A 144,179-nucleotide genomic window follows, 5' to 3' on the forward strand; every position below is an offset into this window, starting at 1 on the left:
GCTAAATTAGGTAGAAATGTCAGAGTTGAATAACAGACAGTAGTGGAAAATGGCTTAAAAGGCTCAGAGAAGGGGCATGCTGAAGTGGATACCCTACGTAAAACCTGAAAACTCACCAGATAATTATGTTCCCTAAGAAGGCCTGGAAGACATACCGTTTGTTAAGGCCACAAGAAACAAACTAGTAAGAGGTCCATCAGTGTCTCTCCTCTTTGGGCCAGGACTGACAGGAGGAGAGGCCATTACACAGGGAGCCTCACTGATTGCAACGTGGAAGATAGGATCTCAATGCAGTAGAAGTCACTCAGCAGAGCATAACTTTCAAAAGCCAGGTGAGAGCAATTATCATAATGAGCATCAAGTCTGGAGCCAGAGGGACTGGAGCCACAGAGAATTATTGGGATGGTTAATAGAAGGCAGTGTCCTAGGAACCAAAAAGATGGGCAGTCAACAAGGATACTACTCAGGTTTTATCATCAAAATAAATCAAGCATGCATCATCAGGAATCTGAAGGTAATGTCTCCAATTTCAAGTCAGGATCCCTTGCAGAGTTTCCAGACATGAGCAAGTTTTCATACATGGAACCCATTGATTGAAGAAGAGGGCAAGTCCCCAGAAGGAGGAAATTCTCCAGCACCTTCTAACACCACAGCCAAGTGAACACAAAAATGATTGCTCTGGGCCTTCCCCTAAGGAACCTATGGCCATTTACTTGGAAAACTGTGCACTGAGGAAATGTCCAAACATTTGTGAGGACTGTTGGGCCCAGTGTTAAATTGACACTGATGCCTGGAGTCCTGAAGCATCATTATAGCTTATCTCTTAGAGTGAGGGTGTATGAGAACCAGGTAATAAGTGAATTCCTGGCCAAGGTTCTGCTCACAGTGAGTCTTCAGGGTACACAGACCCACCTTGTGATCATTTCCCAAGTCCTTGAATATATAACTAGAATAAACATACTTGGTAGGTGGCATATACCACCCACATTAAGTCCTTGGTCAGTGTAGTAAACATTGTCATAATGGAGAATGCCAAATGGAAGCTCCTGAAACTGCCCCCAACCTCATAGACAGCAGCTTTACTACAGCCCCATTCAGGGGCACCTTTTAAAAGTAGTGGAGAGAAAATCCTCCCGATGGGCAGAGCTTTGAGTAGTGCACCTGGTCGTCTGCTTTGTGTTGAAGAGAACTAGCCCAAGATTAGAATATATATGGAATTATGGATAGTGGAAAATGGCTTGGCTTGGGTGGTCAGGAGGTTGGAAGGAGAAAAATTGGAAAATCAGGGACAAGGATGTCTTGTGTAGGGACATGTGGATAGCCATACAGAAGTATAAAATATGATCATCATTTGCATAGTAATGCCCACCAGAGAGCAGTAAACAGCCAAGCACACACACACACACACACACACACACACACACACACACACACAAAGATAACTCAGTAGTCCGTTGACAACATTGAACCTCTGTAATCAGCTACTGCAGGGCTGATATGATGGGCATAAGAGAGGAGTAGCCTTGGCAGCAGAGACGGAGGCTATATGTTGGGGTCAACAGCATGGGCCCAATAGCCCACCCAAGGCCGATCTAGCTAGTGCCACTAGCAAATAGAAAAAGTCAACCTGACAGCAACAGAGACCAATACTGAGTGGCAAGTTGACATCATAGGACCCCTTCTATCCCAGATGGGTAAGAAATTCATCCTGAGCCTTTCTTCCCACAGGGTCTCAGCCAACATCACTATCTGAGGGCTTACAGAGTATCTGATTTACTTGTACAGGATCCTACATATCACTGTATCAGACCAGGGGACACACTTTACAATAAAGGAGACATGAAAGTGGACCCATGACCATAGGATCCATTGGTCATATCACATACCACAGGAACCAGATGTTGCCATCTTGATATAGGATTGGGATGGCAGATGGCTGGGATTAGAGGCATAGCTGAAGCAATACTTTGGGATGCAAGACTTTTACAAGAATGGGACACCACCCTGCAGGTTGTAGTACACATGTTGAATCAAAAACTTACGTGTTACTGTGTCTCCAAAAGGAAGAACACAAGTTCAGGCACCAAAAGCTGGAATCTGGGGTGGCCCCACTTCCCATCAATCCCAGTAAGCTACTTGAGATATCTGTGCTTCTCTCCCACAACTGTAGGTTCTTAAACAGAGGTCCTGGTTCTTAAATAGAGATCCCTTCTGCTGAAGGATATACAAAGAATCCCATTGAATTATAAGCTATGACTGCTGCCTGAGCACTTCAGGCTCCTTGTGCCAAGGGACCAGCTGCAAGAAGAATCACCATTCTAAGCAGGAGTAATTGCTCCAAGTCATCAAGAAGAGATAGTGTTGCTGTTTGCACAGAGAAGAATATGTCTGCTGCCCAGGTGATCCACAAGGCTGTCTTTGGGAACTCCCTTGCCCAATTTTTATTATACCTGGACAAGTGTAGCAACCTGGAACTTCGAAGAGCATGATGATCAGGGCTCAGACTTCTGGGTGATAAGGGTCTGGGTCCTGCATCCCACATCAGTGGTTCCCTTGGCCCAATCCTCCTTCTTCCCCCTCCCTTCCGCAGGTATTAATCCCAGTAACACTTCTTAATAAACATCCTTCACACTACATTTTATTCCAGAGTCTGTCTCCCAGAAATCAACTGTCAGCAGGCATCTAACCTCAGTGTCCTCAGCTCTAACATGGGGGAAATACCTGCCTTGTTCGTTTCACAGGGGTAAAAGACAAATGACATAATCTATATGTAAGCACTCTTCATCAAGAGTTATGCAATTAGAATGCTGTGATTACAGCATATTGTTATTATATGAATAATCATGTCCCCAACTCTTCCAATTTCCTGTATTTTTCTAGTATGAGCCAATTTTTGATAATGCTAAAACTTGAAAACTATTATGTAGGTCTAGCTCTAGGGTAGATTGGCTACACTGAAAAAGGCAAAAAGGGGTTTGAGTATAACATGGATCTTATTTCTCCTCCACAAATTAAAAAGCTACCTAGTACCAGCATTTCTTTTCAGTTATGGGTTGGTATCATGTTGCTTATAAATGTCTATGGAGCAGGGAAAGAAATCTTTTATCTACCTTCACAGCTTTTAAAAATAAATAAGACAAAGTATTAACCAAAACAAAACATATTAAACTCAGTCAGGTTGTTCTTTGCCATCAGTGCTAGCTCAATGAAGCAGGAGAGTTCACCACCTGTTCTCTCCCTGGGGGTGATCAAACTGTCCAACTCTGCTCTATTAATTAACTTATGGGCAGGAAATAGGATGCCAAATAGGCTAACATGTCATCATTGTGGGCTGGTAATCTAAAATGGTAGCCTACTGGTTTGCAAATGGGTCCAGCTGCCTAAATCTATTACGGTTGCCCCCAGAGAGATGATGAGGTAAGAACTTTTTGGATGAGCTAGCTACTCTCAAAATATCCAATGGCCTGATAGATCACACATGAAGATGACATCATGCTACCCTTCACATTTGATTTAACTGTCATTTGTTTCATGCCAGACCCTGAGATCACAGACACTTTCCCTAAATTTAAGGAGCTCATAACTGAGCTGAGAATAGAGCCTCAGACATGATTTACCCGTCTGCCAGACCACTTGATATTGAAACTCCCCAGAATACTCCTTCATTAATACTTTCCCATCCCCTGCATCACAGACAAGACAAAACCATCTGTGATGACAAACTCTAGTCGTTACCCTCTCTCATCTGCACATTACAGGGTAGCAGCCCACAGTGGAGAATGGCAGCCGGTGGGAAAATGTTACTTAGAGAGTTCACCAGTACCCAGCACAGAGCCTGAATCATTGTAAGGGTACCCACTAGAATATTCCACTGATCATGAACAGTATCAAATCTCCATCTGCTAACAGCCAGACTCTCTCTAAACACCTGGACATTTAGTGACTACTGATTGCATTAAATACTGAGAGCAAGCTAGAATTCTTGGTAGTTACTTCATTAACTAGTCTTGAAAAGAATTAGAATCAGATACAATAACTTTTTTGTTAACTAATGTTAATATTTCAGATCACAAGTTTTTAAACTGTGTTCTGTAGAAACTTTAGATTCTTAAATGTGCTCCAGATATTCTACACATTTTTCTTCCAGTTGTCTTGAGTTGTAATTGACATTTAGCACTATATAAGCTGAAGACATACAGCATAAGGATTTGACTTACATACATAATGAAATGATTATCACAAGTTTAGTGAATATCCATCATGACATATGAATACAAAATTGAAGAAATGGGAAAAAATACCCTTTTTCCGGTGATGACTTACTCTCTTAACAACTTTCATATATAACATACAGTAGGGTTAGTGATATTTAACATGCTGTCATTACATCCCTAGTACAATATTTAGCTTATAACTGCAAGTTTGTTCCTTTTAACTGCCTTCATCCAGTTCCCCCTGCCAACACCCCAATTCGGTAACCTCAAAACTGATCTCTTTTTCTGAGTTTATTTGTTTGTCTGATTTTGAAGTACAATTGACTTACAACACTGTGTTAGCTACTGGTACACAACATTCCATATTTCTACACATTTCTAAATAATCACCATGATAAGTCTAGTCAAAATATGTCGCATTGCAATGATAGTTATTGACTCTACTCCCCACACTGTACATTTCATAACTGTGACTCATTAATTTTGCAGCTGGAGATTTGTACCTCTTAATCTCCCTCACCTATTTCTTTCCTCCCCCTACGTTTTCCCTTCTAGAAACCACCTTTCTTTGAATCTATGACAATTCTCTTTTGTTTTATTTGTTCATTTGTATTGATTTTGGGGTTCCACTTATGAGTGAAATCATACAGTATGTGTCTTTCTCTGTCTGACATTTAACTTAGCATAATACCGTCTAGGTCCATCCATGTTGTTACAAATGACAAGATTTCATTCTTTTTTATGGCTAACAGTCAAATATATATGTGTATATATATATATATATATATATATATATATATATATATATATATATATATATATCCCACATCTTCTTTATCAATTCATCTATCTATTGATGAGCACTTAGGTTACTTCCATATTTTGCCAATTGTAAATAATGATGCAATGAACATAGGGGTTCATACATCTTTTTGAATTAGTGTTTTCATTTTATTTGTGTAAATATCCAGGAGTGGAGTTACTAGATCATATGGTAGTCTGTTTCTAAGTTTTGAGAGCTCTCCATGCTGTTTTCCAAAATGAGTACACCAATTTCCATTTCCGCCAACAATGCCCAAGTGTTCCTTTCCCTCCACATTCTCGCCAACACTTGTTATTTGTTGTCTTTTTGAAAATAGCCATCCTGACAGGTGTGAGATGATATCTCATTGTGGTTTTGATTTGCGTTTCCCTGATGATTAGTGATGATGGGCAACTTTTCATGTGCATATTGGCCATCTGTATGTCTTCTTTGGAAAAATGTCTATTCAGGTCCTCTACCCATTTTTTAATCAGGTTGTTTGTGGTTTTATTTTTGATATTGAGTCATATGAGTTTTTTATATACTTTGGATATTAACCCCTTATCAGTTATATGCTTTGCTATATCTTCTCCCATTCAGTTGGTGGCCTTTTTGTTTTATTGGTATTTTCCTTCACTGTGCAAAAGCTTTTTAGTTAGATGTAGTCTCGTTTGTTTATTTATGCTTTTTTTTCCCCCCTTAACTGAGGAGATATATTCAAAAAACTATTTCTAAGTCAATGTCAAAGAGTATACTGTCTCTGTTTTATTCTATGAGGTTTATGGTTTCAAGTCTTACATTTAAGTCTTTAATCCATTTTGAACTTATTTTTGTGCATGGTGTAAGAGAGTAGTCCAGTTTGATTCTTTTGCATATAGCTGTACAGTTTCCTAACACCACTTATTGAAGAGGCTGTATTTTCCCCATTGTATTTTCTTACCTCCTTTATCATAGGTTAATTGACCATATAAGTGTGGTTTCATTTCTGGGCTGTCCATTCTTTTCTGTTGACCTATGTGTCTGTTTTTGTGCCAGTACCATACTGTTTATTACTGTAGCTTTGTAGTATAAGTTGAAATCAGGCAGCGTGATCCCTCCTGTTTTGTTTTTTCTCAAGATCATTTTGGCTATTCGGTGTCTTTTGTGTTTCCATACAAATTTTAGAATTATTTGGTCTAACTCTGTGAAAATGCCAATTTGATAATGATTGCATTGAATCTGTGGATTACCTTGTGTAGTATGGTTATTTTGACAATATTAATTCTTCCAATCATAAGCACTATATATTTTTCCATTTGTTTGTGTCATCTAATTTCTTTCATTGGTGTCTCATCGTTTCCTGAGTACAGGTCTTTTACTTCCTAAATTAGATTTACTCCTAGATACTTTATTCTTTTGATGCAATTATAAATGGGATTGTTTTCTTAATTTCCCTTTCTGATAGTTCATTGCTAGCATATAAAATTATAATAGATTTCTGTATATTAATTTTATATCCTCAACTTACCAAATTCATTGCTGAGTCCTAGCCATTTTTTTGGTGGAGGCTTTAGGATTTTCTTTGTCACAGCAAACTGGAACAGTTTTATTTCTTCCTTTCCAATTTGATTTCCATTTATTTCTTTTTCTTCACTGCTTGCTAGGCCAGGACTTCCAATACAGTGTTGAATAAAAGTGCTGAGAGGTGACATCCTTGTCCTGTCCTGATCTTAGAGCAAATGCATTCAGCTTTTCACCACTGAGTATGATGTTAGCTGTGGGCTTGTCATATATGGTCTTTATTATTGAGGTATGTTCCCTCTATACTCACTTTGTTGAGGATTTTTATCATAAATGGATATTAAATCTTGTCAAAAGCTATTTATGCATCTATTGAGATGCTCATATAATTTTTTCTTCATCCGTTTGTAAATGGGTTGATTTGCAGATATTGAATCATCCTTATATCCCTGGGATAAATCTCACTTGATCATAGTGTATAGTCTTATTAATGTATTGTTGAATTCAGCTTGCTAATATTTTGTTGAGGATTTTTGAATCTATGTTCATCAGTGATACTGGCCTGTAATTTTCTTTTATTGTGATATATTTTTCTGGTTTTACTATCAGAATGATGCTGACCTCATAAAAAGAGTTTGAAAGTATTCCCTCCTCTGCATTTTTTGGGAACATTTTGAGAAGGATTGGTATTAACTCTTCCTTAAATGCTTGGTAGAATTCACCTGTGAAGTCTTCTGGTCCTGGATTTTTGTTTATTGGAAGTTGTTTTATTACTGATCCAATTTCATTGTTGGTAATCCGTCTTTCATATTTCCTGTTTCTTCTTGATTCAGTCTTGGGGAATTGTACATTTCTAGGAATTTTTCCCTTTCTTCTAAGTTCTATTTTATTGGTATACAATTGTTCATAGTAACCTCTTAGGATCATTTGTACTTCTGTGGTATTGGTTGCAACTTCTCCCTTTTCATTTCTGATTTTAACTATATGAATTCTCTCTCTTTGTTTTTCTTGATGAGTATGACTAAAGATTTTTCAGCTTTATCTTTTCAAAGGATCAGCTCTTAGTTTCATTCATCTTTCCTATTGTTTTTTAATCTCTATTTCATGTATTTCTGTTCTATTCTTTATGATTTCTTTCCTTCTACTAGCATTAGGTTTTGTTTGGTCTTCTTTTTCTAGCTCTTTAGGTGTAAGTTTAGGCTGTACATTTGAGATTTTTCTTATTAAGGTAGGCTGTATCACTATAAACTTCCCTCTTAGAACTTCCTTTGCTGCATCCCATAGATTTTAGGTCATGTGTTTTCATTTTCACTTATCTCTAGGTGTTTTTTAATTTCTTCTTTGCTTTCTTCAGTGATCCATTTGTTTTTCAGTAGCATTTTTTTTGGATTAGCCTCCATTTGTTTGAAGCTTTTTCTCTTATAGTTAATTTATAGTCTCACAGTTTTATGGTCAGAAAAGATGCTTGATATGACGTCAATTTCCATAAATTTACTGAGACTTGTTTTGTGGACTATCATGTGATCTATCCTGGAGAATGCTCCATGTACACTTGAAAAGAATGTGCATTTTCTTTCTTTGGGATGGTGATAGATCTACTCCAGGGATAGACCCTTTATCTAAATTCTTTAGGCAGCTAAAGGGGAGTAAAAAGAAAGACTTCCTGAGTATTCTGTTCCTTAAAAATAATCAGCTTAAAGTAACCCACATGCCAAAAAAGACATCTTGGGGTGGCAAATTTTACTCCCATACACTGTGTAACAAAACAAGTTATAAACTGAATTGTTAAAAAAAAAAAAAAGTTGATTATCTATTATTAAGTTTAAAAAACAAATTGCAGAACAGTATTACATTATGATTCCCCATTAAATAAAACAAACATATATATATATATCATATGTATACATGTATATGGGAATAAAATTCAAATTTTATGGCAAGACATGAAAATTTTTTCTCTGCCCTTTGGCCTCCTCTCCCCTCTATTGTGCATTGTTTATCTGCATTATGCATGGACCAAACCTCCCCCTTTGGCAGAAATACCTACTCAACCATAAAGAATGACATTCTCCTGGCATCAACAAGACAACTCCTGAAAATATAACCTTCCTTCTTGATCTTTAAGGGGTCACAATAACCCACTGCTTTGTACCTGCAGACCTGGATTGTGTAAACTGTCAATAATACATCATTTAATGTCTTCTGTCTCAAAAAATTTTATAACTGTGCTTTGACTTCTAATTGGTGGAACAATTCTCAGAGCTTTCTGAGATGCTGTTCCCTGGTTATAATCCTCAATTTGGCTTGAATAAAATTTTCCATATCTTTCTTAGATCAACTGATTAAATTTTTCATGGACAGTATGTATATATATAGTGTGTGTGTTCATTTTATATATATATGTATTATTATATAATATATATAATATATAATATATGTATCCTATATATGTATATAAATAAAGGATGGGAGGATATATACTTGGCCCACTGTATTCTAGGGTTCCACATCCTTGGATTCAACCAACCATGGATTGAAAATATTGGGAAAAAAATTCCAGAAAGTTCCCCAAACCCAAATTTGAATTTGCCATGTCAGCAACTATTTGCATAGCGTTTACATTGTATTTAAAACTATTAACATGGCATTTACATTGTGTTAGGTATTACAAATAATCTAGAGGTGACAAAGTACACGGGAGGATTGCCTAGGTAGTATGCAAATACTACACTATTTTATATAAGGGACCAGAGCGTCCAAGAATTTTGATAGCCAAAGGACGAACAAATCATCCCTCAGGATGATTGTATACCAAAATGTTAGTAGTAGGATTATACATGGATTTTCTTTTCACTTTTGTACATACCTGAATTTTCCTAATTTTCTACAAGTACTTATTTTTCATGATCAGAAAAAGCAATAATTCTTTAACTCTTACCTACAACATTCCTGCTCATTCTGAAACTGTGCACCTCAGATTGGGACTTGAACCCACGTGCTGAGACTGGAGCCCAGCCTAAACCCAGATTAGAACTTAAACCCACTCAGCTGGGACTTAAACCCGGCCACAACCCTCACTGGGGCTTGAACACACGTGACTGGGACTGGAACCTGGCCAAAACTCAGATTGGGACTTGAACCCACACAGCCAGGACTTAAACCCAGTCAAAACCCACAGTCTTCCAACTGAGATCACACACCTGGTTTCAGGATTTAATAAGCTCAGGTTCTTGATGTCTCATCACAGAAAGTATTCAGTGAGAGACAAAGTGATAGGCAAGAAGTGGATTTATTTAGAAAGAAACACACTCCACAGACAAAGTGTGGGCCATCTCAGAAGGTGAGAAAGGCACCAGGGTATGTATGGGGTTGTCAGTTTTTATAGGGGTGGGTAATTTCATAAGCTAATGAATGGGAGGAGAATTCCAGCTATTTCAGGAAGGGGCGGGGATTTCCAGGAATTGGGCCACCGCCACTTTTTGATCCTTATGGTCGGCCTTGGAGCTGTCATGGCACCTGTGGGTGTGTCATTTAGCTTGCTGATGTGTTATAGTGAGTGTATACTGAGGCTTAAGGTCTAGTGGAAATCGACTTGTCTGCCATCTTGGACCCATTTGGTTCTAATAAGTTTATGTCATGTCCTCGGGGTAAGTCATTCTCTCAAAGGTTGTGCCCTGCCCCCTTCCCTTTGTTTCAATTCCCTTGCAAATGAAAGCCACAAAGAGCCAGTACTAGCTTCCCGTATCATAATCTAAACACTGGTTATTTCACATTTTCTTTTGGTAATGAAAGCCTAGGTGTGAAGGAGGGAAGTAAGATAAGATATCCATTAGGTCAGATCCTTGCTGTTATAACTGATTCCCACAGACCAACATTTAGATTACACAACATAGCACTTTTGTTACCAAACTCACGTTCGGCGGCTCACTGCCTGGAAGCCAATACTCAAGAGACAAGTGTTGGTTGGAAAGGAAAGATTGCTTTATTCAGAGGCTGGCAACCTGGGGAGAAGGGTGCACTCATGTCCAAGAACCAACTCCAAAGATTCTGCTTGACTATGAAGGCTTTTAAAGAGAGAAAGGGGAAGTTAATCACAATTAGTCATTTGGGGAGGGAGTCAAAGACTTCCTTATCTTCCATGGTGTGTAGACTGTGTGTACACTTTCTTCTGACTGGTTGGTGGTGAGGTAACAGTGTGGTGTTCCAGGATTCTTGTGCTCAGTCGGAAGTTACCATCCTCCACCTGGGAGGGGGGCCTTAGTTCCTAAAGAAGAACTCAAAGACATTGTTATGTACATCCATCCCTTGGGGAGGAACCAGGACACGACCCCATTGCTGCATTCTTGTTTCTTGATTGCTCCTTTGTTTCTGCATTCCCTCACTTTTCTAATTAGCAGCTGTTTTGAATCTTCCCTTTGGAACTCTGGGAAGGTCAAGGGGGCTGAATGAAGCCTATTTTCTATAAACCAGAAATGGGGGACATGGAAAGGATTTGTACCTGGGAGGGCTCCACGGGGTCCTGCTTTGTTTCACTTTCATTTGAAAGAGACAAAGAACTTATTATATATCTGAAAAATAAAAACATCTTGATAGATGGTGTATATATCCTCCCATCCTTTACTTATATACATATATATGATATATATATATAAAATTAAACTCATATGAGTTACATGAAATTATATAAATTAGAAGGTATGCATCACCTTTTGTGATCCACATGCATCCTATCTAAAAATGTGCACATACAATCTGCATGGATTTTATTTTCCTACATGGATTTTTTTTTTTTTCTGTATAGATTAAGGGAGAACACTTCGTGTTTGAAGTGTATTCAGTTAGATTTTAGAATATCAAAAGGAATTGCCAAATATGAAAAAACTGCAGTAATGAGATAACATTGTGAAATAACTTCACATAGTTCTTGAGATACTGCAGAACTTAATATATAATATCATATATTAATTAACTAGTTAATTACTTTTACTTACATGAAAAAAAATCACTCAGAAATAAAGAGGGGCCAGAAACCTGGAATTCAAAAAATTTCCTAATTTTCTAAAATGTGGCAAATGGATTCTAGAACTATGGATGAGCTAGCAAGCTTGGCATCAGATGATAAAACATTCTGGAGGGGATTACTAACGAAATGGTTTGTGAACACTTAGAAAAGGATAGCTGATTAGACTGGAAGCCAATATGGTTCACAGAAAAAGATATAATTAACCTCCTTTAAAAAAACAGTCTCCTTAAACTGGGGATGCTATAAATATATTTGCATATTTCGTTTTGAAAAAGCATTTATCAAAATCTCTCATAAAAATCTCTGCCTACAAGATGGAGAAATGTGAACTAGATGAAAACCCAGAAAGGTAGACTGGTAGGATGTGTAAAAAGTAGTGATTGGTGAGTCCACGTCATCTTGAATGAAAGCCTCCAGTGTGTGCATGTGTGCTTATATGTGTGTGAGTGTGTGGATCTGGGGATGTGGAGGGATGTGTGTATGTGTACATATGCATGAAGGATGAGTGGACTCAATGGAGAGCTAATGCACACACGCACACACATACATACATTGCATCACAAGTTTTCCTCAGTTCCTCTTTCTCTTACCCCACGCATTAATACTTCATCATTTTAATGATGAAGTAATTCATCATCATTTTAACTTCTCCAAAGCATTTACCCGATTTGGCTACCTCTCACCATCTCTATTGCTACCACCTAGTGGAAAGCCACCACCACCTCTCACCTCGACCACAGCACACACCTTCTAGCCAGTCATCTATTTTGGTTCTCTACAAGCTATTCTCCACACAAAGCCAGAGTGAGCTTTTAAAACTTATCGTAGATCACTCTTTTCTCCTGCTTAAAATTCTCCAGCTTACTTCAATCAAATGAAGACGTCCTACCCTGGTTGACAAAGCTCTCCGTCAGGACACTGCCCCCCTCTCCTCAACAACCAGGGACTGTATCACTCTTCCCCTCCCCTCACTCTTCAGCTGCTCCCACCTTAATGCAACTCGCTGCACCTTTTCCTGGAATAGCCTCTCTCAGCTTTTTGTCTTTGAGATTTTCGTTTAAACGTCACCTCTGCAGAGGACTTCTCTGACCACTCAATTTTAACTAGTCATACCTCATATCGCCTTCCTTTAATTCTCTGTACGGCCCTCTATCAGTCAGGAGACAGAAGCCACACGAAGTATTTTATTTTATTTTTTCCTTTCATGAGCGATATTTTATTTTTCAACCAGTTGAATTCATACATACCAGAAGAATCGAACAACAGCAAAACAATATACAGATTTAGGTTTGGATATAGAAGGCTGATGTTAGTAGGGAAAGAGCCTCAGAGTCTTGGTGAATGTTCATGATTATGTGACTCTGGTTTTTGTTTTGCCTGTAGAGATGCTTTGTGATTTTATTTTCTTTCTCTCTCTCTCTCTTTTTTATTTAGTTGGGGTATTGTTGCTTTACAATGTTGTGTTGGTTTCCGCTGTACAGCGAAGTGAATCAGCTATGGGTTGCACCAAGTATTTTAAGAGAAAATTGGATATTCTGTTAACCAGGTATGAAGTTGTCAACTAGACAATTGGAAAGACAAATAGAGAACACTAAGGTATGAACCACTAGAAGCAGATTCCACCTCTAGGGCTGGAGAAACAAATTAAAGTGGTTGGAATTATTCTAAAGAAGAAGCTTGGAGTGGGGACCTGGCAGAGTCGAAATTAAGACCTTGGAGGAAGAGGCACTGCTCAGCAGGCAACGATATTCCTCAGGAGCCACAATGAAGGTGATTCTGCACATATTAGAGAAAACTGCAAACTGGATTCAGCTGCTGCTACAGGAAGGCATTGTGCTGTGTGTCATGAGGAAGGCTGATCGGAGTTGGAAGGAACCACCAGCAGACAGGAAGGAGAGAGTCCCTTCTTGCCCATTAGCCTTGCAGGCTGCGTCTTCTACCCTCCACTGGCAGGTCTAAATAGGATCCAGCTGGCAAAGCAAAACAGTGGTGTGCATAATCCCATCCCCAGCAACACAAAGCTGAGTAGAGAAGGGAGAGTAGAGAGGGTTTCCGATGAAAGAAGATAGCTTGGCATCTGGCACTGGCACTTCCCACTTCTATTTTACTTATTTATTCATTTATATATTTGTTCATTGTTTGCCTCTCCCTACTATTAAGTCGAACCATATGAAACTGCCATTTCTGAAATTCAAAAAGCTCTTAAGCATTAGCAATTTCATGCGGTTCAATCTAATAGATTATTAAATTCCTGTGGGCAGAAACTTTATCTATCTTGCTCAACAATTTATATCCGACACCAAGATCAGTGTTCGTTAAATGTTCGTAAATTAATATGTTATTGAATTCCTGAAGTTGTTTCTAACATTAAAACGTAAGGACCATAATCTCATCTTTCTTTGATCATCTAAAAAAAAAAACCTTCAAAATCTTGCCTTGAAGATTTCTAACCGGGAAATGTATGTGCAAAATGCTTCCTTAGGGTCCAGCCTCTCAGGTTTTTGCAGGCAGCTAATCTCAACCTCATTTTTGGAGAAGCAATAAAAATTCTCTGGAAAACTTCTTCCTCTTTCAATTGCAGAAGCCACTTTTCAAAATTAAAGCTCTCTCAGACTTTGACTGTCAAAATAAATGACAAATCCCAAGTTTTCCATTCAAAGTTGGTTTCACTCCATGCTTACACACATTTCACACACAGACAGGGAGGGCCTCTGTTTAAAAACAAAAAGGAAAGGGGCTTCCCTGGTGGCGCAGTGGTTGAGAATCCGCCTGCCGATGCAGGGGATACGGGTTCGTGCCCCGGTCCGGGAAGATCCCACATGCCACGGAGCGGCTGGGCCCGTGAGCCATGGCCGCTGAGCCTGCGCGTCCGGAGCCTGTGCTCCGCAACGGGAGAGGCCACAACAGTGAGAGGCCCGCGTACCACAAAAAAAAAAAAAAAAAAAGGAAAGGTGAATTCACCTTTGATAAAAAGTGGAGTGTAAACCACTTCCCCCAGGCGATTTCAAAGTTAAGCATCCTCAGAGAGGCCGCCTGGTGTGGTCGTGAAGGGCCCAGAGTGAGAAGCCAGATGCCAGGTGAGGGCAATCCTGGCTCTGACGCTTCTTAGTTGTGTCAGCTGGGCAAGTCACTGACACTCTCTGTGCCTCAGTTTCCTCATATGTTTTAACTAATAATAGAACATAATTTATAGGGTTGCTGTGAGGATTAAACTGAGTTAATATAAGTAAACTACTTAAAACTGCTAGTGACACGTACACCCCCTAGTTCCTAAATTTCTAAGTATCTAAGAATGTCCTGGAGGACAGCCTCCAACTTCAGATTCCCTAAACCCAAATTCACAAATTCTAATTCAGCATCTCTGCAAGGGAGCCCAGGGATCCGCCTACTTACTAAGCGTTTCAGGTAAATAAAACAGGCAGTTCTGAGATCATAAGAAACACAGGTCTATACACTTAAGGGTGAGTTACCGAGAGCCAACTACCACACTTTCCAGCCAAACTCAGCTCTCTCTGGTAGCTCGTCACACATTCAATACCATTTAAGCTAACATTCCAGCAAGAAAAATCTGAAATATACTTTTATCATCTGTTTCTGGTGTCTCAAATGATGGGTTCTACCACACTTTCCCAGTGAGTTTTCACAGCCCGATACAAAACACACAGCACATTCTCCTTCCTTCCTCTAAAGTAACTGGTCTTCCCCATCTCTTGCCAACATCTCATCTCTCAAATGCTTATAAGTGATTTCCACACTCTTCTTAGATCATTCAGCCAATACATAACAACATCTGATCTCCTTCCTTTTCCTCTAAGGCAACTCGGTCTAGCCCTCCATCACTCTGGGTGCTCTTCTGCATTCCCTCCAGTACCAGGAACAAATCAGCAAATCACCATCACCTCAAGTCTCTGAAGTGCCAAAGGATGTAATTCCCAGGAGGGGAAAGCACTTGGAGGGGAAAGCAAAGTTCAGGATTCGAGTTAATGCATGACATCTTCACATGGCTTTAAAGGAAAAGGGAAGGGCTTCCCTGGTGGCGCAGTGGTTGAGCATCCGCCTGCTCATGCAGAGGACATGGGTTCGTATCCCGGTCCGGGAGGATCCCACGTGCTGCGGAGCGGCTGGGCCCGTGAGCCATGGCCGCTGAGCCTGCGCGTCCGGAGCCTGTGCTCCGCAACGGGAGAGGCCACAACGGTGAGAGGCCCGTGTACCGCAAAATAATAATAATAATAAATAAAAATAAATAAATAATAAAATAAATAAAGGAAAAGGGAAGCAGGGAGCATGTGGAAAAAGGAAGAGGAGCTGGTCGAGAGGAGCCCACACCCATGAACAAGTTCAGGGGTAGTTAGTGTCACTTCTGTCACCTTAGTATTCACAGGACAACTGCACCAAAGAAAGGAAGATAACTAACCCCAAGTAGGAAGAAGGTGGCAAATCCCAGAAAAAAAAAAAAAAAAACCCTCAGGAAAGAAAGGAGGCAAATAATACAAATTAGATCAGAAAAATGTCAAGTACCTTCTTTAAAAGTGATTTCTGGGTTGATAGTTTTGACAAAGGTTTTCCATTCTTTAAAGGTCTGTGACTGGTGAAGGATTCATGTTAATTGCTTTTAGGAGAAGCTATTTTCAGGTCCTTGTACTTTATTTAATCCAAGAGGGAAAAACAATTCCTTGGCTTCCTGCTCCTGGACTGAGAGAGAAAGTAAAAAACAACAACAAAGACCCTCCTCAGGAAAGCAGGTTACCAATATGGCAGGAATTTAGTTCTTACTTAGTGGGTAGGAACTCTCACTTATGGGTTTCCCCTCAGAGTATTTAGAGATTTGAACTTTACAGCGAGATCCATCAACAATCAATTTCAATGTGCTGTCCAGTGCTGAAGAACCTCGTCCTCCACGGAGAGTCCCAGCCTCAGCAGATTCCAGCCGAGAGCCTCAAGACCTACCCCCCAACCAGGAATCAGACTCCTGAACTCCCCAGCAACCAGACCTCTGGTGTGTCCGGGGACATCCTAGCTAGAAAAATAGGACCACGAAAATTTTATATCTGTATTAAAGGGGGAAAAAAAAAGGTAGAGATCAACCTTATAATTATCTAGAAAACTTCCTAAACATCCACGAAAAATAATCATTCATTCACTAACATTTATTGAGCCTTGATTGTGTGCAAGGAACTGTTCTAGGGGCTAAGGATACACTTCATCGAGCTTACACTGTATTGGGGGCAAACCTAGGAAACATCTTGGGGAAGAGAATTCCAGGAAGAGAAATCAGAAAGTACAAAAGGCCTGAAGGGGTAGGGCATTTGAGTGTGCTCAGCACGTACAAAGAACAAGGGGTCTAGGATGTAATAGAGCTCGGAGCGAGTGAGTTGGAGATGCATAGATTACATTACATCTCTGGGGTAAGCAGAGGTCAAATCAGAACCTTGTGAACAGAAAGCATCTATTACTGTGTGAGTGTGTTTCAGGGTGGGGAGAATGCCATTACTTTGGCATAATCAAGCTTTGGGGTTTTTTTAAGTGGGATAACTGAGTACTCAAAGTGAGGAAAATTATGAATATTGCTCCAAAGGAACTTAGGAAATAAATTAGTCGATTAAAAAAAAAATAGACTGCTTCAAAAGATGCCTTCATCCAGGGGCTCAACTGGATAGACAAGAGTATCACCCTCCTGTTTTTCTCCCTCACTGCAAGGAATCTAAAGTATACCATTTTAGTCTCTATTTATTAACTCATCCTCTCTTTTTCTCTGTAAAACTTCCATTGCCTTCAATCACATTTTACCAGAGCTATGCCACTGGGGACCCTTATCTCCAGGGGCCAGAAGGGTACCTGCACATAAAGGTTATACTACAAGTATTTATTGAATGAATAAATGAACAGCGTATTTGACCAACTCCAACACAGGGACCTTGCTCCCTGTGACTGTAAAATTTTTCTAAGCACTGAAGACAGTCTATGTACACTTAAGGCAAAAAACCTAAAGATCACCTGCACCCTCTATAGTTCTTTCATGTACTGGAAGACTTCCACTCGCTCATAATGGCACTGCTAACAAGCCAGCAAGGACTCCAATGAGGTCTTTTTCAAACGGGGGAAATGGGCATCATGGTTCCTCTATACACTTGTAAGTTATTCACACCAAAAATGCTGAAACAAAATAAACAAAAACTATTTCAGTTGGAAGGTCAGGAATGGGAAGACTGCTGGCCTTCGTGTTTCTTTACTTTGCATATTTTCAAGTCTGGATGGCGAACACTTTTTGACAGATCACTGGGCTCGGTGACTACTGACAGATCGGGATTTTCTCTTTTCTCCCAAGATTCTCCTCCTCATCCGCAAAGTTGCCCACAAAGCTGCAAAGATTCCCAACTTGGAAGCAGCAACCCACCCCCCAACAAAGGCACTGAGTCCACACAGGTCCTCCTTTGCCATAGTGGGCCAGGTCTGGGGGTGAGGTGGGTGGACAGACACCAGGGAAACCTCCATTCCAACTCCCCAGCCTGTGCCTCTAGAGCCAGGAGCCAGGATGCCCTGTGTTTTACCTGGCAAACCTGGTCCCAGAAGGCCAGACAGTTGGGCCCAAGGAATATTCAGGAGAGCGGTGTGGCAGCGGGGCGTGGAGTGAAGCATGGAGGGCTCAGAGAAAGAAAGGAAGGAAGGGAAGGAGGGAGGGAGGGAGGGAGGGAGGGAGGGAAGGAAGAAAGGAAGGAAGGAAAGAAGGAAGGAAGGAAGGAAGGAAGGGGGAGAGAAAGAGAAAAAGAAAGAAAGAGAGAGAGGGAGGGAGGGAGAGAGGGAGAAAGGAAAGAAAGGAAAGGAAAGAAAGAAAGAAAGAAAGAAAGAAAGAAAGAAAGAAAGAAAGAAAGAAAGAAAGAAAGAAAGAAAGAAAGAAAGAAAGAAAAGAAAAGAAAGATAGGAGTCCCATAACCTCCAGACCCAGGGGGGCAGAAGTAAGGAAGGAAGAAAGAGAGAAAAAAAAGAAAGGAAGGGAAGGAGGGAGGAGGGAAGGAAGAAAGGAAGGGGGAGAGAGAGAAAAAAAGAAAGAAAGAGAGATAGACGGAGGGAGGGAGAAAAGAAAGAAAGAAAGAAAGAAAGAAAGAAAGAAAGAAAGAAAGAAAGAAAGAAAGAAAGAAAGAAAGAAAGAAAGAAAAAGAAAGAAAGAAAAGAAAAGAAAAGGAAAGAAAAAAGAAAAGAAAAGAGTCCCATAACCTCCAGACCCGGGGGGGGGGCAGAAGTAAGGAAGGGAGAGAGAAGAAAAGAAAGAAAGGAAGGGAGGGAGGAAGGAAGAAAGCAAGGAAGGCCCGTAACCTCCAGGGTGGGGGGTGAATTGCGAGCACGCAGTGAGGGACTCAAAGGTGAGGACGCAGAGCGGCCGGTAGGACTTGTGGCTGGTGTTCTCGGCCACGCCCTTGCCCCGGAAGTCGTTGGAGAAGACGGCCCAGCGCAGCGGAGCGCCGGGCCGCACGTCGGGGTTGTTGACGATCGCCCACACGTCGTCGTGCACGAACTCGCCCTGCAGGGAGCGGCCGTAGCACAGGCAGCTCGCCCCGGCCAGCAGCGCCGCGGCCCCGGGCGCCGAGAGAGTCCGCGCGCAGGTGGAGCGGGGTCGCGGCTCGGGGCTGGCTGCCCGCAGCGGGGGAGAAGGGTAAGCCGGGGTGCCGCCAGCTGTGCCCTCGATGCTCTCCGCCCCCCAACATTTCCCCCAACGGGCTCTGTGTGTGTGGGGGGGGGTTCCTTCTGGTGCGCCCCTCCAGGCCCCGGGCCAGGACGGGCTTAGCAGGTGCGCAGCCTGAACCCCCCGTCCGCCCTCCGGGAGGGAGCAGTGGCTGCCGCCGCCCGGGACGTCCCCGGCTTTTCCGCACCCCGGACAACAGCAGGGGCGGCCTCCGGGCTGCGCTCTCGCTCCCGGGTTCGCGCTCGCGTCCGGTCGCCCCCTCTGCAGTCTCCTTCCCAGGCTTTCTGTCCCCAACGCTCTTATAAAAAGTCTCAGGTTCGATTTTTTGTTTGTGTTTGGGTGCCGAATTGCCCTCTGAAATATTTCTCCTCGTTTTGTTTTCACTAAGGCTCTTAAAGTAATCCGGGAGATGCGAGGCTAATTACTTTTTCTTCCTATCGAAGTGGATCACCTGAGTGATTATTATTTTCTGGGCTTTACACGTGTTTGAACTGTTGCTTCTAACATTATGCAAAAAACTGCGAAGGCCTTTGGCTTTGACTCCTAAACTTCCCTATCTTCTTCAAAGGTTGTTTTTCTTTTAAAAATAGTAGTTATAATCTATCAATAATTAGATATACCAGAACGTTGCTCACGAAATACGTCTTTATGTTTGAAAGTCTGTAAGCTCTTCCAGGCCCCTTGTAAATAACATTTTTGCATGTCAGCAGTCGTGGGCCTCTGATGAGCCTTCCAGATCCTCCTTCAGAACTGAAGGACTTATTCCCCCAGTTCCTGGGAGTATTGCAGGAAGGAACCCTCAGATGTCAGTTCTCTTCAGAACTGCCTTGGCTGAAAAGGGTCATTGCAACCAAGGTCACCTCCCCCTTCCAGGAGTAGCATGTATCCAATGACTCATGGGTGTTGGGTTATGAAGGCCGACTTGACCCTATTGCCCTAACGAGGGACAACTTTGATGGGCCATTCCAGCCTCAGGTCACCCTAGGGGGCCTTCATTGAGGGCACATCATGACCCAGCTTCTTCCTTTGCTCAGTCCTGGTTTCTGTCCTGAGAGCACTCCCAAGACAATGTGAGCAAGATAGCTTGTGCACCTCAGGACCTGCTCCCACTTTACCTCTGGCCACTAAGGCTGGAGCCCTTGGTAAGACACATGCCCTCCTGAAGGGAGACGTGTCATCTCAGTAAATATTTAAGCATCAAGTAGCCAGGATAGTCCCTCCAAAATGAAAAGCTAATCACTGCGTCTTGCACCTTTCCTCCCCAAAAAGAAAGCACAAGGCCCCATAAGCCTCTCCTGGCTATGGAGGCAGCATATTCCATACCTAGGATAATTGTTCTAGCCAAATACTGGGATGCAAAAGGCTACCAGCTTAAGTCCAAAGCAGGACAGAACTGTGCAGCAGGTCCTGGCTGCAGTAGAATCTGCCCTCACCCTTGGGCCATGCATGTGACAGACCCTATGTTAGAAGTTAGTGGTGGGAGAAGACACTGTGTGAAGTGTTTGGCAAGGTCCTGGGAGAGAATCACAATACAGGCCCATAGGGCTCTGGGACAAGGCCATGCCATCGTTTTTTGGGTTTTTTTTTTGCGGTACGCGGGCCTCTCACCGCCGCGGCCTCTCCCGTTGTGGAGCACAGGCTCCGGACGCGCAGGCTCAGCGGCCATGGCTCACAGGCCCAGCTGCTCCGCGGCACGTGGGGTCCTCCCGGACCGGGGCACGAACCTGTGTCCCCTGTATCGGCAGGTGGATTCTTTTTTTGTTTGTTTGTTTTGTTTTTTGCGGTATGCGGGCCTCTCACTGTTGTGGGCTCTCCCGTTGCGGAGCACAGGCTCCGGACGCGCAGGCGCAGCGGCCATGGCTCACGGGCCCAGCCGCTCCGCGGCATGTGGGATCCTCCCGGACCGGGGCACGAACCCGTGTCCCCTGCATCGGCAGGCGGACTCTCAACCACTGCGCCACCAGAGAAGCCCCATGCCATTTTTTATACCAATTATATACATGCTCAAAAACAGCTCCTGGTGGGTTACTGGGCCCTGGTAGAGTTCGGGTGCTAGGCTCATGGGGCATCAAGTGACCATGGGCCAAAAATGCCCATGGTGATCTGGATTCGGCCAGACCCACCAAGTCACAGACTGGACAGACATAAAGACATTCTAACACATGATTAGAAGTGGTACATCTGTAGGGCCAGAGGTAGCAGAGCTGGCATGTACTGCCTCATAGAGCCAGTTCTTAAATTTCCAGGAACTTTGAAAGCACAACCATTATTAAGAATTAAATTACATACAATTAAATACAGCATATTTAAAATAAAAGCAAGAAATACTCAAACTTTAAAACTTCCTAATTATTTTACTACATTTTACTATATTATCCATGCTCTGGTGACTATGACTTTGTGTCTATATGGTAGACACACTATCTAATAGCATGCTACAGTGCATCTTTTCACAACTGCACATTCAGTGCTGTCATGTTGGCAGTTTGAAATTAGCCATTTTAGAATATTTCTACCCTATAAATGGATAAGTGCTACAAAATACAATTTGATGTATTGTTTTATTGATTGACCACACAGAATACAGTAGGAAAAATTTTAATAACGTAGGTTAAATATAAATGTGTGCCATTTCTATAGCCACTACATTGTGAATAGCACAAAAAAAAACCTGAGGAAATATTATTTCAATATCAGAAAGCTATTATCCCTTTCAGCCAATGAGCCAGTCACATCATTAGCAAAGAAGTCAAGTTCTAGCATGCATCTTCGTGGTTTCACTTTTGTCTTACTCTTTAAAAAAGATCAACGTTCATGTCAGAACTATATTAATTTGTCAGTTGCAACAACGTTGGTTATGGAGGCAAGAATTTGACAAAAATCAACAAAAATATTCTCTAAGAATAATTTGGCTATATGTAATTTAAAATAAAGAGTATTGTTTGTTTCATCATTAATTGTAAATTGGGCACTATACATCCTTCATATTAGTGAAATGTATAGTAAATCTATTTATGTGTATTGCTATAGACCGAATGTTTGCATCCCCACCGAATTCATATGTAGAAACCTAAGCCCCAATTTAAGGAGGTGGGGACTTTGGGAGGTGATTAGGTCATAAGGATGGAGTCCTCAGGAATTAGATTACTCTTATTATAAAAGAGACCCCAGAGACCTCCCTTGCCCCGTTCACCATTTGAGGACACAGCAAGAAGACAGTTGGTGAACCAGGAAGAGGGCCTTACCAGACACTGAATCTGCTGGTACCTTGCTTGGATTTCCCAGCCTCCAGGAGGTGTGAAAAGTAAATCTCTGTTGTTTATCAGCCATCCAGCATTCAGCTATAGCAGCCTGAATTGACTAAGATATATATACTTTTTTTGAGAGCCAGTGGTTAAACTGGCTAAAGGAAGCCAGACCTCAATGGTATCCACAACTCTGCTCCATTGCTCCCCTCCTTCTCACACCTATAGCCGCATGGGGGACTCCTTTGGACCATCTGACAGAAGAGAAAAAACCCAGAGCTTGCTTCATTCTGAATCCGCTTGGTTGACAGGTGTCAGCGTTACAGTGCCACTCAAGAATGGCTACAAATGAGCCCAACATTCTGGGCACCTACTAACGAAGGTTGATCCAGCTACTGTCACCTCTGAATATACAGTCTGACAGGAACGACGATCCAATATGGCACCATTCCTCTAGGACACCGTCTGGCTCCTTGTTGGGTTTACTATATCAGGCCCCTTCTGTCCTAGAAGGGCCAGTGGTTCCTTCCCATAGGAATCAATCACTCTTCTAGGCCTTTGCTGCCCACAGAACCTCAGCCGGAATCACTATCCAGGGGCTTACAAAACGCCTGTTTCCGTACAACATAGCATCTGGCCAGGGATCCCACTTCGGTGAAGGAGGTGTGGGCATGTGCCCATGTCATAGGGAGCACTGGTTGTATCACAAATCATACCACCCAGAAGGAGCCAGTCTAATAGAGTATTGTGTTATCCTGCTGTAAGTGCAGCTGAAGTACCAGCTCTGAGGCAACTCCCTTTAGGTATAAAGTGCTCTCCTCCAGGGACCTCTATGTGATGCTCTGTCCTAATAGGAAAAACCCATGAATTCAGGAAGCAAAGATTGGAAGCAGGAATGGCCCCACTTACCAGGACTTTCCCTGCTCCTGGGCAATATTGTGCTTCCTGTTCCCAACCCCTGCTCTCCAACGCTTAGAGGATTTCATCCTCAAAAGGGGCAAATCCTTCAGAGGACAAAGCGTGGAACCCATCGACCTATGACTTGCCTGGCACTTTGGACTCCTCGTGTCCAGGAACCGTCACATGAGAAGGGAGCCAGCGTCGTAGCAAGGGTAATTGACCCTGATGAGTAGGAGGACATAAAGCTGAGGTAGAACAGAATATGTGTGAAACTCAGGTGACCCTATTGGGGTCACCCTCTTGGTATTTCCTTGCCCAAATGTTACCGTAAAGGGACATGCACAGCAACCCTGGCCTGAGAAGGAGACGATTACCAAGGGCTCAAACCACTCTGAAATGAGGATTTGAGTCACATTACCAGGCTGTGAAAGAGAACTCCCCCTTTTCCACACTCTACTCTCTTCTACTACTACACTTACACTTCTGACTACCAAATATATAGGCGTTCTTCCCATACCAGGCAATTCTCTGGCACCAGCTGGGTGTCCTGTAATGTAACTCAATTCTGACACTATTTTCCTGGAGGCAGAGTGTTCAGTCCCACAGGGTGAGGTCTTGGTCCCACAAGACTGCCCCCACTTCAGACACCAGTCACAAGTCCGGTTGTGACCTGTGCTTCTGAGGAATGAGCTATAATTTGGAGGTTCCCGTGATCCCCACCTTGGGTTCCATACTATGCTAGAATGGCTCACAAAACTCAGGAAAACATTTTATTTAATAGATTACCATTACTTTATAAAAAGGATTCAACTCAGGAACAGTTCGATGGGAGAGATGCATAGGGCAAGGTATGGAGAGAGGACGCAGAGCAGACATATGCCCTCTCCAAGCTCATCACCCACTCAGCACTCCACGTGTTCACCAACCTGGAAGCTCTCCAGTTTCCTTCAGTCCGGGTTTTTTATGGAGTTTATTAAGCAGGCATGATTGATTAAATGCTTGACCACTGAGGACTAACTCAACTTCCAATCCCTCTCCCCTCCCTAGAGGTTGGGAGGGTAGAGCTGAAAGTTCTAATCCTCTAATCACATGGTTGGTTCCTGGCAAGCAGCCCCCCCCATCCTTATGGGCTTTTCCGAAACTCATCTCGTTAACATAAACTCAGGTGTGTTTGAAAGACGCTCGTTATGAATAATGAAAATGCTCCTTTCACCCTTATCCCTCTTATCTCTTAGGAAATACAAGGGTTTTAGGAGCTCTATGCCAGGAACAGAGACAAAGACCAAATACATATTTCCTATTATAAATCGCAGTATCACGCAGGTAAACCACCAAGACCTGCAGGAGTGAGAGCTGAGGGTGAGAAGAATTTAGAATGGTTAACAGGGGGGTAAAGACAATGAGTATCAATTGTAGCACTGAGAACAACTGCAAAAATGAGAGCTGTTGTTCATCCTGCTAACCATCCTTTTCTGAGTATCGTCTCGGGGAAAGAGACCAACTGGGAATCGTGGAGTCTGAATATGCGTGAGAAGTAAATCTGTAGGGTGCGAGCAGTGGAATATGGAAGCCTTGTCGGTCTATTGTTCAGATCTTCCTTCAAGCAAACTGCACCACGTCTGCACTAGCTACAGTGCCTAAGGGGCTCTTGCAGCATTGGGATAGAGGACACATTCTCCCTGGGGAGCTTCAGCCAAAGGCTGAGCACAGTGGGATTTCTAGGGTCTTGCCATATCTAACCAGTGCAGGAGGGTTCTAACAGTCATGTGTGCTCTGAAGCTCTCCATGGGATTGGCCAGGACTTCTCTCTGAGGCTGTTCTTCTGCATTCCTCCTTTTTTTCCCTCTCTTCTTTCATAAGTGTCAGATCTTCACAGGTATGAAGACTTCCCTTGCCTATTCCTATACTTTCTCCCATTTATTGGTATCCTTATTACCTTCATCTTTTACCTCCAATCAATCTCTCATACTTCTAATTCCATCGTGGCATCTGCTTCCCAGACAAGCAAAGCTGATTCATATGGCCTTGATTTATGACAGATACCAGTGTAGTATAGTAAGAAAACATTTGTCCAATGAAACATTGGACAAATGAAATATGGGAAAAACATGAATCTGACCTCTACTCTACTCCAAACACTGAAATAAATTCTAGATGGATTTTAAACCTAAATGTTGAGAGTAATAAATGGATTTTTTCAAACAAGACCTCAAAACACGGCAACAAATGAAAAGTACAATAAATTGGATTTCATTAAAAATAAGAACATCTAAACATGAAAAGACACCACTCGGAGAGTGAAAAGGCAAAGCCCTAAATGAAAGAAGGTATTTGCAATTTATATATCCTATTAGAGAGCTCACGTCCAGAATCTATAACAAACTCCTTTAAACCAGTAACAAAAAGATCCCGCAAGTTTTAGAGAAGGAGTGTATTTGTTTCCTATGGCTACTATAACAAATTACCACAAACTTAGTGACTTAAAACAACAACAATTCCCTCACATTTCTAGAGGCCAAAGCACAATATCATGATCGCTGTGCTGAGATCAATCAAACTGTTGGCAGGGCTGCCCTCCCTCCAGAGGCTGCAGAAGAGAATCCACTCCTTTCCTCTTCTAACTACTAGCGACAGCCAGCACTCCTTGGCTTGTGGCCACATCACTCCAGTCTCTGCCCCCGTGGTCACATTGCTTTCTCCCGTCTACCTTCTCTTCTGTCTGTGTCAAATCTTCCACTGCTTCTCTTATAAGAATACATGTGATTGCACTTATACCTCACCCAGATAATCCAGAATTACTTTCCCATCACAAGATTCATAATCACACTTGCAGTACCCCCTTTTCCAACTAAGATAACATTTACAGATTGAGGGATATATTTGGGGACCATAATCCAACCTTCTTCGGGGCGCAAAAGGTTAGAGCAAGCACTTGACAATAAGGACATCCAAATGTCTATCAGATTCTCTTATGTCACTTCCAATTCCAAAATTCTGTCGTCCTCTGAAAATCAGTATTCTTAAAGTTAAATATTATAAAAACAATTTGACAGTCTTTTGCTGCTATAGTTACTATTGTTTTGGGGGATAACTTGGAAAGTTTTAAAAACAAGATTTATTGTTAAAAACAGGTGAGGAAAAGAAATAAAAAAGATAGAAATAAAGTCTTAGGCACTGAGAATGAGAAAGATAATGTGGAATCAAGGGTGTAAGAAAAATGAGATACGAATAATATAAAAAGTTTTATACTTTGAGCGAAAAGCTACAAGCTTCCCAGGATGGTGACTGTGAATAAATTTATTTCCCTGTGGAAAAAAATCTCAAAATCATCCCTTCAGTGTGACTGAATCCAAAGTAGATGAGGCAGCAGATTTAAATCCCTGTGTTTTGCAGTGAGAGAGTAAATATTCTAATGTTTACTAATCCCAATTAGTCCCCTTACGAGGAATGCTTAGTTTAATATGATCACAAAAGCAAAGAACCACTAACTTAGGGAAGAAACTTGAACAGTTAAAACCTATATGAGAGACTGCAGAGGCCTCTTCTCTTATACAATGGAAAACTGGCATCTGTGTTTTCTAACCACTGTCCCCGGTTGCATAAGGGGCTGTGAGGGCTAAGGAGACAGTGAACAGGACTCTCCCTCAGAGCCTAGTGAACTGGAAGAGCAAATTTGCAGGAGCTTACCTGAGTAGACTCAGGTATCCTAACCATATTGTCACAGCCCGAAAACACCTCACTTCCTTCAGAGAGGAGTTCAAGTATTAGATCATTAGAGAGTATTAGATCCAATCATTGAGAAAGTACTCGTGGTAAGATGATTATTAAATAAAGTCTTACTTAGGTTGCTTTAATCTCCCCTCTTATTGGGTGAATAGGAACTGAAAATGATTTAGCCTGAAAAGCCGTTTAATCTAATTTGTAACATAAAGTTAAAGATTTCATTTGCATATTACAGAAGGAAATTTTTTTTTTTTTTTTTCGGTACACGGGCCTCTCACTGTTGTGGCCTCTCCCGTTGCGGAGCACAGGCTCCAGACGCGAAGGCTCAGCGGCCATGGCTCACGGGCCCAGCCGCTCCGCGGCATGTGGGATCTTTCCGGACCGGGGCACGAACCCGTGTCCCCTGCATTGGCAGGTGGACTCTCAACCACTGCGCCACCAGGGAAGCCCACGGTAGGCAATTGGATGCAAAGCTTGCAGCTGAGCACTGGGCCAGTCACCAGAGTAGGGGCCACACCCTCAAGAGGATTAATTATACTTGACATAAAACACACACTGATCTACAGAATAAGGTGTATGGTCCGGAGCCAAAAGGCACTGATTTTGGAGTTGGGGGGCCCAGGCTCTGGTTCCAGAGCTAGCACTGAGAGCCGTCACCTCCCCAGCCCCTGGGCCATTTCTGAATGTGTAAGTGAGAGAATGTGATGGGACAGTTTCTAAGATCTCGAAGGTGTAAGATTAAATAATTTTTTTCTATGAAGATAAATCAAAGGCTGTAGATTAATCAAGAGACACCGAATAGCAATACTAATAGCTAACCTCTATTGCGTTCTTACTATGTGCCAGACATTGAGCTAAAATTTCTACAAGCGCTGAACCATTTAAGCCTTAAACAACTATTTGGGGCATTACTATCATATTCCTTTTAGAAATGGAAAAAAATGGAAAAAAAAAAACCTTTCCAAGATCGCACAGCTAAAGTGGTGGGTCACATTGTTGGAAGAAGTGGGTGTTAAAGTGGGATCTGACAGGACAAAGACTGTTTCTGGTGAGTCTGAGGGATACACACCCCCTAAGTCAGTTGCAAAGCAATTCCTTTCACCTCATCTCCAGTGCCAAGAGCCTGCCCCAGGCTGTCACCAGCTCCCACCAGGACACCAGCACAGGCCCCAACTTTCCACAGCAGCTTCTCTTGGTACACCCACCCCCATCCACAGTGACCTTTCCAAAACCCTTGTCTGATGTTGCCTTTTCCTCAGTAAATATTTGCTGAATTAATCCATGAAACTTGTAGTTTATTTATGTTAGAAAATAAAAAGAGCTGATTGTTGGTGAAAAGCAGAAAGAAGGCAGTGGCGGTACCAAAGGCAGGTCAAAAGGGTTAGATTCATGTAGTAAAACAAAGGGGAGCCTCTGTAGATTCTCCACCCAGAAGTGGCACGATGAATGTGTTCTACCAGTGGGCATAGAACACGCTGACGAAGGAAGAACGGACAAAAGACTGGCCAAGGTGCCGTGGTGGCCACCAGGCTGGGACTGATGAGGCCACCAGGGTGGTGCCTGTGTAGCCTGAGGCACGTGGGGACCGGGAAACACTCCCCGAGAAGCTCTTGCAAGGAAAAGGGAAAAGAGAAAGGTTAAAGATGGTTTCATGGGCCTTACGAAGCATCAAAAATAGAAGCAAAAAGGAAATAAGGTCTTCGGGGGTTAGTCTTTTAGTACCTTAAATATCTGGAATTTCAAAGGAGCTGTAGTCCTGACCACATAACCCCAATGTTTTTGAGCTTTTCTACAATTTTGATGTTTCTAACAACCCAAATCTGTACCTAGAAATCCTTTTTAGCAACAAAAAGAAACCTTAAAGAAAAATTTTATATCAAACTGATAGCTGACTGGTAACGAACATCTCTAAATAATCCATTTCTCTGTTTTATTTTTCCACTAATGTCAGGTCACACCCTACATTTTATTTTCACAGTACGCACCTTCTTGGGGTAAACATTTTGTTGGAATCAAGTCAAAGACCCAAATCTCAGCCTTCACCTATATTTTAACCCCCCAAATATTAGAATAATACCAATGTGAACGTTAACTTCATCTTAATTTTAGAATAATTTCAACATATAAAACACATTCCCTTAATCCCTAACCTTTTCATTCCAAGAAGAAAGTGATAACGTTTTCTTTCTCATTGCTCTGTATTCTAAGTCAGGACAGAGTTCAGAATCACAAACATTACTTGAGTCTCATACTGGATCAGGCAATCAGTACATTTTCCAATATGTGTATTTTGGTTCAGTTGAGTTTCATTTCAATTCTTTTTCTCCTGTGTCTAGATTCACAATATGATTAATGACCAAACTTGTCTTGGTCTCCCCACAATTACCTTGAGAATGTGCAATACTGGATTTTTCTCTTACTATAAATGCAAAACAGATGCGATTTTCAATGTGATTTTCAATGCCCTTAAAATATATAGATATTTATCATTGACTGTTTTTAAATAAATTTCTTGGATTTTGCATACAGAAATGTTCTATGTGATAACCATTAACTTTTTTTTTTTTTTTGCGGTACGCGGGCCTCTCACTGTTGTGGCCTCTCCCGTTGCGGAGCACAGGCTCCGGACGCGCATGCTCAGCGGCCACGGCTCACGGGCCCAGCCGTTCCGCGGCACGTGGGATCTTCCCGGACCGGGGCACGAACCCGCGTCCCCTGCATCGGCAGGCGGACTCTCAACCACTGCGCCACCAGGGAAGCCCCCATTAACTTTTAAAAATAAAGTACTGTCAGTGATAAGTATCATATTAACAACATTGTAAGTTAAACTCTTCTTTACCTAGAGACAGAACAATGGTAGAAACCGGTCCTCACACTATATACGTCCTCTGAACTCTACCTCAGAAAAACCACTTCTAAGACCAAGAATTATTTTCTTAGGAGGGAAAAATATTAATTCATTTCAATAATAAAGTAATTTATAAAGTGATTGTTGTAAATTAATTGACAGCATGCTATTCTGATATTGACCTGAGAAACCACTGGATTTTGTCCCCCCTGAATCCTCTTGCCAATCCACTGGAGTTCAGTTCTCTGAATCTTCATACATAGGTGCCTGTAGAACATTACTACCATTCCATAGTGAGCAACATTCAAAACCCAGTCTTACTATCCAAAACCACAGCCTTCCACAACAGCTCCAATCCCAGCTCAGGTACAGCTTGGCTCAGCTGACCCTATTCTGCCTTCACCTCTGGATTCCAAGTACACTCTTTTATTAATTCCTTCTACCTGCCAAGACATTTCTCACCTCCAAGCCTGCACACATATTGTTCCCGTTGGAATACTTAATCCCTTTTCTGGCTTGGCAAACCCTACTTGTCCTCCGCGCCCCAGCTAAAAGGTCACTTCTTCAGCAAGGTCTTAGCTGCCTATATGTTCTTATAGCTTCCAATCTTAGCATAATAAGGATCATACTCTCATTAAAGTCAGCTTTCTCCTTTAGACTGTAAGCTCCATGAGCACTGATTGACACTGAGTGCTCGATAAGACTTGATTTGCAGGGCTATTACAAAGATTAAATGAGGTAAGGTATAGAGCGCTTAGCTACACAGACTGCTATTTTTATTATAGCAGTTTACATGCTTGATGCCAAAGTGTTCATATGATAACAAAGAAAGTGTTAATATGATGGCAAAAAAAAGCCATTGGAACCAAAAAAAGCCACCTCATAATACCCCAGATATAAGTGATAGATATGCGTGGTCATATCTCTAGAAAATCATCAAAGTCAAGCTCAATTGCCATGGCATCCCATTGATGTGACTTTGGCAGACTCAGTGGCCCTTTAAGAACACTTTACAAAGCCTAACTTACAGTACATTTCCATCTTTCAGTTAGAAAATAGTAAGAAATATGGAAACAGGGTTAAAGGACTACAAGATAATTATGAAAAGATTTTGTGTTTTTCATAGGATAAAATAAATGAGTAAATACATCAATGTTAGATGGGAAAGGAGATTTTCATAATGAGAAGACAAAGATTGCTTTCAACAACAAAGAGGAACCAGGCAATAACAAATATAACTGTATTGATGAATCTCAAAAACACTATGCAGGGACTTCCCTGGTGGCGCAGCGGTTAAGAATCCGCCTGATAATGCAGGGCACACGGGTTCGAGCCCCGGTCCAGGAAGATCCCACATGCCACGGAGCAGCTAAGCCCGTGAACCACAACTCCTGAACCCCGCGTGCCTAGAGCCCGTGCTCCACAACAAGAGAAGCCACTGCTCGCCGCAACTAGAGAAAGCCCGCACGCAGCAACGAAGACCCAATGCAGCCAAAGTAAATAAATTAATTAATTTTAAAAACCCACAACACTATGCAGAGTGCAAGAAGACAGACACAGAGTACATGATACTCCATTTGTGTGAACTTCTAGATGAGACATAATCTACGGTGGTGACAGAAAGCTGACTAGTAGTTAATGGGGCAAGGAGAGGTAGGATAGAATGTAAACAATATAAGGGAAGATTTGGGGATGATGCAAATATCCCATATCTTCACTGGAGAGGAACTTACATGGGGGTACACTTTTGTCAAAACCTATTGAACTGTACACTTAAAGAGGTACATTTTATCATCTATAAATTATACAACAAAAAGTTGAAAATTATATTCACAAAAGAGACTCTCTACGGTGCTAAAAGAATTAGAAAGATACTATCAAATTTTTAAAGAAACACAGAGATAATACTAACTTGTATCTTTTAAATGTTTATATTAATTAATTACTGTGGAAATTTTCATGTGCCTGCGTGTATGTTTGTATGTGTTTCAGTTCACAGTTATTCCTGAATTGTAGCTTATTAGTAATTATGAATGAATTATCTCAACTAAGGCGACCTGACTCTGATATCTCACTCTTAGCCACAATTCTGTACTACCTCAGCTTTGTGATCTGAATGCCTAGACATCCCATATGATCAGTCACTCAGTAACGTAACAGGTTAGTGGTAATTGCTCTCCTGATGGAGCCCAGGTCCTAACTTGTACATGTAGAACACAGAAATGCACGGTAATTAGAATCCTGTAGGCAGAGGCAACTTTCCATGTTTTCTTTCCCTTTTGGCACATTCTAAAAGATGGAAGATACCTCTGAAAACCTGGGAAATATTTCAAAGCTTGTCAAGCCAAAGCCTGCAGCAAACACTTCTTTGACCTCACACAACTGCAGATGTTCCAGCATGTCTGCTCCAATGTGCTCAACAAGGGTGATGTGGATCACAGGGCCCCACTTTCCCGCTGGGAAGCATGCGGGATTCCAAACGGCATTGTCTTCCTTGTCTCCTACAACCTCAAGTACAGATGCAACCGTCGATTAAAAAATAGTAAGTCTTCCTAGTTCCAATGAGAAAAGCATTACAAGAGGGAAATTGTCCTTAGCTCAATATGATAATAATCAGATGTGCGGTTTTTCTATTTACATAAGTAGAGTTTCCATTGAAATTCATTACTGAGAGAGATTAGAAAAGATACGTTACACAGAAGTTTGGCTTTGCTGAAACTAAGATATGCCAAGAGGGATGTTACCCATCAAGTGCTCCATTCTAAGCCCGCTCCAGAGGTTCCTTGTGCAAACTGGGGGACCAAAAGAAAAAAATTATCTCGGTAGGAAGTAGACGGGTTACTTTGCTGATTTAGTATCTGCTTAGCTGTTTGGTTCTAACTATAATTCAAATTAACTGACCAAGGGTTTCACTTGCTCTAGTCTCATCAGGTAGATGAATTTGTGTATGGTATTTGTCATTATTTCATTATATAGTCACATTTGATATATTTAATAAATCTAGGTTTCTTTTTGCGGTACGTGGGCCTCTCACTGTTGTGACCTCTCCCGTTGCGGAGCACAGGCTCCGGACGCGCAGGCTCAGCGGCCATGGCTCACGGGGCCCAGCCGCTCCGCGGCAAGTGGGATCTTCCCGGACCGGGGCACGAACCTGTGTCCCCTGCATCCGCAGGCGGATTCTCAACCACTACGTCACCAGGGAAGCCCTAAATCTAGGTTTCTTAATCCACATTTTTGTATGTATGGGATGGATATAAGTGTATACATGTGCATATATGTACATGATTCAAAAGGTAGTTTTCCTCTGAGACAAAAATTTCAGTTTTTACTTTTGGTGGTTGTTTTAGTCTGCTTGGGTTGTCATAACAAAATACCATAGACTGAGTGTTTTAAGCAACAGAAATTTTTCTCACAATTCTGGAGGCTGGAAATTCAAGATCAAGGTCCCAGCATGGTCTGGTTCTGGTGAGGGATCTCTTCATGGCTTCCATACAGCCACCTTCTCACTGTGGTCCTACATGGCCTTTCCCTGGTGCACTGGGACAGAGAGAACTCTTTCTTCTTCTTCTTCTTCTTCGGAAGCCACCAGTCCTATTGGATTAGGAACTCACCGTTATGACCCCATTTTACCTGAATTGCCTCCCTACCCTATCTCCAAATACAATCACATTGGAAAATAAGGGTTTCAACATACCAGTTTTGAGGAGGACATAATACAGTCCATGGCAGTGGGTTCTGAGCAGAATGTCTGTTTATGTATCCAGCAAATATTTATTCAGCACGGGCTGAATGGCAGGTTCTGGAGACACAAAAGTTAAGGAAGACAAGATTCAAGTCCTCAACCTATGCACGGTCTTCATGTAACAGTCAATTGATTATAATGACAAAGTAGAATAATTTCTAAGGTTAGAATGTAAAATGAAGAATTTTTGGCTTTTGTTTCATTAGGCCTTTAATCAATGAGAATTAAATTGAAATAGAAGTGACTAAGGAGAAACCTGTTTTTTCAGCTTTTCGTCTAGAGAAACAAGGCCATACTGGGGGGGAACTTGGTATTCACATTACCATTCAAACTGTGGGAGTGGACACCTGGACTTGATGTGCTGCCTCCCTTCCTCCACCCTCCTCCTCCCCACTGGCGACAGTGATCCAGCATGCTGAGTTTTCGGTGGGATGCGGAGGAAAACGTTCTAATTTGACACCAGAGAGGTCTTGATTCTGGTCACCAGATGAGGCACAAACCCTTCAGAGCGCTCTTAAATGTATCTGGTTTGCTTAGGAAATCTAGAGCTACTGGAATCTCACTAACCTCTTCCCTTTTTTTTTCTAACACTAGGAAACTTGATCTGCAGAGAAAGAAGAGTACATTTGAAGCTTAGTTGGAATGCAGTGACAGGAAAAGCGTTCAACATAACAGAAAAAGCCTCTAAAAAATTCTAAGTTTTCTCAAATTGTAAGTTGTATTTCATTGTTTTCATGGGATCTATAGTCGTCATAATTTGAATCAAAACAGGTATTTTTTCAAGGTCTTGGGTTCTTAAAATTTTTTTATTGTTAAATAATCTGATCAAGATCATTCCATCAGAAAGCAATTATACTCCAATAAAGATGTTTTTATAAGTATGACGATTAGAAAGAAAAAAGAAAAAGAAAAGAAAAATTATTAAACTGGTGCCAAAACAAACACTGAAAAAAAAAAAAGATAATTCCATCAGGAATTCTACATCTGCTGGCATATACTTGAGCCGGTCACTCAGCCTCTCCGAATTTAAGCACTTTGATGATTAAAAAATAGGCCTGACACCTTCAGGGGCATGAGTCATGGCTTTAAAACTGCAAACCAAAATATCTTTGAGTTTACATACATTGTTTTCCTCTTAATCCTTAAAACATCTCTGAGATATAATACTTACTATATCCATTTTTACATATGAGGAAACTGAGGCCAAGAAAGGCTAAATGACTTTCCTGTAGCCACAAATGTACCAAGAGGAGGGGGCAAAGTCACTATGAAACACAGGCCGGTTCAATTCCAAAGCCCTTCCTTACTCTTCCCATTTTCTCACTCTGCCTCTCTCCTCTTCTTTCTAATAAGAACAATCAGACCAACATACAGCATTTTCATTTTTCAAAGGAGTCTCACATACATGGTTTCATTTGATAATCACAGTGTCTCTGGATGATAGGGAAGGGCAGTGATAGTTTCTCTGTAACACAGGTGTGGAAACAGCGACTCAGAAACGTTCCCAAGGTCACAACCATTTGAAATGTCAAATTAGGTGTTGAGTTCAGTTTTCCAATATCCATTTCAACATGCTTTTCATTACATCTCATTTTCAAACATTAAATTGACCCTAAATGTATAACACCTACGTGTTTCTTTTACTCTCGTCGTCTGTGTGTTCTTGAACCCCAAGGGTTCCTCTGGGGGTGTTTTCCTTTCCAGTGAGGGCACAGACATTCTTGTGTATAAGGGTACAAACGTCTTTGCCAAGCACGTCTAAATATGAAACATATCAAAGCCAGCCAGAGGCAAAGTCGTTGTTAGTAGTCAAGTCAGAAAGAAATTTGGGTCAAATTTATTTTTATGCGCTTTAATATCTTAAACATTTGATTGATTCCTAGTGTTTTCCACAGGACTTTCACTTTGATTCTGGTTCTCCACATTCTCTACGTTCACTATTCCGGGAAGCAAATCTTTGAGCACATCTGGATCTTTTCCTTCTGGATGTTTTGGAAGAGGCAACCACAAAATAAAATGTATACACTTGCTTATGTAGTTGGCACTGCTTTTCCCAAGGTAGAGAGGACTGTAGACGTTTGTCATCTGTTTCTAAAAACTCTTCTCCCTTGTTGTCATCACCAGAGCAAAGATTCAGTAGCTCCGTACTATCCCAGGTCATCGCCTATCTTTGCAACATATAGGAAGTGATTGGGAGGTTCACTTAGGATGCTTGTCTTAAGAAGCAAATATACAACCACCCAAGCACTCGTGAGTCATGTCCTTGACAGTTCTTTTTAGATGCTTTTAGGGAGACACTTTCCTTAAAGCAAGCACTTTCATTACTCATTCCCACTGTCAGTGAGATACATAAAATGCGAGTTTTGATTGAGGGCTTGTGAACTGTCAGCGCTTCCTCCTTACGTATATTACCTTCACGGTCCTCACAAAAACTCCATCCTCAGAAGGCATGGTAAGTATTTCTATTTTTTTACTTTTTTCTTTTTTTGAATTTTTAAATTTTATTATACAGCAGGTTCTTACTAGTTATCTATTTTATACATATTAGTGTATATACATCAATCCCAAGCTCCCAATTCATCGTGGTAAGTATAATGCTTTCAGTTTTTCACCATTGAGAATGATGTTTGCTCTGGGTTTGTCATATATGGGCTTTATTATGTTGAGGTAGGTTTCCTCTATGCCCATTTTCTGGAGAGTTTTTATCATAAATTTGTGTTTAATTTTGTCAAAAGCTTTTTCTGCATCTATTAAGGTGATCATATGGTTTTTATTCCTCAATTTGCTAATATGGTGTATCACACTGATTAATTTGCATATATTGAAGAATCCTTGCATCCCTGGGATAAATCCCACTTGATCATGGTGTATGATGTTTTTAATGTGTTGCTGGAGTTTTTGCTAGTATTTCGCTGAGGATTTGTGTGTCTATGTTCATCAGTGATATTGGTCTCTAATTTTCTTTGTTTGTGATATCTTTGTCTGGTTTTGGTATCAGGGTGATGATGGCCTCATAGAACGAATTTGGGAGTGTTCCGCCCTTTGCAGTTTTTTGGAAGAGTTTGAGAAAGATAGGTGTTGGCTCTTCTTTAAATATTTGATAAAATTCGCCTGTGAAGGCATCTGGTCCTAGACTTTTGTTTGTTGGAAGATTTTTAATTACAGTTTCAACTTCATTACTTGTGATATGTCTGTTTATATTTTCTAATTCTTCCTGGTTCAGTCTTGGAAAATTGTACCTTTCCAAGAATTTGTCCATTTCTTTGAGGTTGTCCATTTTATTGGTATATGCTTGCTTGTAGTAGTGTCTTATAATCCTTTGTTTTTTTGCAGTGTCAGTTGTGATTTCTCTATTTGCATTTCTAATTTTGTTGATTTGCATCCTCTCCCTTCTTTTCTTGATGAGTCTGGCTGAACGTTTATCAATTTTGTTTACCTTCTCAAAGAACCAACTTTTAGTTTTATTGATCTTTGCTATTGTTTTCATTGTTTCTATTTCATTTCTTTCTGCTCTGATATTTATATTTTCTTTCATTCTACTGACTTTAGGTTCTCTTTGTTCTTCTTTCTCTTGTTGCTTTAAGTGTAAGCTTAGATGGTTTATCTGAGATTTTTCTTGTGTCTTGAATTGCTATGAACTTCCCTCTTAGAACTGCTTTTTGCACTGCTTTTTGCACTCCCAGGAGTGCTTCTGGCCTTGGAGGGTGGAGGACTGCCCTGGAGCCCAGCAGTCTTCCTGGAGCCCAAGTGGGTGGGAGAAACACCCACTGTGCTCCCCCCTTATCCTCCAAGCCTCCAAGGGTCCCCCCAGGCGTGGGAACTCCTCCCCTCTCCCAGCCACCCCTCAGGGCATCAGTCCCGTCCAGCCTCCACTTCCCTCTCCCCACACTCCCCCCACATCCTACCTGGTCGCTAGGGGGTTCCTCCCATCTCCTTGGACATTGAGGTCCACATGAATATTTTTAGGTGTTAAAATGATAGGACAGACACAATTTTATATTCAGCTTTCATTATATCAAGTTTTTCAAAGTATTTTAATAAAAGGAAGAAAAGTGCTTCCAGTGGTCAATCAAACATGAAAGAGCTGGTAATGAGGCTTGCCTGGGACTTGCATATCTTCTGTACCTAACAACCTATAAATAAAAAGAAAAGAAAATCAACTTCATCTAATAAATTATTTCCTTTGATTTAAGCCAGAGATTTAAAACCATACTTATACTGAGAGTGGATGAAAGCAGGCAAATAAAGCCCAGCAAATAATTCCTGCTCTTCTAGCCATGAAACTTTTGCCTTGTCCAAAGTTAACCATTAGCCGCCTGTGTAAGATTCACTGCCAGCCAATAACCTGCGAATATTCAGGAAATATCCTGAAGCCAGCCAGGAAGGTGTACTGAAATCAGAAGCTTCTGTCAAGTGTAGCAGGTGCATCAGTGTACAAGTGGGAGTGCTGGAAGGACAGAAAGAGCCTAGATGATTATAGCCAAAGGATTGTAGTCAAGTCCTTCTTCCGCTCTTTAGACAAAAGTGAGTGAATAAATGAGCCTACACTGTATACTGAGTGGAGCTGGAATTTCATGGTTAAGCGTGTCGTGCTGTGTATCATTTGACCATTTGTCCATTCATCCCACAAACAGGAGCTTCTTGGGTAAAGATTAATGTCAATATCTCAAAAGGTGTTTGAAAGTGAGCTAAGAAGTATGTTAAAGTAGCTTGGGACAATGAAGGAGCTAGGAGGAGAGTGAAAAATGTCTCCCTGGGGAGCTCTCAGGGAAGCCAGCATTGACCCCTGGGAACTGGTGTTAGGTCAAGTCAGAGTCTGATGTCTTCACTAACGATCTGGAAAAGGGAGTGAATGGCTCATTAATAAAATGCACAGTTGAAGTGAAGTGATTCATTGGATGCAAGAAAGTAGAGAAATCAGCGATGTTGGTAAAATGAGATGCAACTTAGGGAAACGCTTGCTCGTCTGTTAGACAGAAAAATCAGCATCTGAAACTCATTTAATGGGAACTATCAGTTGGGAAAGCACTGCTGCCGGCAGAGGCCTGGAGGTGATGCTGGGAAGAGAGTTAGACAGGAGAGGAGAGGCTGAGCAGGCATGATTACAGTGTCTCTCTGGAAGGACCTCACGAAAGGCGGCCTGTGTCCATGTGCTTTCCACAGGTCCTGACACCAAGCCACAGCCTCTGAAGTCCACTCTGCTGCTGCCTGGTGGCCAGCCTGTCCTCTGCCTTCTGGTTCTGGCTGGGAAGATGGTTCCATGCGGGCCTCCACTTACTGCTCTGCACAGTGAGAAGTTGACAACGTTCAACAATTTGGTGTTTTGGGGCCAGAATCCAGACCAAGGACAGAGGTGTGACTCAGACCCCGGACTGAAGGTTAGGAGTATTGCTGGGTAGACCTGGGAATTGGATCCTGATCTCTGGCCTATAGCTGATTATGAGTTTTCTGAGGTAAAGTGAGAACCAACCAAAACTCAAATTACTTTTCATTCCAGCATTTGTAGGAAGGAGATCACGAAGTCTCTGCTGTTTGCTACTGTGCATTACATCTATCAGCTGATGGGCAAACCCTAATTATTCTGAATACATTTGCATCTGGACTCATACTCGTAGCTTTGTGCTGACCTTACTCCCATTGGTTCCCTTATTAGTGGTCACTCTGCTGAGCTCCTGCAGAGACCACTGCTTGTTAGTTGAGAACAGCAATGTTTGCTGTGAGGTGCAAAAATGGAAAACAAAACCACTATGTTAACCTCATTAATATGTATGAATTCTCTCCTCGATACATAGAGCCAGGATCATTGCATTCCTAAATTTTTCCAAGTCAAGTTAAATTTGCATGCATTTTTATCAAAGATATTTAATATCTTAATTTACAAGAAGGTTGAGGGATATATTCAATCCAGGGAAATGAAGGAGGGCCTCTGGTCTTTTTTTTTTTCTCAGTGAAAGGGGTACATTATTTGAACCGATAAGTCTATGCAAATACACTCAGTCACAATAGGGAGCTTCTTAGGCCTGACAATAACTTAAGTTCTGAAAAGTATGCAGGACCATTAGAAACCTTCACCCTCATGGTAAACTCATGTTTACCATGTAAACTTCACCCTCATGTCCCTTGATATTGGAAGGGGACTTTAGTTCTCCCCTAGCCCCCTGCTCAGGATTAAATGAGAGATTTCAGCTTTGGTGTAAAGGTGCCAGCTGTCCTAATCCAGAATAACATACACAATTTGGACTCTAGGAATGAGAGACAAAAGGGAGGGTGATCTAGAAAGTAGGTAGGGACAAAAGTGGGTGGGATTTCCGCTTCTGCAGAAGATGTCCAAGGATGGCAGACTCTAGTTAAGATCAATGGGGGAAGATGTCTTCGTGTGTAAGTAGAGAAATATGACAAGGCAAAGATGACCTTAGCCATCGAGAATGAAGGAGTCAGGGGAAGGGATGTCTGTGTGCAGCAGACAACTGAATTAGAAAGAGCAGAAATGGAAACCAGCAATGATTCTGATCTAGGGCTTGGCTAGCTTAAATGTTCTGTCATTGGACACAAACTTTTCATGAAGAGATCCAACCATTAATGCAACAAACTCAAATGAATTCTAGGTTGAGAGTGGTTCTCTTCTCAAACATGGGGCTGAACCAGTTACTGGGAGAGGAGGGATGGAATATGAGCGTCTCAATAAGTCATCTAGTAGCTCTGGCCACTTTGGACATTCCTGGGGGATACATAACAGCTCACTATAACAACACAACACATACTGAAACCTGTTTGCTCCCCAAGACCACAAAAACCTGTTTGCTCCACAGTGAGTTTTCACCATCTTAGGTTACAGAGACGTTATTTAGCCCAGGGTACAATCGGATTTCACAAAAGAGAATTTGATTACATAGATATTTGTAAAATGAATGTGGTTAAGAAAAAAGTACAGGGGCCGGAAGTCAGAAAAGCTACTCTCTGCTGCTGTTGAGCTGTGTGAAACTGAGGAAATTCTCTAGAATCTCTGGGCCTGTTTGTTCATCTATAAAGTGTGATGATGAACCCCTGTTACTCCCTCAGTGTTCTCAAGCAGATGCCAAGATCGTAGGTCACTGTGGAAACCTAAAAGCAAACATAAGATGTGGCACTGAAACAAAGTGGACAGTTGCTTGAACTCTAATATAATCATGCATCCCCACAAAGGGACTTGTTGGCCACTGGCCAATAAGTATTGTCAAGTGACATTTACTTGTAACTTTTGAGAAGAGTAATTTTCAGATGCTAGTCTTGGAATAAGCTCAAGAGGAGTCTCAGATCATTTCCAGTTTGAATGAGCAATTCTTATTTGGGGTTTGGCTGGAGGTGGGGCTAGATGAAACTGAGCTGCATATCCTTCTGAAGTCACAAGGAAAAGCCAGCCTTTATTCTAGCAGTGTTTGGTCTGGAACGGCTGTTTCATAAGGTGTCAGCCCTATGCCTCATAATAATAATATGATAATAATATAATAATAATAATAATAATAATATAATAATATCACTAATACTTTATCCAAAATACACTTGAGTTGTATATGCTTATTATAGGAGAGAAAAGAACTAAAATTCACCAAGTGCCCTCTATGAGTTAAGCACTTGCTAGTGTTTTACATACATTCTGTCATTTAATCCTCAAGGCAATTTAAAAGGTAGATATCACTGTCCCCATTTTACAGGCGACAAAGCTGAGACTCAGAGTGCTTATGACTTGCCCAAGTTCACACCACTAGGACATGACAGAGATCTGAAATAAAAATTCAGGTCTTCTGACTTCAGTCCATGCTTTTTTCTCCTATAATATCATGCTGCACAGAAGAAAAAGAAATGAAGGTGAATGATTAGCCAGCAAAGTTAGGGAAAAGGGTATGCTATTAGTAAAGAGTTCACCCATTCTATATTATTCTGCAATGTCCAATTTTCAAGGAATCAGATTATGATAGAAATCTTCAATATTAAATCACTACTAAACATAAGCAATCCATCCTTGATGATCCAGAAGGTGCTTTCAGATCTTGCTCTGACTTGAAGTTCTCATGAACAAAATTGATTATCAGTGCACTACAAATGTGTGGAAAAGAAAATGCCAGGTAACACCTGCAAGATGCCGGGCACGGTGTGGCTTTTGTCCACTTTTATTACTCCAGGTCAAGGAAACGGATAGAATCTATCAATACGGTCCTGCCTCTTGGGACATATATTCTAAACATACATCCATTCTTATTCCCAATGAGAAAGAAATCATTGCAAAAGAATCTCACCTTTCACCAAGTTCTACCCTTAAAATCCTAAACCAGTCATATCACGGTGCACAATATTTTTGGCAGTCACAAACTCTATCGCAAAGCCAATCAATAAACAATTGGAGAATTTAAGTGATATTTAAATGCTCCTCGTTGGGTGGGTCAGACTGCATGAAGCAGTGTGGCTGTGTGGAGGGCCAGAGGTCTGGACTCATGGCGAACAGCTTGCTCCTGCCAGAGAGTTACCAAAGCCAAGGTTCTTGACTTGCATGTTCTTCAGTCATCCTAGTACCTGTATCCCTAGCAAACTTAAAGCAATGAAATAGCTGCAAGCAGCCATGTCCAAATAAAGAGCTGAATAGTTGCATCTCCAAGAAGTGGCCAATTCAGAAAGGCATTTCTTGGCGAGCTAGAGCAGACTGGGGTGAAAGTTGCACCGAAGGCTTGAGAAGAGCCCCATGTGTTTCACAAGATTGGGCTCCACCACATGGGCCCGCTCCCCCTTGGCCTTCAGCAGTGAGGACAGTGCCATGTTCTTGCCGAAGCCCTTGTGGCAGTACACCTGGGACAGGCAGGTGAGGGTCTGGCGGGCCACCCGGGAAGGTATGGCCGGGGTGCAAAGCTGCAAAGCAGGGACCACGCTGTACGGGGAAGGACGCAGCTGCCGCAGCTCCGGGAAATAGTGCTGGTCCACCAGCTCTACCTGACCCATGCTGTACAGGAAGAAGAAGAGCATGACGGGTTAGCTAACCCCCCGCCGGCTGGCAAACTGCCTATATATCCAGGTTAGTAAGAGCCCCAGCAACATGGCGACACCAACCCGCTTCAGGATCCGCATGGGCTCCGGCTGATGCAGTGCTGGAGCCTCGCAGGGTGACAGAGATTTAGATAAAGGGCATCTCTGAGGTGCGGCTCGGAACAGCGAGCCTGAAGAAGGTGCTCCAAGACTGGGAAGATGTGCTCTTCTGGAACGGCGTCGTCCTCCATCATCAGGACGTAGTCTGGGTCGTAGGTCTGCAGGGAGGGTTCCAGAAAACAGACAGTGCTGCTTCTCTTTCTCAAACGAGTTGGTCATCCTCCATGCCCTCGTAGCTGCTGGCCACAGAGAAGTCGTTGGACAGCAGGTTGGCATCTAAATGGCTCACGCTTCAGTCCACATTGCACAGGAAAAGTTGGTGCCCCTCACACTGGGGGCCTCATTGTTGAAGGAGCTGGTGAAACTGAGACATGACCTGCAGGACATAGTGGCAGCCTGGTTGCCTGTCCACTGTGATGATGGTGATGACCAGCCCGGGGTGGGGACGGGGGTGCCAGACGATGGGCACCGAGCCATTGACAGAGGGCAGAGGAGGGCAGCTTCACCCTCTCTCAAGCTTTACTGCAGGTTCGTTCGGTTCAGATGCCAGTGGCGCAGGTAGAAGTAAAAGTTCAGGAGCCAGTGACAGGCCAGGGCGGCCAGCAGACCAAAGGTCACCACCGTTGAGATGAAGAGCTGAACAGCAGTGCTGCCCCAGGAGAGCCGTCTCAGGCTCTGGACGAGCATGGCAGCTGGAGAGGTTGAAGTGCTCATGAGGTCAACTTCTGGTCAGGTCTGGTCCCAAGAACAAATCATCCTGGACTGCAGGCCAGAATCAGTGCAAGTCAAACCTGGACTCGCACACGCCCAGCTCGCGCCTTTCTGTCGGCCTCCCGGTGCCACAGAAGCAGGCGAGGGGTAGGGAAGCGCCCTCGCTGCGACATTCAGTCATCCGTGCACGGAGGCTGGCCCTGGCTGCGCGGGGGACACCCTTCTGGGGTTCTGGCGGTCCTCCGGCAGGAAGGGGCCAGCGCCACGAGTGAGGCCGCAGCGAAGCCTCTGGTCTTGAGCCCATTATGACTGCCACCCAGAGGATCACCTGATATCCACAGTCCTGCTCTTCTGTGACCATGTGGTTTGGCCACTGGCCCTACTGAGACTTTCAAGGCGGCAGGATCGTGGGTTCATGCCCCAGGCATCCACGGGCCACGCTGTTCAAATCCTGCACCTCCTGAGAATGGGCCAGATAGGTCCACACCAGTCAAAACCTAGGATTAGGAAAAAAGGAAAAATAACTGGTTTGCCCCTTCTCCTTCACCTTCTTGAGCCTAAGCTTTCAAAAGGCTCCTAACCCTGCCCCCAAATAAGGGCACTTCATTCCTCTAGACCAACAGCCAGCTTACCCTCTTAAGTGGGGAAAGAGAAAACTTTCTCTCTCGTTGCTTAGTAAATGTCTCCATCGTGTTATCCTGCCACAGGGGATTTCTTATGTCATCCTGCCACATGGCTGTATATGTAGACTCTGAGCTTAAAGCTTATGATTTTTAAACCCTAAAAATATAGATTCTTCAGGGTTAGATCTGGTTCACGGTTTAACCGAAGTTACGTTGAAAGAAATTATTTTATTATTATTTTCTTAAGTCACTCAGATAGCTTATTTAAAGTTTATGGTTATTTAACGTTCGGAAGAAGCAAGGAGTACTGTGTGAACTTGAATACAAAATACATGCCAAAGTTTAGTTTGCCAAAGAAAAAATGGCAATGGTAGGCAAAATTCACATAGTCCTATGCATTTTATTTTTTTTATTTTTTATTTTTTTATTTTTATTTTTTTCTGTGTTGGGTCTTTATTTCTGTACGAGGGCTTTCTCTAGTTGCGGCGAGCGGAGGCCACTCTCCATCGCGGTGCGCGGGCCTGTCACTCTCGCAGCCTCTCTTGTTGCAGAGCACAGGCTCCAGACGTGCAGGCTCAGTAGTTGTGGCTCATGGGCCCAGCCGCTCCGCGGCATGTGAGATCTTCCCAGACCAGGGCCCGAACCTGTGTCCCCTGCATCGGCAGGCGGATTCTCAACCGCTGCGCCACCAGGGAAGCCCAGTCCTATGCATTTTAAATCAGAAAGTATCCAATGGGCTGTGGACCTGGCTGTGGCATTTCAGGGTTAAGGTTACAATGAATTGATTACTGTTAAAACTAACTTGGGGAACCAAGATCCCACTGGTAGCCCTTCACATCACTTTAGTCCAGGCCTCCTTAACCTTCATCCCTCTTTAGGGCACTGAGTGCAGGATGCATATTCCTTCCTGTCTTGTGACATAAAGAGACCCAGTTTTGAGGCTGAGCCCTCTAGAATGCAGTGGTGTGGACAATGCGCCCATGAATTTCAGACAGTCTGGCTCAGCTGTGATGGGCTTAACTGGGGAGGAACCTTCCCTTGGTTTGTAGCTGCTCATGGCTGGATGACCCCGTCCAGCTTTTCAGAGAAAAGATCTGACATATTTCCCAACCCCCGCAGCCTTTTCTTCTGTTGTTCATGACACGAAGCCTCCACTCTGGCCAGACAGGAGCCCGGTTCTCTGATTCCTGCTCCAGTGGTCTTTCCCTTGGAGCCACCACAGCTGCTGCTGAGATTACATTTCATGTCACCCTCAGTTAACCTGACAGGATCCAGCTCTCCCAAACCCCCCCGGACTGAGAGAAAAGAAGAAGCTGAAGGCAGGAAACTGAAAATGGCCTTTATGTTCCTGGCTTTTCCTGCAGGTAAATCTCTCAGAAAATTGCTGTTTTATTGTTTCCAGGCATTTGGCTCATATTATACCAACACAAGCCTGGAAGGCTCTGTCAGCCCATCTATCAGCTTTTACAGGGTGAGGACTTCTGGAAAACATGAAAGCCACTCAACAAATTGGAAATGTTAATGACATGGTCCAAGTAAACACCAAATCCTGGACATTTCCTTCCTGTACCTTCCTCCAGCTAAAAATGATATGAAACACTGTTGTGAAGGGAACTTTTAAAAAACATATGTGCGTGTTTGTGTGTGTGCGTGTGTGCACATGCTCAAAGGGGAGAACCTAGTCACAACCATGGAGAATTTCCAAAGGAAATGAGCCATTCTTTTTCCTTCTGGAAATTGGACTGTATACAACCCAAACTTATTACAATTTTTACTGCAGTAATGGGTCATCAGATATTTCCCCCTATATAACTGTATTGTTATTTAATCATTTATTAGTTTTTCTCCACACATCTGAATAGCATGAGTTGTCCAGAAAACAGCATCGATAATTTAGCTGAGAGATAAAAACCCTGTCTAAGTTTGGAATACACTGAGCATTTTTACAAATATTTAATGAGTAATGAACTAGTATTTCCCTGAAAAATGTCCACCATCACAAGGTAATGAGACAGACTTCACCTAAACTGCTTCTGGTGTACATTGCATATCAGCAATTTTTAAATGCCCTGGCTTGCCATTTACACTTTAAACGACTCCTTGGCAAGTAATCCAATACCTTGGATTCCACTGAGGAGCATAGCAGGAAAATACTGGGAAAGACTGAGTAGTCACTATGCTGTCATTGTTACTGCCGGATGTCATAGTCACTTTTGCTGCATTTACTCCAATCAAAGCAAATTTTATCCTAATTCTGTAATGATGTGCCTAGATGTTTTATTCCTATAAGATTCCCTGTCCACCGCAGGCACAGTGAATCTCTTCATTGCTCCAGTGCAGCCACAGTGAGCATGTGCCAGGAAAATATCAGAAATCAGAATTTCACGCAGGCATTTGGAATTGACTTCAGCTGCTGTAATTGTAAACTAAACACTGGTTGTTTTTTAAAATAAGTTGTCTAAGTTAATGTGGCATTACTGTTCCATACATGTTAAGAAGTTGATTTTTAAGAGTACATTCACACTGTGCTTGGGAAGCTTTCGGCAAATTGTCTGTAGACCTAAAGAAATGTGCATGTTTTATCTTCACTCAGAAGAAAAGAAAAAAATGTATTTTTATTTGTAAAATTATTATTAAAATCAGGTTGTAAGACGTTTATGAGGATAGTTTACTCAGAATATATGGCACATGTGTGGTAGGAACAAAGAGCTACCGAGTGATAAAAGTCTAAAAGCTGCTATCGAAATGGGATCAAAGATTTTTTTCCAGTTCCAATCACCCATCAGTAAGTGGGAAAAGGGATACGCTAAGGGAGTGAATATATCTGTAGTTCGAAAATGTTCTTCCCATTAAGATACAAATTTTATTAAAGATGTTGGTAAACAACCTCTTTCAAAAATGAATTGAAGTAATTATAGATAACATCTTCTTTTGTTCATTATTAGGTTAAACCTTATGAAACTAATATTTTCAAAGGTCAAAATTCGTCAAATATGGGAAATTTTTCTTATGTTAAGCCTAATTTTTCTTCTTTTCATTTATCATTATGTATATCTTTGCTACATGTCAGTATTTGATCGGGGTTTATACTAAAATACATATATAATAAATCCATAGCACAAACGACAGGAGAACAAGGGCTGTGTAACAATATGGCAGTGATCATTGTTTTGGAAATTCAGTCTAAGGGCAACTTCCACAATTGAACAGAAAATCTAACCCAGAATTTCTGGAAGCCAAAACAAAACTGGAACAAAAACTATATAACTCCTACCTAATAAAAATACATAGATATTCATAGATGAAAGTCAAACTTCCTAGCTATTAAGAAAAATATATCAAGTTTTCATGTAAGAGATATTTCTAAATTTAATACTTAATATTTATGTAATGTTATATAGTTTATAAATCTTTCTCTTAATGACCAATTTGATTGAAATTAATGAATCATTTAAGATGTTGAAAAGAAGAATGTGGAGGAGAACTGGAAGTAGTGCATCTCTGCTACTGGATGGAGAAAGGAGTACACCTCCTAAGAAGTGCCCTTCCTCCAGGAATCCTCTGATTCATGTACTCAATAATTTGGTTTCTAAAGTATGGTTCCAGGGCTTCCCTGGTGGCTCAGTGGTCGAGAGCCGCCTGCCGTTGCAGGGGACACGGGTTCGTGCCCTGGTCCATTAAGATCCCACATGCCGCGGAGCGGCTGGGCCCGTGAGCCATGGCGGCTGAGCCTGCGCGTCTGGAGCCTGTGCTCCGCAACGGGAGAGGCCGCAACAGTGAGAGGCCCGCCCACCGCAAAATAAATAAATAAATAAAAATAAAAACTAAAAAATAAAAAAAGGTGAGTTTAGGGGCTTCCCTGGTGGCGCAGTGGTTGAGAGTCCACCTGTCGATTCAGGGCACACGGGTTCGTGCCCCGGTCCGGGAAGATCCCAAGTGCCCCGGAGCGGCTGCGCCCGTGAGCCATGGCCACTGCGCCTGCGCGTCCGGAGCCTGTGCTCCGCAACAGGAGAGGCCACGACAGTGAGAGGCCTGCGTACCGCAAAAAAAAGGTAAGTTTAGGGGCTTCCCTGGTGATGGAGTGGTTGAGAATCCTCCTGCCGATGCAGGGGACGCATGTTCGTGGCCCGGTCCGGGAGGATCCCATGTGCTGCGAAGCGGCTGGGCCCGTGAGCCATGGCCGCTGAGCCTGCGTCCGGAGCCTGTGCTCCGCAACGGGAGAGGCCACAACGTTGAGAGGCCCGCGTGCCGCAAAAAAAACAGTATGGTTCCATATTGGAAAAACCATTTTATATTATGAATTATTAAATTGATTTTCAGATGAAAATTAAACTAATGAGCACTAGCCCCGTTAATCTGGGGTTGTTTTTCCCCCAAGAATTTGGACAAACTGACATTCAAATTTATTTGAATCCTCTTTTTTTTCCTGATTTGGTGAGTTGGGAAACCAAATTTGGAAATGCAAGAAGGTAAAAGCAAACTTGGGAATTTTTAAAATAGGTTTACCTCTCTAGACGTTCCCACACCACATTACAATTTCAGTATGGGTTAAAGAGAATAATTTTTCCACTTTTATTGAGATATAATTGATACATAACAATGTGTAATTTCAAGATGTACAACACGTTGATTTGACACAGTTATGTATTGCAAAATGATTACCACCATAGTGTTAACTAATACCTGCATAATTACATAATTACCATTTCTTTTTTTGTGATAAGAACATTTAAGATCTTATCTCTTAGCAACCTTCAAGTATTTAATACAGTAATATTAACTATAATCATTATGCTGTACCTTAGATCGCCAGAACTTATTAATATGATAACTGGAACTTTGTACTCTTTGCCCAATATGGCTCCTTCCCGTCCACCTCCCACCCCCTGACCTTGGCAACCACCATTCTAGTATCTGTTTCTATGAATTTGGGTTTTTTAGATTCCACATATAAGTGACATCAGACAGTATTTATTTTTCTCTCTCTGACTTCATTCCCTTAGCATAATGCTATCAAATTCAATCCACATTGTTGCACACAGCAGAATGTTCATCCTTCTCATGGCTGAAATATATATATATATTTGCTGAACTTAATCCACTCAACTATTGACCAACACCACTTGGGCTGTTTTCATACCTTGACTATTATTATTGTGAAAAATGCTATAGTGAACATGAGAGTGAAGATATCTCTTCAATATCTTGTTTTCATTTACTTCGTATATATCCAGAAGTGTTGCTTAATCATGTGGTAGTTCTATCTTTAATTTTTTGAGGAACATACATACTGTTTTCCATAGTGGCTGCACCAATTTACATTCCCACCAACAGTATATGAAGTTTCCCTTTTCTCCATATCCTCACCAACACTTGTATTTCTTGTCCTTTTGATAATAGCCATTTTAACTGTTGTGAGGTAATATCTCATTGTGGTTTTGACTTGCATTTCCCTGATGATTAGTGATGTTGAGCACCTTTTCATGTACCTGTTTGCATTTATATGGCCATTTATTTGGGAAAATGTCTATTCAGTTCCTCTACCAAGTTATCAATTGGATTGTTTGTTTTTTGCTTTTGCGTGGTATGAGCTCTTTATGTATTTTGAATATTAACCCCTTATCAGATATTTGATTTGTGCATATTTTCTCCCACTCCATAGGTTGCCCTTTCATTTTGTTGATGATTTCATTGCTGTGCAGAAATTTTTAAATTTGATGTAGTCCCATTGTTTATTTTTGCTTTTGTTGCCTTTGCTTTGGTGTCAAATCCAAAAAATAATCACCAAGGCTTATATCAAGGAGCTTGCTATCTATGTTTACTTCTAGGAGTTTTTTGTTTCAGGTCTCATATTCAAGTCCTTAATCCATTTTGAGTTGATTTTTGTGTATGGTGTAAGGTAGGGATTCAGTTTCATTCTTTTGCATGTGGTTTTCTCAATATCTTTTATTGAAGAGACTATCTTTTCCTACTGCATGTTCTTGTTTCTTTGTCATACATTAATTGACCATATATGCATGGATTTACTTCTGGGTTCTCTGTTCTTGTCCATTGATCCATGTGTGTGTTTTTATGTCAATACTGGTTTGATTACTATAGCTCTATAATACAGTTTGAAATTAGGATGCATTATGCTTTGTTCTTCTTTCTCAAGATTGCTTTGGCTATTCAGGGTTTTTTGTGGTTCCATAAAAATTTTAAGATTATTTGTTCTATTTCTCTGAAAAATGCAATTGGAATTTTGACAGGGATTGCATTGACCTGTAGATCACTTTGGGTAGTATGGACAATTTGACAATATTAGTTTTTTCAAACCATGAACATGGAATATATTTCCATTTATTTGTGTCTTCTTCAGTTTCTTTCATCAGTGTCTTATAGTTTTCAGTGTACAGATTTTTCACCTTCTTAATTAAATTTATTCCAAAGTGTTTTATCCTTGTTGATCAAATTGTACATGGGATTGCTTTCTTAATTTCTCTTTCTGATACTTCATTGTTGGTGTGTAGAAACACAACTGATTTTTGTATATTGATTTTGTATACTACAACTTTAATGAATTCATTTATTAGTTCTAACAGTTTGGGTGGAGGCTTCAGGGTTTTTTATTTGTAATACTATGTCACCTGCAAATAGAGACAATTTTACTTATTCCTTTCTAATTTGGATGTCTTTTATTTCTTTTTCTTGCCTCATTGCTCTTCCAGTAATGTGTTGAATAAGAGTGGTGAGACTGAGCATTCTTGTCTTGATCCTGATCTTAGAGGAAAAGCCTTCAGTTTTTCATCACTGAGTATGATGTTAGCTGTGGGTCTGTCATATATGTCCTTATTATGTTGAGGTACATTTCCTCCATGCCCACTTTGTTGAGATTTTTTATCATGAAAGGATATTGGATTTTGTCAAATGCTTTTCCTGCCTCTATTTAAATGATCATGTGATTTTAATCCTTTATTTTATTAACGTGGTGTATTACATTGATTAGTTTGAGTATGTTGAACCATTCTTGCATTCCTGGAATAAATTTTACTTGATCATGGTGCATGATCCTTTTAATGTATTGTTGAATTCAGTTTGCTAATGTTTTGTTGAGGATTTTTGCATCTATGTTCATCAGGAATATTGGCCTCTAACTTTCTTTTTTTGTAGTGTCCTCATCTGATTTTTGTATCAGAATTGTGCTGGCCTTGTCAAATAAATTTGAAAGTGTTTCCCTCCTATTCTAATTTTTGAGAGAGTTTGAGAAGAATTGGTAATAATTTTCTTTAAATGTTTAGTAGAATTCACCAGTGAAGCCATCTTGTCCTGGACTTTTGTTTGTCGGTAGGTTTTTGATTTTGGTTCTACCTCCTTACTAGTAATTGGTTTGTTCAGATGTTCTATTTCTTCATGGTGCAGTCTTGGTAGGCTGTATATTTCTAGGAATTTGTCCATTTCCTCTAGGTTGTCAAATATGTTGACTCAAAATTTTTCATAGTAGTCTCTTAAGATCCCTTGTATTTGTATGGTGTCAGTTGTAATGTTTTTTTTTCATTTATAATTTTATTTATTTGAATCCTCTTATTTTTCCTGATAAGTCTACTAAAGGTTTGTCTTTTCCGTTTATCTTTTTAAAAATTCTTAGTTTCGTTGATTTTTTTCTATTGTCTTTTTAGTCTCTATTTTATTTATTCCCTCTCTGATCTTTGTTATTTCCTTCCATCTGCTAACTTTGGGCTTAGTTTTTTTTCCTTTTTTCTACTTTTATGTGGTCTAAAGTTAGGTAGTTTATTTGAGCTCATTATTTCTCCTTAATGTATGCATTTATCAACTATAAACTTCCCTCTCAGAACTGCTTTTCCTGCATCTCATAAATTTTGGATTTGTGGTATGTTGTTTCAATTTTCATTTATGTCAAGGTAATTTTAAGTTTTTCTTTGCTTTCTTCTTTGATTCATTGGTTGTTCAAGAGCATGTTGTTTAAACTTCACATATTTTGAATTTACCAGTTTTATTCTTGTAATTGATTTTCAGTTTCATACATTTGTGGTTGAAATAGATGCTTGATATGATCAGTCTTCTCAAATATATCAAGAAAGTTTTGTGGTCTAGCATATGATCTATCCTGGAGAATTTTCCATGTGTGCTTGAGAAGAATGTTTATTCTGCTGCTGTTGGATGGAGTGTTCTCTAAATGTCTTTTAGGTTCATCTGGCCTAACGTGTAATTTAAGTCCAATGTTTCCTTCTCGATTTTCTGTCTGAAGGATCTATCCATCGTTGAAAGTGAAGTACTGAAATCCCCTACTATTATTGCATTGCTATCTGTTCCTCTCTTCAGTTCTGTTAGACTTTGTTTTATATATTTAGGTGTTCCTAAAGAGAATGCTTTCTGATGTTAATGAAAGACTTATATACAACAGACAGATTTCTCAGTGTGTTTAGATATATCATTGGCCTCTGTAAATACCTTAAGTAGAAAAGTAAAAAAAATTCATAGTTCTTAAATTATAATCCCTTTAGTTTATTAACTCAACAATCTGGAACTATTTTGATGTTTAGATAAGAAATCTTGAAAGAATTGCCAACCACTGAACAAAATGTACGTGTAAGTCTTTAGGTATCTCACTCCCCTTTGAGCCAACAAGGGAAGTTATATGTGTTCTAACTAGACGAAGGGTTGAAAGTATCCAAAGAAACAAAGTATTTGTGTTTAAATGCTAGAAACAATGTTTTCCAATCATGGTCAATAATATTTCCAAAATATTCTTCTAAAGAGTTATTGATTGATCAAAAATTACAAATACATATAGTTTATTTATATATTTACAACATATGTAATACAAATGTAAAACTGGTTGATATCCAAAGAGTAATAATCACTTACATCACTATCTGACAAAATCTATTTCCATCATTCTCTATGAATGAAAATAATTTGCATTACTGTCAGTTTTCTACAAATTACAGAGTTTTAAAACTGCTGAAAATGACAAAAAGTAAAAACTCTTACAGAATCAGATTACTCCAACCAGGATGCCTAGACAATGCCCAGCTCTATTGAAAGGACACCCAGTAATTATTTTTCCATTTAAAAATCTTTCACATTTTTTTCCCTGATAATTTAAATTCCAAATTAAAAGACTTAATAAATATACCTCCATGGGATATTTCTCAACAAAGTCCAGTGACAACAAAAATATCCCCACCTCATGCTGCCCATTTCTCTTCCCATCACTGTTACTAAGCTTAGGTTAAATTTGCAGAGTTTTGTTTATTTAAATTTTAAATTTGGAGAAATACTTTAAAAGTTAGCATTATCAGTTTAACCAGAAAACAATTCATAATTATTCTACTGATAGTTTGAGATCTTCAACAAATCTGTACCTGCTTCCAATATTTTCAACAGGCAGAAAAGAATTGTTACAAAGACTGGTATAAGGTAAAATTAGTCCACTTTTACTATTCTTCCTATTATAGGCATTACTCCTTCCTTTTCTTCTGGTATCAAAGGGTATTTTGCAAGATTGGGCAAGGTTCAGCTCCAATAATCCTGACAATATTGGTAGAGTTTTTCCCCCAGACGGAATTTAAAGTTTCACAAAGTTCTTCAGTTTGTGTCTAATTTAAGCATAAGTCTTGGAATACATCTGTGTCCAATTGAGCCAAACCTGATTATGAATAGGAGAGTCCTCAGGGATTTTAAAGGCCACTTAATTTGACAATTCCATTATAAAACAAATCCCTCCTGATTAATTTGGCTGGTGTGGTATTACAGAAGAGAGAAGGCATGTTTCTGAATCAAAGGACCAAGGGTACCAATTGTTGGCTGGGTGACCAGAAGTATCTGGGGGTTGCTGGAGATGCCTACCAAGTGGGTTGTTTGCTGACATTGAGGGAGAGGGATGAATATAGTAGTAGAGTTTGTTGTCAAAAGTGTAGCACCTATATCTATAAGAAAGTGTAATTTTGGCCCTTAAGAGTAAATTCTCCATGTGAGTTTATGGAAAGAAATTGTATTCCTCAGGGTTCTCCAGAGAAACAGAACCAATAGGAAATAGATGAGAGAGAGAGAGAGAGAGAGAGAGAGAGAGAGAGAGAGAGAGAGAGAGAGAGAGAGAGAGAGAGAGATGATAGATAGATGATAGATAGATGCTAGATATAAATATGGATATATAGATAGATATCTGTATGTATATACCGTATACACAGAGAGAGCAAGAGAGAGATTAATTATTAGTAATTAACCCACATAATTATGGAGGCTGAGCAGTTCCATGATATCTTGCCTGCAAGCTGGAGACCAAGGAAAGCCAGTCGTATAATTCCAGTCTGAGTCTGAAGGCCTGAGGACTAGGAGAGCTGATGGTAGATGTTGTAAGTTCTAGTCTGAGGGCAAGAGAAGACCGATGTCTGAGTTCAACAGTCAGGCAGAAAGAGTGAATTCCCTCTTCCTCTGCCTTTTTCTTCTTTCAGGTCCTAAACAAATTGTATGATGTCCACCTGCATTGGGGAGGGAAATCTACTTTATTCATTCTATGAATTTAAATTCATTGTGTGCTGGGAAGGCAAATCTGTATCAAGAGTAAGTGTCTATTTCAGTAAGAACACACACTGCCCTTCCATGAAGGAAGCAGCCCAAAGTAATCAACCTGCCACCGTAGCTGGCTGATCACCCTGGGGAATGGTGCATGTCGGAGATTCTGAGTTGACCTCTGCTGTTGATAGATTGTGAACTCAGCAGGGACTGTAGCCAAGGCCAGCGTTGGTTGGTGGAAGTCTATGTTGCTGAGCCAATGCATACCCTCCATCCCTGCCACCACGGCCACTTTGTTCATAAGCCCATTGGGTGATGACAGGGGTGGCTGGGGAAAGAGGTGGATTGCTATCCACAGAACAGGTCATTCTATCGACTTGATTATTAAAATCCTTCTCTTCTGAGTCACATTTCAGTGAGCATTCATATGAAACACAGATATCTTCATGTTTTTGACTCATTCAGAGAGGTTTATTCACATATCTTTTCCCCAAATTTCTTTGTCACCCATTTTCCAATCATGTTTCTTCCAAGTCCCAGACCATCCAGCCAAACCATTGGTCATAGCACATGAATTGGTATGTAATTATATATCTGGCCATTTCTCCTTCCAGGGGTGTGGATCTTGGGCATCTGGGATGCTTCTTTATATAACATATTTATATCTTCAGGGCCTACTTCAACCTGATCAGATATGTACCACAGCAATTTGATATGGAGTGCTATTGTGCACATTGAATTTTATAGCTTGGTAAGTCAGATAATACCCAGTTCATCATGGGCAGCTCAAGTCGCCATGATAACTTGGTGGCCCATGGTTAAGCATTCAATCTCTACTAAGGCTCAATAGCAGGCCAAGAGTTGTTTCTCTTTAATCTTCAGAGGATGGCAGGGCTTCGGTCCAAAATCCTAAAGGCCTGCACTATGATTCTCCTATAGGAACATGCCAAAGTCTCCAAACAGCGTCCTTATCTACCACCAATACTTCAAGCACCACTGGTTCTGCTGGATCAAGTGACACAGCAGCTTTCACAGCAGCCTGGACCTGTGGCAGAGCCTTCTCCTGTTTTGGGTCCCACTCAAAACTAGCAGCTTCTTGGGTCACTCAGTAAATGGGCCACAATAACACACACCAAATGAGGAATATTTTACCTCCAAAATCCAAAAAGGCCTGGTAGGCATTGTACCTCTTTCTTAGTTGTAGGAGGGGCCAAATGCAACAACTTACCCTTCACCTTAGAAGGGATATCTTGACTTGCCCACACCACTGGACCCCTAGAAATTTCACCGAGGTTGAAGATCTCTAAATTTTTGTCAGATTTATTTCCCACCCTCTGAGATGCAAATGCCTAAAATATATTTAGAATAGTTGCTTCTTGCTCACTAAGTCCAATCAGCATAATGTCACCAATATAATGGATCAGTGCGATATCCTATGGAAGAGAAAGGCAAACGAGATACCTGCAAACTAAATGATGACATAGTGCAGAGTTGATATACCCCAAGATTAACAGTGAAAATATAACGTGACTGGTAGATCATAATGATGTTTTGGGCTTCCTGGAATTAGTGTCATTTCAGAATCAGTGTCTAGTAGTCCCCCAAAGCTCTCATTGTTTCCTTTTCTCCAATGTACAGTTACCCTGGTAAAAGGCTGTAGGTCCCTTTTGGGAAGGCTGAAGAAAGATTAACAGTATACATTTTGATAGTGTATGGGGATCCGTCTTCAAAAGGATCCTGTCTCCTCTTTCAAGGGGTTCTGAGTTTATAAACTGTCTCAAGTGTGTAAATTGATTGAAGGGACATGACTCTGTTTCTATGATTCAGGTTAGACTTTTTGTTCAGTTGACCTAAATTTTTTCTGCTTCTACAGATTAAATAAGAATATACTAGGCTTCATGTCTATTTCTCTAAGAACACCATGATCAACTAGCTAACAACATAGATCTGCATGCATCATATTATTTTGGTTACTGCTTTGATCCTGCTGCCTTTAGTAGATGAGTGCCACCACTTGGCCCTTCCACCCTGGGATCCAATTACTTCCATTGCATTTAAGCTTCCTAATTCAGTGTCTTCCATTCCCTCTGTGAGGTCTGGACTACAGAGGAGAGCAATCACAGATCTCTTCAAGGATGCCAGGACTCCCCTCACAAATTTATTTCTCATAGTACTGGGGAAAGGTATATCTTCTGAACCTTCCCAGTGTGGGTGACTAGGTCTTAAATGACAAATCCACTCTAACATTTCAATCTAAGTCTTTGAATCCCTTTCTCTACATTAAACCAAGGCACATCCAACATTTCCAGTTCACTCACACTGGGCCACCTTTTGGTCCATGTTTCGGCCAAACAACTAAAAAAAACAGTTACAGCCCTTTCTAACTCCCCAAGATGCAATATTAAATGTAGAATCTGCATTAGTGAGCATATATCAATTATTTCTGCCTGAATGGGCTTTGTTTCTTCCACAGTTATCCCACACACTTAGTATTCATTTCACACATGTTCCTAGATTTTGGTCTGTATAAATTAGAAAATTCAAGTAGTTCTTTTGGAGTGTAGTGTACATCCTCATGAGTCGTACTTTTTTTTTAACATCTTTATTGGAGTATCATTGCTTTACAATGGTGTGTTAGTTGCTGCTTTATAACGAAGTGAATCAGTTTTACATATACATGTATCCCCATATCTCTTCTCTCTTGCATCTCCTTCCCTCCCACTCTCCCTATCCCACCCCTCTAGGTGGTCACAAAGCACCGAGCTGATCTCCCTGTGCTATGCGGCTGCTTCCCACTAGCTATCTATTTTATATTTGGCAGTGTATATATGTCCATGCCACTCTCTCACTTTGTCCCAGTTTATACTTTCCCCTCCCTGTGTCCTCAAGTCCATCCTCTAGTAGGTCTGCGACTTTATTCCTGTTTTGCCCCTACGTTCTTCATCACCTTTTCTTTTTTTTTTCTTTTAGAGTCCATATATATGTGTTAGCATATGGTGTTTGTTTTTCTCTTTCTGACTTACTTCACTTGGTATGACAGACTATTTTTATGGCTGAGTAATATTCCATTGTATATATGTGCCACATCTTCTTTATCCATTCATCTGTCGATGGACACTTAGGTTGCTTCCATGTCCTGGCTATTGTAAACAGAGCTGCAATGAACATTGTGGTACATGACGCTTTTTGAATTATGGTTTTCTCAGGGTATATGCCCAGTAGTGGGATTGATGGGTCATATGATAGTTCTATTTTTAGTTTTTTAAGGAACCTCCATACTGTTCTCCATAGTGGCTGTATCAATTTACATTCCCACCAACAGTGTAAGAGGGTTCCCTTTTCTCCACACCCCCTCTAGCATTTATTGTTTGTAGATTTTTTTATGATGGCCATTCTTACTGGTGTGAGGTGATACCTCATTGTAGTTTTGATTTGCATTTCTCTAATGATTAGTGATGTTGAACATTCTTTCATGTGTTTGTTGGCTGTCTGTATATCTTCTTTGGAGAAATGTCTATTTAGGGCTTCTGCCCATTTTTGGATCGCATTGTTTGTTTTTATGATATTGAGCTGCCCATAAATTTTGGAGATTAGTCCTCTGTCAGTTGTTTCATTTGCAAATATTTTCTCCCATTCTGAGGGTTGTCTCACACACTAGGCCACAAAACAAGTCTCAGTAAATTTAAGCATCTTTTCCAATACAACACTATGAGACTAGAAATCAACTACAAGAAAAAAACTGCAAAAAACACAGAAACCTGAAAGCTAAACAATATGTTACTAAACAACAAATGGGTCAATGAAAAATATCAAGGAGAATATTTTAAAATACCTGGAAACAAATTAAAACAAAAACACAATGATCCAACTAATGGGGCACAACAAGAAGAGTTCAAAGAGGGAAGTATATGGTGATACAAGCCTACCTCAGGAAACAAGGAAAATCTCAAACAACCTAACCTTATACCTAAAGGAACTAGAAAAAGCAGAACAAACAAAACCCACAATTAGTAGAAGGAAAGAAAACATAAAGATCAGAGCAGAAGTAAAGGAAATAGAGACAAAAATTAGAAAAGATCAATGAAACTAAGAGCTGGTTCTGAGAAAGATAAACAAAGTTGATAAACCTTTAGCAAGACTCAGCAAGAATAAAAGAGAGAGCACCCAAATAAATTCATAAATGAAAAAAGAGAGGTCACAATGGGCACCGCTGAAATATAAAAGATCATAAGAGATTACTATGAATAATTATATGTCAATAAAATGAACAACCCAGAAGAAATAGAAAAATTTCTAGAAATGTACAATCTCCCAAAACTGAAAGAAAAATAGAAATATGAATTGACTAAATATCAGAAATGAAGTTGAATCAGTAATTAAAAAAAAAAAAAAACCTTCCAACAAATAAAAGTCCAGGATCAGACAGCTTCACAGGTGAATTCTACCAAACATTGAGAGAAGAGTTAATGCCTATCTTTTACAAACTATCCCCCAAACTTGCAGAGGAAGGACACATCTGTATTCATTCTGCTAGGCCAGCGTCACCCTGATATGAAAGCCAAAGATATCACAAAAAAGAAAATTCCAAGTTCATAGCACTGAAGAACATAGATGTAAAAATCCTCAACAAAATATTAGCAAACCAAATATAAGAATACATTTAAAAAATCATATATCATAAATAAAACAATTTAATACACTACATTAACAAATTGAAAGACGAAAATTCATATGATCATCTCAGTAAATGCAGGAAAAACTTCTGACAAAACTCAACTCAACATCCTTTCATGATAAAAAATAACAAGTAGGTAGAGAGTGAACATACCTCAACACAGTAAAGGCCATATATGACAACCCCACAATTATCATATTCAAATTGAAAGGCTGAACGTATTTCCTGTAAAATCAGGAACAAGATAAGGTTGCCCACTCTGACCACCTTTATTAAACATAGTGTTGGAAGCCCTAGCCACAGCAATCAGACAAAAAGAAAGAAATAAAATAGGAGGACCTTCAAGATGGCAGAGGAGTAAGATGCAGAGATCACCTTCCTCCCCACAAATACATCAGAAATACATCTACATGTGGAACAACTCCTACAGAACACCCACCGAACGCTGGCAGAAGACCTCAGACCTCCCAAAAGGTAAGAAACTCCCCATGTACCTGGGTAGGGCAAAAGAAAAAAGGAAAAACAGAGACAAAAGAATAGGGACGGGACCTGCACCAGTGGGAGGAAGCTGTGAAGGAGGAAAGGTTTCCACACACTAGAAGCCCCTTCGCGGGCGGAGACTGTGGGTGGCGGAGGGGGAAGCTTCGGAGCCGCGGAGGAGAGTACAGCCACGGGGTGCGGAGGGCAAAGCGGAGAGATTCCCACACAGAGGATCGGTGCCTACCGGCACTCACCAGCCCGAGAGGCTTGTCTGCTCACCTGCGGGGTGGGCGGGGGCTGGGAGCTGAGGCTCGGGCTTCGGAGGTCGGATCCCAGGGAGAGGACAGGGGTTGGCTGCATGAACACAGCCCGAAGGGGTTAGTGCACTACAACTAGCCAGGCAGGAGTCCGGGAAAAAGTCCGGAGCTGCCGAAGAGTCAAGAGACCATTGATTTGGGGTGTGTGAGGAAAGGGGATTCAGAGCACCGCCTAAACGAGCTCCAGGGATGAGCACAAGCTGCAGCTATCAGCGCGGACACCAGAGACGAGCATGAGATGCTAATGCGGCTGTTGCAGCCGCCAAGACGCCTGTGTGCGAGCACAAGTCACTCTCCACACCGCCCCTCCCGGGAGCCTGTGCAGTCCGCCACTGCCGGGGTCCCGTGATCCAGGGACAGCTTCCCCGGGAGAACACACGGCACGCCTCGGGCTGTTGCAATGTCACGCCGGACTCTGCCACCACAGGCTCACCCTCATTACGTAACCCTCCCTCTCCCAGGCCTGAGTGAGCCACAGCCCCCTAACCAGCTGCTCCTTTAACCCCCTCCTGTCTGGGTGAAGAACAGATGCCAGAGGGCGAACTACATGCAGAGGCGGAGCCAAGTACAAAGCTGAACCCCAGGAGCTGTGCAAACAAAGGAGAGGAAGGGAAATTTCTCCCAGCAGCCCCAGGAGCAGTGGATTAAATCTCCACAATCAACTTGATGTACCCTGCGTCTGTGGAATACCTAAACAGAAAATGAATCATCCCAAAATTGAGACGGTGGACATTGGGAGCAACTGTACACTTCAGGTTTGCTGTATGCGACCAACCAGTTTATGATTTTTATGTTTATCTTAGTTTGGATTTGAGTGCTGGTTATCATTGGTGAATTTGTTTATTGGTTTGGTTGCTCTTTTCTTTTTTTTTTCTTTTTATTACTTTTAAATTTTTTATTTTAATAATATTTTTAAAAAATTTTTATTTTAATAACTTTATTTATCTTATTTATTTGTTTTTCTCCTTTTTTTCTCACTTTTTTTCTGAGCCATGTGGCTGACAGGGTCCTGGTGATCCAGCTGGCTGTCAGGGCTGAGACTCTGAGGTGGGAGAGATGAGTTCAGGACATTGGACGACCAGAGAACTTACGCCCCCATGTAATATCAATGGGTGAGAGCTCTCCCAGATATCTCCGTCTCGCTAAGACGCAGCTCCACTCAATGACCAGCAGGGTCCAGTGCTGGACACCCCATGCCAAACAACTAGAAACACAGGAACACAATACCACCCATTAGCAGAGGGGTGGTCTAAAATCATACTAACTCACAGACACCCCAAAACACACCACCAGACACGATCCTGCCCACCAGCAAGACAAGATCCAGCCTCATCCACCAGAACACAGGCGCCAGTGCCCTCCACCAGGAAGCCTACACAACACACTGAACCAACCTTAGCCACTAGGGGCAAACACCAAAAACAATGGGTACATTGAACCTGCAGCCTGCAAAAAGGAGAACCCAAACATAGTAAGTTAAGCAAAATGAGAAGACAGAGAAATACACAGCAAATGAAGGAGCAAGGTAAAAACCAAACAAATGAAGAGGAAATAGGCAGTCAACATGAAAAAGAATTCAGAGTAACAGTGGTAAAGATGATCCAAAATCTTAGAAATAGAATGGAGGAAATACAAGAAACGTTTAATAAGGACCTAGAGGAACTAAAGAACAAACAAACGATGAACTACACAATAAAAAATTTAAAATTCTCTACAAGGAATCCATAGCAGAATAACTGAGGAAGAAGAATGGAATATAAAATAGTGGAAATAACTACCGCAGAGCAGAATTTTTTAAAAAAAGGATGAAAAGAATTGAAGACAGTCTCAGAGACCTCTGGGACAACATTAAATGCACCAACATTTGAATTATAGGGGTCCCAAAAGAAGAAGAGAAAAAGAAAGGGACTGAGAAAATATTTGAAGAGATTATAGTTGAAACTTCACTAATATGGGAAAGGAAATAGTCAATCAAGTCCAGGAAGTTCAGAGAGTCCCATACAGGATAAATCCAAGGAGAAACACACCAAGACACATATTAATCAAACTATCAAAAACTCAATACAAAGAAAAAATATTAAAAGCAGCAAGGGAAAAACAGCAAATAACATACAAGGGAATGCCCATAAGGTTAACAGCTGACCTTTCAGCAGTAACTCTGCAAGCTAGAAGGAAGGGGCAGGACATATTTAAAGTAATGAAAGGGAAAAACCTACAACCAAGATTACTCTACCCAGCAATGATCGCATTCAGATTTGACAGGGAAATTAAAAGATTTACAGACAAGCAAAAGCTAAGAGAAATCAGCACCACCAAACCAGCTTTACGACAAATGCTAAAGGAACTTCTCTAGGCAGGAAACACAAGAGACAGAAAAGATCTACAATTAGAAAAACAATTAAGAAAATGGTAATAGGAACATACATATCGATAATTACCTTAAATGTAAATGGATTAAATGCTCCAACCAAAAGACATAGACTGGCTGAATGGATACAAAAACAAGACCCATATATATATGCTGGATACAAGAGGCTCACTTCAGACCTAGGGACACATACAGACTAAAAGTGGCTCACTTCAGACCTAGGGACACATACAGACTAAAAGTGAGGGAATGGAAAATGATATTCCATGCAAATAGAAATCAAAAGAAAGCTGGAGTAACAATTCTTATATCAGACAAAATAGACTTTAAAATAAAGACTATTACAAGAGACAAATAATGATCAAGGGATCAATGCAAGCAGAAGATAGAAAAGTTGTAAATATTTATGCATCCAACATAGGAGCACCTCAATACATAAGGCAAATACTAACAGCCATAAAAGGGGAAATCGACAGTAACTATAACAATAATACTAGTGGACTTTAACATCCCACTTTCACCAATGGACAGATGAACCAAAATGAAAATAAATAAGGAAACACAAGATTTAAATGACACATTAAACAAGATGGATTTACTTGATATTTATAGGATATTCCATACAAAAACAATAGAATACACTTTCTTCTCAAGTGCTCATGGAACAATCTCAAAAATAGATCATGCTTTGGGTCACAAATCAAGCCTTGGTAAATTTAAGAAAATTGAAATCATAACAAGTATCTTTTCCGACCACAGTGTTATGAGACTAGATATCAATTACAGGAAAAAAACTGTAAAAAATACAAACACATGGAGGTTAAAGAATACACTACTAAATAACCAAGAGATCACTGAAGAAATCAAAGAGGAAATCAAATAATACCTAGAAACAAATGACAATGAAAACACGATGGTCGAAATCCTATGGGATGCCGCAAAAGCAATTCTAAGAAGGAAGTTTATAGCAATACAATCTTACCTCAAGAAACAGAAACATCTCAAATAACCTAACCTTACACCTAAAGAAATTAGAAAAAGAAGAACAAAAAAACCCCCACAAAGTTAGAGGAAGGAAAGAAATCATAAAGATCAGATAGGAAAGAAATGAAAAAGAAATGAAGGAAATGATAGCAAAGGTCAATAAAACTAAAAGCTGGTTCTTTGAGAAGATAAACAAAATTGATAAACCATTAGCAAGACTCATTAAGAAAAAAAGGGAGAAGACTCATATCAACAGAATTAGAAATAAAAAAGGAGCAGTAACAACTGACACTGTAGAAATACAAAGGATCATGAAAGACTACTGTAAGCAACTATATGCCAATAAAGTGGACAACCTGGAAGAAATGGAAAAATTCTTAGGAAAGAACAACTTTCCAAGACTGAACCAGGGAGAAATAGAAAATATAAACGACCAGTCACAAACACTGAAACTGAAAATGTGATTAAAAATCTTCCAACAAACAAAAGCTCAAGACCAGATGGCTTCACATGCGAATTCTATCAAACAGAGAAAAGCTAACACCTATCTTTCTCAAACGTTTCCAAAATATAGCAGAGGGAGGAACACTCCCAAACTCATTCTACAAGGCCACCATCACCCTGATGCCAAACCAGACAAAGAGGTTACAAAAAAAGAAAACTATAGGCCAGTATCACTGATGAACATAGATGCAAAATCCGTAACAAAATACTAGCTAACAGAATCCAGGAGCACATTAGAAGTATCATACACCATGATCAAGTGGCGTTTTTCCCAGGAATGCAATGTGATACACCATATTAACAAACTGAAGGAGAAAAACCATATGATAATCTCAATAGATGCAGAAAAAGCTTCTGACAAAATTCAACACCCATTTATTATAAAAACTCTCCATAAAATAGGCATAGAGGGAACTTACCTCAACATATTAAAGGCCATACATGACAAATCCACTGTCAGCATCATCCTCAGTGGTGAAAAACTGAAACGATTTCCACTAAATCAGGAACAAGACAAGGTTGCCCACTCTCACCACTATTATTCAACATAGTTTTGGAAGTTTTAGCCACAGCAATCAGAGAAGAAAAAGAAATAAAAGGAATCCAAATCAGAAAAGAAGAAGTAAAGCTGTCACTGTTTGCAGAGGATAAAATACTATATATAGAGAACCCTAAAGATGCTACCAGAAGACTACTAGAGCTAATCAATGAATTTGGTAAAGTAGCAGGATACAAAATTAATGCACAGAAATCTCTTGCATTCCTATACACTAATGATGAAAAATCTGAAAGAGAAATTAAGGAAACACTCCCATTTACCATTGCAACTAAAAAGAATAAAGTACCTAGGAATAAACCTACCTAAGGAGACAAACGACCTGTATGCAGAAAACTGTAAGACACTGATGAAAGAAATTAAAGATGATACAAACAGATGGAGAGATATACCACGTTCTTGGATTGGAAGAATCAACATTGCGAAAATGACTAATCTACCCAAAGCAGTCTACAGATTCAATGCAATCCCTATCAAACTACCACTTGCATTTTTCACAGAACTAGAACAAAAAGCTTCACAATTTGTATGGAACACAAAAGACCCCAAATAGCCAAAGCAATCCTGAGAAAGAAAAACGGAGCTGGAGGAATCAGGCTCCCTGACTTCAGACTATACTACAAGGCCACAGTAATCAAGACAGTATGGTACTGGCACAAAAACAGAAATATAGATCAATGGAACAGGATAGAAAGCCCAGAGATAAACCCACACACATATGGTCACCTTATCTTTGATAAAGGAGGGAAGGATACACAGTGGAGAAAAGACAGCCTCTTCAATAAGTGGTGCTGGGAATACTGGACAGCTACATATAGAAGTATGAAATTAGAACACTCCCTAACACCACACACAAAAATAAACTCAAAATGGGTTAAAGGCCTACATGTAAGGCCAGACACTATCAAACTCTTAGAGGAAAACAAGGGCAGAACACTCTATGACATAAATCACAGCAAGATCCTTTTTGACCCACCTCCTAGAGAAATGGAAATAAAAACAAAAATAAACAAATGGGACCTAATGAAACTTAAAAGCTTTTGCACAGCAAAGGAAACCATAAACAAGACCAAAAGACAACCCTCAGAATGGGAGAAAATATTTGCAAATGAAGCAACTGTCAAAGGATTAATCTCTAAAATATACAAGCAGCTCATGCAGCTCAATACCAAAAAAACAAACAATCCAATTCAAAAATGGGCAGAAGACCTAAATAAACATTTCTCTAAAGAAGATCTACAGATTGCCAAGAAACACATGAAAGGATGCTCAACATCACTAATCATTAGAGAAATGCAAATCAAAACTACAAATTACCTCACACTGGTCAGAATGGCCATCACCAAAAAATCTACAAACAGTAAATGCTGGAGAGGGTGTGGAGAAAAGGGAACCCTCCTACACTGTTGGTGGGAATGTAAATTGATACCTCCACTATGGAGGACAGTATGGAGGTTCCTTACAAAACTAAAAATAGAACTACCATATGATCCAGCAATCCCACTACTGGGCATATACCCTGAGGAAACCATAATTCAAAAAGGGTCATGTACCACAAAGTTCATTGCCTCTCTATTTACAGTAGCCAGGTCATGGAAGCAACCTAAGTGTCCATCGACAGATGAATGGATAAAGAAGATGTGGCACGTATATACAATGTAATATTACTCAGCCATAAAAAGAAATGAAATTGAGTTATTTGTAGTGAGGTAGATGGACCTAGAGCCTGTCATACAGAGTGAAGTATGTCAAAAAGAGAAAAACAAATATCATATGCTAACACATATATACGGAATCTAAAAAAAAGAAAATGGTTCTGAAGAACGTAGGTGGAGGACAGGAGTAAAGACACAGACATAGGGAATGGACTTAAGGACACAGGGAGGGGGAAGGGTAAGCTAGGATGAAGTGAGAGAGTGGCATTGACATATATACACTACCAGATATAAAATAGATAGCTAGTGGGAAGCAGCCGCATAGCACAGGGAGATCAATTCAGCAATTTGTGCCCACCTAGAGGGGTGGGATAGGGAGGGTGGGAGAGAGATGCCAGAGGGAGGGGAGGTGGGGATATAAGTATTCGTATAGCTCATTCACTTTGTTATACAGCAGCAACTAACACAACAATGTAAAGCAATTAAACTCCAATAAAGATGTTAAAAATAAAAGAAATAAAATAACTTGAAATTGAAAAGGAAGAAGTAAAACTTATAGGAGAGCTTAAGACACTGATGAACGAAATTGAATATGACATAAACAAAGGGAAAAATATACAGTGCTCATTGATTCAAATAATTAATATTGCTAAAATGATCATACTATCTAACGCAATCTACAGATTCAGTGCAATCTTCATCAAAATGGCATTTTTCACAGAATTAGAACAAATAAGTCTAAAATTTGTATGGAAACACAAAAGACCCAAAATAGCCAACATGATCTTGAGAAAGAAGAACAAAGATGGAGGTATCACACTCCCTGATTTCAAACTATACTACAAAGCTACAGTAATCAGAACAGGACTATTCTCCCACACCATACACAAAAATAAAGACAAAATGGAATAAAGACTTAAATGTAAGGCTTGGAATGATAAAACTCCTCAAAATAAAACCTAGGCAGTATGCTCTAATATTGATCTTAGCAATACTTTTTGGATATTTCTCCTCAGGCAAGGAAAACAAAATTTTAAAAATTAAATAAACAGATGGGAATACATCAAACTAGGAAGCTTTTGTACAGTGAAGGAAAAAAATCAACAAAATGAATAGGCCACCTCTTGAATGAAAGAAGTTATTGCAAATGTTATCTCTGACAAAGGATTAATATTCAAAACATATAAAGGACTCATACAACTCCAAATCAAAACAAACAAACAACCCAATTAAAAACATGGGTAGAGGACCTCAATAGACATTTTCCAAAGAAGGCATACAAATATCCAATAGGTACATGAAAAAATGCTTAACATCACTAATCATCAGGGAAATACAAATCAAAACCACTATAAGATATCACATCACACCTATCAGAATTGCTATTATCAAAAAGACAGCAAATAACAAGTGTTGTCAAGGATGTGGAGAAAAGGGAGCCCTCATGCACTGTTGGTGGGAATGTAAATTGGTACAGCCACTATGGAAAACAGTATGGAGATTCCTCAAAAAATTAAAAATAAAACTGCCATATGACCCATGAATTCCCTGGTTATTTATCCAAAGAAAATGAAAACACTAATTAGAAAGAATATATCCACCCCACGTTCATTGCAGCATTATTTACAATAGCCAAGATATGGAAACTACTGAAGTGTGCATCAATCATTAAATGGATAAAGAAGTGGAATATATATATATATATATATATTTGTGTATATGTATATATACATACACACAATGGAATATTACTCAGCCATGGAAAAGAATGAAATCTTGCCATTTACAACATGGAAGGACTTAGAGAGTGTTAAGGTAAGTGAAATAAGTCCAACAGAGAAAGACAAATCTTGTATGATTTCACTTATATGTGCAATCTAAAGAAGAAAACAAATGAACAAACATAATGAAACAGAACAGAATCATAGATACAAAGAATAGACAGGTGGTTGCCAGAGGGAGGGGGGAGGAGAGAAATAGGTGAGGGAGATTAAGAGGTACTGACTTTCACTTACAAAATAAATGAGTCACAAGTATGTAATGTATAGTGTGGGGAATATAGTCAATAAATATGTAATATCTTTGTATGGTGATGGGTGACACCTAGACTTATCATGATGATCATTTTAAAAGGCCTAGAAATATCGAATCACTCTGTGGTATACCAAGAACTAAAACAGTGTGTAGGTCAATTACACTTCAAAAACAAACAAACACACTCACAGAAAAAGAGATCAGATTTGTAGTTACCAGAGGCGGTATTGGGGAGGGAGAAGTGGATGAAGATAGAAACTTCCAGTTACAAGATAAATACTAAGGATGTGATATACAACATGATAAATATAATGACCACTGCTATATGTTGTATCTGAAATTTTTTGAGAGAGCAAATCCTAAGAGTTCTCGTCACAAGAAAAGAATTTTTTTTCTATTTCTTTAATGTGTATCTGTATGAGATGGTGGATATTCACTAAACTTATTGTGGTAATCATTTCATGATGTAAGTCAAATCATTATGCTGTATACATTAGTGCTATATGTCAATTACACCTCAATAAAACTAGAAAAAAATTGCTATGGGTGGGCAAAAGTTGTCTCAGAAAGTAGTAGTACTATAGCGATAAATGCTTAAGTTTAGACAGAGGCGAAGTAAGAGGGCTTAAATCTAATTCCTGTGCAGTCCCTTTTGTAGCTAAATTAAGTTTCTCATACTTTAAGAGAGAAGATGACAACTTAATGGGCTAGCATATAAGTGTAAACTTATTCTATCAGACACCAACACTTTTACACTATTTCTCTTAACACAGAGCAGTACTGAACCAAGGAAAAATGAGGATGCAAAACAAAAATGTTTAATATATTAAAATATTTATTTATTGCTTTGTCTCTGAGAAGATGTAAGACATATTAGCATCTTAAATAAAAGCAATTCCAAATCCATCGTGAACAAGATAGCATATAGATGTCAATGAATCTAGAGGAAAGCTTAATGAAACACCAAGTGCTCAGCAACCTGAAATCAAGCTTTGAAGTTTCATTTCTCTCTGCTCCTCCAGTCATCTGTCTGGCCTTGAGTACCCTTCTTTACTTCTGTCCATTGTCAAGGAAACTCATTTCTCTTTCTTCTGAAAAATGACACAACTCAGAGAAGAGAAAGAGCTGGGCAGGGTTGGTTCTATGGTGATTTGAGGAAGAGGAAAAGGCCTGCTCTCTTTAAAAAAACAAAACAAACAAACCAAAAAACTACTATTTGAATCACTCTTTCAGGATAAGACTTTGTCTCTAGAAAGCTCCTGAAAAAAATATTAGCATGTTTCTGAAATTCTCAACACACCAACCTGCTAACAAGGATAATTTTACTATTCTATTTAGCTGTCAACTTAGAAACTGCTATAGTCAATTTTATGTGTGAACTTAACTGAGCCACGGGGCTCGACAATTGGTCAAAGATTATTCTGGGTGTTTCTGTAAGGGCGTTTTGGGAAGACGTTAACATTTAAATTAATAGTAATTTAATAGTAATCTGAGTAAAGCAGATTGTTCTTCCTAATGTGGGTGGGCCTCATCCAATCAGTTGAAAGCCTGAAGAGAACAAAAAGACTGCCCCTCTGCCTGAATGAGAGGGAATTCCTCCTGCCTGACTGCCTTCAGACTCAAACTGAAACATCAGCTCTTCCTGGGTTTCAAGCCTGCCCCCCTTTAGATTGAAACTCTATCATTGTCTTTCCTGGGTCTCCAGGTTTTCTGGGACTTGTCTCCATAATTGAGTAAGTCAATCCCTTATTATATATATATTACATGTATATCCTGTTGGTTTTATTTCTCTGGAAAACCCTAATATAGAAATCGAGAATATTATGGAATTAATTACACACACACACACACACACACACACACACACACACACTTTGAACAGGTTCAGTAACCCAGTTCAGTCCACTGCACATTTTAGCACAGATTAGGCCATAGTATTAGTGTATTAGGCTGATGGACAGGAAAGAGGCCTAGGTGCAGTGCAGGCTGTCCGAAGGAGACAGAGGTCCTGCATGTGGAGACAGACCCAGTCCAAAGGAAGAGCTAAAGCTACCAGAGTGTGAAATTATTTGATGAAAAGATGAAAACATTCAGCTCCAAATTTTCAATCTCATCCTCATTCACTTAATTTTTAAGTCACCAAAACTGAGCCCCCAAAATGGATAAAATGTTGCCTATCTTGGAATATTTTTATTCCAGGTGAGTGTGTCACTCCGTTTAGTGAGTGTTCAACTACTCAGTTTGCCTCTAATTTTTTGTTTGGAATAAATTTGGGTGGTAAACAAATCATGGTGAATAAGGCATTTTAAGGTTTGCAAATTCCTGGTAACTAAATATAATAACGTCTAGCAATGGTAAGTTTCAAGGGGCTTGAAAGAGAACAAATTTTCAAACCTCCAGAAAGATCGAGTAATCAGCACCCTGGGATATCTAAGCCCATCCTGGCCCGGGGCATGGAGGTGCGCACCAGGAGGACCCCCCCCAACACACACACACAGAGCCCGTTGGGGGAAATGTTGGGGGGCGGAGAGCATCGAGGGCACAGCTGGCGGCACCCCGGCTTCCCCTTCTCCCCCCGCTGCGGGCAGCCAGCCCCGAGCCGCGACCCCGCTCCACCTGCGCGCGGACTCTCTCGGCGCCCGGGGCCGCGGCGCTGCTGCCCAGGGCGAGCTGCCTGTGCTACGGCCGCTCCCTGCAGGGCGAGTTCGTGCACGCCGACAGGTGGGCGATAGTCAACAACCCCGACGTACGGCACGGCGCCCCGTTGCGCCGGGGCGTCTTCTCTAACGACTTCCGGGGCAAGGGCGTGGCCGAGAACACCAGCCAGAAGTTCTGCCGGCAGCTCTGCGTCCTCAACTTCAAGTGAGTCCCTCACCCCTTGCTCGCGGCCGCCGCCGTTTCTCCTCACCCCCAACCCGGGCTGGGAGAAGTTGCGGGACCGGCTTGGGGGCCGTTTCTTTTCTCGCCGCCTCTTCCCCTCCACGCCTCCCTCCTCTCCAGGCTGCCCACGCCCCTCTGCTCCGTGGTCCTGGGCCCCCGCCTCTTTGAGCCCGTGCGGTGGTTCGGGAGGCGCGGGCTGGGGAGTCGGGACGTTCTCCCCAAGCATCTTCGATGTAGGAGAGGGTTCTCTCCGGATACAGCTGGGAGAAGGCCCTCATCTCCTCCACCCCCATCTCAGGCCCCACAGTGACCAAGCGGACCAGCCGAGTACAGCCTCTCCAGAGGGAGGTGTGGAAGGGGGCGGGCAGCGGGTAACGCTCTTACCAGGGTGGTCATTTCTTAGGGTCTTGTGGACAACTTTGCAGATAGGGGACTGTGTGGGCGCCTTTGAGGTCGTTTTCCATTGCAAGAGGAGGTAGCTGCGATCTGCCGCTGCCTGGGTTTGGGAGAAGCAGAGAAGGTGTCAAAAGCTGTAAAGGGTCTGAGATTTTACCCTGCTTACACGCAGACAACTACCTTGCCAGTTTTATAGATGCTGGCAGAAAACAGAAGCTGCCAGGGTCAGACGAAAAGTACTTTATCACTTTATTATTCAGGACAGAACAGGTTTTTTTTCAATGTGAGAATAAAGTAGACTTGGTCTTATTTTTTGGCTCCTTGCCTCTCTCCCACTTGCAGCAAAAGAAAGTAGAAAGAACCTAAGAGTACCCTGATTCTAGAACACTGCTGATTCAGGGTCTCTCAGCTGGAAGCTGCTGGGTGGTGACTCTGTGAAGAAGAGGTAGATCTTCAGCACTTTCAGATCTTACTCCTCATGGAGGGAATATTAAAGCATAATAACTGGGGATACTTCCCAAATATACAAGGCTGCAGTCATCCTACTTCCCAACGTCAAACCCACGACCACAGGGGTTCTCTCCACACCCTCTGTTAGCAAACTGCTTTCCATTAGTGGTGTCCAGCCGGTGTCCAGCTTTCTCTAAGGAGTGGTCACTTTTATTTCAAGCAAATAAAGGGGGAGTAGCCATGAATACTGTCTTCTGTCAGATTAAATGGAATAAAAGGACCTGCAAATACTCTGTCCCCATAGGAATTAACATGCCTCTCTCCCCTCAGCCCTCCAGCAAACACACACCTCTACAAGACAGCTAGTTTATTTCTAAAACTGATTGCTCAACAACCAGTGATAAAGAAGATATCTGGCATTGATATGATCTAATTTTAAAACATTTGTTGACGTCCTTTTATGAGAGCTTTCTTCTGGGGCTTGCCATTTTCTACATAGGATTAGTGATTTTCTTTGTCCTTGGTTTTCACATCCTTTCTTTGGTGCAGCTGTTAATCTGAATACTAAGGCAACAATAGTGACAGTAAACTACCCCTGAACTTGGCCATGAGTGTGGACTCCTCTTGACCATTCCCCTTTCCTCTCCCCTCAGGCTCCCTCCCTCCCCTTGCCTTTAAAGCTGTGGGAGCATGCCATGCTTTAAACTTGAACTACAACCATGAACCTTGCTTTAGCCTCCAAGTATGTTTGCACTGGTGCATTGGTTCCTGCAAATCGCATCCTTTGGTACTTCAGAGACATAAAGTGGTGACGATTTGCTGATTTATTCCTGGTACTGGAGGGAATGCAGAAGAGCAACCAGAATGATTAAAGGGCCAGAGGGACTTGACTTAGAGGAAAACAAGAACCAGCTGTTATTTATTGGTTGAATGATCTAAGAAGGCTATGGAAACCACTTACAAGCATTTGAGCTGAGATGATGGCAAGAGATGGGGAAGAAGAAAGACCAGCAGCTTTACAGAAAGACAGAAGAAAGGGCTGGGTGTTTAGTATCGGGCTGTGAAAACTCACTGAGAAAGTGTTCTAGAACCCATCGTTTCAGACACCAGAAACAGATGATGAAGGAGTATATTTCAATTTTTTCTTCCCTGGATTTTAGCTTAAATTGCAAGTGGATGTATGTTCCGTTACCAGAGAGTTGGGTTTGGCTGGAAGGTGTGGCAGTCAGCTCTCTGCATCCTTCCCTAAAACTTGCAGATCTCTGGGCCCCCTCCAGCTCTATTAAATTAAAATGTATGGAGGGTAACTCAGAGGATCTGCATCATAACAAGCACGCTAGGTGATTCTCAGATACTCAAAAGTTGGGAACCACTGCTTATGATAATAGCTAACACTTATTTGTGTAGCATATACTGGGTACAGTGTCTACTGTTTTAAATATTCAATCATTTTATTCCTGAAGAATTATGCTTAGCCCAGATAATTAGGTATTATTATTGCTACAGTTTTACAGATAAAGGAAACTGAGGCACAGAGAGGGTCAGTGACTTGCCCAGCTGACACAACTAAGAAGCGTCAGGATTGCCCTCACCTGGCATCTGGCTTCTCACTGCACCCTTCACCACCACAGCAGGCTGCCTCTCTGAGGATGGTTAACTTTGAAATCCTGTCGGCCTCCTGGAATAGAACAGCCAGGGTAAGTGGTTTACACTCTCCTTTTATCAAAGGTGAATTCGCCTTTTCTTTTTGTTTTCTGTAAACAGAAGAGAATGAACAGTTTAAGGCCCTGCGTGCACATATGAAATACGTGCGAGCGCCTAGTGATTTGGAAACTCTGATTTGTTCTCTGACAACTTGATCGTGGAGCTTATGTCTTTTTGTTTCGACTGTTAAACGCTGGGAGAGATTTAATTTTGAAAAGCACCTCCATTATTTGAAACAGTGAAAAGCTTTTAGGAGAATTTTTATTGCTCTTCTTCAAAAACACTAGGTTGAGATTGCCTGCCTGAAAGAGGACTTCAACTTAAGGCTTAAGAGACTGGACCTCAGAGAACTTTCCAAGCTGGCATTCTTTAAATGATAACACTCATATTTTAAATGTTCTGAGTTCTTTTGTGGGACTGGGGGGGGGGGGTTGGTGTCATGTTATTAATGAGGATTGTTTCAGCCATTATGTCCATATTTTTCAACTGATAACTATATAACAGAATAATAATATTTATAATGATGGACTCTAAGAGCTTGAATTGCTATCTACATTATCACAAATGAAGCCTCTGCCCAAGGGGAACTTATGTGCTAGTAGTGGGAGGCAAAGAATAAACAAATGTGTGAATAAATGCTCATAAGAACCCCTTGGCCTACTACTCCTCCTGACCATGGAGAGAATAGGCAAATCCTAGAAAAACACGGAAAGAAAGAGCACACAGAGCGAGTTTCTTGAAATGACTGAATAAATAACATAACATTGGAAGACACAGCACTGGGGTAGCACTGAGCAACTTGACCCTCACTCAGGAACGTCCACTCTAGTACTTCTTTCCTGGTCTCCTGTATGAGCTTCCCAGGACATGCCTGCCCTGCATCCGGTTTGGACATTCTTGATTCCCACTCTGAGCTGTTTTCTCTCCCTCCGCTGCATTCTCTAATCACCTGCTAAGACAATAAAATGCAACTCAGTTTATTTATACCCTTTTCCTCTGAATGAGAAGGAGACTTCCCTGCTGATTGGGATCATTAGAAATTCCCCAGGGAGACATGGACACATTATATTCTTCCTGTGTGTTGATGTGGATTTACCAGAAGCCCCGGGAGCCATGTGTCTGCATGCACAATCCTGCTTTAGGAGGGTAACTACCTGCAGTGTTTACAGTGCACAGGCCTTCAGAAATGGTTTCCACGTGATTTTAAATACATAGAAGTGAGTTGCTGAAGCATGTTATTTATTCTGGTTGTCTCGCCAGGGAAGGCTGAACTGATGCTATGTTGAACTCCCTTCACCCAAGGAGGAAGTTTTCTGGGAGCCTTGGTGAAGGGGGGGAGGGGGAGGGGCTGGGGTGAGGAGGGAAGGCCCAGAGAAGGGCCTCCTTGGTCACTGGGGTTTGTTGCTGTCTTTGAAGCAGGTGGGGAGAGAAGTGGGGTTTTATAAGACTTCCAAGGCCTGGAATTAAAATTTGCAGATTGTTACCCTTAGGAACATCAGGAGTGGAACGTTCAAGTAAAGAGACATTTGGAGTATTTCCAGCAGGACTTCTTAACTTGGGCTCTGAGGTTTGGCCCCAGGGGGAGGTAATCTTTGAATTCCTTGAAAATAGAGGCATAATGTTGTTGGTGTGAGCACATGCACACTTCTCTGGGGAGAATATTCTTAGCCTTCATCACACAAAGGGATCTGAAAGAAACCATCTTGCTCTTTGCTCACCCGCTTGAGAGCAGCTGTTGTTATATTCCCCAGTACAGGTCTCTCTCCCAGGGTTACAGCCTTTTTTTTTTTTTTTTTATTTAACCTGAGCTATTGTTCAAAGAAGATTAAAAGAGAAAGATGTACTCTATCTAAAGCAGGCTTCTGAGAGTGTGAAGAAGACAATATATATCTGTTCTTCCCTTTCTCTTCGTATACTGTTCCCGTGACTTTCCAGACCGTGTGCCCCTGAGAACTTCCCTGGAAAATGGTGCCTTCCCCCGGGAACGGTGCCCTCTGGCGTCAGTCGGCTCACGGTGCCCCTCCTTCCTGGGCTGTTTTCCAAGGAGGCAGGCAGAATTTTACATGCGGCAGAGGTTATTTGCATTCATATTTGCCACTGTCTAGAAGGCTCTCAGTTTGTAAGAGACTGCTGTCGAGATTATTTCAAGAAAAAAAAATTCTTTTTCTACTACCTGACCTATTTTTTACTGAGAAAAGGACACTAAACTAAATAGAGTTAGAGACTCATAGAACTGAGAAACGATCATTTCCAACTTTCAACTCAATACAATAATTATTCATTCAATAAACTTTCATTTAGAACCTACTCTGTGCTGAGTGTGGAGGATACCATGATGAACAAGATAAAGAATGACAAAATTACTCATGACCCATTGAAAGAGACAGTTAAGGAGTTTTAGAAGTTGGTTATGTACCTTAATGGAGGTCTGTTCAGGTATTGTGAGACCTGAGATACTTTCCTCTTTGGATGGTATTTCAGGTGGACGGTTGTCAAGCTTTTGCCTGGACATTTTTGGTGGTGCAAACATCTGTCCCAGTTTTTAAACATCAAGTCTTTCTTCGATTGAAATGAAATTACTTCCTGGTTACCAGTACATTGAGTATAAATACCCAAAGTGTCAGTCTGATATGTAATTGAGCTGAGTGTTGGATTTATTCTTTTGATTCAGAGCAGGTTAATAAACACATGAAAATACTTTCCTCTTCCAAAGAAAATATACTTCCTTCCGTTTTTCTTCTCAAGACATTTTCCATTGAGACGACTAGCCATTTTGGCCTATATTTTGATTTCTCATGTTTAACAGTAATATAGACTCCAACATTATTCCACTCTTCTCTTTCCTGTAAGAACAATAATGCATGTATGATAATAAATGACAGCTTCTAGTTGGGAACACAAAAAGATCTGCAGAGACTGTGGCAAACTGTGGACACCTGCCTCACCTGAATGAGTGCCTAAATGATCCATACAGGCTGGCCCAGTGCTACCAGATCTTCTCATATTTCAAGAGACATCAGAAATAAAAAATTTTAATGTAAAATCTGACTTTTAGATGTTGGCTTATTAAACATTTAACAGCTAATCAAAATAAGTTCACAGACTAGACCTGCCCCTGGAGCAGCCTATTTGCCACATCTGAATAGATAACAATCTTAGCAGCTCCAAAGAGGGAATTTCCCCTTTGAGAGTTACTCAAACAAATGTACTCCTTCAGTATTTCACTCATTCATTCATTCTTCCATCCATGTATTTGTTCCAATATTTATTGAGTGCATACTACGAGCCAAGCACTATGCTAGGCACTGGATATATCGCTGAAAATATGATAAAGGCTCTGACCCACCCCCCAAATTTGCTCTTTTTCCTATCTTTCATATTTTCTATGCTGAGCCTTTTACAACAAACTTGAGCCTTTGAGAGCACCTGTTTCTTCTTATCATCACCTGATTTTAAGTGAATGGCTTAATTGTTCAGGAAGAATTAGCCTGAAGAAGTATAAAACAGTGTAAATTTGGCCAACCCTGAGGGAACTGCGCCTAAATGTTTTTCTCTGAAGACAGGGACCTTTGTTCATGTCCTTCTCTCCAGGGTCTCCCAGATTTTTGAAGGCATCCCACCATGCAGGACCCTCCTGATAGGGAATGTGGAGGCTTTGGTTAGTCCTCCCATTAGTGCAGTCTACTGCTCTTTGGATATATACCCAGGAGTGGAATCACTGGATCATATGGTACTTCTATTTTCCATTTCTTTCCATCATTTTCAGTTTCTTTCATCAGTGCTTATGGTTTTCAGAGTATGGGTCTTTCAACTCCTTCGTTAAGTTTATTCCTAAATATTTTATTCTTTTTGATGCAATTTTAAACAAGATTCTTTTTCTTGCTTTCTCTTTCTGATAGTTCATTATTAACGTAAAGAAAAGCAACAGATTTCTGTATATTAATCTTGTATCCTGCAACTTTATTGAGCTTATTTATTAGTTCTAATAGTTTTTTGGTGGAGACTTTGGAGTTTTCTGTATGTAGTATCATGTCATCTGTACTCAGTTTTACTTCCTCCCTTCCAATTTAGATGCTTTTTATTTCTTGTTCTTATCTGATTACTGTGGATAGGACTTAAGTACAATGTTAGCTGTGGGTTTGTCATAAATGACCTTTATTGTATTGAGATACAACCTCTCTATAACAACTTTGATGAGAGCTGTTTTACCATAAATTTGAATTTTGTCAAATGCTTTTTCTGTGTCTATTGAGATGACCGTGTGGTTTTAATCCTTCCTTTTGTTAATGTAGTGTATCACATTGATTGATTTGTGGATATTAAACCATCCTTGCATCCCTGAAATAAATCCCACTTGATCATGGTGTATGATCTTTTTTATATATCATTGAATTCAGTTTACTAATATTTTGTTGATGACTTTTGCATCTATATACATCAGAGATATTGACCTGTAATTTTCTTTTTTTCTAGTGTCTTTGTCTGGTTTTGGTATCAGGGTAATAGTGGCCTTATAGAATAAATCTGGGAGTGTTTCCTCCCCTTTACCTTTTTGGAATATTTGAGAAGGATATGTATTAGCTCTTCTTTATGTTTGGTAGAATTCCCCCTGCAAAGCTGTCCAGTTCTTGACTTTTGTTTGCTGGGAGTTTTTTGATTACTGATTCAAGTTCACCACTAGTGATGGCTCTGTTCAGATTACCTATTTCTTCCTGATGCAGTCTTGGAAGATTGTGTGTTTCTAGAAATTTGTCCATTTCTTCTAGGTTGTCCTATTTGTTGACATATAACTGTTCATAGTATTGTCTTATAACTTTTTGTATCTCTGTGATATTAGTTGTAATTTTTCCTCTTTTATTTCTTATTTTGTTTACTTGGGTCCTCTCTCTTTTTTTCTTAATGAGCTTGGCTAAAGGTTTATCAATTTTGTTTAACTTTTCAAAAATCAGCTCTTGGGTTCAATGCTCTTTTCTATTGGTTTTTTGTTTGTTTCTGTTTTATTTATTTTTGCTCCGATCTTTATGTTTCCTTCCTTCTGACTTTGGGCATTGTTTGTTCTTTTTCTACTTCCTTTAGATGGTAGGTTAGGCTGTTGATTTGAGATTTTTCTTATTTCTGGAGGTAGGCCTGTATCAATATAAACTTCTGTTTAAAACTGCTTTGGCTGTGTCCCATAGACTTTGGGAAGTTGTGTTTTTATTTTCATTTGTCTCAAGGTATTTTCAGGTTTCCTCTTTGACCCATTATTTTTTTAGTAGCATGTTGTTTCATCTCTTTGTGTTTGTGTTTTGCCCATTTTTCTTCCTGTAATTGATTTCTAGTTTACTACCATTATGGTCAGAAAAAATGCTTGATATAATTTCTGTCCTCTGAAATTTGTTGAGACTTGTTTTGTGGCCTAGTATGTTATCTATCCTGGAGAATGTTCTATGTGCACTTGAAAAGAATGTGTATTCTGCTGTTTTGGATGTTGTAGGTATCTATTGAGTCCACCTGGTCTAATATGTCATTTAAGGCCACTGTTTCCTTATTGATTTTCTATCTGGATGATCTGTCCAATGATATAAGTGGGGTGTTAAAGTCCCCTACTATTAATTTCTCCCTTTATGTCTGTTAATATTTGCTCCTATATTAGGTACATACATATATGTTAACCAATGTTATAGTCTCTTCTTGCGTTGATCCCTTTATCATTAGGTAATGCCCTTCTTTTGTTTTAAAGTCTACTTTGTCTGATATGAGTATTGCTACCCCCACTTTCTTGTCATTTCCATTTGCATGAAATATCTTTTTCCATCCCCACACTTTCCATCTGTGTGTGTCTGTAGTTCTGAATTGAATCCTTTGTAAGCAGCATATAGATGGGTCTTGTTTTTTAATCCAGTCAGTCACCCTATGTCTTTTGATTAGAGTATTTAGTTCATTGACATTTAAAGTAATTATTGATAGGTATGCACTTCTTGCCATTTTGTTGTTTTCTGGTTGTTTTTGTAGTTCTTCTCTGATCTTCTTATTTTATTTTCTTCCCTTGTGGTTTGATAATTTTCTTTAGTGGTATGCTTGTGCTCCTTTCTTTCCCATTTTTGTGTATCTATTTTTGTGTAAGTTTTTGATTTGTGCTTACCATTGGGTTCATATATGTTGAACTATAACTATATCTACTTGTTTTAAACTGATAGTCATTTAAGTTTAAACACATCCTAAGAAATATACACTTTTTACTCCCCCCACGTTTAGTTTTTTGATGTCATTATTTTTCATTTTAATGTTTATCCCTTAACTGTTTATTATAGTTATAGCTGATTTTACAATTTTTGTCTTTTAATCTTCAGACTAGCTTATTTAAGTGGCTGATCCACAGCATTTACTATATATTTGCCTGTACTAGTGGGATTTTTCCTTTCTTATAAATTCTTATTTCTTGTGGTAGCCTTTTCTTTTTCAATTAAAGAAGACCTTTTAATACTTACTTTAAGGTTGGTATAGTGGAGATGAATTCTTTTAGTTTTTGCATGTCTGAGAAGCTGTTTTTCTCTCCTTTAATTCTGAATGATAACCTTGCAGGGCAGAATATTCTAGGTTGTAGGTTTTACCCTTTCAGCACTTTAAATACATCATGACATTCTCTTCTGGCCTGCAAACCTCCTGCAGAAAAATGATCTGATAGCCTTATGGGGGTTTCCTTGTATGTGGCTCTTTGTTTTTCTCTTACTGCCCATAGAATTCTCTCCTTATCTTTAATTTTGCCATTTTAATTATGATACATCTTGGTGTGAGTCTCTTTTGGTTTATCTTGTTTGGGACTCTTTGTCCTTCCTGTACCTGGAAATCTGCTTCTTCCTTCAAATTTGTGAAGTTTGCAGCCATAATTTCATCTAATATATTTTCAACTCTTTTCTCTCTCTCTTTTCCTTCTGGGACACCTATAATGCAAATGTTAGTACACTGAATGTCCCAGAGGTCCCTTAAACTGTCCTCATTTCTTATTTGTTTTTCTTTTTGCCATTCTGATTGGATGATTTCCATTATTCTATCTTCCCAATCATATATGCATTCTCTGTATCACCCATTCTGCTGTTAATTCCTTTTAGTTTGTTTTTTTTTTTAACATCTTTATTTGAGTATAACTGTTTTACAATAGTGTGTTAGTTTCTCCTTTACAACATAGTGAATCAGTTATACATATACATATGTTCCCATATCTCTTCCCTCTTGCATCACCCGCCCTCCCACCCTCCCTATCCCACCCCTCTAGGTGGTCACAAAGTACAGAGGTGAACTCCCTGTGCTATGCGGCAGCTTCCCACTAGCTATCTGATTTACATTTGGTAGTGTGTATATGTCCCTGCCACTCTCTCACATCGTCACTGCTTACCCTTCCCCCTCCCCATATCCTCAAGTCCATGCTCTACTAGGTCTGTGTTTTATTCCCATCCTACCACTAATCTATTCATAACATTTTTTTTTCTTAGATTCCATATATATGTGTTAGCATACGGTATTTGTTTTTCTCCCTCTGACTTACTTCACTCTGTATGACAGACTCCAGGTCCATCCACCTCATTACAAATAACTCAGTTTCATTTCTTTTTATGGCTGAGTAATATTCCATTGTATATATGTGCCACATCTTCTTTATCCATTCATCTGTTGATGGACATTTAGGTTGCTTCCATGTCCTGACTATCGTAAATAGAGCTGCAATAAACATTTTGGTACATGACTCTTTTTGAATTATGGTTTTCTCAGGGTATATGCCTAGTAGTGGAATTGCTGGATCATATGGTAGTTCTATTTGTAGTTTTTTAAGGAACCTCCATACTGTTCTCCATAATGGCTGTACCATTTTACATTCCCACCAGCAGTGCAAGAGTGTTCCCTTTTCTCCACACCCTCTCCAGCATTTATTGTTTCTAGAGTTTCTGATGATGGCCAATCTGACCGGTGTGAGATGATATCTCATTGTAGTTTTGATTTGCATTTCTCTAATGATTAATGATGTTGAGTATTCTTTCATGTGTTTGTTGGCAATGTGTATATCTTCTTTGGAGAAATGTCTATTTAGTACTTCTGCCCATTTTTGGATTGGGTTGTTTCTTTTTTTGTTATGGAGCTGCCTGAGTTGCTTATAAATTGTGGATATTAATCCTTTGTCAGTTGCTTCATTTGCAAATATTTTCTCCCATTCTGAGGGTTGTCTTTTGGTCTTCTTTCTGGTTTCCTTTGCTGTGCAAAAGCTTTTAAGTTTCATTAGATCCCATTTGTTTATTTTTGTTTTTATTTCCATTTCTCTAGGAGGTGGGTCAAAAAGGATCTTGCTGTGATTTATGTCATAGAGTGTTCTGCCTATGTTTTCCTCTAAGAGTTTGATAGTGTCTGGCCTTACATTTAGGTCTTTAACCCATTTTGAGTTTATTCTTGTGTGTGGTGTTAGGGAGTGTTCTAATTTCATACTTCTACAGGTAGCTGTCCAGTTTTCCCAGCACCACTTATTGAAGAGGCTGTCTTTTCTCCACTGTGTATCCTTCCCTCCTTTATCAAAGATAAGGTGACCATATGTGTGTGGGTTTATCTCTGGGCTTTCTATCCTGTTCCATTGATCTATATTTCTGTTTTTGTGCCAGTACCATCCTGTCTTGATTACTGTGGCCTTCTAGTATAGTCTGAAGTCAGGGAGCCTGATTCCTCCACTCCATTTTTCGTTCTCAAGATTGCTTTGGCTATTTGGGGTCTTTTGTGTTTCCATACAAATTGTGAAATTTTTTGTTCTAGTTCTGTAAAAAATGCCAGTGGTCGTTTGATAGGGATTGCATTGAATCTGTAGATTGCTTTAGGTAGTAGAGTCATTTTCACAATGTTGATTCTTCCAATCCAAGAACATGGTATACCTCTCCATCTATTTGTATCATCTTTAATTTCTTTCATCAGTGTCTTATAGTTTTCTGCATACAGGTCTTTTGTCTCCTTAGGTAGGTTTATTCCTAGATATTTTATTCTTTTTGTTGCAGTGGTAAATGGGAGTGTTTTCTTAATTTCCCTCTCAGATTTGTCATCATTAGTGTATAAGAATGCCAGAGATTTCTGTGCATTAATTTTGTATCCTGCTACTTTACCAAATTCATTGATTAGTTCTAGTAGTTTTCTGGTAGCATCCTTAGTATTCTCTATGTATAGTATCATGTCATCTGCAAACAGTGACAGCTTTACTTCTTCTTTTCCTATTTGGATTCCTTTTATTTCTTTATTTTCTCTGATTGCTGTGGCTAGAACTTCCAAAACTAGGTTGAATAAGAGTGGTGAGAGTGGGCAACCTTGTTTTGTTCCTGATCTTAGTGGAAATGGTTTCAGTTTTTCACCATTGAGAACAATGCTGGCTGTGGGTTTGTCATATATGGCCTTTATTATGTTGAGGAAAGTTCCCTCTATGCCTGCTTTCTGCAGGGTTTTTATCATAAATGGGTGTTGAATTTTGTCAAAAGCTTTCTCTGCATCTATTGAGATGATCATATGGTTTTTCTCCTTCAGTTTGTTGATATGGTGTATCACGTTGATTGATTTGCGTATATTGAAGAATCCTTGCATTCCTGGAATAAACCCCACTTGATCATGGTGTATGATCCTTTTAATGTGCTGTTGGATTCTGTTTGCTAGTATTTTGTTGAGGATTTTTGCATCTATGTTCATCAGTGATATTGGCCTGTAGTTTTCTTTCTTTGTGACGTCTTTGTCTGGTTTTGGTATCAGGGTGACGGTGGCCTCATAGAATGAGTTTGGGAGTGTTCCTCCCTCTGCTATCTTTTGGAAGAGTTTCAGAAGGATAGGTGTTAGCTCTTCTCTAAATGTTTGATAGAATTTGCCTGTGAAGCCATCTGGTCCTGGACTTTTGTTTGTTGGAAGATTTTTAATCACAGTTTCAATTTCAGTGTTTGTGATTGGTCTGTTCATATTTTCTATTTCTTCCTGGTTCAGTCTCGTCAGGTTGTGCATTTCTAAGAATTTGTCCATTTCTTCCAGGTTGCCCATTTTATTGGCATAGAGTTGCTTGTAGTAATATCTAATAATCTTTTGTATTTCTGCAGAGTCAGTTGTTACATCTCCTTTTTCACTTCTAATTCTATTGATTTGAGTCTTCTCCCTTTTTTTCTTGATGAGTCTGGCTAATGGTTTATCAATTTTATTTATCTTCTCAAAGAACCAGCTTTTACTTTTATTGATCTTTGCTATTGTTTCCTTCATTTCTTTTTCATTTATTTCTGATCTGATCTTTATGATTTCTTTCCTTCTGCTAACTTTGTGGGTTGTTTTTGTTCTTCTTTCTCTAATTGCTTTAGGTGCAAAGTTAGGTTGTTTATTCGAGATGTTTCCTGTTTCTTAAGGTATGATTGTATTGCTATAAACTTCCCTCTTAGAACTGCTTTTGCTGTATCCCATAGGTTTTGGGTCGTCGTGTCTCCATTGTCATTTGTTTCTAAGTACTTTTTGATTTCCTCTTTGATTTCTTCAGTGATCACTTCGTTATTAAGTAGTGTATTGTTTAGCCTCCATGTGTTTGTATTTTTTACAGATCTTTTCCTGTAATTGATATCTAGTCTCATAGCGTTGTGGTCGGAAAAGATACTTGATACGATTTCAATTTTCTTAAATTTGCCAAGGCTAGATTTGTGACCCAAGATATGATCTATGATCTATCCTGGAGAATGTTCCATGGGCACTTGAGAAAAGTGTGTATTCTGTTGTTTTTGGATGGAATGTCCTATAAATATCAAGTAAATCCATCTTGTATAATGTATCATTTAAAGCTTGTGTTTCCTTATTTATTTTCATTTTGGATGATCTGTCCATTGGTGACAGTGGGGTGTTAAAGTCCCCTACTATGATTGTGTTACTGTCAATTTCCCCTTTTATGGCTGTTAGTATTTGCCTTATGTACTGAGGTGCTCCTATGTTGGGTGCATAAATATTTACAATTGTAATATCTTCTCCATGGATCGATCCCTTGATCATTATGTAGTGTCCTTCTTTGTCTCTTGTAATAGTTTTTATTTTAAAGTCTATTTTGTCTGATATGAGAATTGCTACTCCAGCTTTCTTCTGATTTCCATTTGCATGGAATATCTTTTTCCATCCCCTCACTTTCAGCCTGTAAGTGTCCCTAGGTCTGAAGTGGGTCTCTTGTAGACAGCATATATATGGGTCCTGTTTTTGTATCCATTCAGCCAGTTTGTGTCTTTTGGTGGGAGCATTTAATCCATTTACATTTAAGGTAGTTATTGATATGTGCGTTCCTATTACCATTTACGTAATTGTTTCGGGTTGTTCTTGTAGGTCTTTTCCATCTCTTATGTTTCTTGCTTAGAGAAGTTCCTTTAGCATTTGCTGTAAAGCTGGTTTGGTGGTGCTGAACTCTCTCAGCTTTTGCTTGTCTGTAAAGGTTTTAATTTCTCCATCAAATCTGAATGAGATCCTTGCTGGGTAGAGTAATCTTGGTTGTAGGTTTTTTTTCCTTCATCACTTTAAATATGTCCTGCCACTCCCTTCTGGCTTGTAGAGTTTCTGCTGAAAGATCAGCTGTTAACCTTATGGGGATTCCCTTGTGTGTTATTTGTTGTTTTTCCCTTGCTGCTTTTAATATGTTTTCTTTGTATTTAATTTTTGACAGTTTGATTATTATGTTTCTTGGCGTGTTTATCCTTGGGTTTATCCTGTATGGGACTCTCTGTGCTTCCTGGACTTGATTGACTATTTCCTTTCCTATATTAGGGAAGTTTTCAACTATAATCTCTTCAAATATTTTCTCAGTCCCTTTCTTTTTCTCTTCTTCTTCTGGGACCCCTAAGATTCGAATGTTGGTGCGTTTAATGTTGTCCCAGAGGTCTCTGAGACTGTCCTCAGTTCTTTTCATTCTTTTTTCTTTCTTCTGCTCTGCAGTAGTTATTTCCACTATTTTATCTTCCAGGTCACTTATCCGTCCTTCTGCCTCAGGTATTCTGCTATTGATCCCATCTAGAGTATTTTTCATTTCATTTATTGTGTTGCTCATTGTTACTTGCTTCCTCTTTATTTCTTCTAGGTCCTTGTTAACTGTTTCTTGCAATTTGTCTATTCTATTTCCAAGATTTTGAATCATCTTTACTATCATTATTCTGAATTCTTTTTCAGGTAGACTGGCTATTACCTCTTCATTTGTTAGGTCTGATTTGTTTTTATCTTGCTCCTTCATCTGCTGTGTGTTTTTCTGTCTTCTCATTTTGCTTATCTTATTACTGTGTTTGGGGCCTCCTTTTTGCAGGCTGCAGGTTCATAGTTCCCTCTGTTTTTGGTGGCTGTCCCCAGTGGCTGAGGTTGGTTCAGTGGGTTGAGTAGGTTTCCTGGTTGGGGGGACTAGTGCCTGTGTTCTGGTGGATGAGGCTGGATCTTGTCTTTCTGGTGGGCAGGTCCACGTCTGGTGGTGTGTTTCGGGATGTTGGTAGCCTTATTATGATTTTAGGCAGCCTCTCTGCTAATGGATGGGGCTGTAGACCTGTCTTGCTCTTTGTTGGGCATAGGGTGTCCAGCACTGTTCGTTGCTGGTCCTTGAGTGAAGCTGGGTCTTGGTTTTGAGATGGAGGTCTCTGGGAGATTTTTTTTTTTTTTTTTTTTTGCGGGCCTCTCACTGTTGTGGCCTCTCCCGTTGCGGAGCACAGGCCCCGGACGCCCAGGCTCAGCGGCCATGGCTCACGGGCCCAGCCGCTCCGCGGCATGTGGGATCTTCCCGGACTGGGGCACGAACCCGTGTCCCCTGCATTGGCAGGCGGATTCTCAACCACTGCGCCACCAGGGAAGCCCCTCTGGGAGATTTTTGCCATTTGATATTACGTAGAGCTGGGAGGTCTCTTGTGGACCAGTGTCCTGAGGTTTGTTTTCCCACCTCAGAGACACAGCCTTGACACCTGGCTGGAGTGCCAAGAGCCTTTAATCCACACGGCTCAAAATAAAAGGGAGAAAAAAATAGAAAGGAAAGAAAGGAAGGAAGGAGGAAGGGTGGGAAGGAAGAAAGGAAGGGAGGGAGGATGAAGGGAAGGGAGGAAGGAAGAAAGGAAGGACGAAAGGATGGAATGGAGGAAGGAGGGGAGGAAGGAAGGAAGGAGGGAAGTAGGAAAGAAAGGAGGGAAGAAAGAAAGGGAGAAGACAAAATAAAGTCGGATAAAATATAGTTATTAAAATAAAAAATAATTATTAAGAAGAAAATTTTCTATTAAAAAAAAACAACCAAAAAAACCACGGGTCTGTCTAACCCTAGGACAAATGGTGAAAACAAAGCTATACAAACAAAAGCTCACACAGCAGCACCCACATACACACTCACAAAAAGAAAAAAGGGGAAAATAATAGTATATTTTGCTCCCAAAGTCCACCTCCTCAACTTGGGATATTTCGCTGTCTATTCAGGTTTTCCACAGATGCAGGGCACTTCAAGTTGATTGTGGAGCTTTAATTCGCTGCTTCTGAGGCTGCTGGGAGAGACCTCCCCCTCTCTTTATTCGCACAGCTCCTGGGGTTCAGCTTTGGACTTGGCCCCGCTTCTGCACGTAGGTCGTCCGAGGACGTTTGCCCTTCGCTCAGACAGGACGGGGTTAAAGGAGCAGCTGATTCGGGGGCTCTGGCTCACTCAGGTGGGGGGGAGGGAGGGGCACGGATGCGGGGCGAGCCTGTGATGTCAGAGGCTGGCGTGATGCTGCACCGGCCCGAGGCGCACCGTGCGTTTTCCCGGGGAAGCTGTCCCTGGATCCCGGGACCCTGGCAGTGGCGGGCTGCACAGGCTCCCGGGAGAGGTGGTGTGGAGAGTGACCTGTGCTCGCACACAGGCCTCTTGGTGGCGGCAGTAGCAACCCTAGCGTCCCACACCCATCTCTGTTGTCCGTGCCGACAGCCGCGGCTCACGCCCATTTCTGGAGCTCCTTTACGCGGTGCCCTTAATCCCCTCTCCTCGCGCCCCACGAAGCGAAGAGGCAAGAAAAAGTCTCTTGTCTCTTCGGTAGCTCCACGCCCGTTTCTGGAGCTCCTTTAAGCGCTTAAACCCCTCTCCTCGCGCACCAGGAAGCAAAGAGGCAAGAAAAGGTCTCTTGCCTCTTCGGCAGCTCTGGACTTCAACCGGACTCCCTCCCGGCCAGCCGTGGTGCACTAACCCCTTCAGGCTGTTTTCACTCTGCCAACTCCAGACCTTTCCCTGGGATCCGCCCAAGGCTCAGTTCCCAGCCCCGCCCGTCCCGGCGGGTGAGCAGACAAGGCTCTCGGGCTGGTGAGTGCTGGTCGGCACCGATCCTCTGCGGAATCTCTCCGCTTTGCCCTCCGCACCCTGTGGCTGCGCTCTCCTCTGCGGCTCCGAAGCTCCCCCCTCCACCACCCACAGTCTCCGCCCGGGAAGGGGCTCCTAGTGTGTGGGAACCTTTCCTCCTTCACGGCTCCCTCCCACTGGTGCAGGTCCCGTCCCTATTCTTTGTCTGTTTATTCTTTTTTCTTTTGCCCTACCCAGGTACGTGGGGAGTTTCTTGCCTTTGGGGAGGTCTGAGGTCTTCTGCCAGTGTTCGGTGGGTGTTCTATAGGAGAAGTTCCACGTGTAGGTGTATTTCTGATGTATCTGTGAGGAGGAAGGTGATCCCCGCGTCTTACTCTTCCGCCATCTTCTCGCTCCTCCTAGTTTGTTTTTCATTCCAGTTATTATATTCTAAAGCTCTGACTGGTTCTTTTTTATATTTTCTAGTTCCTTATTAAAATTCTCACTGTGTTTATTTATTCTTTTCCCAAATTCAATTAGTATTCTTATTATTAATGCTTTGAACTCTTTATCTGGTAAATTATCTTTGTTTCATTAGGTGTTTTTTCGGGGGGGGGGTTCTTATTCTTTCATTTGAAACATACTCCTCTGTCTTCTCATTGTGTTTAACTTCCTCTGTCTCTATGAAATTAGATGAAAGAGTTACCTCTCACAGTCTTGAAGGGATGTCCTTGGGTGGGAGAGTCCCTGTGCAGTCTACATCTGCCCAGTGGCTTTGGTGGGTGAGCTGGATCTGATGTGATCAATGGTCACACCTTTCCCCAGGTGTGCTGACAGCTATCGCCTTACTGAGAGGTGGGGCTGGAGGTGGAGAGGCTAGAGTCAGAGGCAGGTGTGAGCTAGGGCTTTTCCTATCCTCAGGGCCATCACTGACCTCTTGGGGACAGGGTGGGGTCCCAAGATTCCGGAGCAGAAGCCCTGAAATTCTGGTCTGGGTTGGTTCCATCCCCTCTTAGTGTGTGCCCTCCCCCACCCTGGCAACAACACTGTCGCCCCAGAGAGGAGCAGGGTTGAGGCAAGTGGGACCAGAATGGGTGTTCAGTGTAGGCTGTGGTGTGCACTGGAACAGTTCTGGCATGTCAAATAGAGCTCCAGACCACTCCCGATTCACTGCCTCCATGAGTGTCAGTAATATCCACCCTGACCCAGTTCAGGTGCAGTGCTGAGTCCAAGCCTGCTCTTCCCCCACCTCCGTGTGTGTACTCTCCTTGGCAATGGCAGCCTTCCCCCTAGTGGGGAGCTATACCAGAGCCAGAGAGGCCAGTGCATGCACTGGGACAGTCCTGACACATTGGTCAGAGTTCCATACCACCATCAATCTGTTCAGAGGCAGTGCTGAGCCTGAGCCCACCCAGATGTTCACTCTCCTCGGCAACGGCAGCCTTCCCCATAGTGGAGAGCTGCTTGGGAACTAGAGTGGCCTGAGCTTGTGCTGGGGCAGTTGTGGGAAACTGGCCAGAGCCCAGGTAGTTTCAGTCTACTTCCTCCATCTTATTCCTGGGAGTAAGCAAATGTGTACGTGATCTTCAGGAGTGGAGTCTCGATTTCTTACAGCCCTCCTGTAGGTCCCACTGCTTTCAAACCAAATAAGGGGACTCATCAGTTTCAGGCCCTAGGCTGCGTTGCCCAATATGTGGTTCAAACCCCTCACTCCCCAGGGAGGATCTCTGAGCCCATGTAATCCCCCTCCTTTTTGTGTCCCCTCCTAGGGGTGCAGAACCCAGTCTGATCTCTTCTCCTCCCTTCCTACCCAACTCTGTGTGGATCTTTCTTTACAGCCTTGGTTGTAGAAGCATCTTTCTGCCAGTCTCCAATTTGTTTTCAGTGAGAATTGCTCCACATGTAGGTGTATTTTTTTATGTGTTTGTGGATGGAGGTAAGCTCAGCCTCCTCCTACTCTGTCATCTTGATCTCTACCCCTTGGCTAAACCTTTTTTGACAGGCATGAACCCATTCTATTTCCAAGCAGTAAATATAATTTTATACTACTTCATGACTCTTGAGCTCATGTATACCTGTGACAAAGCTGTCTTCAAGAATCATGGACTTGCTTTTATTACATATTGCTTTTCACTGTGTACTCTATTCTCACTCAGGAACTCAGTGAAATAATGGACTAAAAAATAAGTACAGGCTAGTTTGGTTTTATTCTCTACTTGAATTCAAGTAATCACTGGTGACCAGGAAAAAAAAGCCACTAAAATATTTTCTTTATCTTCATAAATAATATACCATGTATCTGCTTGGAAACTTTCCTTTGTGATCACAATTGCCTTCAGTGAACATCCGAAGTGAACAGGTTTTTAAAAATTATTAAACATCATTATCATTAGAAATATGAATAAGACCCACAGTCTTTTATTGCAGAAAATTGATACCCCAAGGTTTATTAAGCAGCAAGCATCATTTGAGATGCCTCTGATAATGCTGACTCATTATTCTTATTCTAAATTTATATTTTACTTTTTCCTCACCCTGCCTTTTTATTCGTAGTATTTATGATGCAGAAGTGTGAATGTTCTGAGAGGACCATAAAAAAGTTAACATCCCATTCTTCAAGTTAGAATGACAGACTACGTGACCTAGACATTATTTTCCGAATTATTTTTATAAGAAGTCAAGTTATCTTGTGGAGACAGAAAAGTAATTGATTTATAAGGTAGAAATATTCTGGTCCTACAACGAACGCTCTTTTGGTGATGCATTGAGTTGGAATTGTCCAGCCCACTTGTGCCCATCACAATAACCATAGTCAGTCCACTCTCAGCCAGCTAGAATGGGTCCCGAACACCTTAGGTGGGACAAACATTTCCCCAGGGGCACAGGGACCTGACATTTTTTTAGGGAATCAGTTCCCAGAGCTTTAATTTCCATCTGTACACTCTCCTAAAACTGATCTGACTGAGAATGTGCCCGTGGTCATGGCCCCAGGATGATTCTCTTTTCCCTCTTCGCTGCTCACAATAAGCTGTTCTTTGTTATATACATAAGTCATCATTCTCACTCAACCAGAATCATACTAATGATTCATACTAATACTTATGACTCTAGTATAAAAACCTAAGGCACAAGCATAAGGATGATTTGAAGTACTGGGGTCCCAAAAAAAACCACTTTAATCAAGTCCCCGTAAAATGAAAGTAAACCTCATCTCTTTCTCCCAGTCTCTTTCTCAAAAGGGTAAAATGTGGCATTAGAAATAGGGTATTTGGGCCTGTGCTGGGGATGTTCTAAATTCAGAAGGGAGTCACTTCTCATGGGAATGGGTATCATAGGTTTATTTGAATTAAAAACACAAAACCAAAGTTTGTGACAGAAAGCACATTAGTTTGCAATTGGTTTGATAATGAGGACTGGCTTTGTCAGTTAACCTGGTAGATATCTTTCATAAACTGAATGAGTTAAATCTCCACATTTTGATGAAAATATTTAAAACATAATACTTATATAATTACAAAACATAATAATATGTTAACAGTATTTATTTAAAATATTTTATATTTTTTAAAGTTTTATTTTGGCAAAGGTGTTTCCATTTTACAATCCGTTCTAAGTTTGTTGGATTCATTAAGGTGTCTCTATGTGAAGAAGTAAAAAGTAGATACCAGTAAAAACTCCTTTCATAAACATAGAACCTTACTGGGTATTTCCCAGGAACTGGGCAAATGAATGACTCATAAAGAGTTACAAATCACTTTATGTCAGGTGGCTTCCAGTTATTTACTTCCTACAAAGGAACTGAGTTGTCAGCTGCTACCACATTAAGAACTGGTTTTGATAATAAATCACTGTGTGAATTCTGGCATTCTGAAAGGAGTTCAAAGAACTGAGTCATTGCTGGAACACAACTTCCCCCTATTCTCATACACATGAACAACTGGTAAAGAAAAAATTGGGAATATTGTTGATTCTGCCCACTGTTTTGTACTAGCGATAGATAATAGTCACCCACAGATACAAGAGCAACAGCCCCCAAAGTACATTTTTACATTTAATATTTAGTTATAAAAATGTATTATGTATATGTGGTTTGGCCAAATCTGTATCAATAACAAAAATAACAACTCAATCCAAATTTTAAATTTTTAATGCTTAAAGCCTTGTAGCTATAGGAGATTGAATTTTTAAAATTTATATACATATTTATGATACTGAGGGATGAAGCAATTAATAAGAATTTTCTAGGATAAATATATATTAAGCAAGCTAAAATTCTGTGGGAGAAATGGGAAAGAAATATTTCTTTCAAGACAAAAGGAAGGATATTAAATATTCCACCTGTTACAGAAGAGCTTCTTCATGTTTGTACAAATGGAAGATGAGTGTCATATTACTATGGCACTTAGATTCCACTGGGTACATTTAACACAGTGATATTAAAGTTTTATTTTTAAATGTCAGATACACAATGAACTGAAATCCTTTCTATTTAAAATTATGATGCAAATTTAAATATTAAACTAAAAGATAAGAGAGGATGCATAGTTTTTTAAAATTCTTTTAAGAGGCAAAAAGGTAAAATACTTCTACTATAAATGCTGTAGAATTTCTGACAGTGGGTCATTGGCAGCATGTCACCTTGCTCTAAATGTCAGCATTATACTTCTGACAAGTGATTTGTTGTTTTAGTCCAGCTGAAAATCCATATTTGGAGTACCTTAGAGTCAATTATTAGAAGAAAGAACAAATGAGCAAGGCAGATAGCCATCTGAATTCAGTGCTTGCAGAGAGGGGCTGCATGAAAGTGCAGGTCACTTTGGGCAGAGAAATCACAAGCTGGTGGAGTTGAGGTTGGTTTCTAAGAAAAAAAGGAAAATCCTATTAGTAAAATAACCTTAATTTTTTTTTTCAGTAGGCTTTAGTACTAAATGAAAAAAATCCATGAAAATGAGATAAAAGGGGCAATGGAGACTGGGAGCAGATAGTCATTTAGGGAAGGATGTTAGAGAAGGCCATCTGCAGTCACAAGATGGGAGAGGTATGAGAAGAAGTCAAGAAAATTGTTCTGTTAGACAAATCACACTGGAAAATAAAAAACAAGAGACTCATTTGAAAAAGTAGACCTCAGTTCAGGCTCTAAGGAGGAAGAAAGAAAAAAAGGAAAAGAGATGTACTTACACAAAACATAAGGATGAAGTATATTTTAAAAATTGAAGATCATGCAGGAATAAAGGGGTAATGAGAATAATTCCCCTTTGTTGAATTGGGGGATAAAAAATAGACCATAACTAATGAAAGGAAAGATGGGAAAATTTTTTTTAAACACTTTTTTTTTGGTATTCATGTGACTTCACTAGAGTATTTCATCTGCCATACTAATTAGATACTCAGCCACTATTCAGTAAGTGCCCACTGGGTACAAGGCACTGTCTAGGTACCGGGAGGTACATGAACAGGCACAGACTGGTCCCTGCCCACGAGTTGTTTACAGTCTCACAGGAAAGCAAAAGCACACAAAAATAACTACAAGACCTAGCAGCTTGTTGTGATATAAACAAGAACCTCAGCAGGGAGAGAATTTGATTCCAACTTGGATAGGCAGGGAAGAGTTAATTCATTTGCTCTTTCTTCCCACAAATATTCATGCACACGTTTCATGCCAGCATAGACTGCTTGGTGCAGCAGTGACCCTGTCCCTTCCCTGATGTCAAGCCTGATGATACATGGAGGAGTTTCCTGAAAATGATGATGGCATCTGAAATTTGCCCAGCTCAGTCCACCTCCCTGGTGATGGCAGCCTGCAGTTGAGGCAGAAATATGTGTTACTCATTTGCATGTGTTTTCCTTTGACTGTGAGTTGACCAAGCCCTTTCTGTATTTTTCAGTATTCCACAGTTTAGCATTTCTTTATAATAAAGTCCACCTGTTTTAGTGCGGCATTCAAGGCTTTTCATATTCTAGCCCCAATTTCTCTTCTACCTTTGCCTCCCATGGCCCGCCTCCCGCTTTCATTCTCTCCATGCCTTGTCACTTTGTGCCTCCCCTTCTGGAAACTCCTACATTGCTTTAGATCCCTGTTCCTTTGCTCCTGTTTTTTCCTCTGCCTGGAAGGTATCTTTTTCTTTCTGGCCTCGAATGCATGTTTCCTTCACTTCTGCTTCCTGAAATCCTCATCATCTGTCCTTAAGTCTCAGTTCACAGGCCAGCTCTTCCACGAGGCCTTCCCAGATCCTCCAGTCCAAATTACTCCCATTCTTCAGTCTTCCTGTGGCAATGATTTCTTCTCTTAATGGCATGTGCAGTTTCCTGGTACCATACTTAATACTCTCCTTTGCTTCCCCACCAGAGGGTGAACTCAGGTGTGACTGAAGAGGCCAAATGAACAGCTCCTCCTCCTTCGTGGTACTTGGTTTTAGGTCCAGCATCAGTGTTAGCAGCTCTGACATTATTTTCCTCTCCGAGTCTCTGCTCCAAGGGATGCTACATTCTTTACAGCAGGGTTCATTGGGCTGGCAGTTTCTGCTGCTGATGAGGCTTCCCAGTAGAGCCTGACTGGACTACGGGGTGAGAAGCAGGGCTTCGAGGCATCATTAAAGCCTGAGCCATGCTTGCCCTGTTTGTGAGTGCTTCTTTCCAACTTGCTACCCCCAGGAGCACTTGCAGGTCTGGTGTTCTCCACGGCTTGCATATCCACATGTGCAGTGAGAGTGTTCTTCCAAGCCCAGGGACCCAGCTTCACTCTAGGACTTAATCACTGATGAGGCTGGCCCTCTGTTTAAACTTCAAGAGGCCTTGCAGGTGATGCTGAGCTAAGTGTCCTTGTGTAGACAGAGCAGATCTGGACCTCACAGCTGCTCTGCTCATAATCATTGTCTTCAGCCTGTGGGTCAGAGCTGGGTCTTGACACCTTGGTGGCATCAAACTCCCCTTCCCCACCTTCCTGATCTCCTAATTCTTCTCAGATTTGCAAATCAATGGACTGTGGTTCTACTAGCAGCTCTGTGGTAATAGCTTTCAGCTCTCTGCTCCTAATGAAAATATTTTTCTGTGTTCAAAGTTTTTTGAGTATAGATCAGTAGAGAATTTCTTTTTATATGTGACTTGATGTCGATCTATATGTATGCATATAATTTAATTCTTTTTAATTTACATTTATAATCAGTTTATTACACTATGTACTGAAAGTAATTTAAGGCAATATCCAGGTGAACTTTAATAAAATGATTTCTCAAAACACTCAGTGAAGCAGATGAAATGTTTATGGCCCCACCCTCTTCCTCTGAAGTGGAAAGGAGGAGAGAGAGAGCCATCAAGATTTATGGAGCATCTACTATGTGTGTGTTCTCTCATTAAATATAATGATCATTTAAGGTAGGAGATGGGAGGTGTTCCTCTCATTTTAGGATGACAAGCTGAGGTTTCAGAAGTTAAGATCAAACTGTCCATGGATAGACAACTAGCAGGTGATGGAGTGTGGATTCAAACCCTGGGTGATCTAGTGCCAACACCCATGCTCATTAAACCATCCCTCCTTTGTAACTGCAAAGCAAGTGGGTTTATCTTATGAGGGTAATTACCAATATATTTCCCAGAAAATTATTATCTGCTATTAATTGATCATTGATTCTCTATTCCTGCTCTTTTCTCTGCTTGAAATGTCACTCGAGCTCTCTCCTTTGGTGAACTGTGGTTCACCCTTTAAGGATTAGCTCAAAATGTGACTTCATCTTGTTTTTTGGTTTTTTGGGTTTTTTTTTAACATCTTTATTTGAGTATAACTGTTTTACAATAGTGTGTTAGTTTCTCCTTTGCAACAAAGTGAATCAGTTATACATATACATATGTTCCCATATCTCTCCCCTCTTGTGTCACCCTCCCTCCCACCCTCCCTATCCCACCCCTCTAGGTGGTCCCAAAGCACAGAGGTGAACTCCCTGTGCTATGCTGCAGCTTCCCACTAGCTATCTAATTTACATTTGGTAGTGTGTATATGTCCCTGCCACTCTCTCACATCGTCACAGCTTACCCTTCCCCCTCCCCATATCCTCAAGTCCGTGCTCTAGTAGGTCTGTGTTTTATTCCCGTCCTACCACTAATCTCTTCATGACTTTTTTTTTTTTGATTCCATATATATGTGTTAGCATACGGTATTTGTTTTTATCCTTCTGACTTACTTCACTCTGTATGACAGACTCCAGGTCCATCCACTTCATTACAAATAAATCAGTTTCATTTCTTTTTATGGCTGAGTAATATTCCATCGTATATATGTGCCACATCTTCTTTATCCATTCATCTGTTGATGGACACTTAGGTTGCTTCCATGTCCTGGCTATCGTAAATAGAGCTGCAATAAACATTTTGGTACATGACTCTTTTTGAATTATGGTTTTCTCAGGGTATATGCCCAGTAGTGGGATTGCTGGGTCGTATGGTAGTTCTTTTTTTTTTTTTTTTTTTTTGTACTTTATTTTTTTTATTTATTTTTTTTTAACATCTTTATTGGAGTATAATTGTTTTACAATAGTGTGTTAGTTTTCCCTCTACAACAAACTAAATCAGTTATACATACACACATGCTCCCACATCTCCTCCCTCTTGCATCACCCTCTCTCCCACCCTCCCTATCCCACCCTCCCAGGCGGTCACAAAGCACAGAGGTGATCTCCCTGTGCTATGCAGCAGCTTCCCACCAGCTATCTAATTTATATTTGATAGTGTATATATGTCCCTGCCACTCCCCCACTTCGTCACAGCCCACCCCTCCCCCTCCCCATATCCTCAAGTCCATGCTCGAGTAACTCTGTGTTTTATTCCCGTCCTACCACTAACCTCTTCATGACATTTTTTTCCCTTAGAGTCCATATATATGTGTTAGCATACGGTATTTGTTTTTCTCCTTCTGACTTACTTCACTCTGTATGACAGACTCCAGGTCCATCCACCTCATTATAAATAACTCAGTTTCATTTCTTTTTATGGCTGAGTAATATTCCATTGTATATATGTGCCACATCTTCTTTATCCATTCATCTGTTGATGGACACTTAGGTTGCTTCCATGTCCTGGCTATTGTAAATAGAGCTGCAATGAACATTTTGGTACATGAGTCTTTCTGAATTATAGTTTTCTCAGGGTATATTCCCAGTAGTGGGATTGCTGGGTCGTATGGTAGTTCTATTTGTAGTTTTTTAAGGAACCTCCATACTGTTCTCCATAGCGGCTGTATCAATTTACATTCCCACCAGCAGTGCAAGAGGGTTCCCTTTTCTCCACACCCTCTCCAGCATTTATTGTTTCTAGAGTTTTTGATGATGGCCAATCTGACCGGTGTGAGATGATATCTCATTGTAGTTTTGATTTGCATTTCTCTAATGATTAATGAGGTTGAGCATTCTTTCATGTGTTTGTTAGCAATCTGTATATCTTCTTTGGAGAAATGTCTATTTAGTTCTTCTGCCCATTTTTGGATTGGGTTGTTTGTTTTTTTGTTATTGAGCTGCATGAGTTGCTTATAAATTTTGGATATTAATCCTTTGTCAGTTGCTTCATTTGCAAATATTTTCTCCCATTCTGAGGGTTGTCTTTTGGTCTTGTTTATGGTATCCTTTGCTGTGCAAAAGCTTTTAAGTTTCATTAGGTCCCATTTGTTTATTTGTGTTTTTATTTCCATTTCTCTAGGAGATGGGTCAAAAAGGATCTTGCTGTGATTTATGTCGTATAGTGTTCTGCCTATGTTTTCCTCTAAGAGTTTGATAGTGTCTGGCCTTACATTTAGGTCTTTAACCCATTTTGAGTTTATTTTTGTGTGTGGTGTTAGGGATTGTTCTAATTTCATACTTTTACATGTAGCTGTCCAGTTTTCCCAGCACCACTTATTGAAGAGGCTGTCTTTTCTCCACTGTATATCCTTCCCTCCTTTGTCAAAGATAAGGTGACCATATGTGTGTGGGTTTATCTCTGGGCTCTCTATCCTGTTCCATTGATCTATATTTCTGTTTTTGTGCCAGTACCATATTGTCTTGATTACTGTAGCCTTGTAGTAGAGTCTGAAGTCAGGGAGCCTAATTCCTCCAGCTCCATTTCTCGTTCTCAAGATTGCTTTGGCTATTCGGGGTCTTTTGTGTTTCCATACAAATTGTGAAATTTTTTGTTCTAGTTCTGTAAAAAATGCCAGTGGTAATTTGATAGGGATTGCATTGAATCGGTAGATTGCTTTGGGTAGTATAGTCATTTTCACAATGTTGATTCTTCCAATCCAAGAACATGGTATATTTCTCCACCTATTTGTATCATCTTTAATTTCTTTCATCAGTGTCTTATAGTTTTATGCATACAAGTCTTTTGTCTCCTTAGGTAGGTTTATTCCTAGATATTTTATTCTTTTTGTTGCAATGGTAAATGGGAGCGTTTTCTTAATTTCACTCTCAGATATTTCATCATTAGTGTATAAGAATGCCAGAGATTTCTGTGCATTAATTTTGTATCCTGCTACTTTACCAAATTCATTGATTAGTTCTAGAAGTTTTCTGGTAGCATCCTTAGTATTCTCTATGTATAGTATCATGTCATCTGCAAACAGTGACAGCTTTACTTCCTTTCCTATTTGGATTCCTTTTATTTCTTTATTTTCTCTGATTGCTGTGGCTAGAACTTCCAAAACTAGGTTGAATAAGAGTGGTGAGAGTGGGCAACCTTGTCTTGTTCCTGATCTTAGTGGAAATGGTTTCAGTTTTTCACCATTGAGAACAATGCTGGCTGTGGGTTTGTCATATATGGCCTTTATTATATTGAGGAAAGTTCCCTCTATGCCTACTTTCTGCAGGGTTTTTATCATAAATGGGTGTTGAATTTTGTCAAAAGCTTTCTCTGCATCTATTGAGATGATCATATGGTTTTTCTCCTTCAGTTTGTTGATATGGTGTATCACGTTGATTGATTTGCGTATATTGAAGAATCCTTGCATTCCTGGGATAAACCCCACTTGATCATGGTGTATGATCCTTTTAATGTGCTGTTGGATTCTGTTTGCTAGTATTTTGTTGAGGATTTTTGTATCTATGTTCATCAGTGATATTGGCCTGTAGTTTTCTTTCTTTGTGACGTCTTTGTCTGGTTTTGGTATCAGGGTGACGGTGGCCTCATAGAATGAGTTTGGGAGTGTTGCTCCCTCTGCTATCTTTTGGAAGAGTTTCAGAAGGATAGGTGTTAACTCTTCTCTAAATGTTTGATAGAATTCGCCTGTGAAGCCATCTGGTCCTGGGCTTTTGTTTGTTGGAAGATTTTGAATCACAGTTTCAATTTCAGTGCTTGTGATTGGTCTGTTCATATTTTCTATTTCTTCCTGGTTCAGTCTCGTCAGGTTGTGCATTTCTAAGAATTTGTCCATTTCTTCCAGGTTGTCCATTTTATTGGCATACAGTTGCTTGTAGTAATCTCTAATAATCTTTTGTATTTCTGCAGAGTCAGATGTTACATCTCCTTTTTCATTTCTAATTCTATTGATTTGAGTCTTCTCCCTTTTTTCCTTGATGAGTCTGGCTAATGGTTTATCAATTTTATTTATCTTCTCAAAGAACCAGCTTTTACTTTTATTGATCTTTGCTATTGTTTCCTTCATTTCTTTTTCATTTATTTCTGATCTGATCTTTATGATTTCTTTCCTTCTGCTAAATTTGGGGTTTTTTTGTTCTTCCTTCTCTAATTGCTTTAGGTGCAAAGTTAGGTTGTTTATTCGAGATGCTTCCTGTTTCTTAAGGTATGATTGTATTGCTATAAACTTCCCTCTTAGAACTGCTTTTGCTGTATCCCATAGGTTTTGGGTCATCGTGTCTCCATTGTCATTTGTTTCTAAGTACTTTTTGATTTCCTCTTTGATTTCTTCAGTGATCACTTTGTTATTAAGTAGTGTATTGTTTAGCCTCCATGTGTTTGTATTTTTTACAGATCTTTTCCTGTAATTGATATCTAGTCTCATAGCATTGTGGTCAGAAAAGATACTTGATACGATTTCAATTTTCTTAAATTTGCCAAGGCTAGATTTGTGACCCAACATATGACCTATCCTGGAGAATGTTCCATGGGCACTTGAGAAAAATGTGTATTCTGTTGTTTTTGGATGGAATGTCCTATAAATATCAAGTAAATCCATCTTGTATAATGTATCATTTAAAGCTTGTGTTTCCTTATTTATTTTCATTTTGGATGATCTGTCCATTGGTGACAGTGGGGTGTTAAAGTCCCCTACTATGATTGTGTTACTGTCCATTTCCCCTTTTATGGCTGTTAGTATTTGCCTTATGTACTGAGGTGCTCCTATGTTGGGTGCATAAATATTTACAATTGTTATATCTTCTTCATGGATCGATCCCTTGATCATTATGGAGTGTCCTTCTTTGTCTCTTGTAATAGTTTTTATTTTGAAGTCTATTTTGTCTGATATGAGAATTGCTACTCCAGCTTTCTTCTGATTTCCATTTGCATGGAATATCTTTTTCCATCCCCTCACTTTCAGCCTGTAAGTGTCCGTAGGTCTGAAGTGGGTCTCTTGTAGACAGCATATATATGGGTCCTGTTTTTGTATCCATTCAGCCAGTCTGTGTCTTTTGGTGGGAGCATTTAATCCATTTACATTTAAGGTAATTATTGATATGTATGTTCCTATTACCATTTACTTAATTGTTTCGGGTTGTTCTTTTAGGTCTTTTCCATCTCTTATGTTTCTTGCTTAGAGAAGTTCCTTTAGCATTTGCTGTAAAGCTGGTTTGGTGGTGCTGAACTCTCTCAGCTTTTGCTTGTCTGTAAAGGTTTTAATTTCTCCATCAAATCTGAATAAGATCCTTGCTGGGTAGAATAATCTTGGTTGTAGGTTTTTTTCCTTCATCACTTTAAATATGTCCTGCCACTCCCTTCTGGCTTGCAGAGTTTCTGCTGAAAGATCAGCTGTTAACCTTATGGGGATTCCCTGTGTGTTATTTGTTGTTTTTCCCTTGCTGCTTTTAATATGTTTTCTTGTATTTAATTTTTGATAGTTTGATTATTATGTTTCTTGGTGTGTTTATCCTTGGGTTTACCTGTATGGGACTCTCTGTGCTTCCTGGACTTGATTAACTATTTCCTTTCCCGTATTAGGGACGTTTTCAACTATAATCTCTTCAAATATTTTCTCAATCCCTTTCTTTTTCTCTTCTTCTTCTGGGACCCCTATAATTCGAATGTTGGTGCGTTTAATGTTGTCCCAGAGGTCTCTGAGACTGTCCTCAGTTCTTTTCATTCTTTTTTCTTTATTCTGCTCTGCAGTAGTTATTTCACTATTTTATCTTCCAGGTCACTTAGCCATTCTTCTGCCTCAGTTATTCCGCTATTGATCCCATCTAAAGTATTTTTAATTTCACTTATTTTGTTGTTCATCGTTGGTTGCTTCCTCTTTACTTCATCTTTACTATCATTATTCTGAATTCTTTTTCAGGTAGACTGCCTATTTCCTCTTCATTTGTTAGGTCTGGTGGGTTTTTATCTTGCTCCTTCATCTGCTGTGTGTTTTTCTATCTTTTCATTTTGCTTATCTTACTGTGTTTGGGGTCTCCTTTTTGCAGGCTGCATGTTCATAGTTCCTGTTGTTTTTGTTGTCTGTCCCCAGTGGCTGAGGTTGGTTCAGTGGGTTGAGTAGGTTTCCTGGTTGAGGGGACTAGTGCCTGTATTCTGGTGGATGAGGCTGGATCTTGTTTTTCTGGTGGGCAGGTCCACATCTGGTGGTATGTTTTAGAGTGTCTGTAGCCTTATTATGATTTTAGGCAGCCTGTCTGCTAATGGATGGGGCTGTGGTCCTGTCTTGCTAGTTGTTGGACATAGGGTGTCCAGCACTGTAGCTTGCTGGTTGTTGAGTGAAGTTGGGTGTTTGTGTTGAGATGGAGACCTCTCGGAGATTTTTTGCCGTTTGATATTACGTGGTACTGGGAGGTCTCTTGTGGACAAGCGTCCTGAAGTTCGTTCTCCCACCTCAGAGACACAGCCCTGACACCTGGCTGGAGCACCAAGAGCCTTTAATCCACATGGCTCAGAATAAAAGGGAGAAAAAATAGAAAGGAAAGAAAGGGAGAAAGGAAGAAAGGAAGGATGGAAGGAAGAAAGGAAGGAAGGAAAAAAGAAAGAAAAAAGAAAATAAAGTAGGATAAAATAAAGTTATTAAAATAAAAAATGATTATTTAGAAGAAAAATTTTTTAAAGTTAAAAAAAAAACGGGACGGACAGAACACTAGGACAAATGGCGAATGCAAAGCTATACAGACAAAATCTCACACAGAAGCACATACATACACACTCACAAAAAAGAGAAAAGGGGGAAAAAATAATATATCTTGCTCCCAAAGTCCACCTCCTCAACTTGGGATATTTTGCTGTCTATTCAGGTTTTCCACAGATGCAGGCACTTCAAGTTGATTGTGGAGCTTTAATCCGTGCTTCTGAGGCTGCTGGGAGAGACCTCCCCCTCTCCTCTTTGTTCACACATCTTCTGGGGTTCAGCTTTGTACTTGGCTCTGCCTCTGCATGTAGGTCGCCCAAGGGCATCTGCTCTTCGCTCAGACAGGACAGGGTTAAAGGAGCAGCTGATTCGGGGGCTCTGGCTCACTCAGGCCGGGGGGAGGGAGGGGCACGGATGCGGGGCGAGCCTGTGGCGGCAGAGGCCGGCATGACGTTGCACCAGCCCGAGGTGCGCCGTGCGTTCTCCCAGGGAAGTTGTACCTGGATCACAGGACCCTGGCAGTGGCGGGCTGCACAGGCTCCCGGGAGGGGAAGTGTGGAGAATGACCTGTGCTTGCACACAGGCTTCTTGGTGGCGGCAGCAGCCTTAGTGTCTCATGCCCGTCTGTGGGGTCGCGGCTCGCGCCCGTCTTGGGAGCTCCTTTAAGCGGCGCACTTAATCCCCTCGCGCACCAGGAAACAGAGGGAAGAAAAAGTCTCTTGCCGCTTTGGCAGCTCCAGACTTCAACCGGACTCCCTCCCGGCTAGCTGTGGTGCACTAACCCCTTCAGGCTGTGTTCACGCCACCAACCCCAGTCCTCTCCCTGGGATCCGACCGAAGCCCGAGCCTCAGCTCCCAGCCCCCACCCGCCCCCGCAGGTGAGCAGACAAGCCTCTTGGGCTGGTGAGTGCCGGTCGGCACTGATCCTCTGCGGGAATCTCTCCGCTTTGCCCTCTGCACCCTGTTACTGCGCTCTCCTCCGCAGCTCTGAAGCTTCCCCCTCTGCCACCCACAGTCTCCGCCTGCGAAGGTGCTTCTAGTGTGTGGAAACCTTTCCTCCTTCACGGCTCCCTCCCACTGGTGCAGGTCCCGTCCCTATTCTTTTGTCTCTGTTTTTTCTTTTTTTTTTTTGACCTACCCAGGTACGTGGGGAGTTTCTTGCCTTTTGGTAGGTCTGAGGTCTTCTGCCAGAGTTCAGTAGGTGTTCTATAGGAGCAGTTCCACGTGTAGATGTATTTCTGATGTATCTGTGGGGAGGAAGGTGATCTCCACGTCTTACTCTTCCTCTATCCGCAGAAGTTTTTTATAGCTTACCATGAATCTCTGAATAGTCTTCAATTAAACAGATCCAAACATTTGAAAAAAGATTAAACAAGCTAGTTTGGTTTCAGAATTGTGTCCTTACACATAAATAACAGCTGCTCACATTACTTACTATAGAAATAATGGTAGAATACCACATTTATAATGATCATTGCAAGTATTTGTAATAAAATATTATCAAAATATGTGTTCATTAGCTTGACTGGTGATCAGTTCACAATGTATATGTATATCAAAACAGCAAGTTATTGCACCTTAATCATATAGATTTTTATCTGTCAAGTATACAAAGAGGTAGCAGGAAAGAGAAAGCTGGGGCTTGTCCCGCTGAGGGTCGGTGAGCTGGGATCACGTGAAGGCAAGGATGACCGCCCAGGCCGCCCAGGCTGGTGATGCTGGCTCCCCAAGGGCCTGCTTTTGCAGTAATTCAGCATGAGGAGTAGGTGTCACCGTGTCTTTCAGAGATCTCTCCTGTATCCTGTTTGATTTGGCTTCAGGCAAATGAGCACAGAAAGAAAGCTCTGGTGTTTGTCACCTGCCAAAACCACAGAGACACATTTTCTACCAACGAGAAGCCACACATCCTTTGCCCTAAGCTCTTTTTCCTCATTCCCAGACCCTTGAACCCTTTCCAGTTGCACTCTGACCTATATTTTCTTTACAACCTTCTTCAACCCTCCTCTTCCCTTGCCCACAGCCCTGGGCAGCTTCCCCTTGTGTGACTAGAAGGCAAAACCAGGCACATTGTTATTAACAAGAAAGCCCCTGGTCATTAGGCCTGTTAGAATTCCACAAACCACAGAGCGAGAGCAGTTGATACTTTGTAGTCACATGTTATATTCAAATAAGAACTTTATTTAGTAGCCTATTTTCATTTTAAAAAATTAAGCATATGCATTTTTGCCTGTACATTAATGAAAAGAATGGCTGAGGCATATTCCAAGTTTAAGCACATACTGCAATTTTCTTCCTCTATTAAATCCATAAAGCAGTCATTTGACACGTAGACTTTGAAGTATTTAATACCAGTAATTGTAAGGCCTTAACTCTTAAAAAAAATTTTTTTTTTTTTTTTGGTAATTGATTTATTTTCCTGCCTTGTCAGTTGAAGAATTTTATCTGGAGAAAGAAACTGTTGGTTTTTTTATTTGTTTGTTTGTTTGAAGTTCCTACATCTTTAATCTCCTTGACATGAAGATGATAGAGCGCTACTGAGGGGCCACAAGCTGGGATGAGTCATTACATTCTGATCACCTCCCTGCCTGGGCTTGTGATCCTTGGAGAGTGTTCAGCAGCCCGGCGCTCAGTCAATCCCAGAGAGGGAAGCAGAGGCGGGAGCCGGTTATCACATTGACCCAGGCTCGTGCCTGGCGTGCATCTGACTGCAAAGCTTCAACAGGGCCTGAAAGCTGTGAGCCAGAGGGCCTCCCCTTGGCTTGTATGAGAATGCCTTTCCTCTCTGTCCTCTCAACCAATGGGAGTAATTGAATTGCCTGTCTTATTTTTTAGAGAGTGACCTATAAACCCCTCTTGCTTCCTTTTTTTCCCTTGTATTCACCTTGTCTCTGCGTCCTAACTTCTCTTCTGCTTTGCCTTGCTGACAGCAGAAGGATACGACAGCTGACTGTGGATGTGCTCTCTCTCTCGTTTGGTCCCGTCCAGAGCTATTTAAATGTCCCCGTTGAAGTCTTGTCTCCTCTGGTCTCTCCAGCCCACTGTTACCTGCACCTCTTTCTCTCCATTCACCTGTCACTATGGAACCAGGCCTTTCTACAAGGGGATAATTGTCTCTTTTGTTCTCTGAATAATCCTTCTTGACCTTCTTCATAATAAACTAGCAGAAATTCTATGGAAAGAATAATACTGCTGATACATAGCTTAGAAGGCCCACAACACCTCATTTCAAATTCTGTGCTTTTCAAACCATTTAACACCCAGCAACTCTGCATACACGGAAGCATTCATTCATTCAGTATGTACCCTGTGTGTTTGCTGCTCTGCTGGGCATTAGGAATAAAGCCAAACGCAAGACAGATGGTTCCTGCCCTCAAGAGAGCTTCTAGTCATATGAGGAATGCAGATACCACCCAGTATGTACAGTAAAACTGATTACAGTTGTGACAGATGCTACAAAGGGAAAGTTCAGAATGCCACGTACATAACCGGGAGCCTGGCCAATAACAGTTAGCGATTCTTGAGTGCTCACCATCTACCACCCAACCTTTCCAACAACCCCACAAGACAAGGACTTGTTACGATTTTCATTTCACAGAGGAAGAAACTGAGGCTCAAAGAATAAGCAGCCCAAAGTGAAACAGCGAAATGAGGGGCGTAGCCAGGCTTTGGACCCAAGTTTGTGTGACTCTAGAGATGATGTCACTAACCTGTGTCCACCACTGCCGCCCATGGAAGGTACACAGGACAAGAGTCAGGACACCTCCCGGCGCATCGGCTGTCAAGGCCTGGGCTCCCATTTGTACAATGAAAGAGTTATGCTAGTCGGGTCCCTCCCTGTGAATCTGGAGAGGTTCTCTGACTGCTTTGACCAACAGAACCCCTTTGACAGAGGAGAGGTTTTACTATGTTCCTTTTCACATCCAGACGTTAAGAGACTGGCAGCTTGCACTTCCCGTGTCCTGGAATGCTCTTTCTGAGAGAAGCCAACCACCAGGTGAGAAGTCCCACCACCCTGAGAGTGCCATGCTGTGAGGAAGTTCAAGCTACCTGTATGAAAAGGCTGTGCTGAGAGAGAGAAACCCAGCCTGCTTCTGTTAGAGCCGTCAGAGCCCAGCCACCAAGAAAGAGCAAAGAAATTTTGGGCCATTCCAGGACTACCAGATTCAACCAGGAGAAAATTTGAGGAAACAAGTCAACTGCCAGAACCAAGGCCCCAAGCATATATTGTATGTACAACTATTCAAGCCACTCGAGCCAAAGTTCCAGTCACCATGGGACAGATACAAGCCATTCCCACCGCTCCCTGCCTGAATTCCTGCTCAGCGTGGCAGGCCTAAGAAAGTATTTGTATTTTATTGCCCTCGATATGGGGGTGATTTGTTACACAGCAGACCCTTTGAGAATCTAATGTAAGCAACAGATCTTCTTCCTACGATGATGCACATATACACATGCAATTTTACACCCTATCTTAAGATCCACTTCCCCCAAATTTATCAGCCGATTCTAGGCAAAGTGCCTGAGCCATAAAACTGAAGGCCTCAGAAACTGTCTAGCGACTAGGCACTTTGCCTAGAATCGGCAGATTCTAAATCAAATTCAGGCTGCAAGGGCAGAGAGGGATTTCTTTACCAGACACCTTTCAGGAGGGCCATTTTTTATGAAAGTGCATTTTCTTTTCTTTTAAAAAATTATGATATAATGCCTAACATAAAGTACAAAGAAAAACAATGAACATCTGTGTTTCCACCACCTAGCTCTATCAAGTTCTATTTTTAGACACTGTAATATATCTACCTAATTTTTCTAAAACTTATAGAAACATTTTAAATCTCTTGTACCACTTGTATCCTCCCTCCCTAGAAGTAACCATGATCCTGAATTTACTGTTTATCATTCCTATGCATATTTTATTACTATGACTTTATAAGTTTATAACTATAATGAACAAATGGCATCATTTGATTTATTTTCAAACTTTGAGTAAAGGTTATATAGGGGAGAAAAATTTGCCACCCGAAAATGTATCTCTTTGACATGAAGATTAATTTAGACTGATTACTTTTAAGAAACAGAAGACTTGGGAAGTTTTTCTCATTACCTCTCCCTTAGCTGTCTAAAAGAATATAGTTAAAGTGCCTGTTAACAGAATACATCTATCTCCAGAGAACACACGCTAGGTGTGTATGGGAAACTCAGCAGGGCCTGGAGATCAGAGTCTGCTCTGTGTCCCATTGTCTCTACACGGCCCAGCGAACATTTGCTTACCGAACATTTGCTTTTCTATCTCCATGTGACTTGGCTTCTTCCCCTTTGAAGTCCCAAACCACTACCCCTAGCATCCTCTTTTCTCTTTAGCCGAAGATGGTGTTTCAGGTGAGGGCTTTGGCTATTTTGGCAAGTTACTCTGTTCTCCCGAGTCTCTCGCAGGTATACATGTTATTAAAACTTTTGTTTGATCTTCCTGTTTATCTACCTCATGTCCATTTAGTTCTCAGACCAACTGATAGAGATAGACTAGGATAGTTGCACAGCTAGTTTTGGAATTCCCACTAGGGGATTATAGATGGAGAGGAAATTTGGGGAGACCATTGTAAGTTAATAATCACTCAGGAAAGTAATCAGAATATTGTGACACAAAACAGGCCTGCTTAACAATGAAACCATGCAATAAAAGCACAAGATCTGCCCCAGGCCATTAAGTGAAAAAATGAGGCCTGCATCCTGCTAGTCAAGGTCAGTGAGATAATGATCCTTCGGAAGTTCACCTCTGCATGAACTGAGAACAGAAATATAGGGGAAAGGTGACATTCCAAAGTAGAAGACCCTGATTATAGTGAAACTTGAGATGATTTAACATATTTTAGTATATGTTATCACACTTCTGCTGATTTGAATAGCACCATGACAGTCCAAGGTTGACCATAGAGGGTCAAAAACTTCCCCACCTGACACAAAGGAGAAGCTAATGAGGTAAGCTTGATGTCTACTCAAAGAATGAGGACGAAGGTGGTCTTCTCCCCTTCCCCACTTTTCCTTTGATTATAAAAATATAGCCGGCTTAGTTCTCAGGGAAGAGCTCTCTTGCCTGCCCTCTTGTGTCCTTCAGAGACATCCTATACTAATAAATCCACTCTTTACCTATCACTCTTTCCCTCACTGAATTCTTTCTGTGCCAAGACATAAAGAGCCTGAGCTTCATTAAGTCCTGGGACGAGTTGTGCAGTTTCACAACTAGAAGAAACTGGAAGGGTAGAGGAAAACTTCGTCCTCCCTTACAGTTATCACTGTGTTTATCATTGTGTTAACTTCCCTGTTGTCCTACTGAACATTAGGTTTTTGAAGTTCACCCATTTAGATACACATAGTCAAAGTTCATCAATATTAACTGCTGTGTAATCGTTCAGCTTCACAATTTGTCTATCCATTTTCCTATGATTACTTGTGTTATTTCCTCAGTTTTACTATTACAAACTATGGTACAATAGTGCCTAGTGTCAACGGCATATAGATGAGAGTATCTGTTGGGTATGCCCCTAGAAGTGGAGTTTCTGAAATGTGTGGAAAACCCATGCCCACTGTTCTATATCCAGAGAAATTGCTCTTCAGAATGGATGGGGCAATTCACATGCACATCAGCAGTAAGGCCGCTCTCTTCACATCCTCACCAAAATTCAACTGCATCAGAGTTTTTAACTTTTGTTAATCTGATGACTATGAAGTTGATTCTCAGATTGGTTCAAGAAGGAAATGTATTCATAGTTACTTCAGTGTGTGACTCTGCTGTAAACAATACTTACATGGTCATAATTTAATACTAAATACTAATTTAACCAAAAATTGTAAGAGAATCTAAAGTATGAGAAGTGTGTGTGTGTGTGTGTGTTTGTTTATGAGTAGTGGTGGTGGTTAGATTTTCACACAATGAATCTTTAAAATTTTCTTGTAATTACCTTTCACAAAATCTTGTAAATCAAGTTACTTACACAGGATTGGGTTTAGAGAACAGTTTCATGTTTGCCACTAGAGTGAAATGGCAAGTATTTAAAATTCAGGGGATTTAAGGGGGCATATAAATGTTTTGACCAGCACTGTTAGAATGGAAAACCAAACTCATTTTTTTAATTTTATTTTTTATACAATTTTAAAAGTTTAGTTTCCATTTACAGTTAGTGAAGTGAGGTTTTCAGGTAATAAAACAAAAAATCTGTGGTTAAGTTATATATTATTAATAAATAACAATGTTCTCTTCAGATCAAAATTGTTCACCCCTTTCCCATTTCAAACACCCTTCCTTATTGACTGGATTCAGATGAGTAGCTCCTGACTTCACTGAGTTGCTATATGTCGAAACTGAACTTACTGAACGAACAAGGTGTGAAATTAAATAATGAGTCAACATAGAAAATGTAGCTACCAGTTACAGTGATGTTTGTGGAATCATGTTTGATTAACAGATTAACTTTAAAGTCTCCTGATAAAAGTTTAAGCCTAATTAGTAAGTGAATGTTTTTAACTCAGAGCACAAACAATGTGCTTTAGACACCTTATGCACAATCTAACTTCAGATTTCTTGAAGGTTTTATTTTTCCAACTTCTCTTTCTGACACTTCTGGTTTCTTTCACTTTCCTCATTCATTCTAATATGAATTTTCCCTTTAAACATGTGCTAGGACATATGCTCATGGGAGGTAGAATTATTCTGGTCTTTAGTTGTCTACCTGATGTTGACTACATAGAGACCACTGTCCCTGAGCTTGGCAAAGCAGGACGGTGGTGGTGGGTGCTGACAGAGTAGCAACTTTGTCACAGCATTTGGTAACTGGCATAAACCAAACCAACCAACAAAATTATTGTACCATCATTTATTATTTGTGTATTTGAACTATGTAATTAGGTGCACACATATTTAGAACAATTATGTCCTCCTGCAAATTAACCATTCATCATTATGGAATACCCCCTTTTACCAACAGTAATATTTCCTTCTTTTTAAATTTTATTTTATTTTTTATTTTTTTAACATCCTTATTGGAGTATAACTGCTTTACAATGGTGAGTTAGTTTCTGCTTTATAAAAAAGTGAATCAGCTGTACATATACATATATTCCCATATCTTGTGTCTCCCTCCCTCCCTCCCTACCCCACCTGTCTAGGTGGTCACAAAGCACGGAGCTGATCTCCCTGTGCTATGCGTCTGCTTCCCACCAGCTATCTATTCTACGTTTGGTAGTGTATATATGTCCATGCCACTCGCTTGCTTCGTCCCAGCTTATCCTTCCCCCTCCCCATGTCCTCAAGTCCATTCTCTACATCTGTGTCTTTATTCCTCTCCTGACCCTAGGTTCTTCATAACTTACTTTTTTTAGATTCCATATATATGTGTTAGCATACGGTATTTGTTTTTCTCTTTCTGACTTACTTCACTCTGTATGACGGACTCTAGGTCCATCCACCTCACTACAAATAACTCAGTTTCGTTTCTTTTTATGGATGAGTAATATTCCATTGTATATATGTGCCATATCTTCTTTATCCATTCATCTGTCAGTGGACACTTACGTTGCTTCCATGTCCTGGCTATTGTAAATAGAGCTGCAATGAACATTGTGGTACATGACTCTTTCTGAATTATGGTTTTCTCAGGGTATATGTCCAGTAGTGGGATTGCTGGGTCATATGGTAGTTCTATCTGTAGTTTTTTGAGGAACCTCCATACTGTTCTCCATAGAGGCTGTATCCATTTACATTCCCACCAACAGTGCAATAGTGTTCCCTTTTCTCCACACCCTCTCCAGCATTTATTGTTTGTAGATTGATTTTTTTTTTTTTTCCGGTACACAGGCCTCTCACTGTTGCGGCCTCTCCCATTGTGGAGCACAGGCTCCAGCTGTGCAGGCTCAGCGGCCATGGCTCATGGGCCCAGCCGCTCCGCAGCATGTGGGATCCTCCCAGACTGGGGCACGAACCCACGTCCCCTGCATCGGCAGGCAGACTCTCAACCACTGTGCCACCAGGGAAGCCCCTATTGTTTGTAGATTTTTTGATGATGGCCATTCTGACTGGTGTGAGGTGATACCTAATTGTAGTTTTGATTTGCATTTCTCTAATGATCAGTCATGTTGAGCATTCTTTCATGTGTTTGTTGGCAATCTGTATATCTTCTTTGGAGAAATATCTATTTAGATCTTCTGCCCATTTTTGGATTGGGTTGTTTGTTTTTTGATATTGAGCTGCATGAGCTGCTTGTAAATTTTGGAGATTAATCCTTTGTCAGTTGCTTCATTTTCAAATATTTTCTCCCATTCTGAGGGTTGTAACAGTAATATTTCTTGTTCCGAAGTCCAATTAGTCTGATACTAATACAACTACTACACTATCTTTTCATTAGTATTTGCATGGAAAATTTTCCTTGCTTTTTACTCTTGATTTACGTAAGTCTTTATATTTGAAGTGGGTTTGCTTTATTGTGCAAGACCCATGTATTTTGGGTCTTGCTTTTTTCACCAAATCTGACATTGAAGTGTTCAGAGCATTAATGTAATTATAAATATGTCTACATTTAAATCTGCCATCTTGCTAGTTGTTTTCTATTTGTCCCATTTGTTCTTTTTTTTTTTTCCCCTACCTTTTCTGGCCTCCTTTGGATTTATTGGATTATTTTTTATGATTCTGTTTTATTTTCCCAATTTGCTTATTAGTTACACTTTTATTTATTTGGTTATTTTGGAGGGGGGTTCCTTCAAAATTTATCAAGATATAATGATGTGATTTACATACATCATGAAATGATTACCACAACAAGTTTGGTGAACATGCATCATCTCATATAGATTAAAAAGAAAAAGAAAAAAATTATTTTTTCCTTGTAATGAGGGTTGTCACTCCCTTAACAACTTTCATAAATAACATACAGCACTATTAACTATATTTATCATTATATATTATATCCCTAGTATTTATTTATCTCATAACTGGCAGTCTATACCTTTTGACCACCTTCATCAAATTCCCCCTCCCTCCACCCTCTGCCTATGGTAACCACAAATCTAATCTCGTTTTCTATGAGTTTGTTTGGTTGATTGGTTGGTTGGTTTTTTTTAAGGGATAACTGACTTACAACAGGATGTTAGTTCAGGTTGTACAACATAGTGATTCAATATTTCTATACATTACAAAATGATCACCATGACAAAAGCCTAGTTACCATCTGTCACTATACAAATATATTACATTATTAATGACTATATTCCACATGATGTACATTTCATCTCTATGACTCGTTTATTTTGTAACTGGAAGTTTGTACCTGTTAATCTCCCTCACCTATTTCACTCATACCCTCTCTCCCTCCCATCTGGCAACTACCTGTTTATTCTCTGTGTCTATGACTCTGTTTCTGTTTTGTTTTTTTAGATTCCACATATAAGTGAAATCACACAGTACTTGTCTTTCTCTGCCAGACTTATTTCATTTAGCAAAATACCCTCTAGGTCAATCCATGCTCTCCTAAATAGCAAGATTTCATTCTTTTATATGGCTGAGTAATAATCCATTGCATATATATACCACTTCTTTATCCATTCATCTGTTTGATGGGCACGTAAGCTGCTTTCGTATCTTGGCTATTGAAAATTATGCTGCAATGAACATAGGAGAGCATATATATTTTCAAATTAATGTTCTTGTTTTCTTCAGAAAAATACCCAGAAGTAGAATGGCTGTATCCTATGGTAGTTCTATTTTTTATTTTTTGGAGAACCTCCATATTGTTTTCAATAGTGGCTGCACAAATTTACATTCCCACCAACAGTGTGTGAGGGTTTACTTTTCTCCACATCCTCGCCTACCCTTGTTATTTGTTGTTTTTTTGATACTAGCCATTCTGACAGATATGAGGTGATACCTCAGTGTGGTTTTGATTTTCATTTCCCTGATGATTAGTGACATTGAACATCCTTTCATGTACCTGTTGGCCATCAATATGTCTTCTTTGGAAAAATGTCTATTCAGGTCCTCTGCCCATTTTTTTATTGGTTGGTTTGTTTTTTGAAGTTTAGTTGTATGAGTTTTTTGTATGTTTGGGATATTAATTCCTTATCAGATATATCATTTGAAAATTTCATCTCCCATTAAGTAGGCAGCCTTTTGGTTTTGTTGATAGTTTCCTTCACTGTGTAAAAATTTTTTTGGTTTCATGTATTCCAATTTGTTTATTTTTTGTTTTGTTTCGCTTGCCAGAGGAACATTCAAAAAAATATTGTGGAGAGATTTGAGAAGATAGCAGAAGAGTAAGACACGGAAATCATTTTCCTCCCCACAGATACATCAGAAATACATCTGCACGTGGAACTGCTCCTACAGAACACCCACTAAACACTGGCAGAAGACCTCAGACCTCCCAAAAGGCAAGAAACACCCCACATACCTGGGTAAGGCAAAAGAAAAAAGAAAAAACAGAGACAAAAGAATAGGGACGGGACCTGCACCAGTGGGAGGGAGCTGTAAAGGAGGAAAGGTTTCCACACACTAGGAGCCCCTTCGCGGGCGGAGACTGCGGGTGGCAGAGGGGGGAAGCTTCAGAGCCACGGAGGAGAGCACAGCAACAGCGTGCAGAGGGCAAAGCGGAGAGATTCCCGCAGAGGATCGGTGCTGACCGGCACTCAGCAGCCCCAGAGGCTTGTCTGCTCTCCCACCGGGAAGGGCAGGGGCTGGGAGCTGAGGCTCGGGCTTCAGTCAGATCCCAGGGAGAGGACTGGGGTTGGCGGCGTGAACACAGCCTGAAGGGGTTAGTGCACCATGGCTAGCCGGGAGGAGTCCAGGAAAAGGTCTGGAGCTGCTGAAGAGGCAAGAGACCATTGTTTCCTGGTGCGTGAGGAGAGGGGTTTAAGCATGCCGCTTAAAGGAGCTCCAGAGACGGATACGAGCCGTGGCTATCATCCCGGACCACAGAGATGGGCATGAGACGCTAAGGCTGCTGCTGCCGCCACCAAGAGGCCTCTGTGAGAGCACAGGTCACTCTCCATTCCTCCCCTCCCGGGAGCCTGTGCAGCCTGCCACTGCTGGGGTCCTGGGATCCAGGGACAACTTCCCCAGGAGAATGTACGGCGCGCCTCAGGCTGGTGCAACGTCACGCTGGCCGCTGTGGGCTCACCCCACATTCCATACCCCTCCCTCCCCACCGGCTGAGTGAGCCAGAGCCCCCGAATCAGCTGCTCCTTTAACCCTGTTCTGTCTGAGCGAAGAACAGACACCTTCGGCCAACCTACACGCAGAGGCGGGGCCAAATCCAAAGCTGAACCTCAGAAGCAGTGCCAACAAAGAGGAGAAAGGGAAATTTCTCCCAGCAGCCCCAGGAGCAGTGGATTAAATCTCCACAATCAACTTGATGTACCCTGCATCTGTGGAATACCTGAATAGACAGCAAAATATCCCAAGTTGAGGAGGTGGACTTTGTGAGCAAGATAGATTATTTTTTCCCCTTTTCCTCTTTTTGTAAGTGTGTATGTGTATGCTTCTGTGTGAGATTTTGTCTGTATAGCTTTGCTTTCACCATTTGTCCTAGGGTTCTGTCCGTACTTTTTTCTTTCCTAGCAAGACAGGACCACAGCCACCCCAAAACACACCACCAGACGAGGAGCTGCCCACCAGAAAGACAAGATCCAGCCTCATCCACCAGAACACAGGCACTAGTCCCCTACAAAAGAAAGCCTACACAACCCACTGAACCAAGCTTAGCCCCTGGGAACAGACACCAAAAACAACGGGAACTACGAACCTGCAGCCTGCAAAACGGAGACCGCAAACACAGTAAGTTAAGCAAAATGAGAAGACATAAAAACACACAGCAGATGAAGGAGCAAGGTAAAAAGCCACCAGACCAAACAAATGAAGAGGAGATAGGCAGTCTAAAGGAAAAAGAATTCAGAGTAATGATAGTAAAGATGATCCAAAATCTTGGAAATAGAATGGAGAAAATACAAAAAACGTTTAACAAGGATCTAGAAGAACTAAAGAGCAAACAAACAGAGATGAACAACACAATAAATGAAATAAAAAATTATCTAGAAGGAAGCAATAGCAGAATAACTGAGGCAGAACGGATAAGTGACCTGGAAGATAAAATGGTGAAATAACTGTGGCAGAGAAGAATAAAGAAAAAAGAATGAAAAGAATTGAGGACAGTCTCAGAGACCTCTGGGACAACACTAAATGCACCAACATTCGAATTATAGGGGTCCCAGAAGAAGAAGAGAAAAAGAAAGGGACTGAGAAAATATTTGAAGAGATTATAGTTGAAAACTTCCCTAATATAGGAAAGGAAATAGTTAATCAAGTCCAGGAAGCACAGAGAGTCCCGTACAGGATAAACCCAAGGAGAAACACGGCAAGACACATGTTAATCAAACTATCAAAAATTAAATACAAAGAAAACATATTAAAAGCAGCAAGGGAAAAACAACAAATAACACACAAGGGAATCCCTATAAGGTTAACAGCTGATCTTTCAGCAGAAACTCTGCAAGCCAGAAGGGAGTGGCAGGACATATTTAAAGTGATGAAGGAGAAAAACCTACAACCAAGATTACTCTACCCAGCAAGGATCTCATTCAGATTTGATGGAGAAATTAAAACCTTTACAGACAAGCAAAAGCTGAGAGAGTTCAGCACCACCAAACCAGCTTTAAACAGATGCTAAAGGAATTTCTCTAGGCAAGAAAAACAAGAGAAGGAAAAGACCTATAATAACAAACCCAAAACAGTTAAGAAAATGGGAATAGGAACATACACATCAATAATTATCTTAAATGTACCTGGATTAAGTGCTCCCAACAACAGACACAGACTAGCTGAATGGATACAAAAACAAGACCCATACATATGCTATCTACAAGACACCCACTTCAGACCTAGGGACACATACAGACTGAAAGTGAGGGGATGGAAAAAGATATTCCATGCAAATGGAAATCAGAAGAAAGCTGGAGTAGCAATTCTCATATCAGACAAAATAGACTTTAAAATAAAGACTATTACAAGAGACAAAGAAGGACACTACATAATGATCAAGGGATCGATCCATGAAGAAGATATAACAATTGGAAATATTTATGCACCCAACATAGGAGCACCTCAATACATAAGGCAAATACTAACAGCCTTAAAAGGGGAAATTGATAGGAACACAATCATAGTAGGGGACTTTAACACCCCACTGTCACCAATGGACAGATCATCCAAAATGAAAATAAATAAGGAAACACAAGCTTTAAATGATACATTAAACATGATGGACTTAAGTGATATTTATAGGACATTCAATCCAAAAACAAAAGAATACATATTTTTCTCAAGTGCTCATGGAACATTCTCCAGGATAGATCATATCTTGGGTCACAAATCAAGCCTTGGTAAATTAAAAACAATTGAAATCGTATCAACTATCTTTTCCGACCACAACACTATGAGACTAGATATCAATTACAGGAAAAGATCTGCAAAAAATACAAACACATGGAGGCTAAACAATACACTACTTAATAACGAAGTGATCACTGAAGAAATCAAAGAGGAAATCACAAAATACCGAGAAACAAATGAAAATGGAGACATGATGACCCAAAACCTATAGGATGCAAAAAAAGCAGTTCTAAGAGGGAAGTTTATCACAATACAGTCCTACCTTAAGAAACAGGAAACATCTCAAATAAACAACCTAACTTTGCACCTAAAGCAATTAGAGAAAGAAGAACAAAAAAAAAAACCCCCAAAGTTAGCAGAAGGAAAGAAATCATAAAGATCAGATCAGAAATAAATGAAAAAGAAATGAATTAAATGATAGCAAAGATCAATAAAACTAAAATCTGATTCTTTGAGAAGATAAACAAAACTGATAAACCATTAGCCAGACTCATCAAGAAAAAAAGGGAGAAGACTCAAATCAGTAGAATTTGAATAGAAAAAGGACAAGTAACAACTGACACTGCAGAAATACAAAGGAGAGATTACTACAAGCAACTCTATGCCAGTAAAATGGACAACCTGGAAGAAATGGACAAATTCTTAGAAATTCATAAGCTGCCGAGACTGAACCAGGAAGAAATAGAAAATATGAACAGACCAATCACAAGCACTGAAATTGAAACTGTGATTTAAAACCTTCCAACAAACTAAAGCCCAGGACCAGACGACCTCACAGGTGAATTCTATCAAACATTTAGAGAAGAGCTAACACCTATCCTTCTCAAACTCTTCCAAAACATAGCAGAGGGAGAAACACTCCCAAACTCATTCTACGAGTCCACCATCACCCTGATGCCAAAACCAGACAAGATGTCACAAAGAAAGAAAACTACAGGCCAATATCACTGATGAAAATAGATGCAAAAATCCTCAACAAAATACTAGCAAAAAGAATCCAACTTCATGTTAAAAGCATCACACACCATGATCAAGTAGGGTTAATTCCAGGAATGCAAGGATTCTTCAGTGTATGCAAAGCAATCAATGTGATACACCATATTAACAAATTGAAGGAGAAAAACCATATGATCATCTCAATAGATGCAGAGAAAGCTTTTGACAAAATTCAACACCCATTTATGATAAAAACCCTGCAGAAAGTAGGCATAGAGGGAATTTTCCTCAACCTAATAAAGGCCATATATGACAAACCCACAGCCAACATCGTCCTCAATGGTGAAAAACTGAAACCATTTCCACAAAGATCAGGAACAAGACAAGGTTGCTCACTCTCAACACTATTATTGAACATAGTTTTCGAAGTTTTAGCCACAGCAATCAGAGAAGAAAAAGAAATAAAATGAACACAAATTGGAAAAGATGAAGTAAAGCTGTCACTGTTGGCAGATGACATGATACTATACATAGAGAATCCTAAAGATGCTACCAGAAAACGACTAGGGCTAATCAATGAATTTGGTAAAGTAGCAGGATACAAAATTAATGCACAAAAATATCTGGCATTCTTATACACTAATGATGACAAATCTGAAAGTGAAATTAAGAAAACACTCCCATTTACCACTGCAACAAAAAGAAGAAAATATCTAGGAATAAACCTACGTAAGGAGACAAAAGACCTGGATGCAGAAAATTATAAGACACTGATGAAAGAAATTAAAGATGATACAAATAGATGGAGAGATATACCATGTTCTTGGATTGGAAGAATCAACATTGTGAAAATGACTCTACTACCGAAAGCAATCTACAGATTCAATGCAATCCCTATCAAACGACCACTGGCATTTTTTACAGAACTAGAACAAAGAATTTCACAATTTGTATGGAAACACAAAAGACCCCAAATAACCAAAACAATCTTGAGAACGAAAAATGGAGCTGGAAGAGTCAGGCTCCCTGACTTCATACTATACTATAAAGCTACAGTAATCAAGACAGTACGGTACTGGCACAAAAACAGAAATTCAGGTCAATGGAACAGGATAGAAAGCCCAGAGACAAAGCCATGCACATGTGGTCACCTTATCTTTGATAAAGGAGGCAAGAATATACAGTGGAGAAAAGGCAGCCTCTTCAATAAGTGGTGCTGGGAAAACTGGACAGCTACATGTAAAAGTATGAAATTGTAACACTCCCTAACACCATACACAAAAATAAACTCAAAATTGATTAAAGACCTAAATGTAAGGCCAGACACTATCAAACTCTTAGAGGAAAAAGGCAGAACACTCTATGACATAAATCACAGCAAGATCCTTTTTGACCTGCCTCCTAGAGAAATGGAAATAAAAACAAAAATAAACAAATGGGACCTAATGAAACTTAAAAGCTTTTGCACAGGGCTTCCCTGGTGGCTCAGTAGTTGAGAATCCACCTGCCAATGCAGGGGACATGGGTTCGTGCCCCGGTCTGGAAAGATCCCACATGCCGCGGAGTGGCTGGGCCCGTGAGCCATGGCTGCTGGGCCTGCGCGTCCGGAGCATGTGCTCTGCAACGGGAGAGGTCGTAACAGTCAGAGGCCCGTGTACCACACACACACACACAAAAAAGCTTTTGCACAGCAAAGGAAGCCATAAATAAGACCAAAAGAAAACCGTCAGAATGGGAGAAAATATTTGCAAATGGCAAGAATTAATCTCCAAAATTTACAAGCAGCTCAATAACAAAAGAACAAACAACCCAATCCAAAAAGGGGCAGAAGACCTAAATAGACATTTCTCCAAAGAAGATATACAGATTGCCGACAAACACATGCAAGAATGCTTAACATCACTAATCATTAGAGAAATGCAAATCAAAACTACAATGAGATATCATCTCACACCGGTCATAATGGCCATCATCAAAAAATCTAGAAACAATAAATGCTGGAGAGGGTGTAGAGAAAAGGGAACACTCTTGCACTGTTGGTGGGATTGTAAATTGATACAGTCACTATGGAGAACAGTATGGATGTTCCTCAAAAAACTACAGAGAGAACTACCATGCGACCCAGCAATCCGACTACTGGGCATATATACCCTGAGAAAACCATAATTCACAAAGAGTCATGTACCAAAATGTTCGTTGCAGCTCTATTTACAATAGCCAGGACATGGAAGCAACCTAAGTGTCCATCAACAGATGAATGGATAAGGAAGATGTGGCACATATATACAATGGAATATTACTCAGCCATAAAAAGAAATGAAACTGAGTTATTTGTAATGAGGTGGATAGACCTGGAGTCTGTCATACAGAGTGAAGTAAGTCAGAAGGAGAAAAACAAATACCGTATGCTAACACATATATATGGAATCTAAAAAAAAAAAAAAAATGTCATGAAGAGATTAGTGGTAGGATGGTAATAAAACACAGACCTACTAGAGCATGGACTTGAGGATATGGGGAGGGGGAAGGGTATGCTGTGACGATGTGAGAGAGTGGCAGGGACATATACACACTACCAAATGTAAATTAGATAGCTAGTGGGAAGCTGCAGCATAGCACAGGGAGTTCACCTCTGTGCTTTGTGACCACCTAGAGGGATGGGATAGGGAGGGTGACACAAGAGGGAAGAGTTATGGGAACATATGTATATGTATAACTGATTCACTTTGTTGTAAAGGAGAAACTAACACACTATTGTAAAACAGTTATACTCAAAGATGTTAAAAAAAAATAAATAAAATACAATAAAAAATAAAAAAAGAATGTTTATTGCTTCTTTGGGTCTTTTTGTATATCTCTCTTACTAGATTATAAATTCCTTGGGTGCCTGAGGTTAATTTATCTCATTCATCTGTATAAACTCCTAATACAGTGTACTGACTCGTGCATTAAATGTATCTTACAAAAAAAAAAAACTATGGAGAATAGTATGGAGTTTCCTTAAATAACTAAAAATAGAACTACCTTATGATTCAGCAATGCCACTACTGGGCATATACCCAGTATATGAGAAAACCATAATTCAAAAAGATACATGTAGCACAATGTTCATTGCAGCACTATTTACAATAGCCAGGACATGTAAGCAACCTAAATGTCCATCAATAGATGAATGGATAAAGAAGATGTGGCACATATATACAATGGAATATTACTCAGCCATGAAAAGGAACGAAATTGAGTTATTTGTAGTGATGTGGATGGACCTATAACCTGTCATACAGAGTGAAGTAAGTCAGGAAGAGAAAAACAAATACCATATGCTAGGGCATTTATGTGGAATTTTAAAAAGTGGTACTGATGAACCTAGTGGCAGGGCAGGAATAAAGATGCAGACGTAGAGAACAGACTTGAGGGCATTGGGGGGAAGGGGAAGCTGGGACAAAATGAGAGAGTAGCACTGACATATGTACACTACCAAATGTAAAATGGTTAGTAGGAAGCTGCTGCATAGCACAAGGAGATCATCTCGATGCTTTGTGACAAGCTAGAGCAATGGAATAGGGAGGGTGGGAGGGTGGGAGGGAGGCTCAAGAGGGAGGGGATATGGAGATATATGTATACATATATCTGATTCACTCTGTTGTACAGCAGAAAGTAACATCACATTGTAAAGCATTTATACTCCAATAAAGATGTGAAAAAGTCAGAGTGAAAAACAAACACACAAACAAACTCATAGAAAAAGAGATCTAATCTGTCGTTATCAGAGGTTGGGGGTGGGTGGGGAATTGGAGAAAGAGTCAAAATGTACAAATTTCCGGTTATAAGACAAATAAGTCCTTGGGCACGAGGAGAGGGGATTAAGAGCACCGCGTAAAGGAGCTCCAGAAATGGGTGCGAGCCGCGGCTGTCGGCACGGACAGTAGAGACAGGTGTGGGATGCTAAGGTTGCTGCTGCTGCCACCAAGAGGCCTGTGTGTGAGCACAGGTCACTCTCCACACCGGCCCTCCCGGGAGCCCGTGCAGCCCGCCACTGCCGGGTTCCCGGGATTCAGGGACAGCTTTCCCGGGAGAACACACGGCGTGCCTTGGGCCTGTGCAGCGTCACATCGGCCTCTGCCACCGCGGACTCGCCCCGCACCCGTGCCACTCCCTCCCCCCAGCCTGAGTGAGCCAGACCCCCCGAATCACTGCTCCTTTAACCCTGTCCTGTCTGAGCGAACAGCAGACACCCTCGGACGACCTACATGCAGAGGTGGGGCCAAGTCCAAAGCTGAACCCTACAAGCTGTGCGAACAAAGAGGAGAGGGGGAGGTCTCTCCCAGCAGCCTCAGAAGCAGTGGATTAAAGCTCCACAATCAGCTTGAAGTGCCCTGCATCTGTGGAAAACCTGAACAGACAACGAATCATCCCAAGTTGAGGAGGTGGACTTTGGGAGCAAGATATACTATTATTTTCCCCTTTTTTTCTTTTTGTGAGGGTGTATGTGAGTGCTGCTGTGTGAGATTTTGTCTGTATAGCTTTGCTTTCACCATTTGTCCTAGGGTTAGACCGACCCGTTTTTCTGTTTTTTTTTTTTAATAGAAATTGTTCTTAATAATTATTCTCTATTTTAATAACTATACTTTATCCTACTTTATTTTGTCTTCTCCCCTTCTTTCTTTCCTTTCCTTCTTCCCTCCTTCTTCCTTCCTTCCTCCCTTCTTTCCTCCCTTCCTTCCTTCCTTTCTTGCTTTCTTCCTTCCATCCTTCATTTCCTCCTTCCTTTCTTCCTTCCTTCCCTCCCTTCCTCCCTCCTTCCTTCCTTCCTTCCTTCCTTCCTTTTCTTTCCTTTCTATTTTTTCTCCCTTTTATTTTGAGCCGTGTGGATTAAAGGCTCTTGGCGCCCCAGCCAGGCACCAGGGCTGTGTCTCTGAGGTGGGAGAAACAACCTCAAGACACTAGTCCACAAGAGACCTCCCAGCTCCACACAATATCAAACGGCGAAAATCTCCCAGAGATCTCCATCTCAACACCACGACCCAGCTTCACTCAAGGACCAGCAATGAACAGTGCTGGACACCCTATCCCCAACAAAGAGCAAGACAGGTCTACAGCCCCACCCATTAGCAGAGAGGCTGCCTAAAATCATAATAAGGCTACCAACATCCCGAAACACACCACCAGACGTGGACCTGCCCACCAGAGAGACAGGATCCAGCCTCATCCACCAGAACAGAGGCACTAGTCCCACCAACCAGGGAACCTACTCAACCCACTGAACCAACCTTAGCCACTGGGGACAGCCACCAAAAACAAGGGGAACTACGAACGTGCAGCCTGCAAAAAGGAGACCCCCAAACACAGTAAGATAAGCGAAATGAGAAGACATAAAAACACACAGCAGATGAAGGAGCAAGATAAAAACACACCAGACCTAACAAATGAAGAGGAAATAGGCAGTCTACCTGAAAAAGAATTCAGAATAATGATAGTAAAGATTATTCCAAATCTTGGAAATACAATACACAAATTGCAAGAAACAGTTAACAAGGACCTAGAAGAAATAAAGAGGAAGCAAGCAACGATGAGCAACACAATAAATGAAATGAAAAATACTCTAGATGGGATCAATAGCAGAATAACTGAGGCAGAAGGACGGATAAGTGACCTGGAAGATAAAATAGTGGAAATAACTACTGCAGAGCAGAAGAAAGAAAAAAGAATTGAAAGAACTGAGGACAGTCTCAGAGACCTCTGGGACAACATTAAACGCACCAACATTTGAATTATAGGGGTCCCAGAAGAAGAAGAAAAAAAGAAAGGGACTGAGAAAATATTTGAAGAGATTATAGTTGAAAACTTCCCTAATATAGGAAAGGAAATGGTCAATCAAGTCCAGGAAGCACAGAGAGTCCCATACAGGATAAACCCAAAGAGAAACACGCCAAGACACACAATAATCAAACTGTCAAAAATTAAATACAAAGAAAACATATTAAAAGCAGCAAGGGAAAAACAACAAATAACACACAAGGGAATCCCCATAAGGTTAACATCTGATCTTTCAGCAGAAACTCTACAAGCCAGAAGGGAGTGGCAGGACATATTTAAAGTGATGAAGGAAAAAAACCTACAACCAAGATTATTCTACCCAGCAAGGATCTTATTCAGATATGATGGAGAAATTAAAACCTTTACAGACAAGCAAAAGCTGAGAGAGTTCAGCACCACCAAACCAGCTCTACAACAAATGCTAAAGGAACTTCTCTAGGCAAGAAACACAAGAGAAGGAAAAGACCTACAAGAACCCAAAACAATTAAGTAAATGGTAATAGGAACATACATATCGATAATTACCTTAAATGTAAATGGATTAAATGCTCCCACCAAAAGACACAGACTGGCTGAATGGATACAAAAACAGGACCCATATATATTCTGTCTACAAGAGACCCACTTCAAACCTAGGGACACATACAGACTGAAAGTAAGGGGATGGAAAAAGATATTCCATGCAAATGGAAATCAGAAGAAAGCTGGAGTAGCAATTGTCATACCATACAAAGTAGACTTTAAAATAAAGACTATTACAAGAGACAAAGAAGGACACTCCATAATGATCAAGGGATCGATCCATGAAGAAGATATAACAATTGTAAATATTTATGCATCCAACATAGGAGCACCTCAATACATAAGGCAAATAATAACAGCATTAAAAGGGGAAATCGACAGTTACACAATTATAGTAGGGGACTTTAACACCCCACTTTCACCAATGGACAGATCATTCAAAATGAAAATAAGGAAACACAAGCTTTAAATGATACATTACACAAGATGGACTTAATTGATATTTATAGGACATTCCATCCAAAAACAACACAATACACATTTTTCTCAAGTGCTCATGGAACATTCTCCAGGATCTTGGGTCACAAATCAGGCCTTTGCAAATTTAAGAAAATTGAAATCGTATCAAGTATCTTTTCCGACCACAACGCTATGAGACTAGATATCAATTACAGGAAAAGACCTGTAAAAAATACAAACACATGGAGACTAAACAATACACTACTTAATAACGAAGTGATCACTGAAGAAATCAAAGAGGAAATAAAAAAAATACTTAGAAACAAATGACAATGGAGACACGACGACCCAAAACCTATGGGATACAGCAAAAGCAGTTCTAAGAGGGAAGTTTATAGCAATACAATCATACCTTAAGAAACAGGAAACATCTCGAATAAACAACCTAACTTTGCACCTAAAGCAATTAGAGAAAGAAGAACAAAAAAACCCCAAATTTAGCAGAAGGAAAGAAATCATAAAGATCAGATCAGAAATAAATGAAAAAGAAGTGAAGGAAACAATAGCAAAGATCAATAAAAGTAAAAGCTGGTTCTTTGAGAAGATAAATAAAATTGATGAACCATTAGCCAGACTCATCACGGAAAGAAGGGAGAAGACTCAAATCAATAGAATTAGAAATGAAAAAGGAGATGTAATAACTGACACTGCAGAAATACAAAAGATTATTAGAGGTTACTACAAGCAACTGTATGCCAATAAAATGGACAACCTGGAAGAAATGGACAAATTCTTAGAAATGCACAACCTGCCAAGACTGAACCAGGAAGAAATAGAAAATATGAACAGACCAATCACAAGCACTGAAATTGAAACTGTGATTCAAAATCTTTCAACAAACAAAAGCCCAGGACCAGATGGCTTCACAGGCGAATTCTATCAAACATTCAGAGAAGAGCTAACACCAATCCTTCTCAAACTCTTCCAAAAGATAGCAGAGGGAGCAACACTCCCAAACTCATTCTATGAGGCCAACATCACCCTGATGCCAAAACCAGACAAAGACGTCACAAAGAAAGAAAACTACAGGCCAATATCACTGATGAACATAGATACAAAAATCCTCAACAAAATACTAGCAAACAGAATCCAACAGCACATTAAAAGGATCATACACCATGATCAAGTGGGGTTTATTCCAGGAATACAAGGGTTCTTCAATATATGCAAATCAATCAATGTGATACACCATATCAACAAACTGAAGGAGAAAAACCATATGATCATCTCAATAGATGCAGAGAAAGCTTTTGACAAAATTCAACACCCATTTATGATTAAAAACCCTGCAGAAAGTAGGCATACAGGGAACTTTCCTCAACATAATAAAGGCCATATATTACAAACCCACAGCCAGCATTGTTCTCAATGGTGAAAAACTGAAACCATTTCCACTAAGATCAGCAACAAGACAAGGTTGCCCACTCTCACCACTCTTATTCAACCTAGTTTTGGAAGTTCTAGCCACAGCAATCAGAGAAAATAAAGAAATAAAAGGAATCCAAATAGGAAAAGAAGAAGTAAAGCTGTCACTGTTTGCAGATGACATGATACTATACATAGAGAATACTAAGGATGCTACCAGAAAACTACTAGAACTAATCAATGAATTTGGTAAAGTAGCAGGATACAAAATTAATGCACAGAAATCTCTGGCATTCCTATACACTAATGATGACAAATCTGAGAGGGAAATTAAGAAAACACTCTCATTTACCACAGCAACAAAAAGAATAAAATATCTAGGAATAAACCTACCTAAGGAGACAAAAGACTTGTATGCAGAAAACTATAAGACACTGATGAAAGAAATTAAAGATGATACAAATAGATGGTGAGATATACCATGTTCTTGGATTGGAAGAATCAACATTGTGAAAATGACTCTATTACCCAAAGCAATCTACAGATTCAATGCAATCCCTATCAAATTACCACTGGCATTTTTTACAGAACTAGAACAAAGAATTTCACAATTTGTATGGAAACACAGAAGACCCCGAATAGCCAAAGCAATCTTGAGAACGAAAAATGGAGCTGGAGGAATCAGGCTCCCTGACTTCAGACTATACTACAAGGCCACAGTAATCAAGACAGGATGGTACTGGCACAAAAACAGAAATATAGATCAATGGAACAGGATAGAAAGCCCAGAGATAAACCCACACACATATGGTCACCTTATCTTTGATAAAGGAGGGAAGGAAACACAGTGGAGAAAAGACAGCCTCTTCAATAAGCGGTGCTGGGAAAACTGGACAGCTACCTGTAGAAGTATGAAATTAGAACACTCCCTAACACCATACACAAAAATAAACTCAAAATGGGTTAAAGACCTAAATGTAAGGCCAGACACTATCAAACTCTTAGAGGAAAACATAGGCAGAACACTCTATGCCATAAATCACAGCAAGATCCTTTTGGACCCATCTCCTAGAGAAATGGAAATAAAAACAAAAATAAACAAATGGACCTAATGAAACTTAAAAGCTTTTGCACAGCAAAAGATACTATAAACAAGACCAAAAGACAACCCTCAGAATGGGAGAAAATATTTGCAAATCAAGCAACTGACAAAGGATTAATATCCACAATTTATAAGCAACTCATGCAGCTCAATAACAAAAAAACAAACAACCCAATCCAAAAATGGGCAGAAGAATAGACATTTCTCCAAAGAAGATATACAGATTGCTAACAAACACATGAAAGAATGCTCAACATCATTAATCATTAGAGAAATGCAAATCAAAACTACAATGAGATATCATCTCACACCGGTCAGATTGGCCATCATCAGAAACTCTAGAAACAATGCTGGAGAGGGTGTGGAGAAAAGGGAACACTCTTGCACTGCTGGTGGGAATGTAAATTGATGCAGCCACTATGGAGAACAGTATGGAGGTTCCTTAAAAAACTACAAATAGAACTACTATACGACCCAGCAATCCCACTACTGGGCATATACCCTGAGAAAACCATAATTCAAAAAGAGTCATGTACCACAATGTTCATTGCAGCTCTATTTACGATAGCCAGGACATGGAAGCAACCTAAGTGTCCATCAACAGATGAATGGATAAAGAAGATGTGGCACATATATACAATGGAATATTACTCAGCCATAAAAAGAAATGAAACTGAGTTATTTATAATGAGGTGGATGGACCTGGAGTCTGTCATACAGAGTGAAGTAAGTCAGAAGGAGAAAAACAAATACCGTATGCTAACACATATATATGGACTCTAAAAAAAAAAAAGTCATGAAGAGATTAGTGGTATGGGATGGGAATAAAACACAGACTTACTCGAGCATGGACTTGAGGATATGGGGAGGGGGAAGGGTAAGCTGTGACGATGTGAGAGAGTGGCAGGGACATATACACACTACCAAATGTAAATTAGATAGCTAGTGGGAAGCTGCAGCATAGCACAGGGAGTTCACCTCTGTGCTTTGTGACCACCTAGAAGGGTGAGATAGGGTGACACAAGAGGGAAGAGTTATGGGAACATATGTATATGTATAACTGATTCACTTTGTTGTAAAGGAGAAACTAACCCTCTATTGTAAAACAGTTATACTCAAATAAAGATGTTAAAAAAAAAAAAAAAGAACAGCAAGGAGGCTGGCTTGGCTGGAAAAGGGTGGGGCAGAGGTAGAGCCAAATAAAATGATACCAAAGAGATGAGGGAGCACATGTGCATGTGCATGTGTGTGTACGCGCGCACGTGTGTGTGTGTGTATACAGGATCAAGCCTCTGTCTTTTTAAGCCTCACTTATTCTCCCCTCTCCTGCCATGCTTCTTCTTCCACTTGGCTTTTCTGTTGAAAGTCAAGTGGTTCTGTCTGGGGAACGAGGCCATGGGAGATGGAGACAAGACTAAGGAAAAGAATTCAGATTCTCCAGATGCTCTGCATGTGTTTGCAGTGGTGGGGTAGGGATTGATGGGAAAAAACAGGCTTTGAGTCAATAAAGAGCCTACAAGACATACCAATCTTTCTATTACTAATGTTGGCCTCACCTTAATGCCTACTTTTGGTGCATTTTTATGCTTGCAATCTTTATCTCTTCTTCAACTTACAAACACCTTGTTCTGCCATTCTACCTTGATATGAGTCAGGGGAGTAAGGGAGTGGTTGAATACTCTATCCTGCTACAATTATCCTTAATGCTTCATTTCTTCACTTACACTTAAACTACATTGTATAAAGCTAAGAGTAAGATATTTAAGAAATAAAGCACCACTTAAAATAAAATACCAGGTGCATTATCTTCCTCTTCCCTAAACTCCACCCTCCAGGGACCAGTATAGAATATTTGCTCTTGTACATTTATACACTTAATAAAACAAACTCTGTATGTTTGAGAAGAAAATTGAGTTAGATACTGTACCAAGTTGCAGAGTATCTCAGGACACTTCAACATCAGGAGGATTAGTATAAATACATGATGCAGAGCATAGATTTTTGAATTTGCCAAAGTTTTGTCCAGAGTTGAGAGAAAAGAGTCAAAATTCAGAATTCAGGGTTTTGTTATTGTAAGGAAATAATTACAAGATGAAGTTAGAAATTAATTGTAGTTTTCTGTTTTTTCATAGCCTAAGAAACTTTGGCTTGAGCAGTAGCTTATTATTTGTCAGAAAAAATATCTCAGTTTGTACCTCAGAGAAATGTGGTCCTTACTATCTAATGTAGAATGTGGTCCATCCTGTGCCTCTCTGTCATTTCCTCCTACTTCTCACATCCTCATGCACTTGGGCTGAAGTTAATCTTACATGATGCAGAGATCAATTTAGAAATTCAGCATTGAAGTAATTCCTTTGTCAATAATGATTTTTAAATGATTTTTAAATGAACTAATTTTCTCTCAACATTGTGATTAGGATAATCACTTCGTTGGAATGTATGTTCAATAGAGATAAAAGGTATTTAAGCCGTGAAGGCTAATTATTCTATTTTCTTTTATGAATAGTTAATGTTTATACCCCAGGAGAATCTTAGGCTAAAATGCACTTGAGTTTTCCTTTATGACTCTTGCAGATTCAAGCTGAACTAGGTACGTTTGTTTGCCATACATAGAGACATAAATCAGGAAAACAGCCAGTTTAATTTTGATTGTTTAAGAGAATTAATGCCATTATCTATTTTTTTATAGTCTCTATTTCTGATGTCTTCTAATGTGGTTTCCCTCCACAAAAAGAAACATCACTGAATTTTATTTATGAGCAATTTTTTTGGTATTGGTTTTTCATTACATTCTCACAAGGTATCTTGAGAATTGGGGTTATTTTACTGTTATTGTACAATCATGTGATGTACAAGAAAATGGAGAACCTTGAGTGGGGTTGATGGTGGGAGAGGCCTGACTTGCCTAATAATGACAAGATGTCTTTGTACTTGGGTATGAAGCGGTGGAACCTCCCTAAACAGGGTGATTTGAGGTTTTTTTATTTTCCTAATAGAAGTGACTGTCTGTCCCAATCTATCCATGTATCCATCTATCTTTTCCTATATTAATCTCTTCATAACCCACACAAATCACAGGTTATAGCTCTAGGACCTGGAAAACAAGCCATATTCTCGGAATCACAAGGAAACAAATCTGCTGACCAATGGAGGTGATCACCAGTTACAACTTGGGGAAAATGGAGAGGTCGGGGGGGACTAATGCTTCTCCTCACTCTGGGAGGTGGCTGTCTTCCTCTGAGGGATGAGATGTCTGTTCTCAGCCTTGCTCTTGATTAGCCTCCATACTTGTTTATATCCCAGCCCCCAATCAACATAGTCACCAAAATAACACACAGATAACTCACAGAAAAACAGAGATTGTCCAAAAAAAAAAAAAAACCTCTCTCTTTCTCTCAAAATACATCCCAACAAGAAAGTAAAACTAGACTATGGTCCACTATTAGTTACCTATTACTGTGTAACAAATTAGAACACAATAAGGTTAAAACAATCCACATTTATTACCTCCCAGTTTCTGAAAGTTAGGAGTCCAGGAATTGGCTTAGCTGGATCCTCTGCAAGCCTACAGTCAAGGTCTTATCCAGGGCTGGGTTCTCATCTGGAGGCTTAACTGGGGATGGATACTCTTCCAGACTCACTCAGTTCTTGGCAGAATTCATCTCCTTGTAGCTGTAAGACTGGGGTCCCTGGCTTCTTGCTAGCTATCAGCTGGGGGTCACTCTCAGCTCCTAGAGGAACTGTAGCCCACATATCCTTGCTACATGGCCCTCTCCATAGGCCCTCTCACACCATACAGCTTACTTATTCACAGGCTGCAAGGAGAAAGTCTCTAACATCTGTCTGTTAGCAAGATGGAGACGTTGTAATCACAGGAGTGATTACATCACCTTTGCCATAACCTTATGTCTAAAAGTAAGTTTAACTCCCATGCAAGGGGAGGAAATTGCACAAAGACATCAACCACAGGAGGCAGGAATCATGGGGCTACCTTAGAACCTGTCTACCATACTACAGTGAAGTGATTATTTACTAATTATATCTCATCTCATTCCAAAAAGGATGTGGACTAAATTGTGGATATACAACACAATACAGCAGACTATTGCACTGACATAGATGAACAGTAAACCAGAAGGCATTTTGCATCTAGTTGAGCCATATTTAAGGTGAAGTGATTTTGTGATGTATAGAACACTTTGGAATATTTTTCCAATCCAGAAAGAAAGCAATCATGAAATTTGGGGGAATAAGCATCATGTCTTAGTATACCAAATGGAAAATAAAGTTGAACTTGGAGAATGAAGATTGTATTGGATGGTGAATGGCTCTATGCCAATGCCAATCATTTTTTCCTCTAGACCACATTTCATTTTTCATTTTCTACTCTCCCTGTGGAGCGCGCCATGCCCTTTAAGGGTATTCGGCCTGGAGGAGAATGACCAATTGAGCACAGGCTCCCAAAATAGAGGCAGGCTTTCATGCATGCCTCAGTAAGGTTGAGCCAACGCTCTTGGGACTTCTCCAACCCACGTTTCCCCCCGAGGTGATCAGTGCATGACAGGTGCAGGTGAAGCCCATTCTGGACAGATGAAAGCCCCCTTTTTGCTAATGTTTATCACAAGGTCAAGAACAATATGCCCAGTCATAACAGAAACTTTGGGTGCAAACACAGACGGTAGAAATATTGTTATCAAGAAGCTAGCAGGATGAAGGACAGACTGTTCCCACGAGAAAGAAACTAACCTAATCTTAAACAGAACCTAGTGTGCTTTAACTCCCTGAGCTCCCTGTAACTGCATTTTATAAAAGCTGTGCATATAAACAATAAAATTGACACTTGTTTGCAATGGCTCCTGGTGTCCCTCCCGTCCTCACTCTTTCCTCTTAAACTTTTTCCTCATCCCCTTGCCGCCTGAATTCGAGCCCTCGGTCGTGCTGGCAGCGACATCTCCCCAGACACCATGTTCTCCATCCTCTTCCTGACCTCATTACATGAAAATCCTCTTCATGCTGGCCATTTACTGCCTGTGCCAGCATATTCTGCATTGGGACCATAGCAATCATTGATAGAAGAGGTGCTGACCAAATATCACCATGGTCTGTCCACCCATGACCACCAGTGCCCGGGGCATGGTCATTGTCACTCTGTGTCCCAGGCTTCAGTGAAACCACTGTCTCAAGATTGGTCAGCCTCTTCTCACTACTCTTACCTGGCTCCTCCATCTGCCACCTATTTACTTATGGTGGTAACTTTCTGCTACTTTCTTGGTTTCGTTTTCCAGATCAGTATCTATGACCAACGTTGGTACTTAGGTCATGTTCCAAAGCTGAAATTTGTGTCTACATTATTTTAACAGTGTTTAAAAATGAGCTTACTGATTTATTTGCCATAGTGTTAGAAAATACAGAATTAAGATTTGTACCTTACCTTAAAATGAAACATGTTTAAAGATCCATTCCTTGCATAAAGAAGATGTGGCACATATATACAATGGAATATTACTCAGCCATAAAAAGAAATGAAACTGAGTTATTTGTAATGAGGTGGATAGACCTGGAGTCTGTCATACAGAGTGAAGTAAGTCAGAAAGAGAAAAACAAATACTGTATGCTAACACATATATATAGACTCTAAGAAAAAAAAATGTCATGAAGAGATTAGTGGTAGGACGGGAATAAAACACAGACCTACTAGAGCATGGACTTCAGGATATGGGGAGGGGGAAGGGTAAGCTGTGACGAAGTGAGAGAGTGGCATGGACATATACACACTACCAAATGTAAAATAGATAGCTAGTGGGAAGCAGCCGCATGGCACAGGGAGATCAGCTCAGTACTTTGTGTCCACCTAGAGGGGTGGGATAGGGAGGCTGGGAGGGAGGGTGACGCAAGAGGGAAGAGATATGGGAACATATGTATATGTATAACTGATTCACTTTGTTGTAAAGGAAAAACTAACACACTATTGTAAAACAGTTATACTCCAATAAAGATGTTAAAAATAAAATAAAATAAAAATGGAAAAGAAAGATCCATTCTTATTGCTAATGCCTTATCCCAATTATGTTTAAATCCCAAATACATAAGTCATTGCCTTGCTATATAGGATGCAAACTGTGACTCACGTTCTGTCACTATAATTTCATTTGTTCTCACTTTAAATTTATGACCACCTACCTCAAGTGGACCCTTGGAGCTGCCACGTGATCTTGCTCGTTTCTTTGCCAATTCACTGTCTCATTTTATAGACAATTATTTCAAACCTTCTCTTTCCTCAAACCTCCAACTCTTCCTTCCACATTACTCTCAGCTGATGACTTTGCTTTATTTCACTGAGAAAACAGAAAACACAAAAACCAATCATACACATACACACACACCACCAACACCACCACCACCACATCTCCCAACTTACCCTGTGTGGGCTCTGCCTTCCCTCTACTTGTTGTGGGTAAACTGCCCATGTTTTACCATTTGTACACTAGACGCCGTCCCCTCTTTATCTACTCAGAAATATTATTCCCGCAATTGCCACTCTTTCTCCAGCATCACCGATTTTTTTCACTCTACTGAATTTTTCTCAGTCGTTCTTACTCAGTACTCAATTATTCTCACTCATAACCATTATAAAGCCAGTTTTTAGATGCAATATCTCCTCCCATCTAAAAATTCTCCCTTGCTTCCATGTCTCCCTATATCACTGGCTAGTCGGGCTTCCAACCCCATCACTTCAACTCTTCACAGCTTTTGTCAAAAGTGTCCAATGACTTCCCCATTTTCTAACCTACTGGTGGATTATAAGTCTTCATCTTACTAGACCTAAGCAACATTTGACAGAAGTGCTGCTCCTGGCTTCTTTCCTGGGCTGCACTCCATCTCAGTTCTCTCCTCACCTCATGGTCCACCTCCAGTTTCCTTTGCTGGTTCCTCTGCATCTCCCTTTCCTCTAAATGTTGGAGGACCCAGGTCTCATCCTTGGAATTCTTCCTTCTTTACGCACACTCACTCTCTTGATCCTATTCAGTCTCCTGGCTTTAAATACCACCTATATATTTTCAAATACAAAATTATATCCATGGCTTAAATTTCTCCTTGAACTACACATTTATATGCCCAGATAACTTCCTGACATCTCTGAATGGATGTCTAAAGAGCATCTCAAACTCAACATGTCCAGAATAAATGTTCTGATACCTGCTACCATCAAACATGCTTCTGAAAACTCAATAGGTAACAAGCCCATTATTTTAGTTCCTTAGGCCAAAAATCCTGCCATCATCTACACTCCTATCTCTCTCACACCCGCATCCTATCCAACGGTAAATTCTGTTGACTCTACCTTTAAAATATGTCCAGAATACATACAGACCTGACTGCTTCTCTCTACTTCCCACATTACTATCCAGGTCCAAGTCACCGTAAAATCCCCCTAACTACTCTCCCTCCTTCCACCTTTGCTCCTGGTAACCAACATGTCACACAGAATCAGGACCATCATTTTATTTAGAGTGTAAATCAGGTGATGTCACTCTTCTGCTCAAGTCTCTCCAAAGGCTTCACCTCATTCAGAGTAAATGTCATGTCCTTCCAGAGGCCTCATTTCCTCCCACTCTTCCCCTTTAGCATCATGTTCCAGCCTCTTCTGAAACACTCTTCCTCCAGATAGCTACATGACTTCCTCACTTACTCCAGACCTCTCTCAGATGTCACCTTATCATAAGCACCTTCCCAGACCAATAGCTATAAAACAGCACTCCCCAACCCCACTACAACCGCCTTCCTTAACTCTATTTTTCTACATAATATCAATTGGCACCTGCCATATTATATGTTTATGTGTTTATTTCTGCTTCCCTTAACTAGAATACAACCTCCACAAGTGCAGTCCTTTATGTTCAGCGCTAGTTATGTTCATCAATAGTACCAAGTACATAGCAGCTACTCCACGAATATTTGAAGAATGAAAGAAATTAGTAACACATGGCATTTGAGAGAATATGCCCTTCATGAATAACAAAAAATAAATATCAATTGTGCCAAGTCCTTTGCTGGCATGAGGAAACAAAGCTGTAAATTATGTGGTCTCTGATGTGAAATTGCCCTGGATCTGGTTGGAAGGCAGGATATAGAAATAAAGTAATAATCCACAGTGCAGACGTGCAGAGGGAAATGCCAAATGAGTGATATAGAGAGAATGTGCTTGGTTCAGGCTAGAAATTAATCTTCTCAGTCAGTGAAATTATACTTATCCCAGTGCCAGGCACTGAGCTGGGAGGGGACTTGATATGGAAGGCTTTCATGATTAAGGGGCCATATGAGCTTGCCCTTAAATAAATCAGGACTAGAGAAACAGCATTCCAGACAAGAAAAGGAAGTGAGCAAAGGCATGAAACTGGAAACGTGTGTGACATGTTTGGATAAAAATGAGGCAGCCAGTTTACTTGGAGTTTTGCACATGGAAGTAAGAGATGATGGAGTTGGAAAGGTGGAGACCACAAATAAAAGGTTAAGAGGTTGAGATTATACTTCTCATCTAATAGGTTACTATTGAGAGGGAACGAGACCCTCTTCACGCTCCCATTTCATCCTGTACACACCTTAATCTCTGCACTTCCTTCCATCACATCAGAAATGACAAGAATGGAGGATCACATACATGTGTAAACTTAAATGATGTGTGGCCCCTCCACCCGAATACAGAATTCCCTAGCCTGGGAAATAGGCCTTGTCTGCAGGTTGGTTGGCTGGTTGGTTTTGCGCCCCTGCCTGGCACAATGACAGCTGTGCTCAGGATATATGTTAGTTGAATGAATGGATGAATGAATGAATGACTCTCAATAAACATTTGTTCCTTCAAACTGAGAGCAGCTGAAAATCCTTTGCCTGCAGACTATCTTTTTGATTTAAAATACAGTAAACAAACACAAACACACATACACAGCAAAAATAGAATTGAGATACTTTTCAAATTGGCAATAACAAGACTCGCAGGTTATCTTAGCAGATAGGTGTAGATGAGATCTGTGAGAATTCATCTTCAGCTTAGTCCAACATGAGTATTTTGTAGTACTCACTCCCCTTATGATTGCGTGAACTGTAATGAAAATTGCCCCCACGGCCTTTGGAGGTTTTTGATTGGAAACAATGGTTTTGCTGGTAATGGCCCAGCTGTTTCATTGCCTGACACACAGCCTTGCCCACAGTAGGTGCTTAGTAAAAGTCAGTGAATGAAACGAGTAAGAGAAGAAATAAGTCCCTGAGTTTGCCTGCCTGTATCTCAGCCTCGCTGCCATTTCAGCAGAGCCCCCTGTGCAGGGGAGGCTGTGATGATTGCAACGACCCCGTTGTTTCAGTTGGGTGAGGATTTCCTCCCAGTTTTCACCGTGAGGTCTCCAAAGAGGGACTCAGAGCCCAATCAGCACTTGGCACTCACCTGGGTGGTGACTGTGGATTCTGCATCTGCTCCTTTAGAAGCGAGAGACAGATGGAACTTAGGCAGAAGGAAAACTGGAAGGGGACATTTCCCTAGGACCACAAAAGGACATTTGGGGGATGGTTGTGAGGGGTCAGGTGAGAGGGTGAGTAGGACAGAAACCCAAGCTGAGTGCCTGTGAGCCAGGGGCCAGGCCTCCCCTTACACTGTGCTCAGCGGAATGCAGATGCAGAGCTTGGGAAAGGGTCAGCTAACTTTTCTGCACGTGTTTCTTAGTCATCTAGGCAGCTGGACACATTCATCATCATCTTCCCTCCCACCAATGGCCCACTACTGTTCTCTGCACAGTGATTTATTGTCAGGGTGAAAATCCTAGGAAATTGTCTTTACACAAAAGCCTTCTCCTTGGCCTCAAACCATTCAATAACTCCCCAGCCCCAGGAGACACATTTTTTCTCCCACTCGGTAATTTTTAAAGTGATGTGTTTGATCATACACAATATATATTATCTCAGAGTCTCTGCTGCCATCTTCAACTTTGGGACTGCTTCAACCTTCCTGTGAACTTCCTTGTAAATCAATCTCATTCTCTTTCTAAATTCTACATTTGAATGCTTAGTTGAATTTCTTTTTCATCCTTTTTTTTTTTGAAGGCGTACATATTCCTAAGAAGATTCTAGAAAACTCCCCTCCATTAAGTTCAAACACTTCTTGATGCTATCACTTTACAGTTGGGTTTCCTTAAGAGGCTCTGTGTTCCCCCAATGGGGGGCGGGTGTTCAGAGCCTGAGGTCACCCTGGGATGGAAGGATCAGAGGAGAGAAGCAAGGGCAATATCGGGGATCCAGGGACAGGGTTAGTGGAGTCCACAGGAAGAAGATGGTGAAGAAATAAGGGGAAGGAATTCTGGGATTGGACGTATCAGGAAGTGGGAGGGGTGTGAACAAACCCTGGGAATGACTTAAGGGAGGGGAATTCATATGAATCACAAAGAGGTGTACAGTCTGACTTGACTTCAGACGGCATTCTTAAAAATAAAATTTTTTTAAGAACTGGAAATTTTGAAGAATCTATAAACTTAAAGGAGATTTTCTTTGATTTGGCAAAGAAGATTTAACCAGCATCCATTCACCAGGGTCCCATCTACCCTAAGGCCCCTGACTTGTTTCCCTGATTCTTCCCATCCCAATGGAATGCTAACTTTGGGCAAGTGATTTCACCTCTGAGGGTTCCCATTTCCCCAGCTATAAAATGAGGGAAATGGACAACTGCTGGCTCAGGTCCCTTCTAGCTCTTCAGTAAATTGATTTTATCATCACCCTTTTCCCTCCTAAGAAAAATCACAGAATGTATAATTAGGGATAAAAGCCGCTAAAGCAAAAAACATATTGGAAACTGCTTAATGCATTGGAGACAGATGTAACTTATCATCAAATCCTTCGAGTGTATCTATTTAGTCCTAAAAATGCTGCCTAAAATGCCTATAAAAGTGAGGCAAACAGGATGGACACAATCTCCTGGGGGAGAAAACACTACCAAAAACAAATCCTCAGAAAGCACTGCTAAAAATTGGTTGCCCAAAATACAGGGGAAATTTGGAGTTGTTTCTTTATCTCTGAATCCTTACACAAATTATAAAATTTTTTACCTGTCATTCTTTCACACTTGGAAATTTCGGTGATAACATGGCCTGTTACTTTTCTTCCTGACGTGTTATAAGAAAGAATTAGTCCACGTAAGGAACTTGGGATGCTTGGAAATAAAGGCACAATGGAAATGCATCTCTACTCAATTATCAGATACATCTCAGCCCTCAAAACTGCACTCCGGAATTCCCTCACAAGCCTGTACTCCTTCCAGTCTTCTCCTTCTTGGTCATGAGCAACTGGTAAGACTACCAGTTGTTCAGGCCAAAATGGACCGCCACTACCCTGGTCCAAGTCACCACACTTTCTACTAACTCACCTCCTTCCTTCTAACCTTGCATCCTCTCCTCACTCTCTTCTTAGAACATCAGCCAGAAGCACACATCAGATCATGTCCCTCCTTTACTCAAAACCTTCCAGCAGCTTCCCATTTTTCCTGCAAAAAACCCCACAAAAGCAAACAAGACTGAACTTGGTCTGAGCCTGACTTTCCCACCCTATTGCCTTTCCCACCACCTCCCTGGCTTCATCTCTGCTTGCTCAGCACCAGCTACTTTCTCCTCGCTGCTCCTTGACTATAGCAGGCCATCCTGCCTAGGGCCTTTACCAGGTCCTTCCACCAGGAACCCTCTGCCCCAGAGTTCCCCCTTCAAGACTCTGCTGAATGATCCCCTTCCCAAGAGGCCTTCCCTGAGCACCTCGTGTAAAGTTCAACCAACCCCCACCCACCCTGAAGCCCTGCATTCCAGGTACCCTTTGTTAGGCTCTATTTTTTCCCCTGTAATACTTGTCACGTTTTAAAAATACTAAATAATTTACTAATTTGTTTGTCATGGCTCTTGAGACCCCACTCCTCATCCCATTTAGAATGTTCGCTCCACAGAAGTCGGGAATGTTTCTCTGCTTGACTCATTGATGTGTCCCAGAGAACATAGAACGGAGTCTGGCACACCCAAGGCACCACATCTAAATTATTTGAGTGAGAGGGTGATGAGTAGCCCTGCAGGACTAAGAGAAGCCTCATGGGGGATGGGGAAGGAGACTTTAAGTGGACTCATACTAGGTAATTTAGGGGATTTTGTTCAATTACTATCCTTAACATACTCTTTCTTAGATTCTAGTTTGAGTTGTTCATACGTACACCAATTTTGAAGTCTGTGGGAGTAATGTTGTATTCATCTTTTTGCACAAAAATCCCTTCACTGTTTACATATAGTGGGTGTTTGCAAAACATTTTTTTAGAACTATATAATAGGTTTATATTTAAAAATTAGTACAGGTTTGGGTAAATATCATAAATACAATAAAGTGTATAAAAATCAGTCACAATCCTAAAATACATTATTACATTTTGTTGGATTTCCTTCCAATCATTTACTTATCCATACGCTTTTCATGTAATCGAGATGATACTGTGTGGGGTGCCATATGTAAATATCTCGTTCAGGATATTGCTTTCTTCAATGAATGTGCCACCAGTTACTATGTGCACAGTAGAATAGAGCTCCATGAAGCCAGTGACCATGCTGTCTTGTTGACTAATCAGAGCCTCAAGACTGTGACTTGCACATGTTAAATGCTCCATGTATATTTATTAAACTAGCATGTGTTTGTTAACATTACCCCATGAGCATTTCTCCCATGTTACTAATATTATTTAAAGGCATTAAAAGATTTCTTGAAATGAATCAAAGTAATGTTTACGAAATGAAACAAAACAAAATTGAGTGAATTTATCCTGCTTTGTACTTTGTGCTTTGTAAGGTATATATTTTTATATGTATATTTCTGTATGTGTATGCAAATATGTATTTATATGTATTCTTATATATGAATATGTATACATATTTATATATTTATCTTTTTAAATTGACTAAAAATGATATTGCCTAGGTATATTTACACAAACATGCTGGATCAGTACAAATTTTTAAAAAAAACAAACTAAAAAAAGAGAAGAGAGTAAAAACTTTAGTAGTGTAGATAAATTTCTGGCTATTGCTTTCCACGTGTGTAGTTGCAAGAGAGAGAAGGGGATAAGACAGGTGAGTGTGTCCTTCTCCCAGGCAATCTGAGTTCCTGTGAGCCCTCGTGGTGTGAGAACCTCGCAGTGGTGAGTGGTATTCTAGTATTTAAAGATCTGCATTTTTCATACAACATAACATCCTTACATGAGTCTTACTTTATCTAGTACTCAGTCGATGAAATAGCCATTCGTTCCAGTTCTTAAGAATGATTTCTCTGGGTCTGGCTTCTTGGGATATGGTATGTCACTCTCCAACATGGAGCCGTTTTAAATGATTTTCAAGAGTAATCTTGACTATGCATGATTTTTGCTTTGTATGCTGATTTCAGAACCTAATTCCCATGTGACTCTACAGTGGTCTCTAAGCACCATGGCATACCTAGCAGAGCCACAAAGGGAGTTATCCCTTGCTGAAGATTAAAACCTAAGATATATTTAATGAATTGGACCCACTGCTGTTGCAGCAGAGGAAGTAGATGGACATTGTAATAAGGTTCTCTAAATGAATAACGATTTCTTACAATGAAAATGGTGACCCACTGCTCTCATATCTACTGAAAACAGAAGAGCAGGAAATGGGTTTAAAATATGCCAGATACTGAGAATGTTCCTTGAGAGAGGTTTTATGTGGAAACCTCTTCTTATGTGGAAATTTTTAACCTCATTCTGTCTGGGATAGTTTATTACTAGCATTTCTCAGAGTGTGTTTTGGATACGAAGAGGGTTTACTCAAAATAGGGATTCTGTCATCAAATACATTTTACATCATTTGAGAAATGTTGATTTAAACATATGAAGGGAAGGGCATAATTTGTACAGACTTGTAATGACCCCTTCAGTGCATTATTCAAATTTTTCCAACTTATCCCTTCAAGAATAACAACAGCCAAACAAATCTTCACAGAATTATCCCTTTAACATCACCACCTAAATAAGCATTCCTTTGGAACTTTTTATTTTAAAGGTATAGAGAGTTTCTAACAAGTCAACAGTAAGTAGAAGATGTCTTGGGAGGAAAGTCAAATGTTCACCTGGTTGATTGTTGATTTAAAAAGAGATGAAAAGTGTGACAATTCACTTTAAAAATGCATCTGTGTCAATATCGTGTTGCCTTGTGTGAGGTTAGTTAACTTAATGTACACTAGGAGTAGTTAGCATTTAAAGTCCTATACTCAGTTTACAATAGCCAAGACATATAAGCAACCTAAATGTCCATCGACAGATGAGTGGATAAAGAAGATGTGATACATATATACAATGGACTATTACTCATAAAAAGGAATGAAATAATGCCATTGGCAGCAACATGGATGGACCTAGAGATTATCATACTAAGTGAAATATGAAAAAGAATGGAAAATATCACTTATATGTGGAATCTAAAATATGACACAAATGAACTTATTTACAAAACAGAAACAGACTCGCAGACGTAGAAAACAAACTTACGGTTACCAAAGGGGAAAGGGGGTGCGGAGGGATAAAACAGGAGTTTGGATTAGCAGATACAAACTACTACATAGAAAGTAGATAAACAACAAGGTCCTACTGTATAACATAGTGAACTATAGTCAATATTCTGTAATAAACCATAATGGAAAAGAAAATGAAAAAGAAACACTGTGCTGTACACCAGAAACTAACACAACATTGTAAATCAACTATACTTCAATAAAAAGAAAAAAGTAAAGTAATATACTCAGGAGTCCCTGCTCTTGAGGAGCCTCTACATACTCTTCCAATTATGTTGTCAAAATCCACACTAGACCGGGCATATACCCAGAGAAAACCATAATTCAAAAAGACACATGCACCTCAATGTTCACTGCAGCACTATTTACAATAGCCAGGACATGGAAGCAACCTAAATGCCCATTGACAGATGAATGGATAAAGAAGACGTGGTACATACATACAATGGAATATTATCCGTAAAAAGGAATGAAATTGGGTCATTTGTAGAGACAGGGATGGATCTAGAGACTGTCACACAGAGTGAAGTAAGTCAGAAAGAGAAAAACAAATATCATATATTAACGCATATATGTGGAATATAGAAAAATGATACAGATGAACCGGTTGGCAAGGCAGAAATAGAGACACAGATGTAGAGAATAAATGTATGGACACCAAGGGGGGAAGCGAGGGTGTGGGGTGATCATGGAGGTGGGATGAATTGGGAGACTGTGACTGACATATATACACTAATATGTATAAAATAGATAATAAGAACCTGCTGTATTAAAAAATAATAATAATAATAATTCAAAAAACAAAATAATCCATACCAAAGGTTTGTTCTTCACTGTGAGGGTTGTTAGGAAATAACTTTATACTGGTGGATAAGTGGGGCCAAGGTAGGTGGCTGGCTAGAAAGAGTGTACAGACACAATCTCCCTTGAATGATGAAGCCCAGCAACCTTGCTAAGCTAGAACCCATGCTCTGTTGGGTCCTGTGTCCCCACACGTCACAAAGTCTAGGAACCTGACTTGACTGGAAGGTGGCTTCTATGCCTCAAAGTGTTTTTACATTGTCCTCAGAGAGAGTGTTCCGGGCAACATAGTGTAGGAGAGCAACAAGACTGACTGGGCATTTCCCTGGGCCTACAAGAGCTTTTACTTGCTTGCTGATAAATGTTTGTATTTCCAGCTGTATTTTACCCAAAACTTGCTATCAGGGTTACATCCCCTCTGGCTCTAAACACCAAGGACCACTCATGTTCAGAAAGGATCCAGCAATCTTTAAGCAACCAAATTGGCTTAGGTCAATTTCCCACACCAGGACTCTGACATTTTTTATTAAAAAGTAACCCAATGAAAGGACTATCTTTAATGTCGGCCTTCCTGGAATCACTAGAAAATTCTACTTATTCAAATCTGTCACAATCCCTTTTGCCATTAGTAATTTGGCCAATGGATTTTAATCATCTATATACAGATACTATATACAGACAGACATGAGCCTTTAACAAGGCCTCTTTTGGGTAACAATTTAATGCCAAATACTACTGGAAAACCAATTTTACTGGGTTTTTTTAGCCAAACACATTTGTTTTTGTCATCTGCAAGGAATTTTCTAGGAAAAAAACAACTTCCAGTTAGTGATCATTGGGCTGAGATTTTACTGTGTCTTTACTATATTTTCAAGCTTCATGTGGATCTTATCATTTCTTCTTCCTTGGATATACTTTAAAGATTTAGGTTGACACCATTTGACGGAAAGCAGTCCCTTGCATGTCTTGATGCATGTGTGTGTTGATGCATCTGCTGAGCTCATAGAAATACAGGTACTTGGTGTCATTTTTAAATAAAGGCTTCTTTTTCTATCCATTTCTACATTTTAACAGTCAATTACAACTGCCCTTTTAAATGATGGAGGTTGGCTGTTTGAATGTATTATGTATTATGTATTAATTATGGGGGAAGTAAACTATTCTTTTAGGTGAGTTATTTGTGAAAGTTGCTTTTTAAACACCTCTTAAAAAGCATAATAATCCATCACACTTTATAACCATATGTCTCAGAAACAGGAAATTGGGTCCTGTCCAAGGACATGCAGCATATTTTGATGATGGAAGATATTTTGCTTTGGATAAATGCAGCATGATTGCAGGAATCAAATCTATTAATAGGAGCTCCTCCAAAAGTTGTTATGCAACTAAATCTTTTCCTTCTTTTTAGCTGCTAAAATAGAAGCTTACTGGATTTATTGTTACTTTCATATGTCATGAAGTAAGCCAGAAATTTCTCACCATATTTTTTTGATAAAGTATGGTGAACTTTTGACTATCTTTATGAAATGCAGGTCTAAAACATTTGAATCTTTACCAAGTGAGTGAAACTCTGTAGATTATATTGAGTTTCTTTTCCTTACTGATTTCAGATTACAGAGCAAAAGCACCATCATCTAGGTGACAATAAATGACAGAAGAATGAGATATTATGTCTTATAATTTTATAAATATGCTGATTTTAATCTGCCTTCACCTGTCTATCATTGATGCCTCTTGGGGAAGAAAGCTCAGCTTTGGAAAAGCAAGTTTTGAATTGGCTGAGAGAAGACTGGATTGTATAAATCTACTTTTGTCTCCCAACTATTTTGCTTTCTCATTTAAATTTTATCAGTGAATTTTAGAGCTTATGAAAGTTATCAAATGAATTGCTAACAAGCCAAGTAGAGTGTGGGCTGGCAGCCATGCTGTATGAGATCCTGTAACAATCATTTTCTGCTCCAGTTCAGCTTTGTCTTGCTAC

General features: G+C 40.5%; 1 long non-coding RNA gene and 3 pseudogenes across 3 annotated transcripts; 1 reads left to right on the forward strand and 3 right to left on the reverse strand.

Moving 5' to 3' along the window:
* Positions 1 to 18,976: 18,976 nt before the first annotated feature.
* LOC131766850 (uncharacterized) lies at positions 18,977 to 119,056 on the forward strand. 3 transcript variants are annotated; one of them, XR_010835785.1, is made up of 4 exons: positions 18,977 to 19,187; positions 34,270 to 34,386; positions 73,441 to 73,631; positions 113,377 to 119,056. It is a non-coding gene; the product is annotated as an uncharacterized lncRNA (long non-coding RNA). The 3 variants fall into 3 exon arrangements; XR_010835786.1 differs by lacking the exon at positions 18,977 to 19,187 and adding an exon at positions 32,420 to 32,475; XR_010835784.1 differs by lacking the exons at positions 18,977 to 19,187; positions 34,270 to 34,386 and adding an exon at positions 70,992 to 71,070.
* LOC131766170 (post-GPI attachment to proteins factor 4-like) lies at positions 42,340 to 43,500 on the reverse strand (annotated as a pseudogene).
* LOC136792310 (uncharacterized) lies at positions 54,630 to 55,248 on the reverse strand (annotated as a pseudogene).
* On the reverse strand, positions 55,251 to 56,336 carry LOC136792311 (uncharacterized; annotated as a pseudogene).
* Positions 119,057 to 144,179: the final 25,123 nt, after the last annotated feature.

The sequence above is a fragment of the Kogia breviceps genome, chromosome 12 (genome assembly GCF_026419965.1).
Source record: "Kogia breviceps isolate mKogBre1 chromosome 12, mKogBre1 haplotype 1, whole genome shotgun sequence".
In the NCBI taxonomy this organism is placed as follows: domain Eukaryota; kingdom Metazoa; phylum Chordata; class Mammalia; order Artiodactyla; family Physeteridae; genus Kogia; species Kogia breviceps.